Source organism: Ziziphus jujuba, chromosome 6 (assembly GCF_031755915.1).
Source record: "Ziziphus jujuba cultivar Dongzao chromosome 6, ASM3175591v1".
NCBI lineage: Eukaryota > Viridiplantae > Streptophyta > Magnoliopsida > Rosales > Rhamnaceae > Ziziphus > Ziziphus jujuba.
In genome coordinates, this window is record NC_083384.1 from 9,700,018 (window position 1) to 9,844,196 (window position 144,179).

A 144,179-nucleotide genomic window follows, 5' to 3' on the forward strand; every position below is an offset into this window, starting at 1 on the left:
AAGCTTTTTGGCTATATCTACTATCTTCATAACATATAAAATATAAATCATAATAAAGTTAACTTCAAAAGCCATTCGTTATTGCATTTATCAAGAAAAAAAGAAGGATAAAAGACATTATTATAGTTCTTATTTTAAAATTTAAAAAAAAATGGTTAAAGAATTTGATTTCTAAATGTTTTTAATAATAATACCACCTTAAATTAAAATTTTAGAACAAAAATATTTATAAAATTAACAAATTACAAAATTTTGGTCATCGGGATATGCAATGAGTTAACAGTAATATGATAAGAAATTTTATAGGGTAAGAATCTAATAAGCATTTTGTGATGTCCTATGTTTCAAATGTAATAATATGATAATCATGTATAAAATAAAATAAAAAAATTAGTGATTGCCAATACTACTGGATGTACAGCTAGGACCACTTATGTATAATATCTTCTCATTTGTGTAGAAGTCACCTGCAACAGTGAGCTATAAGGAGGTAATAGTTCCACGTGTGCCATTGCCACGCGCATTATATGCGAGCAGGAAGGAAAGTGTGCTGCCACTTGTGAGACAAAGTTGCTCTTTCCTTGCCACGTCTTTACAATTCCGTACACGTAAGCCCCTGCTTAAACCTTCGTTGAAGAAATTATTTCCAAATGATTATTCATCAAACTGAAATATTAAATGATAAAGTAAATAATTACTGTTAAAATATTTATTTTTAAAATTTTAATATAAAATATAATAAATTTCATCATTGATTTAAAAAAATAATAATAAGAAATGTACACTTTGCAATAAATGTAAAAAAAAATAAATACATGGCATAATCATTTGTTTAAGTATATATTTGTGATTCGTCTTTATTTTTTTTATCGAAAATTACAATGTAATCCACACTTAAAAAAAAAAAAGGATTTCATTCAGATATGATGAAATATAGAATCTAAAATGTAAAGCTACTGAACCCAGCTTATCAATAGAAGATTGGTCTTAACTGATAATAAAATACGCCTTTTTTTTTAATTACAATAATTATTTCTTCTTACGGCCTGTGAAACTTGCATTTTATGGATCACCTTATTTTAATACGGCCAAGAAGAAAAAGTAAGATGACTAAAAAAAAAAGTAAGAATGAATCGAAAGGAAAATTCTATTAATGTTTTATTTTTCTGCAGTAGAAAATTTATTTAAAATTTTTTTTTTTATCAGGATATTTTAACGTTAAGTGCTTCTTCTTCTTTTTTCTGAAAATATTAATGACAAATAATTGATCTTTATAGAAATGTGTTGGGTAACGTATAGGGCTGTGTGCCAGGCATTGGAAAGCCATGCTTGACCCACCGAATAGCAATTAATTGGGAGGCTGCCATTGGGACTCGTGTGTGGTCCACCGCTTCTATCTTAAAGTATTTTGGACTTTTTAAAAGTCTCAATTTCTTTATTTTAAAAAATCACATTTATTTTGGATAATTCCAACTGGTTTTTTCAAATTTACAAAGTTAAAAAATAAAATGGAAGTTCCCAAGTCGCTTGCTATATTAGCTTTTAATATATTTATTACTTACACTTACAATTTTCAATCCATTATTTATAAATTTATTTCATTTCATATATGTATTTTTTATATGTATAAAAAAATACTTTGATGAAAGATAATGTTATAATGATAATAGTAATTATTTATTAGAAAACAAAATATAATAATAAAGAATGTTATTGGAGTTTGATAAAGATTATATTCTCTAAAATAAAGAATAGCATTGCTAATGCTTGCCTTCTCATTTCAATTATTTTCTTTTGTCAACCTACTGTTTAACGCACTCCCAGATGGGACATTTGATGACTTGATTAATTAACCTTACCGAAATCATCTCCCTAATTTTACTCAATTTTTTTGAGAGATTATAAATCAAAAAAAATTAATTGTTATTTGATATAAAGGGTATTAATTTTTTTTGTTTTTACTTTTTTATTTTTATTTAATTATATGAAATTTATTTACTTTTTTATTGTGAATAAGAGAAAAAATTAAAGAGGTAAAGGTTGGATGGACTGTTCATGTCGAATAGCATATAGTTGTTTTTCCTTTTTTTTTTTTCTTTTTGGAGATTCAAAACAACATATAAAAATGCAACATTCTTTATATTGTTCTAATAATAAGAATATTCTTTAAACTAAAGAAAATAAAAAATATATATTTAATTTTTTCCAATTTTTTTTTTTTAGAAAAAAAATGATTTCAATGTTTTAGATAAATGTGATTTAGTAATCATAATAAAGTGACTACAAACTTATATATAGAAAAATATGAATATACATCTTACTCCTTGAAAAAAAAATCAACCAAAAAAGAAAAAATAGAAAGAAAAAAAAACAATAAAAAATTTGACAACTCACATTTCTCTTACTTAAAACAAAATTAAAGCGATGTATTCAATATAGAATTTAAAAGATTTTAACAGTATTTAAAAGTTTATAGGTATTCGATTTAGATTTTAAAAGAGTCTAACAAATCCAATGATATTCAATTTAGATTTTAATGAATTTTATAAAAGTCTATTAAAATTCAAATGTATTCAATTAGAATTTTATAAAATTTGTTTGAAATCTAATGATATTCAAAAAGTCATTTATTTTAAAATATTTTAAAAAATAATAAATTTTAATAGATTTGAAAATATTTTAATAATAAAATTGTAAAAAAATTTGTCAATATAAAATTCGATTTTAATTCTAAAAACTTTGTTGAATTCTTATAAATTATTTATGAAATATATGGAATTCCATTATAATCCATAAAATTCTTTAAAATCTATAGCTAGTTTTAAATTTATTAAATTATAGATTGAATATATCCCTAAAATAGATAAATATTATAACAACATAATTTTTTGCTTTCATTTAGCTAATTTTGTTATTAACTATTTATAATTATAATTAAGCATTTTATGAAAATTAGTAATCAATAGTAATGAATGAATTTATAGATAAATACTGCATTGAAACAAAATAATTTTGATTGTAGAAAAGTAAGAAATAAGAAAAAAATAAAAAAAAATAAAAAGGATAAGTGGGGAAAGATATTAAGAAATTAAAAAAAAAAAAAAAAAGTAAAATTCAAATGTTACCCCTAAGGAGAAAGGGAAGCGGCTCAAACAAATGTTGGGCGGGGCGAAACAGTAATTCACTGATGGCTAAATTTGTAAACATGTAAGTAAATATAAAAATCATTCATTAATGGGTCGGTGGGGAAGACAATCATTCATTGATGGCTAAATTTGTAAATATGTAAGTAAATATAAGAACAAAAAATAAAAAGGCCAAAAAATTTGTGGTGGACGCATGCCCCGACCCCACGTAGGTTTGTCTATGACCCTTGCAGCCTTGATGGGACTTGAATATATATATATATATATATTTACTACAATATCTTTTTGAGATTTACTGCTGTAATAAATAGTTTACATTGACCCCAATCCAAATAGCATACTAATAGATATTTGAAAAAACAAATGCTAGAAAAAATAAAAATCAAGAACTAAAATCCAACAATTTGGAAGATACTTTATTTATTTATTTATCTATTTTGTTGTTGATGTAATTTCCACGTTTTCTTGCTCATTTACCGTAAGAGTAGATTTCCATTAGAAATAATGTTAGGTGGGCAAGGAGGTCGGATGGGATTGAATCCAATGTGAACGTTGGACAGGCAAACATTTTTTTTTCTTTTTTATTTACAAGTGAATTTTGGAAGATGAAGCTCTTCACCATCATCACCGACGCACTGTAGAAAACCGGAGGTCACAGTCGGACGCGTGGCAATGATGGAATGGAATTCAGTAGCTGTCGTAGTCCGTCGACTTCGCCAAACAGTGATTTCGGTGGATTAAGACGGAAGCCCACATGGCTGCGGGCCCCACAGTTTATTGTCCACTAACTCCCCCGTGAGTTTCCCTCTCTCAGAAGGACGATAACACAACAGCTGCAAGCCCGAGATTTTTCTGGGTCCACTTAATTCTGTAATTTCCCACCCCCCCCTCTCCTTTTTTTTTTTTTTTTAATTTCTTAAATATTTGCTTACATTTTTTGGTGGGACAATGTCCCTACTAGTGAATAGTTTTTTCCCTTTTGTTTATGCAATGGGAGTTTTAGCGGTTCAATGAGAATAATTGATATTTTAGGGATTGATAATGAGAATGGTGACAACTAACTGTTTTGATAATGATGGTCTTTGTTTTGAGTTTATGCAAGTTTGTTTTTTTTTTCAAAAGAAACTCATTTTTCCTACCTTTAACATAAAAAAAAAAAAAAGTTTTGCATTTTTAACACTTTAAAATTGTTTTATCAAATATAAAAAAATAATAATACTAGATTTATTAAAATATGTATCAAATTCATTTATTATGATGTATCAGGTAATACAATAATATTTAATTAATTTTTTATTTATTTATTTAAAAGTTTTTTTAATATTTTTTTCATATTTAAATTATATAAATATATAAATAAATAATATTTTAACATGTGTTATTTATAAATAAATTTAATAAATATTTTAATATTTTCAGCATTACTGTTAAGAAAGAAATAAATTTGATTTACAAACATGGTCGAAATTGAAAGCTAAAGAAGTATTAAAAAAATAAAAATTAAAAAACAAAAGAAAGCCTATGGCCCAGGGGCCTGGAGCTCAAAGCCCAGATATAAGGATGTCGCTTGGCCCAAAATAGCAGCAACCCAAAATATTATGGTAGTGAACTAGAGGTATGGATCTGGGTCCATCTTAATCATTTAGTACCCACGTTGGCAATGTTTGACCGTCGCCACCGATTACATTACATGCAATTAGTCAATCATCCAGTAAAATATTCCTGTTTGAAGTAGATATACTTTTGAAACATTTAGACAAAATGGAATTGTAATTCTGTAATTTTATCTATAACTAAATTATATTTTTCATAGATATATATATATATATATATATATTTATGAGTAAAATTCCTCAAAATATATATATATATATATACATAAGAGAAAGATGAAGGAACAGTAAGGGTACTTGTTGCTTTTGATTCATGAAACGAGGAAGACAAATGACAAGACTCTCAAGGTCTAACCAATTTCGGTCCTTTAAAAAAAATAAAAATAAAAATAAAAAATTCATCACAACTGATATGGCATAAGTTGATAGGCGGTGAAAGTTTTAAGAAAAAATTGTTATTCACACCTGCCAAGTAAAGGAACTAAATTACAAGTTCTAACCATAAATCATTTGTTAATTTTTATGAAAATCACAAGTCCTTTAAATAAAATACAAGCAATAAATAAAATAAAATAACTATTAATATTAGACATAAACAAGTGATTAAAAATGGTAGATATTGCTAGCTAGCATCTATTGTATCCTACTTCCCCACCATTTCTGCTAAAACAGATGCACCAACTTGCTTCCCCATAAATTGTTCTTGTTGATCCTTTTATTCTAAAAACCAGCCCAATATTTTAAAAACAATAATTTAAAAAAAGAAAATTAGAAAGATAAAAAAAAGAAGAATTATTAGCAATGCTTCCATCTTAACTAACAAAATGAACCAATTGAGGCTGGTTTATGTTGTTGAGGGTCTTTTACTGCACTTACCACCTTCAAAAAACAAATAACTAGTCAATATATAGTTTTAAAAAAGTAGTTATTATTGAAAGTTTTAAAAAATACAACACTACATTGAAATATTATCATGAAATTCACACTTATGCTGACAAAATATTTCATCGCCTGTGGATCATTATTATGAATAATCGTCCGGTAGGTAGGAAGAAGCTGTTCTTTTATTATGAGCTTTTATTTCTTAACCTGTACATTTCTTTATGCCAGAGCGTTAATAGAATCTAACATCTTCTTTTAATTACAGAATATATATATATATACAATAGCAACAATATTATCATTCATCCTTATAAAATTAACACTGTATTTGGCTATGGCCTTATGAAGAGTTTACTTATTTTCCTTGAAACCAATAGCTACTTCAAGAAAAAAAATTTTATATAATAAATATAATTATACTATACCATATTACAAACCATTCCTAATCCAATACTCAATAATAAATATTTTATGAAATTTTTATGCAACAATCAATAATAATTATTTTGTCAAATCTGTATGTTGTATTTTTAAGGTGCATAGAATTATATTATGATTAAAAGTGATACGGAATAACATAACTATAATGCTTCTCCGGGCTCGGACACAATCTATGCAAATACTGAACACTCAATCTCTTCAAATACTTTGCTAAATGTAATGGAAAACAAGTAGACGAAAATACAAGATTAAACAAATATATCTACTGAGTAATAGGACCCACAAAATGGTTTTTTTTTTTAATAAATATTTGAAAAAAAAAAAAAGAAATACAGGTCAGCATGGACACGTCATAGTATCCCAACCAGAACTCGTTATTGGCCGGCCAGCATGTCAACGGCCACCCAATGACTCTCCTCTACATGTACACGTAAATATTCCCGTGCTTTCATCTGCTTCATATACGTGTTATAGTTTCCTGCCCTTTTCTCACCCGTGAATATTTTCCTACTCTTTCTCTCTAAACAAACAAAAAAAGAGCGTAATTAAATAAAACTCTTCTTAATAATCAATATTATCTTGTAATTGTATGTCATTGTGGGCTTAACAAATTAAAAATAATAATGTCAAAGTCAATTTAAAATATATAATAATATCAGTCAGCAAAAAATTTAAGTGCTAAAAAAGCAATTCGGGGTCCAATATTGCAAGAGCATGTGCAAATGACAAACGTGATTGGTGAAGAAAACCAAATTGAATTGAATTCAAATCTATTTACTTTTGGCAGTTCAGGGTCGGCCCAAACGTGACAACCGCAAACCTTTTTCTTTCAATTTTTATCTCTTATTACACTCTTTGTTATTCACTTACTATAAATACCTTCACCTTCTTTCTCTCTTGTTCTCATCCTCCATTACTGCATTCTTTCATTTACTATCTGCCTGTGTTTTTCACAGACAGACACTAACAATGGCCACCAGAGCAATGCAGGTCGTTCAGTTTCTCTCTTTTCTCTTCAGCTTACTTCTTCAACACAGTCACAGTCAGGAAGATAATTATAGCGGCTGGAGGACTGCTCATGCCACCTTCTATGGAGGCAGTGATGCAGCTGGAACAATGGGTAAGCTTCAGAGTACCTCTTTCTTTTTTTTTTTTGTTCCCCCATCAACCATGGTTTTGGCTCTGTAATCTGGGTGGTTTTTTGTTTTTTCTTGTAGGTGGAGCTTGTGGATATGGAAATTTGTACAGCCAAGGTTATGGAACAAGTACAGCAGCTCTCAGCACTGCTCTGTTCAACAATGGCAAGAGCTGTGGTGCCTGTTTCGAGTTGCGGTGCAATCAAGATCCGAAATGGTGTCGTTCCGGTGTCATTACGGTCACGGCGACCAACTTTTGCCCTCCTAATAATGCTTTGCCAAACAACAATGGCGGATGGTGTAACCCTCCTCTTCAACATTTCGATTTAGCAGAGCCTGCTTTCTTGCAGATTGCAGAGTATCGTGCTGGGATTGTGCCTGTTCTCTATAGGAGGTAGTTTTTACATTTTGATTTATGAAAATGGTTTTGGTTTTTTTATTATTATTTGGTGGTTGCTTAGAAATATACATTACAGGGTTCCATGTGTGAAGAAAGGAGGTATAAGGTTCACCATTAATGGACATTCTTACTTCAATTTAGTCCTGTTAACTAATGTTGGAGGCTCAGGGGACATTCAGGCAGCGTTTATTAAAGGATCGAGAACTGGTTGGATGGCAATGACTAGAAACTGGGGTCAGAATTGGCAAAGCAATTCGTATCTTAATGGTCAAAGCCTCTCGTTTAGAGTCATAGACAGTGATGGTCAAACTCTCACTAGCAACAATGTGGTGCCTCCTAATTGGCACTTTGGACAGACTTTTGAAGGTGGTCAATTTTAGAAAAATATGTTGTACAAAACACCTCCGCTGAAATATTTTAGAAGGTGATGGAGTTTAGATATTTATATGCTCTGCTTTAACGCAAAGGTGACAAAATTACGCCCGCTTTGCTTGTGAATTGTGAGAGATATATAAGCTACTTTAATTAACCAGCTGAAGTATTTATATACATATACATACATAAAATCTCAAGTTCTAAATATTAATAAGTGGCTCTGAAATATTCGAGCCTGCCTGATTAATGTCACTAGGACGATTGTTTTCTACCTTGTGTATGGTGTATTGCCAGCCTAGTTAATGATAAGTTGTGCTCTCGTTATGGTTTCGTAATTAAAGTGAACTCTCTCTCTCTCTCTCTCTATATATATATATATATATATATATATTGTATGTTATTACTTTTGAAATCTAATGACTTACCAGCACACATAATGTTCTTGATGATGATAAATTTGATAATGTTTTTCAATGATCATACTTTGAAGTTCAAACATTATATTTTGGTCCAGTTTGAGACTTCGGATTTAAACTTTTCTACCATATTATTCAGAGATAAAAACATAAGCAAAAGGTTGTTATCCTGTCGACATTAAAACATATATTCAAAAAAGCACCATCTAAATCCCTTTATCAAATTATATTAGAGAAATTAATGTTTTCCTTACCTTAAACTTTTTACCGTAATTGTAACTACCTTTGCCATGAAAACTGCAAAAGCCTTGATATGTCCAACCACCCAAAACACACATTCTCGTTGAACGCAGTCCATCATACTAACAAAATTCACAAGCATGATGGAACACAAATTTTATATGCAACAGATAAGGACACTGCCTCTACCTAACAAAAACCAGAACTGCACATCAACATATATGTATACATCAACAAACTCTTAGTAATTTAACAAAGAGTATTTCACTCTCAAAACAATTTTTCCTTTCTCCACTCCTAGCTTTCCACCGGTAACCAACCAATGACCCGGATGGTCCTGGGGGCCCTTGCTCATCTCAGACATATCGACAAACTTCACCAATTTGTTGCCTGCAATGTTCTCTCTTGAATCCGAAGTAGAGTCACCAGCATTGGAATTGCCTCTTGAAGAAGCCGTTTTCTTTGACTTTTCATTCGGGCAATGATCCCACAAGGATCTTCTTATTGTGCAGCCTGGCAGCTTAGAATACAATAGCTTCATGTACAAGACATTTCTTGATCCAAAATCCCATACTCCAAGCTGAGCTCCAGTCACTATGTGGACACCAGAGATGTCACCTATAAAGGTTTCAGGATTTTCAATAGGTGCAGTGCTCACATGCGAGAAATTTTTCCATTTCACTGGCTCAAACCATCGGCTATCTTGCTCCTCTGGCCCTTGCCACTTGGGAGCACCAATTGCCACATGGGTATCCCAGTACGGTTGAAGGATCTTTGGAAGAGATTGTAAGTGCTGAAGATGAATACACAGACGATTCTGCTTACTTCCTTCTAGACAAAGCCGCAACCCTGTTACTGGTTTACGTCCAACTGATATCTGCAATAATGTTGAGAAATTTTTGTCAAAGGGTATCCCCAACATTTTCTCTCATGCTTTTATGTAATTTATACAGCTAACAGTTATTGTGTCCAATGAAACATGACTCAAAATCAGAATGATAGGTATCCCAATGAACTGAAAAACCAGCCAATACAAGCCTTTCCAATAAAAGGTTTCTGTATTAGAAAAGCATTTACAGTAACTGTAGAAGTAAAATTGCAATGTAACAAAACCATCATTTTTTCCATTTTATTGTTGAGTTGCAAATCATGCCTTCTACATAACTAGAAAGATTCAAGTAGAATACAGCCAGAATGTGAGCCATCTTTAGATGCTACATCAAATACAGTGAAACATCGTAATTTTGCACTATATCCTAAGCAATGCAGGCATAAGAGATATGGGGATACGACATTGAGTTCAGATTTTATGTAAAGAGGATCGGTTGGAAGCATGGAGTTTTATTTATCCTATCCACCAATATAACAAAACATTAATCTTTTACAAGTCTTTCCATGGTATGGAGGATTGTTTGGGGGTCTAAATAATAAATTGCAACAAAAGTTTCATACCTGCTCCTGGCTGACATAAAGTTTCTGCCCCATTATGCTGAACTGCAAAGATGGGCAAACAGGTTCCTTTCTTTGGCGACCAGGAATCCCATCCTGTACAGGAGCCCATATACGAGGAATCTGAAACTCTAGGAAATACCTCAGTTCTTCAATTGGAGGCTTATCTGTATAAAGTTTTCCACCAAAAGACAAATAAACAAATCATTGCCACCATCACCAGGAAGACTTGTTGTTTCAATGCTATAGAACATTAGAGGACAACATTTTTACCCATCTATCAAGGTTAATTGTCTTACATTCTAGATAAAGACTAATAGCTCGAGTCAGATGCTCCTTTCCAGTTACCCCATCAAGAAGAGCTGTTATAGGGAAAAATGTCATCTCAATGATGTCTGGAGATGATTTGATGGTTCTAGCCCATTGGATGTGATTTTGTTCCAGATCATCTCCTCCCCTCCTCCGGAAAATAACTGTTACATCCTGCAACAATAAAATTTACAGAAAATCTTTAGTTGAAGGCTTCTAGTGATTCATTGTAACAATTTTTGGAAACTACTAATCAATGATTAGAAACTTCAAAACATGATTCCTGAAAGTGAAACAAAACGTTTTCCACCCATATACATATTAATCTCAAAAACACTTAATGTCTCAGACTTATGGGACATCAGTCCATCATAAAGCATCTTTTTGATAAAAAAAGACACTAAGCACCTCCTAAAAACTTCTATGATGTAACTTCTATCCGTGTTTCACAGACAGGAATAAGGCAGGAAACAAACAGAAGCAATATTTTTTTTTTTTTTTTTTTTTTTTTAACTTATCTCGTAAAGGCAAAAGAAAAACATTTTGGTGTTATAACATGAGTCACCAAGAATTATCTACATCAAGTGGAAACTGATTCCAAATATGTGCCTGTATATAGAAAAATTACTTCACGTACTTCTTTCCCTGCAAGATATGATGCAGTATTCGGTTGTGGATATACCCCTTGGTTGTAGAACAGGCCAGGATCAACACCCTGACAATTAGAAAAGATAAACAATAATTTATTAATCAACTAAATAATACCAAAATGTTGCTGATGCAAAAGTTAAGGCAAATCAAATATGACAAAGTAAAAAGAAATAGCAAAACAACCTTATCCTTGACTTTCTTCAGACCTGAACTCGTGTGGCTCTCTACGTCAGAGAACCTCTGATTTCCGATATCCTGGACATAGTTTTTAATCTCCATGGTTGATAAAGGGGATGACTGGTGTTGTTTCACATAAATCACATCTTTCCCACCAATAGTTACAGATGTTATGACATGTGTCCCAAAATTTTCAATAAAGCTGTCAAACAGGTACTCACAATCAGACAAAGTTTTGACCATCTTAGCGTTATTTTCCCTCAAATATTACAGAAAGACGTACCTCGCCAAGGATGTGGGGTCCCAATAAGTTGGCACTGCCCTTTTAACATTTTCTTGCAACACTAATCCCGTATTTAGATGAACTTTGGCAAGTGGATTATAGAACCCATCCATAGAAAGGGTCTTTGTTGCTGCTGCATCAACAAGTTTTGAACCAGTGAAGCTAAATGCACAATTAAAACTACCAAGAGGAAAGGGCCCAGATAGACCAGCCTTTTGATTAAAATAGTCCACCATCTGCAACATTTAACAAGAAAAGTACAAAAATTGAATAAATTGGATGCAAACATATAAGCAATGAATAATATAAATATTAATTACTTAAATACAAAGCTTTGAAGAATAAAATCAATTCCATTCCTGCCTTGAAGCCATGGAATTTTGTTAAGCCATGAAATTTTGTTAAGAGCTCTCTCGCCCTCCCTCTCTCCCTCCCTTCCCTTAATATAAATATTAATTACTTAAATACAAAGCTTTGAAGAATAAAATCATTTCCATTCCTGCTCCCTCCCTCCCTCCATCCCCTTAATATAAATATTAAATACTTAAATACAAAGCTTTGAAGAATAAAATCAATTCCATTCCTGCCTTAAAGCCATGAAATCTCTCTCTCTTTTACACCCACATAAATTTCAAAGCAGCACAGCCTGACAATATATGCAGTGGATAAACCAATGTTCTTGAATATCATCGCCATATATTAGCAAGAAACATCTCTGCTAATCCTTTGATTTACTTGTAACTATTGAGATCCATTAGATTCATAACTAAAGTTTTTACATTCGTTTTTTAACCCGTTTACATTACTAGATTATTAGTATTCATTGATGGCATGTAGCTCAATGAGTTTATATTTGACCCCTAGTCTCTCCCAGTTAGAGATGAGTCTGTACAACTAAAAGTTAAAAATTGTCAAACCCATTATTGAATAAGTAAACATGCCATTGGATGAATGTTAACAAGAGTAACGAAGTTACACCCTGATTTATCATTAAACGTTGATGGAAAAAAAGTTTAGGCCAGATGGCAACTTCATCCTAGGTGTGGTTCAAGGGAGAAGGGATTTACAGCCCACTTGCCTGCAAATCATATTAAAAGTAACCTGTGCTAGACCCTGTACTACTGCTAAGTTCCTGGCTTTGTTTAAATAGATTTTAGATCAAGACCGCATCAGAGGCCTATGGGAACTTGAGCATTGCTTTGACATAAAATTCTTAATCATCTAAGGAATCTTATAACACATAGAGCATGAGCAAACTGTAAATGACATTTTATTGATCAAACAAAGCATGGAGGTATAAATCAAACATAAGACATAATGTGGTAGTACGTACGCTATTCACCTAGAAGTTAAGAAATTTTTCAAAAACCTGTAGTAGATTAAGCCCATATAAGAATGCATCACAGAGAACATTAAATTTTCATAACTTTGTATCAACAACAAAGATATTCAACTTGAAGGGGGAAAAAAATAAATAAATAAAAAGTTTCCACTAATCAACTGCCCATCCTCATCTATACTGGATATCTTTCTCTATGTCAACAATGATCTCATTAATCTGACAATCATCCACCTCATCCAACATTTTCACTAAGTTGGTATCTCCTAATTTCAACTTAATTCACAAACGCCAAAACCATAAGCATCAGTTCCGTGGTACTTAATACATGCACAAATACATCGACTTCTCAAAGCACAAAAAGAACAACACAATTAATTAATTATGCGATTATCGCATCAGACATGAATAAGAATCAAATTAAAGAAAAACCCTTTGTCATACCTCCTGGAAGCTGCAAACCCCAGAACCTTGACGGCCAATAGACTCTTTGGTGCTCTTGATGTCCCTGGAAACATTGGGTACTACTATATCATCATACAGCAAAAGATCCCTTTGATGCTCATCATCAACCTCCACAATACGAGACCCTGCTACTCCTTTGCAGTAGAGCAACCTAGTATCGAAGTTGACGTCGAAGCCCCTTCCTAATGCCTGAACGGAGTTCACAGCATTATGCAAGGCTGCAAAATTTTCCCCCATTTTCTCATCAGAGAAAACCACCCCTCCCCCCCCACAACCCCCCCCAAAAAAAAAAATAATAATAAAGAAGAAAAAGAAAAAACCCTTTCTGTTTCTTTGATGAGGAGCAAAACCCAGCTAAGTAAAACTGACCAAAAAATTGAAAACCCAACTCCCTGTTTGGGTTAACTGAGACTCAGTAAAAGGACCCCATTCGCTCATAAACCGACAAGGAACTGAGTAATCATAGTGGTGATTGAATTGTTTTTCCTCTGTAGACTTTTCTGATCAGACATTATGTAGAAGAAAAGCTAAACGGATTAGTTTTGCTGACCCAGACTCATCTCTCTCTCTCTCTCTCTCTCTCTCTCTCTCTCTATTTTTGCTCTGTTTCTTCAATAAGTTGACCCACAAAGATTAACAAAAAAACGACCACTTCAAAGAAAAACAGAGTTTCGAAATCGATAATATCAACGAAGAAGAAAGTTCATGTAGCTCAATCTATTTTTTCATCCTTCGGATCTCACATATCACATGGACGATTTTTTTTTCCTTTTTTTTTCCGTAAAATCTTTATGAATTTCTTTTTCTGCGCCGGTTTGTTTGTGTTAAAAAAGAAAAAGAAAAAAGAGAAAAAGAAAAAAAAAAAAAGAGAAAAAAAATCTTCTACATTTTACCGTCGCTATAATATAGAGTATTCCTACCTCCTTCAGAGACAAAGCTTACGGCAGAGGCATTGACTTGGGGTCGTCTTTTAATTTTTTTTCTCGGGGAAATGACAAAAGCGATGCGTTTAATATGGTATGGTGCACAGTTGCAGGAGACCTTGACTTTGATTTTGACACGTGTGCATCGGATTTTCATTCGACGGTTCATAGCCTTTCAAGAATATACTGGCAGTTGGACTTTCTATTAGGTTTACGTGTGACTGACTGTGACGGGATTTGCGCTCTTTTTTCTTTTTTTCTTTTATTTATTTATTTTTTTAACAACAAATTCTCGTCAATTTTCTAAATGATCGTATTTTTAGTGTGACCGTGAATATTACTTTTTATATTTTTACTGCACCTCCTCATCTATTTTTTTGAAATTTTTAAATGGGATTTGAATATATATTAAATTATATGGATATTAATTACAGTTTAATTTATTATACTTTCATTTAAAAAATAATTCAAAGTTATTTCCAATTTTCACAAAACTGATAACAGGATAGTGCAGTGACAGAGTTTACCTTCTTAAAGCAGAGGGTCTAGGTTCAAACCCTCCACCTAGAGGTTAAAAGGAATAATAATAAATAAATAAGTAAATAAAATATTACCTTTTCTTTTAACTTAAGTTTTTTTCCTTTTTTTTTTTTTTCTTTATTTTGGATAAAGATATCCTATTTGCCAAATTGTAAAGAAAAAACCGGGTGTGAATTTGAATTTTGTTTCTGAATCGAGCTCACAAAAGTTATGCCTCCAAACCAAACAATAGACCCAATAATCCTCTCAGTAAAATAAAAGAAAAGCTTACAACAGAGGACTTTATTAATACTCCATTTTTATTTTTTTTTACTTTGTACTTTTTCATGCCACACCTACCCACAAGTTAGGTGGAAAACTGCTGTTCCCCTTCAACTCTTCTTTCCGCCATTCCCAAGTTCAAAAGTTTAAAACTCGAAACATCATTTTACATTAGAAATTCTATCATGATTAAAACCAAGTTTCCACTGTTCAAGGTATAATTTGAATTTTCTTATCAAGTATTGAAGATTACACCTAGATTTGACAGCTCTAACCCTGCCAAAAAGCTTCACTTTTCTTATTAAGAACACAAAAGATTTATTTCCCAGACTCAGAATGGAACAATTTTTTCTCTTTATCTTTTTTTATCATGCAAAAAATTTTTCACATATAGACGCAATAATGGTGGATAATGACATCTCATATGACACCCTTAGACCAGATGATGGCAATAGAATGACACGCAAATACCTGAACATAGGCAGGCAAGAGCATCATTGCCAGATATAGAACAAAACAAGACATGGCCAGAGGGTATCTCACTCACATCCCCATTTATGAGTACAAAATCATCATGTGGTCCATTGACATCCATTAGCTTGAAAGTTACGTTCCCTTGTTTCCATCAAAAACTTGTCAAACTCAATAATGGATGTTATTAAAATCCCAAGCCAACCACAGGTATATATCAATCATAAACTAAAACATTAATTGATTAAGATTAAGAAGATTTTTACCGATGTCATACTAATTATTCTTTAATTTCATCTCTATATGGCTGGAGCCAAGAATCTTCAGAACTCCCATGTTGATCATTTCATTCCTCAAGCGTTCGACATTGTCCCATCTCCCAGCTTCAGCATAGATGTTAGATAACAAAACATAATCTGCATCCTTAAGAGGCTCCAATTTGGCAAGTTGCTGGAAGCATTTCTCGGCCAACTCCACGTTTCTATGTATCCTACAAGCACCCAACAAAGTTCTCCACAGTATGATGCTTTCATCACAAGGTACGGTTTCGATCATTCGGTAAGCTTCATATAACAATCCCCCTCTACTTAGAAGATCGACCATGCAACCATGATGTTTTTTATCAGGCATGATGTTGTATTTCTGTATCATATGATTGAAATACCAACTTCCTTCTTCCACCAAACCTTTATGGCTACAAGCAATCAAAACACCAGTGAATGTAACTCGATTAGGTCTAACCCCATCAAGCATTTTTTCCATGGCAGCAAATACATCCAAAGCTTCCTCGGAGTAACCATTAACGGCCAACCCCACGATCATCGCATTCCAACAACTTACAGTCTTCATTTTCAGCTCATTGAACACTTCCCTGGCTGAACTCAATTTCCCACATTTTGCGTACATATCCACGAGGGCATTACCTAAATATCCCTCCATCTTATACTTTCTTCCTTTCAATGATTTATGAATCTCCATGCCTATCTCCAATGCCCCTGTCTCAGCGCAAGCACCTAATATAGATATAAGTGTTACTTCCGTAGCTTCAACCTTAGAAATTTGCATTTCGCGGAAGAGATTCGATGCTCCATCATAATCTTTAACCTCAATATAACCAGCAATCATAGAGTTCCAAGAAACTGCATCCCTCTCCGGCATCTCTTTAAACAACTTCTTTGCAGCTTCAATCTCGTGCAACCTCACATGCCGTGCCAATAATGTATTCCAAGAAACCACATTCTTCTGAGGCATCATAACGAAAAGGTTATCAGCCGATTCAAAATCATTTATTTGATCGTACGCCGATATCATGATGTTCCAAGTAGAAACACTTTTCTCCGTCATTTCATCAAAAACATGACGTGCAAGTCCAATATACCCGCACTGAGAATACGAAAAAACCAACGAATTCTGCACGTACAAATCATTATCAAACCCCGACTTAAAAACCCGGCAATGAATTTCAGCTCCCTTGCGAGCAATACCCACACCATACGATTTCACAGCATCGTCCTCCTTGCATTTCAGAGCTCTAGCGCAGGCTTTGAGCGCAAAATTGTAAGTGTAATTATCAGTCCCAACATTCAAGTTCTGCATATGGTTATAAATATGTATCGCTTTGATGGGGAAAACACTGTTAGTGTAAGCTCTAATCATGGTGTTACAAATAAAAGGGTCGTCAATGGAAGTTTCTTCGAACAGTGATTGAGCATACACAAGGCAACCCGATGGCGACAAGGTCGCGAACAAGATGAGCTTCGCGATCACTGGGTTGTGAGCTAAGAAGCCTGCTTTGGTAATGAAAGCTTGGGCCTGCTCTGCTTCTTTCATGGAAGATAGCCCTGGAACTTGTTGAAGAAGCTTGGAAAGCAAGGAGGACCCTGTGCTTCTCAGCATGTTCCATGAGCTGACCACCCTGAAACTTCAACTCAGGATCTCTGGTCGGTTTTCATATAAGGAAGAGAAAGTTCAGGATTTTGGGTGGTCGCAGCTTGGCAAGCACGACGCTCTGGCAATTGGGTTTCCTCCATTGAAGGTTTAACCAAGAACTATGAGAGAATGTATCTATTCGTGGTGTTTGAATTTCTGATTTAGGGATTTCAGGGATCCGATCGGATCTCCATCGGATCTCCCACGATAAACGGTCCGGTTAGGAGGGGTTCAATTCGGGATGACAAAAGGGTTTGAATTCGGAACGGAGATGGACGTGGCAGTGGCAGACATTGGGACGGTAGAGACGGAATGTTAATTCCTACCGCCAAATAAATAACATATATTTATATTAATTTATTTTTCATGAGTATATATATAAATTCTTTAATTGATACATATTTATCCATTTATATAAAAATAAATTAATTGAACTTTGATGGAATAATAAATTCTTTAATTTATACATATTTATCCATTTATATAAAAATAAATTAATTGAATTTTGATGGAATAATAAATTCTTTAATTTATACATATTTATCCATTTATATAAAAATAGATTAATTGAATTTTGATGGAATAATAAAATTCTTTATTGGGTTGAGATCTGCCATGGAAGATGGTGGTAACGAAGAGAGAAATTAAAAAGAGGGGGTCGGAAAGAGGAACACATACCCATATTCACCATCCTCTGCCTACCATTTTGCAATATTTTTATGGTGATCATGTGGAGAAAAGTAGGTGTTCCATTTAAAATAATCGTAAAGATTAAAACTCTTTCATATTCATCATGGACCTCATCATTTCCATTGATGGTCCTTTCCCTTTTTTTTTTCCTTTAATTCCTTGTGATTTCAAGTTCCTCGAGGATTGACAATTCTTTTGAAGGGTGTCCATGTGGAAATGGTTAAATACAATTTTATTTTATTTTTTTAATTTCTAGATGGCATCTCCGTTTTGATTAGTTGTACATAGACTATAAATTTATTTATTCTTTTACAATAAATACATTTTATAAATTATTATAAGAAATGTTGAGATTCAAATAAATTTATACACACCATACTTTTCAATTCAAATATAATCATTTGAACATAAAAGGAAGGTTTTTTAATTTATTTATTTATTTTAGCCTAAAATATAAAAGGAAGTTATTTGAGTGGAACACAAAATGAAGTTAGTACCATTTTGATGCTATTAGAATAATTTCCAATTTAAATATCATGATTCGGCAGTTACAATCGACTTCATTGAATTAACATAAGATGAAGCGGTGAAGAGCCAAATTCTTATGGGAATTCAGCGAAGCCAAATCCAACAAAAAGACAACCAGACAATGTGGAATGGTCTACTTCTCTCTTTATTCTGTGAATGAGTTCCCCCATCGACATCATTTCTTTTCAGCATTTCTTGCACTTTGGTAATCATCATAATTTGGGTATTAATCACAAACTCGTTAAAAATTACATCTTCTATCTCATGCCTATGTTGCTTGAGTTTGGAACAAAAAAAGATAATAACTTTTCCAAAATTTTACCAGCTCATTGCAAGTTCTTTGTCCTCTTAGCAGCGAAAAGGTGACGAATAAAAGCAAACTTTCCTCTTGTTCGAGCAGATAAGTCATTCATAGAAACATTACTAGCTGCTGCCTCGTTAACATCGTCGGAATCCGGTAAGGATGATTGTGATGGTGAAAGTGTGAAGAGAAATGAATTGAGCATGCGGACTATCTGGCTGAAGCTGGGCCTCAAGTTAGGGTCCTCAACCCAACATGACTGTATGATAAATGCAAGATCAGGGGATATATCCTCTGGAAGACTAGGCCTCTCTTGCTGCATTCTCATATGTCAACAATATCTCTATGTGAGAATGCAAGAAAAGTGATACTGTTTTTAATAATCAGAACATATAAAATAAATCTTTTCTTAGGATGACCTTCCTAAAGCATGCAGCATAAGCGATGTCAGAAAATGAAGGTGCTTAAACCAACAGAAAATAAAAAAATAAAAAATAAAAAAAAGGGGATTCTCAGATTAACAGAAACAGAAAACATATCATACTCATCAAATGGATACCCATATACAGAACCAAAAAGCATTTCACAGTGAGAAAATGCATTCATAGAGAAAAACATACATGAATTCTTCATACCTTGAAAGCAGCAGCATAAGCAGCTTGCAAGTTGGACATGCCTTCAAATGGCATGCGGTTTGTCAATAGTTCCCATAAGACAATTCCAAAACTGTATACATCAACCTTGTTATTATAATGCTTCTTCTCTCCTTGACGCAATGTCACAGTGCTGTACAACTGCAAAAGGGCAAATTGTGAAGAAAGTAGGATAAACTGCAAGTAGATAATATAACATTCAATGCAAATTGGCAACATAAACCCGTAGAACTATTTAAATGGATAAACTTTAGGCTTGTGATACGAACACCCATTTTGTGCCAAAACACCTCGGGGTTTATAGTTAAAACCATTTCACCATTGTAAACCACATTTCAAAATTCTATATCCAAATGCAAGTATGCTTCAAGCCTTCAACTGAGGATTTAGCCCTCACAGGGTCAAATTCATCAACCAGGTACAAAATAGCCAACTTGTTTGGACTAGAGAAAAAAAATTTGGACAGCAAGTTTATGTTGTCATTCCTTGCCATAAAACATAAATAAGAGACATATAAATCACTAGTCATACAACTAGTGTATTCTGTTCAGCATAAACAAAATGGAAGATCCAGTAACAATCATACTATGCTAGCCAGAAGGCACAAACCTCAGGAGCCATCCACCGATAAGTACCAGTTTCTGCAGTCATCATTTCAGTCACAGATTCTTCTCTTGCCAGACCAAAATCTGCAAGCTTAACAGACTTTTGATTTGCCGTAAGCAACAAATTGTCTGCATTTAAAAAATTTTGCAAATGTAAATGAAGATGAGCTCATTTCATGTACAAGCTATATGCGATAAAAGGAAATGAAACGCAATATGTATGAATAATGTCATATAAGAATATCATCATCCCAAATTTTGAGAAAAAATGTAACACCAGACTGCATTCATTTTTGACAGATGAAGGTGCCTTTTATTTGAATATAGCATAAACTAATTGATCATGTAAGTCACCATCTAGAAAGGGAGACAAGTCCAGCAGCTTAAATTCTGAAATAACTGCAAATCATGTCCACTACCTTACAAGACTAACCTAGAATCAAAAGAAAACAACAAATGAAACTTACACACGCTCAAACACATACAAACAATACATCATCGCCGGCAAACTAGGTTTCTACACATGTGCTGGAATAAGCTGTTAGCACACTTCTGTAGTTCAATTTCAAAAGAAAGGAAGGGAAGAGAAATGAAACTACTGCAGCTCATTCCCAACTAAGGCTTAAGATTCAGAAATTAAGAGGAAAATGTAACATATACTGACAGCAAAATTATACAATTGTACATTATCTAGCAATAGCCTAGTAGTCAGTAATGAAATGCAGCTTCAACTAGCAAAATGATACCAGGTTTCAGATCTCTGTGTATAATCCCATTGGCATGCAGACATTCCATGGCACGAGCAATGTCAATGGCATATTTTATCGCCACGTGAAGATCTAATTTTTCAGGACGAAGACTAACTAGATACTTCCGGAGTGACATCCCAGGTAATAGTTCAGTAACTATCACCATTAAAGGATCTTTACAAGCTCCAATAAACTGCAAACGAGAGAAATGCATAAAACCAGTGAAACTAACATGGCAGATACACTATAAACCAATTGGTTGTGTACAAGAACGAAAATAAAAAGGCATACAAAAGTTTTGGAATCGATACTCATAGATCCTCCATTTTACAAAGCCTCACAGTGAAGGAGCGTCCAAGAATAAACATACTTTTGAACTCACCTTAACAAGGTTCTCATGTTTAACTCGAGACATCATGTTAACTTCACGAGCAAATCGATTCTCCAGCGAAGCTCTTTCTTCCGAAGTGCTTCCACGATGGAGAACTTTAACAGCAACAATCCGATTACAATACCTGGAAAATCAATAGAGATACATATACCAACTAAAACCTAAAATGACAATAAATTACTTCCAGAAAATCATGCCCAAAAATAAATAAATATATATACATATATATACATATATCTTTCTTCTGACACTAAAATTAATATACAATTCTTGTTAGATTAAGTTTAAAGAAGACTAAAAATACATCAGCAAACAAATAGGCATATATATCCACATGGATATTGAAATCTATGGAAGTTAACATGCCACCTCAGAAAGGATTATAGGAACAATTTTGAAATTCATTACATGCAAACAGACTTGACATATCAGATTTAAACCACAATTCTAATTCTAATTCTCCAGAAGTGGAGTTCTGTCCTGTCTGTCTTCAACAAGGAAGCCTCAAGTACATCTTTGAAAGTAAAGTGATTTGCAGGATTGAAGGAGAAGTTTTCACTTTTGGTAGCAAAATTTCCAGTCACGACCAAAACTAATTCCAATACGCTTATCCTCAATACAACAAATTCTGCATGAACATAACTCGTACAGTAGGCAATATAATTAAAGTCAAACAAATATATAAAATGGCTTCCCATATATATAGCTTTAACCCAAGAACAAAGTAAATAATATAAATTGTTCACAGTAGTTTCTATACTTCATAGAACCGATAGACAAAGGAATTGACACTGACCTTCCTTCATAGACTTTGCCATGAGCTCCTTCACCAATTTTGGACCCAATAAACAGAACTTTCGGGTCGACCAGCAAGTTCTCATCGATCGTCAATTGTTGGGTCGTTAGGGAACCATTTTGGGATACCAAATTGGGTTCAGCTTCATCAACAGACCTCCGCAAAGCCTGGTGCTCATATTCCCTCTCTTCACCTCCTCTGTACCTCTCACTGCAACTCATTATGTTGCGACCCACCCCCTCAAACTATACCTGAATTCCTCATGTCAGCCTCTTTTCTGTATACAATATTTACAGAACTGTCATCTTTTTTCTTTTTTTCTTTTTTTCTTTTTTTTTCAATCAGGTTTCTCGATGGGTCAACTTTCACTCAACATTTGATTCAATCTGTGTAACATCCTCAAACCACCACCAAACCAATGTTCAATCCCTTTAAATAATGAAACTTGTTCGTCCAAATTAACCATTCAGAAGCCAACCCCAGCACTACTTTACGACTTTTTTTTCCATTCGAAAAAAAATTATATTTTAATGCAAATTTTTCTCACTGGTTAATCCAGTGACCAAGAAAAACCTTCCTCCAGATAAAATATTGCTTTCCCGGAAATCATTTAAAAAAAAAAAAAAGACTCTGTTTATTAATTTTTTTTAATTTGTACTTCAACTTTGCTTGAGCTCGAAGCCTTGTCTTCCGTGGAGTTTATGAAAGGGCTACCTGGTAAAGAAAAAAAACAAACAAAAACCAAGATAAAATACACACATAAAGCAACTTACAGTCGACACAATTTTTTCTTTTTTTCTTTTTTTCTCCCGAGAAAAATTTTCCCAGAAAATTAGCTAGAATCACAATCTTCAATCTCAAAACTCTCCCGACTTTCACTTTCGTTTCTTTCTTTTTTTTTTTTTTTCCCTCTCCTTTTTCAATTTGTGATAATATAAAAAAATAATATATATATATATATAGATATAAACTTTAACCCTAGAAAGTACGAGACTCTATGTGTCTATGCGCTTTCTCACTCTATTTTTTTTTTTTTTTTTTTGGGCACTTTCTCTCTCCACCCACTGAGCGGACAAGAAGAGCTCTGATGAAGGAGAAGATACTCCGAGTCTCTGCTCGACGAGGGTTTGATTAAAAATGGGAGAGGAACAAAAATGAGAACAATGTTCCACCAATTATATACCGACACGTGGATAGCAAGAAAATAGGCCTTTGCTGGTTTGTAGCATCAGCGATTGGACGTTCTTGGTCGAGGATGCTTAGATAGATCACCCCCATATAAATCCGACAAGCGCATTACCATACGGCTCGAGCCCATTTAATCGGCTCGGCTTTGGCTCGGCTCTCTCCTTCTGGCTTCGCTTGTTGGTCACTCGCTTTCTTTCTCTGCCTCATGCTTAAACGATGCCGCTTTCTTTTCTTCTGTAGGATAAAATAGCTTGGACAATCTATTTTATATGGTTTTTTTATAATTTTTTTTTTTTTGATATGTGATAAAAATAAAATAAAAAATAAAAAATAGTATGTTACATTAAGTATTTTAGAATCATATTGATTATTTTTTAATACATTCAGAAAAAGACCGTGGTTTAACTATCTGTTTCTTTTTCTTTTTCTTTTTCTTTTTTTTCATGAATAAACACATTTGAGAAGGCAAATACACTTTTGTGTTTTTTGCATGCTGACGTAGTATTCTTGGGTTTTTCTCTCTTCTTATTATTATTTTTTCCCGAAAAATAATTGTTGTTGATAAACCTTTCATTATTTCATTTATTACATCTTTCCTTTTCACTTACTCTGCATTTAATAAAATTATTGTTTTCTTCAATTTTATATTTCTTTTAAAAAAGAAAAACGAAGTCATCTTTTCTTTTTCTTTTTTAATAAAAATACGAAGTCAAATACAACCATTAATTCTTATTCGTACAAAAATTATGCTTCATTTTCAAATGCATACTTTAATGAAAAAAGCTTTTAGCATTCATTATTCAACAAACAAATGTTCCGATTTTATCCACATAGTCAAGATATTTGTCCATGTAATTCCATCGGTGAAAATATTAATTAAAAAAAAAGGTTCAAATTAGGATCCAAGTCAAGTTTTTCGCTTCTAGATAATTTATCGTTTTCATTTGTACAATACAGCTTTTATCCTATAATAAAATACAATTAAGTCATGCTCTTAATTTCATTTACGCCATGAATCTTTGTTTAAAACTACATGAAATGGTCAAAAGTTTAATTTGATGACGATGAGCAATGTACAACGAATCATCGTAGAAGGAGGAAAGAAAGTGAAAATTACAAATTCAATAGAAAAAAAAATTATAATGCTGTTCATTAGAATAATAATAGATCCAGGTCAAAAAATATACATACAGCGAGAGTCATTGGTTCAAATCCAATAGTAGGTAAAACCGGCCGAAAGCACCTTGAATGGCGTGAGCCGCATGCGGGGAGACCCGCACGTACGGTTTTTAGGGGGATCTGGTCGAAAGACCGGCCGGTGCCCACCCGACTAGAGGAACTGAGAAATTAATAGAGTACAAAACTTATCTTCAAGCTTTACCTTATTCTGATCGTTCAGAGGGCGATCGCGGAGTCACTGAATGAAGTCCTCTGTTTCTTTCGGAGGTGCTGACCCGCAGCGAGGCAGAGATGACTAAGTGACATATGGAATATGGGGACGACAACAGCATGTCGTAGAAGGAGATAACAGGTGGAGCCAACGACCCACTAAAACTAATGTATCTACAACTACATCCCCGAGTGGCAGTCAAACGGGGGCGTGAATGCAAGATGCCAGCGGAATGATCGGCCGGACAGAGACTAGGGCTGTTAATTTTTTAATAAGAATTAAAATTGATATTTTAATTGTGGACAATTAAAGAAGTTAAAATGAACATTTTAAAAGTTAGTATTTTGTTACTTCACCAAAATAACTGCCAAAAAATGTATATTCTTATATAATTAGAATTTTAAAATTTTACTAAATATTTAAAAGAATAAATTTTTTAAAATTTAATTTTAATATTTATTTGATATAGCTTATAAAATTAATTATTTAAAAAAAAATTCATAATAGGTTTTTTTTAAAAAATTATTAAGAAGCTGATATATATTTGGTTATAAATAAAAAAATATATTAATATTTATAAATTTTTTAATAAATATTAAAAAATAGTTTTTTTTAAATAATGTTTTTAAAACAATATACAAAAAATTTATTTATTTTTTTCAAAGTATTAGTTCAAATGGTAAAGCATTTTTGGATAGTTTATCATTAATCAAAGAAATATATGTTTTTGTAAACAAATGTTTATTAATTATTATCTAATATTTTTAAAAAAGAAATTTTAACTATTAAAAAATGCTTTTCAAAAAAAATATATATATATATATATAAATCAAACAGACTTGTGAAGTATCAAAGTCAATCTTATGCGGAGTCTAATTTGAAGACAATGAGCAATGTACGACCGAATTATCGTAGAAGTTAGTGGCTGAAAGTGAAGATACAATAAACTAAGGGAGTTACTTTGCAAATATAAATAAGTACTATTGAGAGGAAAAAGACGTAAAAGTCACAAATGGCTTTCCAATCAAATTAATAAATGGCACTACTTTTTGGGAAGAAGTAATGGCTCGTGGCACGTGACTTTCTGGCATATGGTATTGGGGTTTGGGGGAGTGTTTTGGAAAATAGGAGAGCGACTACGGTTGGGGGAGTTGAGGGACCACACTTGCCTGCTTTTGTCACCATTATAAGAAATTGGAACTTTCTTTCTAATCTTAATCAGTTGCCCACTCAATTTTCTTCTTTGTTGTGACATGTCAGTTGAAAAAATGTAAATGGATACATGGCCCCACATGGTCCATCACCATCCGATTGGAACAAGAGCATCAAAATTCTGACTTCCTCGTGGAAGACCTCCATTTCTCTGATTTTGAGCTTTTGCTCCTTCTCCTTCTTCTTTTACCCACCAAAAATAAAAGAAAATATTAAAAAAAAACATAAAAGGAATTAATAAAATAATATCTAAAAATATTTTTTAATTTAAAATGTTGTATAGCAGATTTCCAATTTCCAATCTCCAATTTATTTTATATTACTGGAATCTTTAAAATAATTTAAACTTAATAATAGAATGTTTAAAAAAATTAAAATAACTATTCTTTTATTGATAAGTTAATCAATTTTTTCTCATATTATTTGTAAATTGAGGGTTAATTAATTTTTTCTTCTCATATTATTTGTAAATTGAGAATTAATTAATTTTTTCAATTTCTAAACCTTTTATTAAATTGATACAAATAAATTATAAATTGAATATCTAACGTGCAATGGTTTTTAAATTTGAAAGCTTAATTTTGTAAATTAGATCCTTTTCAACATGGATATGAAAAATTAAAACTATCATTTGATGAGAAAGTAATAAGTTGCCTAAGGTGATCTCTTAAATATTTACCCAAAAAAGGTAGTCTCTTAAATGGACTATTTATCTCGCAATTTCAGTCCTTGTTTTAATAGATGATGATTAGAATAAATATATCTATAAATATCTAAGTTGATAATTTTAAGTGCTTATAATAAACTTTTATTAAAAAAATTAAAAAAAAATGGCAATTTGAGGGGTTGAGGTTTGTCCACCCATTATGGAATTTTTTATTTTATTTTATTTTTGGGTAATAGCTCCATTATCAATCTTGGGCGTGAAATAGTCAAAATATCTTGTACTACTGGCTTCAGTAACATCTTACATGACACCTGAATCACCAAAATATATATATATATATATATATATATATCTCAGTTGTACCTGAATAATTACCAAAAAAAAAATCTCATACGCACTTGAATGACATCCAAAATCAGTAGTACTATTCTGTCAGGAAAAATGTAATCAGTAGTACCAAAGATAAAGAAGACGTAGTACTTTCTGGCAAGCCAAAGGAGCCACGTCACCGTGGTCACGTGACTATAACGATACTGGTTCAAAAGTTTAAACTCAATAATACAAGCCTCATTATGCGAGATAATAAACAACCAAAAGCTCATTTTTTGTTTTTTTTTTTTTTAAAAAAAAAAAAAAAACACTTCCGAGCATTTTGGTAGAAAAACATGTTTATATTGAAGTAAACGTTTTTATTTTTGACAAGTTGCAATAACACATACTGAATCTAGAAGTAGCATATGCTCTCGAATATAATATAAGATTACAATTCAATAGCATTATTTTCAAAAGCTCCATAAGCAATAATTTTTATACTTTTTTATTCTTTTTTTTATTATGTATAATAATTTTTCTTCGTTATCCAAATTCATCCAATTATAAATTAAAATATTAAAATTTTAATGAAATTAATCAGTAATATACTAAGAAGATCTCTTCTTATATCCATTGAATATTACTGGATTTATATAATTACACTGGATTGTATTTTAAAAATCAAATTTGAATTATTGATGAGATAAGTGCTTGCAATGATATGACTTGATGAGAAATTGACAAATATAAAATATTATACAAATATAATATGTTATTAAGTAATAAATTTATGTTGTTTTTTTCAAATAACAAGAAGCTAGTTTTACACACTAACACATGTGTGTTAGTGTGTACAGTATTTATTTCATTTTAATTAATTACACTATTACGCACTAAACAAGTATTCTATCTATCCCTTTTTTCCATCCATTTTAATTCATCATATTGACTTTCAAAAAATAATAATAATAATAATAATAATGGGTAACATTGACTTTCATTTAATCTCACCTGCAACGATAAATAAGAATTGTACTACATATTTCGTCTGAGATATATAAATTTTGAAAACTTAGGGCCCCTAACGAGGGTCAATGGTTATCACTTCGGTGGGCGTGCCGATTGATGAAGCTTGGCTTCCTTATGGCTTTTGAGCTTCCCATTTCAAAGTGGCAAATTTGCTTTTACTTTTAAAGGCCAAAGGCATGCTCAATTTGCTTTGTGCAATGAACTTTTTTCTATACATATTTTTTTTGCTTGATTTGTGCATTGACCTTTGTGTACTAATTCAACTATCCTTAGATAAAAACACCCCTATAAAATGGGTTAATGGTGGAGTTTTAAAGGCTAATTAATATAAAATATAAGATCAGGCAATCAAAGTCTTAGTGGGATATGGAATTCCATACCATTCTTTTTGTAGCATTTTAAATATTGAGAAAAAGAAAACCCTGTTGGGAAATGATTAACTTTTTCCATTGCTTGTACTTGGAATAGATAATACTTTTACTAAAAAGGACAATTTGACAAAACTTCATTCTTAAGTAGTGTCTTTATCTTCACCAAAGAAAAAAAAGCAGTGTGTTTATCATATTATATTTTATATATGTATAAACATAAGTAAACAACAAAGCAAATTACTAACAATTATAAAAGAAAAATAAAAAAGAAAAAGCTCTGAAATAAACACTAAAAAACCTATTTATCATAAAAATCAACAACTCTGACTTAGTCAAATTACCATCAATTGGCAATTCAAAAACGAAATTTTCCATGTATTAGCCTATTTTGTGGAGTGGGGATTCTCGTCTTCCCGTTATAAAAAATAATAATAATAATAATAATAATATTTTTTTAAAAATATATTATACATTCATAAAATTTATTCACAATTATTAATATAATTATATTTCAGTATAAAAGAATTATATAAAAATATAAATATAAAATATATTTTATTAATAATATATATATAAATAGGACAAAAATATAATCTGACATTAATTCCGATTTGGATATGGAGTTTTTACCTCGTTTCCACCCCGATTTCCCGTTTAATCTGGAATTTTCCAATCCCATGGAAATCATGAAATGGAGAATATTAGGGGCTGACTGAAAATTAGATGGAATTTAAAGGTGCAAAATATAAATAGTTAGATCATGGAGTGAAGATAAATGAGGGCTCCATTTGTAATAGATGGAGCAAAACTTCGGTCATTCAGTTGAGAGGTCATCCAACGAGAGAAAAAGAGAGATGCCACGTGTGGAGCTATAATTGACAATAAATGTATAAATGAAAATGTTTATGTAGTGGGGATAATGGGTTCCGTGAACCGTGGGATAAGGTAGTTATACATATTACTTGTATATATATATATATATATATATGTTTCAGAACGACATTTAAAAAAAAAAAAGAGTGGAAAGAGAAAGGTTGGCCTTTATATATGCGTATGCCCAAAACGCTAAATATATATATTATATTATTTTATAAATAAAAATATAGCTAGTGGAAGACATGTCGGCAACAATCTTCTTCTACAGCTTAAGGACCCACCACTGACGTGACCATCTCCGTGGAGAAAAATGCGACCCTTTCTTTATTTTGCCTCATTGTCTATACATTAAAAAAAAAAAAAGAAAAAGGAAAAATACATATCAACTTCTTGTGGGTTCCATTTGGTTCTTGTCTTTGTTGTTGTCTTTTTTTTTTTAAAAAAAAAAAAAATCAAAGAAAGTTTTTTCTTGGATTTTCATATGGATATGCATGGTATGGATAATTTCATTGGTTGTTGATGTTAATAAATTGATATTAAATAATTTATTGAAAATGGATTTTTTTTTTTCACATGACTAAAAAATGCGGAATTCTGTTTTTCAGATTGACACAGTTTAGCAATAATTTTTTTTTTTTGTTTTTAATGTTCGTCGATCATAGCATAAATTGATATATTACCTGCAGATCTCTATTGGTGGGAAATTAAGTAGCATTTTTTCTATGAAATAAGGATCATTTAGAGGGCACTAGCGAGGTGGCTTGTTGTTTGTCAAATATTATTTAAATGTTGTTTTGGTTTATTAAAATACATAGATATACGTTTAAATGTCAATAATTGAAGAGTTTGGTTTTTCTCGCTTGGTTGGTTGGCATAGAAGAACACTGTGGACGGCGATATGTCCATTTAATCTATACATAACCTTTTGATGGCTAATATTACAAGGGTAAAAAAGAGACCCCATTGATCATTGTTCTTAGAAATGATCTTCATTTTGTTATATATATTTTGGTATAACGCTTTGTTATGTTTTTAAAACATATATATTTGTTCTGTTTGCTGTCTAATAAAGTTTTGCATTCCTTATAAAAAAAAAAATAAAAAATTCAGATAACATTTTAAGTGATACTCACTACATGGACTTTGTTAAATTAACGTCACCATTCTTTATCTAAAACAATAATTCATATATAGAAAATGATGACAAAGTTTAGTTAAATTTTACCAATTTTCTTAATAAAAATTTTTCTTTATGATTTTAACTTTATATTTTCTGTGTCAAAATTTTTTAAAACAATATTATAGAAGTTAATTTTGTGTTTTAAAGAATTTTTTTCCCCTAAAAGTAATGGATTCATATTTGTAAAGAGTCAGACTTATTGTGCATCATGAGGAAAAGTTGAAAAACAAATAAAATGTTCGCGAAAAATATACATATTTCTTAATACATATTAAATTAGAAGCTAGAGATTTTAATATGGTTTTGGAAAATCACATAATTAAAAAATGTGCCAAAAAAAAAAAGAAAAGAAAAGAAAAAAGGTGGAAAAAGAGGTGAAAAAAAGGAAAAAGAAAAGGAATTATATTATTGGGGAAAAAGTGAGTCGATTGAAAACTTCTCATTTGATAAAGTTGTGAAAAAAAATAAAAAAAAAAGAATAATAATGCACATGATGGAATTTGACCAAACTTTGGTGGCCACTTTGTAAATTGGTGTTCAACTTTCAATTTAAATATGTAATTATTATTTGTTTGGTAAATAATTTATTTTTATTAATAGATCTCGGTAGAGTGTTTTTTTTGTTTTTTTTTTTGGGAGAAAATATTCGGGTAGAGTGCAGGTGCACTTTGCTTTGCGTAACCACTAGATCAATGTTGGTTCTGATCGCAATCCGACGGCTACAAAAGCATCATGTTTTCCAAGTTGAACCTCCCCATTTTTGCTGGATTTCTGTTTTTCTGGCGGGTGGTTTTTGGGTATGTCTCTCTTTAGTCTTTACTCACTCCACACCTTAGAAGCAGATCTAAACGGCGACCACACAGTTATTTCCTTCGGTTTCTTCTTTTTCACTTGCTTTATATTGAAATTTCTTTTTCAATATCAAAAGGAACTGATTTTGTTTTTGCTTTTTAATTTCGTTTTTTGCTTCAGCGGGGTTGAATTAGTTGCAGTAAATTCCCATCTGGTTTTCACAATCCAGTTTCTGAATTCCGAAGTAAATGAGGTACGGTACGGATATCTACTTTTTAATTTTTGGATATTAATTATTAAACAGTTCTATCGCATCGGTGGTTTTTTATGTTTGAATTACGATTTTGATTTTTTGACGTCGAACACTGTAAATTTTCCACCGAGTAAACACAAAAAAAAAAAAAAAAAGAAAAAAAAAAGAGGTTGGTGATAAATTTGGGGCTAAATTAATATTATACAAACAAAAAACATGCAAATTAATACATAAAGCTGTTTAAAAATACGAGAGGATTGGTATATAAGCCTTTAGATTCTCTCCCTAGGGATGATGATGATAGATTATAGATTGAAAAAATTTCGGTTCTGGTTCTGCACTGGCTGTGAAAGAAAATTTTCTTTTCTTCAAATTTTATATATAATTTATTGTAGTTGAGCAATTAAGCAATGATTCAATAAGAACAAACTCTTCGGGCTCTACCAGTTGAAATCTTTCTTGAACTACTTACGAGAGTTCTTCAAAAACCTCAATAGGTGTTATTTGCAGATTAGAACTGGTCTTTGAGATGAAAATCCCATGCAAGACATTGTTTCGTTATTCCCTTTCTTTTAAAATTTGATTAAGTTGACGTGCCTAATTCGAAAAGTTTTTGAATTACTCATTGATTTGTTGGGGATAATTGAATGCTTGATGCATTGGGACCTTTTAATTAGGCGAAAAGTCCCTTTCGTTACCTTCCGTTTTCAGTATCGACTAGATTTGTGTTTTGTGAACTTCCATCTCGGATTTTATTCAGCCTAACTCTATGAAGAGTCATGATGTGTCAGACATTGCCTTACTAGTCTGCATATGGATGGGTCTCTAACAGTATCAATGTGACTTGAAAACGTATATGCCTAAAATTGCAGAAAAGGAATTCGAAGACGAGATAAAATCCATCTAGTCTTCTGAAACCTGTCTTCGGTGTATGCTTTGCTGCATAATTTTGCCAAATTTCTTGTTTAGTGCAAATCTTGTCGTAGTAGAGAATAGAGAGACATCTATTGATTCATGATCCCCAGGTACCCCAGATCAACCTTAACCAACCTTCTAGCATTTCTAGGTTGTTACTTGTAACTTGGTAGCTACTGCTTTTGGCACTTTAGGAACCTGAATGCTATATATATATCAGACAAATTAGTCAACATGATACGTATACTCATACAAGCAACACCAGAGTTGGGCCCTTCTTTCCAATTGATCATAAGACTATTTTTTCATATGAGTTGGATATCTCCTTTTACCTGCCCACCAAAACAAGATAACAGCAAAAATATTTTTGAGGACACAAGTAGGAGAAAAATCATTCCAGTGACATGATTAGTGAACAAAACTGGAAGTTGAAAGGAACTGAGTTCATGATCTCCCTTAATGGTCCATTTCCGGTTGTTCCCGTTTAGCTGGTGAATCTGTTATCAGGATTCAATTGCTCTGGTAAATCAATATGTCATTAGTAAGGGACTATCTTCATGTTTATCATAAAAGAAGGATTTTTTTTTCTTCATATATATATATATATATATATTAATAAATTTTTCCCCTCAGTTTTCTCAAGTTGGAGTCTTAACTTATTTGATGGAAGTCTGCCGGTTTAATGGGGAATGTCTTTTGGGATTAAATATCTGCAATCTAGGAAGAGAGAATGTATCATTTATTTCCAAGGAAAAAATATGCTATGTAGGGAAAAGAATGAACTACGAAGTAAAAGAATGCCCTACTTCCTAGATGATGTATTAACAGTACATTTAATGAGTCATGACTGAGTAATCTGATTTTTGTTTTGTTTTCAGCATCACAACCGTAAGAAAATAATAAGAGAAAAAAGAAAAGACCCTCCAATTTCTCCACAAGGGAATGATTCTTCCTTTTGTGCTGTAACTTCTCCTTGATACTCTTGTGAAAAGAGGTTGCAATAGACCCACTTAGATTCTTGAAACTTAGACATCATCACTGGTAAGTAGGCCACTTTCTTCGTCGTTGTTGTTGTCCTCTTCTTCTCTCTCCCTCTCTTTACCTTCTCCAACTGAAGTCAGCTCTGCGGCTCGCCTGCTTTGGTGCTTCCAATCTGTTCGAAGTAATGTGTACAGCAGCATAGACAGACAAGAAAACTGAGCCGATAGTAGCCCAATCCAAAGCCCCAGAAAACCAATTTTGAACGAGAAAGTTGCAATAATAGCAACTGGCAATCCAACGACGTAAAATGCAAACAAGTTTATTCTGGCACCGAGATTAGGACGTGCAGTACCTGTTAAGACTCCACAGGCTGCTGTTTGTGGAGTGTTGCAGAGTTCACACAGTCCCAGCACTGGCAGTGCCGTTGAAATTAAATCAAGAATCTGTTGTTCATCTGTGTACAACTTTCCCCACGACTTCCTCATCACTGTCATGAAAATGAAGGCTGAGAGTCCAAACGCAAATGCCACTGTGAGCCCTATTATGGTTGTCCACTGGGCACGGCTTGGTTGCCCAGCGCCCAAGGCATGGCCAACTCGTGTTGTCAAGCCGGCACTTAAAGAAATTGGGAACACATACAACAGCCCTGTTGTTTGAATCAGGATGCCCATCGCCGCCACACTGGCCTGTGGATTGCTCAATAAACCGCAGAGAAACAGCATAATCTCATACCACCACCATTCCAAGCACACCGAGACACAGCTTGGAAGTGATAAACTCAGCAATGGTTTCCAGTCTTGAAAGGCTGAGAGAATTGTAATGCCATGCCAAGGTTTCAAAGGTTTACTAGAGACTGCTAGATAAATCACCAACCCAACATCTAAGTTCAAAGTGTTGAAAGCAAGAGCCAATGCTACCCCTTCCACACCCAATTTCATGTATGTCACCAGGAAGTAGTTGATCGGGAGGTGAAGGATAGCAGAGCAAGTGGCGGCGATGGTTAGAGGAACAGTCAAGCCTTGAGTTCTTAAGAAGATCCTTAATGGATGGAGATGAGCTTGAGCTAGCAATTCTGGAATGGAAAAAAACATGTAAACCTTGGCTACTTTTGTGATTTCTGGGTCCTGACCCAGCCATATAAAGATGGTTTCAACATTCAACCATAAGATTGAAATGGGTAGAGAAACGAGTAGAAGGAGACAGAGAGTTTTCTGGAAAGTTTGGCTGATAACTGACCATCTTTTTGCTCCATAAGCTTGGCAACATATCGGGTCCATACCCGTGGCGAGGCCTCTGAGGATAGAGTTGCCGGTGATGTTTCCAAACCCAAGTGCCAATGAACCTCCGGCTAGCTCTATTTTCCCTAGACGACCCAAGAAGAGCATGGAAATAATGGACCTGGAGTATATAAGCAGGGTTGTCATTATTATGGGACATGCAATCTTCACTAATGATCGCATCTCTTCGCTCACCTGCATGAGATTCACGTTGTCTGCATTGTCAAGTAACACATACAGGTTGCTACTATTCCTTAATTTAGTTAACAAATTGCACAATACATAATGAATCTATCACTAAGATTCTACAGACCCACAGAGAAATTGCGAAAAACAAAGAAAATAACATGGTAATATCCCAGAAAATTGGTCAGAATCTTATATTACTAAGTAAGCAAAATCCCAGTGCGACTTAGGTAGATGCTTACATTACAAAAAACGCTGCCGTTTCTTGATTGAATAATGAAGCATAATTTGGATGTTTGTATATTTATTTCCTTTCCGACAATCAAGTGAAAATGTTAAAGAAATGAAGTAGTGGGTGAATTGGGTCAGATCTATTTTTTGAGTATTATCTTCCCCAAAAGTCAAGCCACTATAAAAAGAGAATGCTAACCCCTTTTTCCGGTTTTCCCAAAAGAATCTAGAGCTTCCATGCATAATGAATCCTGTATAATGTTGATTCAACATATAACGCATAATTTTTGGCCATTTGATATTCTGGAGTCAAGCTCTTGCAATTCTGAATTAGAGAAGATAAAATAAAATAAAATAAAAGATTTTTTTTTTCTTTTTTTAACATATCAAGTTAAAATAACAATATCCAATGTCTTTATGAGTTTCATTATGGTGGGTCAAATATAAAAATACATGAAAGATAACATTTTCTTACATTAACGTATTCTTTACCCCAATAATTGTCGGAATTCGATCCATTTATTAAGTTAAATGGGAAAATAAAGAAAAGTGGGTCAGCAGGATTCGCTGAAGAGTACGTTGACCTATTTCAAATTTTCAATTTCAACAAAATCTGAATCAATCACTCAGAGGATATTCCTTTCCTGGCCTTTCGGCCTGAGATTGAGGGAATGATCTGAGCTAATGCTAGGGGCAAGGTCTATCAAAAAATGGCTGGGGTATAATCCTTCTTACCATTACATACCCAAATCTTTTACACCATCAGCTTTAACATATATAGTTTTGCAATTAAAATGGTGCATACTTATGGTATCCAAAAATTAAAAAAAAATAAAAAAATAAAAATTCATGCACTGCAGATTACATGTTATCTATTATTCGGTTGTATGTAATAATGTGTTCGATAATTTAGTTGTGTATGAGTTTTATAGTAAAATTTTATATACATTACATATAACTTTTATGTATATTAGACGTGTCTTCCAATGTTAAGATTACAGGTAATTTAGATAATCTATCTCAAAAATTAAATATGTGGGAAAAAAATATATGTATAATTAAGCATCAGCCCATTATGTATATATATATATATATATGGTGGAGTGGGAACTTTCATCCACGGAAGCTGAATATGCAATTTGTGTAGTGTATGGGCTGTGGAAAGTAGGTAGTAGTTCTCTCTGTAAAGAAATGGAGGCATCTTTACTATCATGTTCTTATTAAAAAAGAAAAAAAGAAAAAAAGAAACAAAGAGAAATGGAGAATCTCTTCCACAGCTCTGCTTTGGCAATAAAAATTGAAAACCTCAGACTCTTAAAAGCCTTAACCTACGGAAGGTCCAGCTCAAAGTATAGGTATATCATATATAATGTAAAATTCGAAATGCTAAGCTTAATTACTTGGTCAAAACGAAATCAATAATAATACTGAAAAACAGCAAGTTTTAGCAACTCAAAACTTTTGTTAAATTGGGTATCAATGTATGATGCAAATCAAAGCTTATTTGATTCCTATATAGAGCATATAAGATTTGTAAATAAACATGGAAAAGAAGACTTTTTATTCCTTTTATTAGCACCAAAACAGAAAATTTCTTTTTAACTTTCCTTTTGTCAGTTTCATTCCTTAGTTATGTCAATTGGCTCAGTGAAAAAGTCAAAAAAAAAAACAAAAGCAAAACACATAACAAAAAATTGTTATTCCTTCCTAGTACCTCAATAGAGACAACATAGGAAGTTTTATTTATTTATTGTTTTGGACATGTAAGGTTGATCATATAAGACGAGAAAGAGTGAATAACATACCTCACTAAGTGGTAGTGTTCGGAGAAAACTATCGGCCGGTAAATAGCGTTGAAGAAAACCTTGAACATTGAAGCCGCCTGCGCCGACTTGTTCATGATCTCTAGCTCTCATTTTGTCTTCATGGTAATCTTCACCACCATCCTTTGGAATCAAAAGCTCTCGGCCATTTATAATTCCTCGAGATTCAGTACCAGGGCACATGTTTATCCGAGTTTTGCCCCAGAGACAGAAAAACAAACACAAAAAAAGTACAACAATGGACCAGTTCCAGAGACGGCTTGTCCAATATTGGGGTCCGAGGGAGGATTAAACTAACTCGCTATACATATAAATATATATACCATATACATTAACCAAAACTATACATATATATATATATATATATAAACATATTTATACTATGTATGTATAAATATATAGATGGTGTATTTTTATTTAAAGATTTGTTAGCATTAAAAAAATGACATTTTTTTCATTCCGTACCTTTTTATATATTCAAAGCCCGAAAGCCGAATACCTGTGTTTCTTTGACGGTATTGGTGTTGGATGCCGCTATTGTTTTCTTCTCGGCTATGGTACTTGAAAATATTATTGCCGAGAAAGAATGAAAGATATAGATCACAAAGCATTGGAACATGGAAAAACAATTGGAACAAAACAAAAGCCTTCAAAAACCTACTTATCCCTAGGTCCTGAAATATATACTATGCCTAATGAAATAGTGGAAAGAGGATCGCTATCTGCTCCGTGCCCACTTTTGTATTTTTATTTTTATTTTTTTGTTTTAAATTTAAAAAAAAAATTATTTGATAAATTATATATGCATTTGTTTATTTTCTTGCCATGTCTTGAAATGCCAATTACATAAAAAGAATTGAGACATAATTAGTGGACAAACAAAGTGATGGTAAATTAATTAAGACCCCTTTTTTTTTTTTTTCTTTCTGATTTGGAAGTAAATAAATTAGTAATTTAGTATAATAATATAATATTGCCACCAAGGGAGGGAACCATTGATTATGGGTTGTCTTTTCTTACCTTAGGATGCATTTTTATAGCTAATTAGGTAAGTGATAGATTTGAAAACTTTTTGGGACTGTTTTTGAATTTCTATTTCCACAGTTTTGTGAGAGGACCGGGGCTGAAAAATTCCATCTTTAATTTTTTGTAGGATTTGGGAAGTGATTGATGAGCATTTGTAGACAGAATCTAGGGTTTAATTTCCCAGGGAAAATATATATATATATATATATATATACAAATGTATGTATGAATAGGATGGTAGACTATGCTTGATGGTCGAGAATTTCTCAAAATCTTTTTTTTTCAAAATTATTATATTTTGTCGATCACTTTAAGTAATTAATATAGAAAGTAAAACTTTACAGGGTTGAGGCGAAGTAGTAGCTTCCGGCTATATTTATATTCTCTCTTTTTTACTTCATTGGCTGGATTACATTTTAGTAGTACTTTCCCTATACCCAAAAGGGTTTCAGCAACCTGCTCATGCTCAATTATTTACATGAAACTTATGCTCAATTATTTACTCTTCATGTCTCCCAGACAATCAAACCCTTTTTTTTTTTTTTTTTTTTGGTGGTTTTGTTTTGTTTTAAACGGCAAACTATTTCATTGTCTCACTTTTAAATTGGGAGTCCAAATTATTGATCCCTAGCTGACCTAACTTCAAAGGTGACTATTTTGTGGACCCCCCCCCTGTAAAACTTAGCGGTGCTATAAAAAAGGAACTAATAAGAGAGGAAAAACAATAGTTGCTGTTTATTGAAGAGACTACAAAGAGATAAGAATAATATATATTCTGATCATGAGGAATCAATTCCGTTGAATTTTTATGCTCTTTTATTTCTCTTATTGTTGCAATTTGGAAATTGGGTTCTGTTGGGTGCTTGGGGACAGACCATATAGATATATGCATGTATAGTTTTTCTCGTGAAAAATCTTGGACAAAATTTATTCAGAATTTATTCTATTAGTGATAATAATATTGTAAAATATATCATATTGTCCATACTAGAATGAATCCATTCCTAATAGATTTTTAGAATGAGAGAAAGGCTATATATATCCTTATCTTTTTGGAGATCTACATGCTTGTGGTTTTGCCTCAATTACCAAACCACCAGGAAAACAAATTTCAATTAAATGACGTTTTCCCCTTTCTATAATGTTTTGTCTCAAAGCTTGGAAACACCATGGATTTGTTCAATTAGGACCCTTCTATCATTGGAATACTGCTATATATATATATATATATATATATATATATATATATATATGTTTATTCATAAAAGACCAATTATCAACTCCATCGCATTGACTTGAAAAAAAGAAAAAGAAAAGGTAACATACACACGCACATATTACGTATCTATGATCTATCTATCTACCTGTCTGTATACAATAAATTGAATTATTGGATAGTCTGGCTGTATGTGCGTATGCAATACGGTGCATATATATTATATACATATTTTATCTTTAACATTAGCTTCACTTAAATAAGCGTTTACAAAGAGAAAATTGTTTATGTTTATAGAGTTATAAACCGAAAGAAAATGCTTTTTAAAATAAAAAAATAAATAAATATTTTGGATATTTTAAAACTATCATTAAACGGTAAAATGCAGCTTTAATGTATATAATAATAATTTAAAGGAGGCTTGTATAATTTTTTTCCTATTGAACACTACAAGAATTAAGCATCCTAGCTTTCTTGGCAGCACTTCTAACATGCCAAGAAGCAAATATTTCCCAAATATTATAATCACTTACCTTCTACTTAACAATACTGCAGTCTTTGGGGGCTTGAACAGGGTGAAGATTTATTATTAATTTAACAATCCGAGGTTTTCATTTAATTTTTTTGTAGATGGTATATGCAGTCACGTGATAGTGTTCTTCCTCAGAAACAATATTGTTTGCTTAATTAGTCGACCGTACGTACAACTTCTGAAGGGGAATTAAATGAAATAATTAATGCAACATATAAATATATAATCACATTAAGCATCTAATAATATTGGTCATCTGGGCCGGCAATATATACATGCATGTGAATTGTGATATTCCTTATTCCATTTTGATCATGCAGTATTTTTTCTCTACCATGTTGATCCATTTGGCATGTTTATTTGCTCTTTTTAAAGGATTTCTATACCAAGTTGGAAGAGAAAAAGGCTAGCTTGGAGATCAATATATCACATGGTTCCCCAACAACAAAAAGGAGGATTGGCAACTGGTGCATTGCAGAGATTGGTATGATGCTAGGCTGTTAATTAATTCCTTCATCACCCACAATGCATGCGCAAAAACACGAAATTGAATATATATATATATATATATGTATATATAAATATAATATATGATATATATATAATATATAGTTACAATCTCAGGCCCCTATAAAATATAGTTTACAGAGAGAAGAGAACATAATATTTTCTTATCAAGTTGTTATAATCGAAGGTACAATCTCAACTGATGGGAATGATTCTCCCACGCATTCAGAAGAATGGGAGCAATTTTGGTCTTCACCATCACCACCATGTGCATGCTACTTGTCTTATTTACACTATCTTACACTGTCTTCAATATTTATTGTAATCTTTGTTTCCCTTTTATTTATTTTTGCTTTTTCTTTTTTCCCTTTTTTTAATGCGAATATTTGTTTCTTATTTTAGGTTATATCAATAGCTTATTAAGTGATATTTGTTTCATTATCGAAGATATTAGTTTAACGAAAATAAACTATTCAACAATTATGTTTGCGGATTCAGAAGTCATAATTTGAGTTTTAGCAAGCCTAATTGTTATTTTGGAAGATTCTATACCGCGGTGTCGCGTCACCTAGAACTTTTGATTTGATGCCTATGGTTCAACGAAGAGGTATTTTTTTTTTTGGCAAAAAGTTGTACATGTCTCCCCAATATAAGTTAGAGTCAGGTTCTAATTAAACAAAAAAAAAAAAAAAAAAAAAAGAAGCGAAAAACAAAATTCAAGTGATGGACATGTCAAGTGGGATAAGTCAATCATCTTAGTAAGTTTGGTTTAGTAATAAAATTATTAATAATATTTTTGTGAATTTGATGAGACTTAGATGAAATATTTTTTCTTTTAGTTTAAAATAATTGTAATCTTGTAAAAAAAAAAAAAATTACAGCAACCTCTTAGATATATTCTTGGTATTAAACTTGTGTTATTCATATTATTTACTTGAGGGATCCAATTTTTCAATTCTCTTTTTTATTTTTATTTTTTATTATTATCTCGAATCCTACCCATCAATACATCACATCATTATTTAAAACATTAAAAGAGATATAAAAAAAATATTTTAATATGGGATAAAAATTCTATTATTGATCATTTAAGCAATAATTAAATGAGAAAACAAACGAGGGATTAATAAGAACTATTTTGACATTATGGATCGAAAATTTGGACAAATTTGGTATTAAACTTGTGCCTATTGCTTTCCAGTGCCATTTTCTTTTAGTAGAAAACCTTTTTCTTTGTCGTGTGATTGCTCCCTATTGTCACTTTCGAAGGTGGCTCTTGCATGATCTCATAAGCTTTGAATCCCATTTATGCCATAGGTCTTAGCTGTATGTACGATCAACCTTTTTCATTTATGGACTTGATTGACTAAGCAAAACCAGAATTGGCAAAAAAGAATATTTCCGATCTCTCTTTCCTGCTCTCTTGTCCTATTTTTTAATTAATTAATTATTACTTTCTATTTTTATATGAGCGCACGAAATTTTTGTTCAAAAATGCCGTACCAAACACACACACACACACACATAAAATAATAAAAAAGGAAAAGCTCGGTGGAGCACCTTCAACATAATCTATCACTTAATTTCATGAAACTGAAGCTTTTTTAGTGCTTTAGTTTTTCTTTTATTATTTATATATATATCTTTAATAATGATAAAATCGAACGAAATAATGCTATTTTATTTTTGATTTTTTTGATTTATTATTATTATTTTTTGGTTGCAATGACCGAATAATGCTATTGGGTTTGGAAGTATATTTGTAGTAAACTCCTAACCCTCTTTTCTTCCCTAGCCGTCTTTTCAATTTTGCAAAAGTGATACCGAGCATGTTTTTTGTATTTATTTATTTACTCCAAAGCTGATGCATAAAAAAATGGTAGGGTTAGAACTTCAATTATTTGTGGTTCCTATACAAAATGATGAATGCCTCTGCTTGTGTCTCCTTTTTGTCACACAATTGCCTGAACTGTTAGGTACAATGAAGTTCATAAGTTTAATTGGATATCTTAAAGAGACCATTTTCAATTGGTCTGCAAAAACAGATTGGGGGTATTATACTATTTACTTTGGGTCCAATGAGAATTAGTTGCCACTAAACCTCTGTCCAACTTAATCATGGTGCCAACAAGTCCTAACTCAGCCCCTTTTATAGGCAGCTTGCCATCAAATCCTGACAGGTTATTGATTACCCATCACAATCTATATTTAGTTTCTACTTTTATGTCAAAGTTTTTTTTTTTTTTTTTTTTTTTTTTTTTTGGTGGGAGATAAAACCATCTTTTGAGTGTTGGTTGTGCATCGTTAGTTTACCCTTCAATAAAAAAAGAAAAAAAAGAAGAAAAAAAAAGGAAGTCTAAAAAGAAGTCTCTGGCGTGTGCTTTTTCTGTAATGGTTTATTGCTCTCCTTTTTATATATATTCTTCCATGTTCAACTACTGGTAACTTTGCTTTATTAATTCGGACTCCAAACTTTGATTCAGTACTCGTTTCTATAAACTTTTAGAGCCTTTTAATTTGGGTGTAAAACTTTTTTTGATTGTGTCCCATGACATAAGCTTGTTCAAACTGTAGGTACAGTTCCTACTTTTTCCCATTGATTAATTTATCTCCTTTTGTGATTGTGAATCTGTGAGAAAAGACACATCTATAATGGGTGATTTGTTTAGATTATATATTAAATTCTACAATTGATGTTACACTTAACAAGAAATTTGTCAGTGCAACTTACTTTTTAATTACCTCAGATTAAAGGATTTGTGACGGAAGACATAATTATGTGTGAGAAAATTGATGCAACCTTATCCTACCGCAAATTCGTGATTAAGATGTTATTATATCATAAAATTTTAGTTATAATGACAATAGAACTTTAGTGGTGATTATTATGTTAGTATATATGTTCATCCTCTTAACCAGGATTATTTATTTAATACACTTTTTAGATTCTTTGATGATGACTGATGATAATCATGACCAAGTCTTCTGTAGTGGAGGCGGCCAATATTAATTCTTGAAGTATAAAAGATAAAAGAAAAGAAAAAAAAAAGAAAAAGAAAAAAAGAAAGTAAAGCCGGTGAATTAATAAGTAATTACTATTTATAATATTCCTACACTATATATATATATATATATATGTTTTTAAGCTGAGAATAATATTCCAATACTAATTAACCCTTTTTTTGGGGGTTAGTAGCTAGCTTTCGGCTGTAAAGTTGCATTAATAATTGACAGTAATAAACCATATACACTGCACCAGAAAATGGTATAGTTACAAAGTTTAATTTGAACTTCCAAACATGCACCTATTACATGGAAATTAATAGAAATTAACTAGGTGAATTAGAGCTAAGAGTTTCCAATTAATAGTGAAGGTTGATTAATTTGTTAATTAAATCAAATTATTAATGAAAAAAAAAATTGCAGGCGTGCACATTCTCATCACGTTCCAAAACAGTCGGGACCAGTGGGACTACCAGCAGACTAATTTTAGGAACCCCCCACGCCCTCATTTGTACGAATATGCGCGGTCGGACCAACCAAAGCTTATGCATATGCACCACTCTCTCAACTTGCCAATTTTGTAAATCCATTCTATTATAATTATTATTATTTTTATATTTCTCTAACCTTTTCGAGTTAATTCCTGTTTTCTACTGTTAATTGGTTGCTTTTTTTTTCTTTTTTCTTTACCTTTTACTTTTTGTTTAATCTGTAGAAAGAATTGTACTTATACGTCATATATATATATATATATATATTATATTCTCTCTCTCTCTCTCTCTCTCTTAAATTTTTTTTTTCCCCCCCCTAAGTTCTAAACTTTGGTCATCTAATTAACTTTTGGGTTTGTGAACTTGTTCGCGAAGGAGATTTCCATCACGATGATTAGCACTATTTGCTTTAACAATTGGGTTTAGCAGAGAAGCAGCTTACCATGGTGCTGAGTGAGAGGATGGAGGAAAAAATTGTTTTTAGAATATTTATAAATATATACGTAGGTGTTAATTAATTTATATTCTTACCAGGAAAAAAAAAAGGTGTTAATTTATTTATATTATCACTTCAGATAAAGTGGTGATCATATGAACGTGGAGCTTTGTATTATTTTTTTTTTTGGGATAAATAGTGGAGCTTTGTATTTGCCGTTTCACGCAGCTTGTCTTCATCATATTTGACACTTACATTGTTATTTTTTTCCTTTATGTGGACTTGTACTAGGGATAACATTTTCTACTCCTAGTACTCCATAGCATGCAATTATCACATTAATTAAAAAATGATGAAATAATAAATATATAATGAAAGTAAGATATATTTATGAGAAGAAAAGAATGAGAGAAAAAGAAAGAGAATATGGAGCAGTGAGAAGAGGAAGAAGAAAATTAAATTTCTTATTAGTTTGGTATTGGTAGGAGCAAAGGTGGAGGAGGGACATATAGACTCATAACACGACTTGGAATCCTCCAAAATCCCATTAAATTTTTAATTTTCTAACATTGGAAGGACAAAGGAATTAATGCTTTCTAACACTAAACGATCAGGGAAAAGACATTAATTAATTTGTTTTTCTATATTCTAATGTGCAAGTGAAATGATAACTTACTTCTTATTTTTCATCATTTTTTTTTTTAATTCTAAAAGTGTTCTTTACTTAAATATTTTCATTCCTATCAAACATTACACTTTTTCTATTTTCTTTTTAGTAGGACTGTGATTAATTTTTAATTTAATGGGGAGAAGGTATATCCCAAATTTATGATCTCAAAGATATAAATGTAAGAAGTATATTACTAAACCTTATTTGTTCTATCAAAATACACTCATCATGCTAAATAAAGAAATATGATAAAGGTTTTACTCATGGAGCATCAATCTACATTTTTTGTTTCTATTATTATTATTATTCTCCTTCAATTTCATGTGTGTTGTATAAAATTGAATTAAATGTAAATCTATAAGATGGTCTGTTTACAAATCCAATTACAGATAAAGATAACATTACACAATTTCACTCTGAAACTTTCTATCAGCAAACCACTAATAGTACCATTCTTACTTATAAGAATTCTATAGGATGATAACAAAAAAACAAAAGTAGTAGTAGTTGAAGAAATATAATTGGATTAATTTACAAGTGGTTTTCTGTTTTTAGTGTACCATGAATCTGAATAGTGGGGACCAACCAATTCCCCAACATCCACCCATTAGCCAACTATCTAATATACATATATATCTTATAAATATTAAAATATGTTCTTTATATTATTATTTTGGTCCCTTTAAACATTTGGTCCGTGGGTCATCCCATTGATGCTAAGCCAAAAAATAAAAATAAAATTAAAAATGTTTGGGGATGTAGGAAAAGGGGTTGTTTGGAATTGTTTATAATCTGATCATCAAGGGGCACAAACTGTTGAGAGACAACTCCAAATTCTGCCTTGCACTAATCCAGCAACACCTGTCCATGTCAAATTTTGGGTAACAAACCCTTCTAATCTTTTGGATTTATATATCAATTCCTTGTTTATGATTTTTGCTAGCTCCCACATCTACCAACCAATCTTTAAGTTGGGGCCTCTATGCAAATTATGTTTATATATACATCATATCTACTTTATACACATAATTATTATTTTGTTGGGTCCTGACTTTGCTTGGAAAATTCTAATGCTGCTGCCCATACACATACGGGTTTTGTTTTTTGTCTCTGTCTCTGTCTTTGTTTTTCCTTTTGTTTTCAAAACAATAAGAAATTTTGTTTATATATATGTATTCTAAATTATATTTTATAGCCATGTGACATACATAGGATTGGACGGTATACTTCCCATAAAATAGTAATATGAATTTTGACTTAAATTTTGCATAAGGTTTTTAATTCTTGTATTTATTTTTAATTTTTTAGAATTTATAAATTCAAGGCCATTGTTATTAACAAAAATGTAGCACTCCAATAGGATCAATTAAAGTTGGGCTTGAAGTCCATTTAGTCCATTGGGTTGTTGGGCTAAGGCCCACCATCAATTGGATATTGTATCAATCCAATTATGGACCCTCTTATTAGTCTTCTAATTATAATCTTTTTCTGGTTTTTTGGTAAATAGCCTTCTAATCATAATCGATTACACCTTTTCTTACTAAAGGGTAAAGTCTAATTTCTTTAATTATTTCTTATGGGAAGAGGCATCGAATTTCCCAATAAATTGGAAAAGGTAAATATAAATTTTGATTTCAATGCGAAGAAAAATTATATTATATATATATATATATAAAAATTTTGATTTGGTTCCAATTACTAGGTGGCAAAATTTCATTGAAATTTGCTCAGTAATATGCACGCATTACTCTGTAATATCCCCCACGTACAAAAGCCAACTCAACCCAGTTTCTATTTGTTACGTTCAAAAAAAAAAAAAAATTGTTGGTAAAAAAAGAAAAACCACGAAAATTAAGGAATCAAAGAACTGAAAATTAATACATCATATATTCAAAATTATTAAAAATTGATACACTTATGGAACAACTGAGAAAGAATCAAACTAAATTGAAGCAGCCTATATACTTTTTGTTACTAAAAAGTTCTACGAAAATTAAGGAACTAAAAAATTGAAAATTATCATATAATTCAAAATCATTAAAAATAAAAATAAAAATGATACACTTATGAAAGAATAAAAAAAAAGTAGAGCTAGCCTATAAATTAGGGGTCAATGTGCTGATGTTGAAGTTGAGGAGATTCAATAAGCCTTCAAATAATTGTGTGGAGCAACCGAGCGTTATGGGATTGTCTATGGCAGTCATATTCTCATCCTTGAACTGATTGAGCAATGCCTTACACATTATTTCCGACAAGAACGCCACCGGAACCACATATTTTTTCCGATCATCGCCGATGTAAATTGGAAGAAATCCTGGTGGAACCATCGCTTTGGCTCTTCTTCTTCTCTTGGTGATATTTTGGACTGAGCCACGCTTCAAGCCTAGCTTTGCTAAGAGAGAACGCAAACTACACATCATGATTATGGAAGGCCTGGAATGTATACTCAAAAATCTAAACAATAAGAATGTTGGTGCTGAAGTGAGGGCAAATATTATTACTATGTAAATCTGTAAATATATACAGCCGAGGAGGGGTAAATTAGTAGCGTATGTGGATTTACTTATAATTCTAAAAAGTCTTTTGGGTTATAGTAACTTTCCTAATTACAACATTCCTATCCACTTTATTTATATATGTATGGTAATGGTTTCTAATTTCGGTTTAAGGAATATCAACCATTGCGTACTTGTAATTGGATTAGCATAATAGTTTCTAATGTCGGTTTAAGGAATATCAACTATTAGGTACTTGTAATTGGATTGACTGAACTCCACGTCATAACTCATTTAATAAAAAAATCTTGAAATAAATTTTTTTATTTTTTCGATCTCCTGCCTGAAATAAATAATTATTGATTTGCTATAATAATTATTATTATTATTCCACATTCGGGGGCTAATGGGTTTAAGATAAAAACAAGGGCAAATCTTTATAATTTATGTGTGTGGAAATTTTAATAAAATTATTATTTTTTTGTTTTTGCAAGACATTCAGGTTTTGGACTTGCCCACCAAGTCCCACTAATTATTATTTATTTTTTTGAAAGATTATTGTTGCTATTATTAATATCAAGTGGATTTAGTTTAGTTGATAAGTTATGTATGATTAAGATATTATGAAATTATATATTTGAGATAGTGGATATATAAGGGAAAAATTGTTGCAATCATAAAAGAAAATATTATTAATATTATTGTTATTATAAACTTAACTTTGCGATACCTTTATTTTTAATTGGGTGGTTTTTTGACACAACCAAATCTGCTATCCCCACTGCCTTTTTATATATAATATCAAAAACTCCTTCTGACTCTTTTTTTTTTTTTTTTAATTGGTTACCCAGTTTTCTTTAGGATTAGGTTTCTTCTCATAGCCCACCGTAGAAGACTGGTAGCAAATCTCTGTAATAGATATAATTACGGTTGGTTCTTTTTTAGTGATGACTATTGAGTTTTTATTTGTCATTAGCATTTGCAGTGGAGGAATTTTGCACCTATCTTGTCTCTTATGGCGTGGCCAAATATATTATAGTCTATGGTGGTTGCAAGGAGGAGATTATATCCCAATGGAAAAGTTTAAATAAAGATTGAAATAAAAATTGTTGCCCATGGCTAAATTATGACGCCAAAGAGAAGATATGTTGATGAAGATGAGACCTTTAGAAATCCCATAAAGAGAAAAGTAAAATTAGTCAAAATTTTCAAAAAAAAGAAAAAGGTTTGTAAGTAATTTTACATTCCTTGGCAGCTTGAGTAGCAATTTTCACCACCGCAAAAAGATGCATCCCTTCTAATTTGTTGGATGTTAGCGGAAATATAACACTCTATATGATACTTCACTTGGGCTTGCCCACACCAAATTTGCCAGAAAGTCCATCTAGCCCAGTGAATTTTGGGCTGAAGGCCCACCTTTAATTGGATATTAGACAATCCAATCTATTACTCTTCTTATTTGTCTTCTAATCATGGTTGACTGTACATTTCCTTATTAAATTTTTTTTATTTGGTTCCAATTACTAGGTGGCAAAATTTCATTGGACATCACCTGGTGACATGCCCACGTTCAAAAGCCAACTCAACCCAGTTTCTATTTTAGGAAAGCAACTTCAATTGCAAATTCCCTATCAAAATCCAAATAGAACAAGAACACTGCCTTCCCTCCATCCAATCATGCAAGCAAAGATTTGATTGGGAAAAAAAAAAAAAAATTGAGAAATAAAGAACTGAAGTTTATACACCATGTATTCAAAATCAATATTACATACTTGTGATTAAAAACCAGTAATTAAAGAAAGAATAAACAAAAAGTAGCCTATATGCAACTTGTATCAAGCTCACTTCATGTTGACAAGATTCAATATCCCTTCGAAGAATTGCGTTGTGCAACCTATCGTGATGGGTTTGTTGACTAAAGTCATATTCTCATCCTTAAACTGATTGAGTAAAGCCTTAAATATTGTTTCTGATAAAATCTCAATCGGAATCACAAACCTTTTTTGATCATCGCCCACATAAACTGGAAAATATCCCTCTGGGACCATCTTTTTGTCTCTTCTGTTCTTGCTGGTATCTTGAGCTGAGCCGCACTTTAACCCCAACTTTGCCATGAAAGAACGCAAACCACGCATGATGATTATGGAAAGCTTGGACTACTCGGAAAACTCTAAACCAATTAAGAATGTTGGTGTAATGGAAAATATTATTACTAGTTACTACGTAAAACATATAGATACATAGCTGAGCAGAGGAGGTGAGGCAGAGTCTACGGAATTATAATTCTAAAGGGATTTGTTTTTGGTCTTTTGTCAGAATTCTAATAGGATTTTGGTTGCAGTAATTAATTTCCTTGCACTTCACTTCTCCTACTAAAAATAAAACGTAAATATATATATATATATATATATATATTATGTATATATTATTACTTAAAAAAAGGCTTGCAACATGTATTATTGTCCAAGAAATTAACTACGACTGCCCACCACAAGGACCTCGAACTAGTAACTTAAAAGTAAACCAAACAAAAATGTGAAAAAATAAAACCATCTAGTATTGTAATAAATGCCAAAAAAAAAAAAAAGTAAAAATATAAAACAAAAATAATACAAATAAATAAATAAAGCAATTTGGCACTCATAATTTACGGGGTTCGCAAGATTTATGGCTTGTCACTAATTGGGCATATTCAATTTCAATCCTATTACTTTCCTACTTCTATAATTGGTGCTAAGAAAGAAAAGAAGCACAAGTCAGAATGAGGATCATTGGAATTTACAGAACCAGGTGGTTTCCCTCCACTTGTAAAAACACAATTCTTATATCAATGAGCGAAACTGATAATGTTTCTACATTAATTCCATTAACCAGAATGCATTTAGTTCAACATTCATGAAGTTCACGTTCTTTGAAAATTAATAACAAGTGCATTCAATCATTCAGGGTCAGAACTAATGGAAGTTTGGAGAAAATTACATATATATTCTTTGGGATTAGATTTTATGCACAACTACCATTACTATATTCTGCTTCTCTATAAATACACAGGAGCAAACCGGTATAAAATCATGTAATAACTCCCTTCAATCAGTTTCCTTTCGTTGCAGGAAGACAGACTTTTACAGCAGAAGCAGACAATCTCTTATGAAGCTCTTGAGGGTTTTATCATTCAACCTTTGCACCCCTGCAACAGGGCATGCTGCTTTCTGCAAGTCTCCTCCAAAAACCTGTAGAGAATTGAAATCCCCCTCATATCGGGTCATAAGTTAATTAATAAAAAAGATCTTGAAATAAATAATTATTGATTAGTTATTATTATTATTTGAAAAGATATTGATTATTATTATTATTATTATTATTATTTTACTGGGCAAGATATGTAGGTTTTGGAATCGTTGTTAATTCAAACCAGTGATGAAAATATCGATATTAACGAAAATATCAAATGTACAATTTTATGGAAATATCGATGAAAATGTCTATAAAATTATAAAAATTGTAAATATTTAATTTAAAATATATATTTTTATATATGAGATAATTAATAAAATAAAATAATATAAAAATATAATAATTAAAATACAATGATAATAAAATAATCTATATATATAGTATATTACTATACTAACAATGTATATGAAATTGATTATCTATTCGTATTTTGATAACAAAAATCACAATTTCACACTGTAAAAATAGAAAATAAATAAATCTTTTTAATAATAAATACAAAGAATTATCTAAAGCTACCTAATAAATTTTGTAAAGCTACAATTTAGAAGTTTTATATATTTTATCTTTTTGAAAATTAAAATTGATTTGTGTATTAGGAATTGATGATAATAATTATTTTTTAAATTTAGATTAATTTAATCTTCTTAACTAAATTAAAATTTTGCATCTCCATTCCCAATATATTAGGTGTAAAAAACCAATTTATTAAAAAATAAATAAAAATTACATATAAAATTTTATTAAACAAAATAATCGAGTTACCAAACACAAACCCAAGCCAAAAAAAACAAAAATTATAGTAAAAAATATAAAAAACAGAAAAGGAAAAACACACTCTTCGGGCTAGCGGGAGCAGGCATGTGGGGCACACATCAAGTCTATCTATTAATGGGCTAGGGGAAGTAGGCACCCGGAGCACACATCAAGTCCAATTAATAAGTTACCTCACAAAAGTAACAAAGCACAAACCAACTTTACCCAAAAAAAAAAAAAAAAAGACAAAGCACAAGCCAAAATAATAATAAAAAAAAAAAAATAAAACGAAAGAAAAAGAAAACTAACCCAACGTATCTCTCTCCCTCTCTCTCTCTCTGTGTTCATCATCGTGAAACTCCATTTTATTCGAACCTTAGTAGTCCAAGCTTTTCCTTGGTACCGATTTTCTAATGCACAAACACCATCCTTGTGCAAACTGAAACAACATCAGCTTTTCTCTACTATCTCAAATAGAGAATCGATAACTTAGATTTTCTAATGCACAAACACCATCCTTGTGCAAACTGAAACAACATCAGCTTTTCTCTACTATCTCAAATAGAGAATCGATAACTTAAATTTCCACTTTTTTATATCGATCAGAAACATCATTAATATCGACGATATTTTCATAAATGTCCGTCGAAAAACAGGCATTTCTGTCGATATCCATCGACAACGATGACTTTTCCACGACACACCGGACAGAAATTTCTTCCCCCCTCTATCAGTGTCCAGGCTCACTGAAATCCAACATTGTCACCGATATTTCATCAAAATCGACGACTTTTTCTTCACTAAATCAAGCCCATTAAGTCCCACCAATTATTTGCCAAGCTATTAGTCTTCTGATTATGGTCAACTATACCTTACTAAAGACTACTTAATTTTAATGGTTTCATGTGGGAAAAGGCATCGAATGGCCCAATAATTTAGAAAAAGGTAAATATAAATTTTTATTTGGTTCCATTTATTAGATGGCAAAATTTCACTGGAAATCAGTTGGTGACAATGACATGCCCATGTACGTTTAAAATCCAACTCAACCCAGTTTCTATTAAAGGAAAGCATTTCCCATTACACATGCTTTAACAAAATCCAAATAGAACAAGAACACGCAACCTTCCCTCCATGCAATCATGCAATCATGCAATCATGCAAGTAAATATCCGATTAAAAAAAAAAAAAAAAAACCAAAAATTGAGAAATAAAAAACTGAAAATTTATACATCATGTATCCAAAATCATTGATACATACTTGTCCAAAAAAAAAAATATTAAAGAAACAATGAACAAAAAATAGCCTAAATACAATTTGTTCAAACCCACTTCATTTAAAGGATCACTTTGTACTTGCAGTTGACAGCATTCAATATCTCTTCAAAGAATTGCGAGGTGCAACCGATCGTGATGGGTTTGTTGACCAAAGTCGTATTCTCATCCTTAAATTGGTTGAGCAATGCCTTAAACAATGTCTCTGACAAAATCTTGATTGGAATCACATACACTTTTTCATCATCGCCCACGTAAACTGGAAAATATCCGGTTGGGACCATCTTTTTAACTCTTCTTTTCTTGCTGGTATCTTGAGCTGAGCCACACTTTAACCCCAGCTTTGCCATGGCAGAACGCAAACTCAACATGATGATTATGGAAAGCTTGGAATACTCGATAACTCTAAACCAATAAAGAATGTTGGTGTGATGGAACATGTTATTACTAGTTACTACGTAAAACATTTATATAGCTGAGCAGAGAAGGTAAGGCAGCGTCTAGTCAGAATTCTAATAGGATTTTGGTTGAAGTAATTAATTTCCTTGTACTTCACTCCTCTTAAAAATCAAAAAATAAAAAATAAAAAAATATGTATTTATTATCATTTTAAAAACCCATGCAACATGGATTATTGTCCAAGAAATTAACTACGACTCACCACCACAAGGACCTCAAATAATACTATTACGTTAATAAAACCACCTAGTGTTGCAAAACATAATAATAATAATAAACAAATAAACAAATAAAACCATCCAACACTCACAATTTATGGAGCTCGTTCGCTAGGTTTTGGGCTTGTTAATAATTGGGCCTAACAGTCCTCTCTTTTTTTATACTTCTATAATTGGTGCAAAGAAAGAAAAGAAGAACACGTCAGATGGACGATCAATGGAATTTACAGAACCAGGTGGCTTCCCTTGACATTTAAAAACACAATTCTAATATCAATGAGCAAAACTGATAATGTTTCTACATTCTATTAACCAGAATGGATTTAATTCAACATTCTTGAGGTTCATGTCCTGTGAAAATTAACACAAGTGCATACAATCATTCAGGTTATACATATTCTTTCAGATTAGATTGCATGCACAACTCTGATTACTATATTCTCTGGTTCTGCGTAAATACACCAAAACCCGAATAAAATCACGTAACAACTTCCTCCAATCAGTTTCCTTTCCTTGCAGGAAGACAGATTTTCACAGCAGAAGCAAACAATCTCTTATAAAGCTCTTGAGGGTTTTATCATTCAACCTTTGCCACACCTACAACAGGCATGCTGCTTTCTGCAACAGTCTCCTTCACAAACCTATAGAGAATTGAATACCCGCTAATATCAGGACCAAATATCATTAAAAATTTGATAACTTTATATTTTACTATCATGCCAACAGTGTTCGAAATGTTGATTCAAGTCCTTTACTTTCTAAACAACCATATACTACAATTACATACCTCGCTAACTTGTCCCTTGATGATTGCAGGACGTAGATCGTGAGAATAAAAGAAAGCAAGAGACCTGTTGCACGCATTACAATTTCAGTGGCAGTTCTATGATGAATCTCTACATTTTATCAACTTATTTCCTTAGAAATATGAACTGAAATTTCATCATCTTGTGAACTGAAAAAGCCTTCTTTTTTAACACCATTTTCCTTTCAAGAATTAGAGAGGGGGCTAATTCTTGTTCACCAAAGGAAACAGACAGATATATATCCTTGCCTTTTCCCCCCATAAATTTTTCCTTTGGTAGGTAAAGCAAGTTCTTCCCCCCCCCCACACACACACAATTCCATAAATTAAAAAACTGAGAAAACCACCCCCCACCCACCCCACCACCCCCTCAATTCCATAAATTAAAAGACTGAGAAAACTAATCAAAAGATAAAGCAAACCAGAAACTCGGATGTTTTGAGCAGATCTAATTATGGGGATTACTATAGTAATGAATCTGGTCCCTTTACAACTCTCTACTTAAAGGAATCTCGGATGTTTTGAGTAGATCAAATTTGATGGTCACATGTGATATAACAAAATATTGATGATACACTAGCAGATTTATAATTTGCATCCCATGAAAATTTTTACCTGATCCAAACAGAACATAAAATCCAGAATTCACATCAATCTCTGATTGCTCCTCCCTGTTTGACACCCAAAACAAAAATTATAAGGTCCAGAAGCCGGACTTCTTGGATTTATATGAAAAGGGATGGCTATATACCTTTTGATTTGTGTAAGAAAAAGTAAAACAAATAATTTAATCAAACCAAATGGCATGCACTGTTTTAATAATTTGACCATTCTAGCAAACAAGGCCAGAAAATGAAATCCAAACCAAGGCTGAACAACATACTACAGTAAACTGAAAACCAACTTAAATTGAAAATTTCATGCACGGAACAACTAATTCAAATACAGACTCTCCTTCAGGATGGAGGAGGGAACCTGTCTGCTGAGCAAATTAGCATGTTTTAACAATAAAAAAACAAATCCTAATCTTTTAAAAATCCTAATCTTTTAAATTAAGTCACTCTGGCTGGTTCAGCTGGATTTTCTCTAATAGCAGGGTTCAGGATCAACACTAACAGTTGTTTGATGGCTCTAGTAAATGTAAAAACCAATATATTGAAGAGTTTAACCAAACACTTAAAAAGTACTGAGACATTGTATTTACATTATAATTTATACTCTTCTTAAGGGGAAGGCATTGGCTTCTCTATTTTTATAATCAATCTAATAATACACCGATAAGAAACCAATCAATTCTCATGAGAAAAAGACAATGAAAAGATTATTAAGGGATCAAATATCCTCTTTTTGAAGAAATACAAGAAACATACTGCCATATATATTTGCACTCTACTCGTAGCAAATTTGAATAGATAAATCCAGCAATTTGATATAATTACTACTGGAAATGCAGGACTTTCAAAAATCTGAGAAAAATTACACATTTGAATCATTACAATGAAATAGACATTAGAAATTGTACAAACCCTATAACTGTTATAAATATGAAGAATGAAGATAAAAGAAATGATACATACCATGAATATCTGACAAGTACATGCTTTGGCCAGTGTTGAGCATTCCAGAATTGTTCACGAATGTTTGGATGAATTGCAACATCTATTCAAGGCAAATAATTCAAAACTGAAATTAAAGACCAACACCTGGAGAGAGCAAAGTGAACTTTTACAACTTGACATCTTATTTCTCTAAAAAATATGATAAACTGTAGTAAAAGCCTCTAAAGACCATATATATATAAGTAAATGAAACACGTGAGAAAATGGTCTGTAAAAATCATTTGAATACGCAGCACCACCAAAGCTGAAAAAAAAAAAAAAATCAAGAAAAAAAAAAATCACTATGCAAACATACACGTGGGAGGCATATCCACAATTTTAGCAGTAACACCAAGTAAATCACTTCCTGAGTACCTCTGCATGGCATACAAGAGAGCAAAAAACATATCAATTTAAAATATACAGCCAATAGATTTATTTTACAAAATATTGATGTTAAGGTGAAACAAATGATATGAGTATCTAAATTAAGCATATATTATCCTACTATATCACAAATGCCCAAGAATGGCAATCTATATATGAAACTTACCAAATAAATATCAATCAATGGAACCTCAGAACTTTTACGATTTATCACAAAAAGCCATGGAACTGAAAACTTTTCTCTTCCAACTTGAAATGAACTGCATATTAATGAATCGTTCTATGAGCATGAAACTCAGCAAACACTAAAGTAAAAACACAATCATTACTTTTCAAAGCCAAATTTACGATCCCAAAATAATTTTTCACCAATTCTTATACTTTTATCAATATTATTTTTCTTTTTCTTTTTCCATTTTTTTTTTTCCATAAGAAACTCTTAGCATATAAACAATAACAACTAAGCCCTACTCACATTTTGAGTGGATCAGCACCTGTGTAACCCGTCGGCTTCTGAATAGGAAGCAATACCTACATACATTTCATACCCAAAATAATAATAATAATAATAAGATTTAAAAAAAAAAAAAAAACGAACAAACAAACAAACAAACAAACAAACAAACAAAGTCTCCTACATATGCAAAAAGATGGCCATATAATTAAAATTGAAGCAAGGAAAAAATTAAGAACTTTGAAACCCTAATTGAGAAATTGAAAGAATGTTACCTCACGATTTACTGCAAAGATTGGGCAATGTCGACCAATCATATCTTGCCATCCAGTTCTGGTCTGAAACCACCACAATTCAGCACCATTAAACACTTCAAGAAAAAATAACAATTTTCGGAAATTCACAACCATAATATGTATATAACCGTATGTGTATATATATATATATATATAAAGAGAGGAAGAGTACGGACAGAGTGGTATTGACCCATCATGCTCATGGGGACGATGTCACCTGGTCTGTAAGCAAGACAATTAGGGAAAAACCACAGTGACATCAGCACCAATAGCGCCATTGATCTCCTTCCTTTCCTCATCTTCCTCCGATTTCTTGCTCCTCCTTTCCTTGCCTTCTCTCAGAGTCCTTGACCCTTCTTCTGAGGTTCCACAATCCGCCGAGTCGAAGAAACAATCTGAATGTGGAATGGGCTGGTGATAAGCTTGGTCCGGTCCCACTTGGGGCCTAATACCGTTCTCGTTTGTACATATTGGGCTATCAGAAGAAATACGTTGTGGGTTCCAACTCCGGCCTAATACCGTTCTTGATTTTTGTTGTTCTTATTATTTTATCTACAATATTATACAATTTTATTGATCCTTTTATAAAATTATCTAAATAATTTCAAAAACTTTATCTTTTTTAATACGATTTTATATTACACCTATAACACACAAATCTCAAAAATATGCACGTATCAATTAAATTAACATATTATTATATTAATAAAATTTAGATTTAAATAAATAAACATTGATAAATATAAATAAATACAATCCAACCAAATAATGACATGGATACATTTGATGGATAACTTTATACATTAATGGTACCTTTAATATTATTTCAAAAAATATATTTTTATTTTTTTCGGTAGTTAAAAAATATATTTGTATTGATAGTATAGAAATTGTCATAATTATGACCCAAACTTTCTCTTTCTTATGTACTTCTGGGATTATGTAATTTGAATTTTTTTTTTTTTTAATTATGAGGAATTTGACACCTAAATTGTTGCAAATGGTTTTATATTGTAATAATGTATTATATTTGATGATCTGTATACAAATCAACATCATAGTAGGTAGGTGGTCTTTTTATATTTTCCCTTTTATTTCCTGGCCAAGTTTTCCATTTGTCTTTCTTTGAACGTGTATAATACACAGAGTAAGAGCAATAAAAGATTTAGGAATACTGAAATTGGAACCGAACCCATTGCCTGGGAAATGAGAGGTAGTTGTAGATGCTTGGCCATTTCTCACTTGCTGTTCATCAAATAATTGTTCTTAAAAAAATTCATTTATTAAGTCAATATGTTTGATTGATCTATATATTCGGAGAATGATGGAAGCATATCAATTTTGATTAAATAATGTAATTTATCATAGCTAGATATGCCAGATAATCAAGTTTGGCTAAATTGACTAAATTTTAATTCTTATAGTAATGAAATCATATCATATTAAATATACAAACATTCATACGTCTGCATGTTTTCATAAGCAACAAAATAGTTTGTTTGCTAGTTTCCTTTTCAAAGACGTGTAAATTTGGGTTTAGTTTTACATAGAATTTTTAGTTTCTAATATTTTCTTAATTGCTTTTCCGAAAAAAAAAAAAAAATCTTAATTGATATGTTCGTGGCAATATTGTTACTTGATGTTGTTTAGCACAATGAAAATTTTCATCATCTTAGTTTATATATGTAAATTCATTTTAGATTCATCTTAGACATATGTAATCATTTTACATTCAATTTCCTAGAGTTTGTTTGTGCATGTACTCAAATCACTTTTAAATTTTAAAGGCAAAATGAACATTAATTTAAAAGCAACTATTAACTAGTTTAGTAGTACATATACAAACAAGTACTTTTTTTGAAAAATTTTAAACTTAATCTAGTTGCTTTAATATTCAAAGTCGAGTTAATTTTACTCCTGTTCACCGTTTGAGGTTTCATTTAACATAGATCGGCAAACATACACAAATAATATCTTAATCATCTACCATGATTCCTTTCTGACTTTATTAGTTAAGGGATTCCAATTTCATTCATTCGCACCCCTTTCTTTAGTTTCTATTATTTTCCAAAAATTATCTGTTATAGTTCCTATCTATAATTATATATTAATTGGTGCACTTTCTTATTTCCACTTTCACAATCATAACTACATATTTGATGCTAATTGAATCACAAACTTTGTCACTCGTTTCTAAAAATGTATCAGCAATATGACATCCAAAAACAATTAATATAAATAAATATATATCAGTATGCTAAAGGAATCAAAATTGTACACCAAATTTTGATAATATAACAATATTTTTACAATTAATAAAAAAATTATACTATAAATTTGAAACTATAACATCATGTCATATTATTTATTAAATAAAATTTAATCTACCTTAGCATGTTATTGTATATATTATAATAGGTACAAGGAGAAGGTCAACGCTCCATTTGATTTGGGACAAAAGTAATGATGGCAGCCTGTTATCTACTTTTATAGATCAATTACTTGGGGTCATAGGTTTTTTTTTTTTTTTTTTCCTTTATTTTTTTTCCTTTATTTTTTTTAATTACTTGAGATCATAGCTACTAAGAGAAATGATAAGAATAAAATAGGTGGTAGGCCACTTTTGAAAAAAGCTTTGAATGTTTAATCAATCGAAAAAACATTCAATGAAAGCGTGTAATTTTGTCAACCAGCCAATGAATTAAAAGAAACAAAAATAAAAACCAATCACTTGTACCCCAAAATATGAAAGACACCTTCAAATAGGGCATACTCTTTTTTTTTTTTTTTTTTTTTTTGGGTAGTCAATGGCATTCGATTTGCCACGGACTTGAATCTGAGCAGGGGAAGATAAAAGAAGCATGGTACCTATCAACTCGGCTACGACCTCGACCGCCAAATAGAGCAGACTCTTGGAAGTTGGGGTCACTCATATAAGCATACTATAAATAAATAAAGGGAGAAGCAAAACCTCAATAGATTTTGCTCTTCAAATGAGCACCATTGCTAAATATTTGCCCCATTATGTTAGCGGCTTTACTTGGAAATAAACAGAAACATTTATTTATATTGTAGCCATTTATCATCATCTAAATTTTTTTATAAACGACAATATAGCATTTTTGATGGAAATGTTAATTGTAAAAATAAATATAACATAAATACAACACATAAATAGTATTTTAAAGAAATTAATTTCTAATAATAATGTTTAAAAAGGATATTGGTAAGATATTATTAAAGTGAATGTTTATTTTCAGGAGAACGTTTATTTTTATGAGCTTTGTTAAATATTATAAAATTTCATAAAAAAATATTAAAAAAAACAATGTTTTTGAAAAAAATAATAAAATATATAATTAATTAATAATTATACATAATTTTTGCTCACAGAAAAATTCAAAATTAATCATATATTTATGCTAAATAAATTTAAATAATATCAATTTTTATACAACGTAAAAATCAATACATATTTATAATTAGAGATGCTATAAGGAGAAACGAAAAGTTAATCATAAAATGTTGATTATCATCATTTAATTAGTGGTTAATTAATCTAGCTAAAGCTGTTTTAGCATTTTCTTTTATTATTTATTATTGAAACAATTACATAAAAAAAATTATGTAACTAATAGTGGTTAAAAGTTGAAACATGTGAGAGTTGCCATTCAATGCTAACCTTTTTTTTTTTTTTTTTTTGAGAACAATGCTAACTATTTTCTACTTCATAAAACCTCCCAAATACTTCAAACTTTTCTTCTGTTTTCTTTCCACTAATACTGGGATCTATTTCAACTCCCCACAACAAAAGTACCAAAAAGTTAAAACCAATAAAAAATTCATAACCAAATTTAATTTCTCTTCTGTAATTAACAGTATCAGAAAATTTGTCATAATTAGACAAGGCATATGGCTTTTTATAATATTCTAACTTTTTTTTGAATAATATCCTAACTTTTTTTTATATCATTTAATGTTTATTTTTAATAACTTTATTAAATATTGTAAAATTTCGTAAAAAAAAAAAACAAAAAAACTTTAAAGAGTCAATATTTTTGAAAAAAATAATAAAATATACAATTAGTCAATAACCATACATAATTTTTATGCATATTATTATAAGAGAATAATTTCAAAATTAATTGTAGAGAATAATTTCAAAATTAATTGTATATTTCTACTAAGTAAATTTAAGTAATATCAATTTTTATACTTTATAAAAATCAATTTATATTTACAATTGGAGATGCAATAAGGAGAAAACAAAAGTTAATCCTAAAATGTTGATTATCATTATTTAATTAGCCGTTACTTAAGCTAGATAAAATTGCTTTATCATTTTTTTAATTATTGGTTATTGAAACAAGTAAATAAATAAAAAATGTAACTAATAAATTTGGATAAAAAAGTTGACACATGTAAGAGTTGACATTCAATGCTAACCCTTCTTTTTTTCTTTTCTTTTTTTTTCTTTTGGGTGGGGGGGTGTTTCTGAGGAGAATGCTAACTATTTTCAACTTCATAAAACCTCCCTAAGACTTCCAACTCTTCCATTGTCTTTTCCACTAATAGTAGGATCAATTCAACTCCCCGCGACATATTGTACCAAAAAGCTAAAATCAATAAAAAATTCATAGCCAAATTTAATTTCTATTCTATAAATAACTGTATCAAAAAATTTGTCACAATTAGACAAGGCATATGGCTTTTTTATAATATTCTAATTTTTTTAATAATATCCTAATTTTCTTTTTATCATTTACAATAATTTTTCTCTATTTCAATACCTTAAACTGATAATTTGAATAATATCATAATTTAACATGGAAAATTAATTGTTTAATATTTTGTCTTCTACTAATTTTAGTAGAATATAAAATTAACAAGTGCTTTATTTATATCTATAATATTATATATTTTATATACTTTTACTTTACAAGTTTGGGGTTTAGACTTGGGGCACCTACAATCTCTCAACATTAATGGGGTTTAGACTTGGGCACCTGTAATCTCTCAACATTAATTAATTATTTAGCAACTCAATCAGTTTATATATATATATATATATATACGTATACAAGCAACTCACTCAGTTGATTCATGCATCAAGTCAATAAAACAAGCCAAACGCACCCCCTTTAATATATAATTTATATACGTCAAAGTAGGAATAATATATGTTTTAATTAGTCTCACTCTACATGATGCGAGTGACAAAGTTTAAGCCCTACCTATAACTACTATGAAATCATGGAAAGAACCCTTCCTTCACAATAATAAAATGGAAATTATTTGCTAAAATGTAAAACCATGTGTCGTTGAATGCAATTATATTTCTTGGCCAGAAGTTTCTCTAATCGAAGACCGGAATTTTATGAACTCGAGGAAGCAATTTGATTGCGATAATGAAAAGAAAAAAAAAAAAAAATGGTCCCAGCTGGGAACTGCATGCTTGAGCTTGACAACTGATTGCTGAGCTTTTTCATTAATTATTTTAACCTCAAGCATTAAATATATATTAATCAAACTATTATAACATTCATTTTTATTTTTTTTATGAAAACCATTCAATGAAAAATTAACCAAATTAAATTATACAATCTTGACATGTTTTGATTGGATGGAATAAAAAACTGATCTTGGTAAGAAGATGATAACCATGATAAACACTAATAATAATTTTTAATTTACATAATTTTGATATATTTTCTCTTTCATCCAAGCTTTAATTTTTGTTTTTTATCATAAATTCAACCAGTCCAAAACACAAGCCCAGTGACCTGTCTGCTTTATCCAGAAGCAGTGAATAAACTGTGCTTGGAATTAAAAGCCTATGGCTTTCTGAATTTCCCAGTCCCTTTCCCAATACAGGTAAAAAGAAAATATCAATAATAATAATAAAAAAAACAATGACTCAGAGAAATAATCTCAACCAACGGCGTCAGTTAATGGTGTCAGTTTGGTGTTTAGACTCTGTCAAAACCCCGTCAGCTCCGCTTTCTAGGGGACCCACATAAATGTCTATCTAAAATTATTTCTCTCTTTATAATATATACCATTCATCACCACCTCCTCTAACTTTCAGCTCCTTTTGTAGTTTGCATTTGCATCCGCATCTCTCTCTCTCTAAGTACTAGTCCTTCTCAGAATTTCAATCTCAAAGACTTTTCCCATTTTGCCTTTTAGATTCTCTTGCTCTAAAATCCATCTGTTTTTCCTTCACATCCACAAATGGTACTACCAAAGCGTGGCCACAGATTCTTCAAGTTTAGAATTAACTCTGTTTCAGACCATATTGCTTTTTTTGATCTTTCTAATTTTTAATTTGAAACCAAGAATTCTCGTCCACAAAAATCCTTTTCTTTTTTTTGGGGTTTCCAATCAACTGGTGCTGCTAATTTAAGTCTCAACAAAATTTGCTTTTTTTTTTTTTTCCGACAGAAACTGTTCTGTTCAGTAGTGGTTGACAATCAAAATATTCTCTTTCCCTACCATATCCACCAACCTCTTAACAGTTTCCCTACTTCTAGTTTTGTCTTAAAAAATCTCCATAGCGATTTAGATTTTATTTTTATTTTTATTATTATTATTATTTTCTATCATTCTGGGTCTATATATTTTGTTTTGATATCTTTTTTCTGAGACAAATGATTCCTAAAGACTACGAGTTTTCACGTGGGGTTGTCGAAATGGCTTGGATTATGCTGAGTGTTGATTATTCAAGGCTTTTCTGGTTGCTGTTCGGTGTTTTCTCTTATGAAAATCATGAAGGAAAGCCTCGGATCATCTAGCATCAGATAATTTCTTTTTTAATGCATATCACTCTGCCATATATTTATAAATATATATATATAGATAGATATATATATTTCAAAGCTATATAAAAAATAAGTATATATAAATATATAGGCAATTAATTAAAATTATATAATTAAAAATCTGCGAATTTCGATTACTGGGCTTGGTTTGCTTCAATTATGTACAAGACGAGACTTGGAAGGTGTGGAGATGGAAGCAAGGTACAGACTGGTTACGTTGAAACCGATCCATCTGGTCGGTATGGACGTGTAAGTTTTTCTCTGTATTTTTCTTTATTTTTTCCTCTCTATATTTATCTTTTTATTACTATAATTTTGCTAGCTTTTGGATAAGATTGGAACTAGCTAGAAGATAAAATCTTTGCATAGATTTCTGGTCCTTTTAGTTTCTTAAATATTTTGCATGCATAAAAATTATCGCCTCCCAATTTGCAATTTTCTTCTTCTTAAATATTTTGCATGCATCAAAATTTTGCCTCCCAATCTGCAATTTTCTTCAAGTACTTTTTAATATATCAATTTGCGTTGGTAACTTTTAGTCAGCTGGCTTTTACTTTAGGAACGTCGTTGATCTGAAATTGGGCCAAGTTCTGATTAAAGCTTTTCCCGGAAAAGTCGAGTCCTATAAACAAATTAATTGATGAGAATATAATTTTTCTTTTTCTTTTTTTATGTGGAAATTGATTTTGATCAAGTTGGATTGGTCAACGACCAGTATGTGAGATAGCGGTTGATAATAAATAAGAATTATGTCATCCAAGGCTCTAACTTATCTTGAGCCCAAATTGGATTATGTAATATAGATCCTTCAAGCATCTGAACCTCATTTGGCCTCACGCCCTCAGCCTTGTCCCTCCAATAGGAAAATATTAAATAAATAAATAAATGAATAAAAAAAATCTGATGGTAAAATTTGTTTAGTCTAATATTTTGATTTCTTTATATAATTTTTACCACATATCTAAAAATTAATGAAAAGATGACATAAAAAGTAGATGGCACAATGACCACCTAATTTTATATGACCGAATAGTTTCAAAAATATTTTCTTCTTTTATACTCCATCAAATAGCTTACTCTTTTGTTTAAATTTCTAGGCATTTTGATTGATTAAACATTTAATATTCATAATCCAATTACACACTTTGAATTAATGTTTTAGATATTCAAGGAATGGTTTTTTTTTTTTTTTAAATGGTTTTAGCACAATAAAATTTATTATTTATCAACTTATGTATAAGTTTGACAAGCATTGATTCTTTTGTTTATTAACTATGATCATGTCCACAATTTTTTTTTCCCCTTGTTTTTGGTAATATGTCCACACTTGAATGTAGCTAAAGGTAAGATGCATGCATCACATGTTTCATTTCTCAATTGTACAATAAAGAAAATTAATACATTTGCTTAATATTGAAAAATAATATAAATAAAATCAATTTGCTTAATTAATTATTTTTTTCTCTAAGATATTTGGTCGAAAATGGGTAGCTACAATGGTATGTGTGAGAAATAAAAATATGATCCGTGGAAGAGTTTAATTGTCATGTGATGATATAACAATTAGTTTAATATGGAAAAGTATTTATTTATTAAATGTGTATTGACTCTTAAGCCTATCAATATATTGGCAGTAATATTATAGATATTTTATTACCAATTTTTATTTATGAAAATTGATCATCTTGTTTTTCTTGATTGTTTGGGATCCTTACTATCCCGAGACAATCCAGTGTAGGTTTTGGGTGTTTTGACGCCCCCTATGATTAAAAGATAATAATAATAAAAATAAAAAAAAATGAACGAGACAGAGATTTTTTTTTGCTTTAAGTAGGAAAAATGAAAATCTGACTAAAATATATATATTTTTTAATAAAAAAACTAACTACCATTTCATTGGCTATTTAATACATTAATTTAGTAATTTATGATTCCCTTGAAAAGACATGCATGCCTTAATTCAACGACTTGATGATTCAATATTAATTGCCATAGGTTTTGAAATTATTAATTAATTGACCTTGTAAATTAATTAACAGTACAGGGAAATTCTTGGCAAGGGAGCGATGAAGATAGTATACAGAGCATTTGACGAGGTACTTGGAATGGAAGTGGCATGGAACCAAATCAAACTCAACGACGTGTTTCGTTCTCCTGAAGAACTCCAAAGGCTCTACTCCGAGGTTCACCTCCTCAAGACCCTACGTCACGATTCCATTATCAGATTCTACACCACTTGGATCGATCCTACTCGCAGAACCTTCAACTTCATCACTGAAATGTTCACCTCTGGCACTCTCAGAGAGTAATATGCTCTGCTCATCATCTGATCTAATTAAAAAATAAAAAATAAAAAAAAAATCTGAATTATTTAAATACTATAATTATATTTAAAAGTATAAACGGGAAATGGGTTTTGCTTAATTTGATTAAACAAACAGGTACAGACAGAAATATCAGCATGTAGATATTCGAGCGGTCAAGAACTGGGCTCGCCAAATATTACATGGGATTGCTTATTTGCACGGTCTTGATCAGCCCGTAATTCACAGAGACCTCAAGTGCGATAACATCTTTGTCAATGGACATCTTGGGCAGGTCAAAATTGGTGATTTAGGATTGGCTGCTGTTCTTCGTGGCTCAAAGCATGCCCACAGCGTTATAGGTAAATAACTCTGTTTTTCTCTGTTTCTTTTTTGGACATTTTTATTGTTGCTTCTTTTAGACAAAATTCTTACGTACAACCGTTAGATGAATGATATGTGTAATAAATTTATGTAGAACATATATGCTTTTAATTTATTGTTCTATATGTTAATAAATTTATATTGCATGTGATGATGGAAAATCGAAAATGACACGGATGATATGACATACTTGTAACCTATGATTCTTTCTCTTTTTTTTTTTTTTGGGTGTGTGAATTGTTGAAAATTTTTCAGGTACACCTGAATTTATGGCACCGGAATTGTATGAAGAGGATTACAATGAACTGGTAGATATATACTCCTTCGGCATGTGTGTCTTGGAGATGCTTACTTCCGAGTACCCTTATAGCGAATGCTCAAATCCTGCTCAGATCTACAAGAAAGTGACTTCGGTGAGTTTGAATCTTTTTCATTTCTTCAGCAATGCAATTTTTTCACCTTTTATGCCTGAAATTATGTGATTCTGATTCAATTGTGATATGTTCAGGGGAAATTACCTGCTGCGTTCTACAGGATTCAAGACGAGGAGGCTAAAAGATTTGTGGGTTTATGTTTGCAAAATGTCTCAAAAAGACTGCCAGCTAAGGAGCTCTTGCTCGACCCGTTTCTAGCATGCGACGATGATGATGGAGAGCTGTTGAGCTCCCCGAAAGTCACAATTGAGGAACCACTTCAGAATGGAGCAACAGCAATGGAAAAGTCATCAATGGTCTCTGATATAGAAAAGAGCACAAACATGACAATAACCGGGACGATGGACCCTGAAGATGATACAATTTTTCTCAAAGTTCAGATTTCTAATAAGGATGGTACTGCCCCACATAACAAAGAATACATATATATATATATATATATATATATATAATATAGCTTGAAATTGCTGATTGCTAATGCTGGTTTAGGTGAATTATATACAGGTAATGATGGCAGAAATATTTACTTCCCGTTCGACATACTAAACGACACTGCAATTGATGTAGCAACGGAGATGGTCAAAGAATTGGAAATCAGTGATTGGAAACCATCTGAGATTGCCCAAATGATAGAGAAAGAGATATCTTCTCTAGTTCCAAGTTGGAATGCTTGGGGAGGTTCACCAAGAGAACTCAATGATCATCAGCACAGCTTTAGATTCGAAGACGAAGACGAATACGATAACGATGATATTGTTCATCATCCTTTCTTCTCATCTTCCTGTTCTTCATCACACACTTCTCTTCCGGGTCTCAACTCTCCCCGTTTTCATTCCCGGAACAACATGAATTCTTGCTCAAATTTGCTTCAGGGTAATGTTTTGTTAAGTGTAGTCCCTTAAAACATTTTCTCTCCTTTGCCTTGGAAATGGAATTTAAGTACTTATTGAAAAGAAAAAATGCAGATGATGATCCGTATATCAATGATGATGCAAGCTCTCAATGCTCCATGAACTCCTTCAACTACTCCAATATAAACTACTGCTCAGTCCATGAAGATGACTATAATTCAAGTCTCAGAGGACCAGGAGATTCCTTCTCAACTGCAATGCCTCAGGAATCTACAAGATTATGTCCCACAGAGACCTTGAACATTACTGCTAATCACTATAATAATCATCGCAAATCCCATAAAGAGACACAAAGAGCTTATGGCTTAAAACACCACCAACCTACCAAATTGTGTAGGATTCAATCGTTTGTGGACTTGCGCAGTCAGTTGTTGCATCGTTCTCTGCTGGAAGAGATACACAAAAGACGCTTGTTTAAGACTGTCGGTTCCGTTGAGAACATTGGATTTCAGGAAATATAAAGCCAAGATGTTCAATATTCAGGAAATTTTTATTGGGGGGCCTTGCAATGATGCAGAATAGCAAGGTGTAATCCAATGGTGGTGTTACGAGTTGCCATTTGAATTGTTAAAAAAGTTGATGAAGAGTAGAGCTTTGTGCTATGAACAAGACTGTATATAGAGCCTGTGGTTTGGCTAATGAACATTGGGAGTTTTGAGGTAATTAAAAATAATTAATGAGTGCAGTTTTCTTTCACCGCAAAGGACTTGTTACATATACAAAACAAGTATGATGTTGATGTTGATGTAGATGATGATGATGATGATGATGATGATGCTTAAATAAAGGAATTGCTAGTTTATGATATGCTATGTGTTAAGTGGTAAACAATTTGTCTTGTTTTTATGTTATTTACTTTTTTTTTTTTTTTTTGGCTGGATTTTATGTTATTTACTTTTGTAGATTAACTAAAACAGTTTGTATATATGGATGAATCTTGATTACAAACCTTTTTACATAAATATATATATATATATTTATATATATATATATTTGAGAGGTTTTGCATTGAAAACTACCATCTTTTAATGACCAAGAAGAAGATCTCCAGAGAAAGGAGACAAAGATCTCCAGAGAAAGGAGACAAACAATGTAAATACGCTTATGATTTGATTATGTAATAACTCCTCTTTCATGGTTGGGGAGATTTACAGAACTTTTTTAGCTTTTAAAATTATTATCTTATATTTGAAACTAAGGAAAACAATCACATCTATTAGAGGAAGTCTAACTAAAACAGAGCATTCCATTCTATATCTATCAGAGGAAGTTTTGTAGATGCATTTTCAACACTTTTTTTTTTTTTTTTTTGACCCCGAAAATGTTTTTGGACACAAAATAGCCGAAACAAAAGCCTTACAAAGCCTTGATGTACAAAGGAAGGTTCAGAACATCTAAGTGGGATCAGATCTAAGCTGACTACAGAATGAGTTTTAAGGTCGACAAAGCATGGGGCTAAACCGGGACCCATTGACGAGCTCACAACAACTCATTGTACGTGCACTCCTACACTGCATTGCTCTGTTCTGCTCTGCTCCACCACCAACCACCAACCAGCCGGACCTCCCAACTCCAACCCACCGTCCACTCATTCACTTTCATCATATCAATATCAATCTATATATATATATATATATATATATATATAAATATATAATTCAACTTTCCCAAATTTCCATCTTCATCTTCTACTTTTTATTGTTGCTTGTAAGATACGCTTCCATGGCTCTCATGCGCACCAGAAGTCGCATAGCTAATCCTGCACCCCCACCGTCTCCGATCCCCACCGCCAAAGGATCGCGTTCGGCTTCCAATGAGATCCTCGCTCAGTTTCTCGATAACACCCTCCACATCCCCGACCTCACCTTGCCTGCTTCTCACTTCCCGGAGACCCCCGCCTCACGTCTTCGTCGTCAACCAGCGACTCCCGCCGACGTTGATCTCCGTTCGCTTCTCTCGTCTTCCGGCTCCATCGATAGGCTTCTGGGTTCGGCTAAGGAATTCGGCGCATTTCTCATCAGAGGCCATGGGGTTTCTGTCGACGAGCTGCGATCGTTGGTTCGAGAAGCTGATTGGGCATTATTGGGGAATTCGGAAAATCCGAGAGGTTTCGTTGTTCGGCGAAATGGTGATCGGGAGGAGATGGTTTGGATTCGTAATGGGAATGAAAGAATGGAATCGTTGCAACAGGTTGAAAGATATCGGGACTTCAGGTGACGATAAAAAATTCAAAGCTAAATTGCGTTTCGAGAGTAGTAGCGTATCGTATTGTGCGTTTTCGTTTTGTGTCTGTTAGCTGTTTGTGGAATTTGTTCTTTGTGTTTATATGGTGTTGTACCCGACCACAGAAAAAGATTTAAACATAAGGAAAAAAAAAAAAAAAAATCGCCAACAAACAAACAAATATAGAAAAGAATTCAGACAAAAACATTGAAATAAAACAAATCTAGTTGCCTTTACTTCATGTCCATGTTTTTGATAGTCCATTTTACTTTTCACGTTGTATAGGAGAAGAACTTCCTTCTATATAATGCTTATTCAAGCATAGAGATGTATGGGGCATAGGAGCAGGGGAGATTTGTGCTGCGAAAAACAACAACAGCTACAATATTTCCAGCCAAGCTAAACAACGGTTTTCTTGTTTAATTGCAGTGAAAAGATGGACAGCATTGCGAATAAACTCGATGCAATTGCGGAGCAACTAAGTCAAGTTTTCTATACAAATGCAGAAAAGCAGCCATCTCAGAAGATAATTCAGGGCAAGGAAATTGCTCTTAGTTTGTACAGATACAACCACCAAAATTCCATGGAACAAAACCCTGCACTACACGACGAGATACAGAAGGAATTGTTTGAGCATGCTTTAAGCCTTCACCTTCCCATTGAGCCTTGTGAATTTCATATCCAATCGGAGGCAGGTCCTCTGACTTTTAATGCAGGCACAGAGACAATAATTGTCACTGTTGGGAAACAGCTAGAGGTAACTTGGATTCTCTTATTTATTTATTTATTTTTCCCTATTACATATTCTTTAATGGAATTTATTTCCAGGAGCAAAATTACTATTTAAAACTAACAGATTTCGGAAAATTAACAAAAAGCCTATAATATGTAGTAAAATTAAGTCCAAATTCCATACAAATGATGACGTGCCAAAAGTTTGACATTGTTTATGTTTTCTCTGGCTATGTATAATAGGAATGGAGCAATAAGGAATTTAAAAGTGTTACTGGGATAACGACCTTTAGTCCACACATCAATGGAAGCCAACCCTCTTTCTCTATAGAGCTGAGGTTTTCAACTTCAAGTTTAAAGAATGTTGTGGAGAGAAATTTTAAGACAATCTCCATCGTCGATCAGATCATAATTGCAATAATGTTTGCTTTGGTATACAAATTTTTTGTGTTCATATCTTCACTAATTACAGGAACATAGATACAGTGGTGGTTCATATTTCCTTGTGACATGCATGGAAATGCTAGCTTCTTTGGTTGTTGGGTGATATTGATGGCTTTACAGGATTTTTTTTCTCTTTTTTTTTTTTTTTTTTTTTTTTTTTTTTTTTTTTGGGTTTGCTTTTTCTTTTTTGAAATGTATACTAGGATCCTTTTGATGTATAGTTCGGGATCCATGGCTTGAAAGAGTGTAGATTGAGTCGCAGAGTTGTTACACACAAAATTCATTGTATACAAAACAATAATAATAATATCCGAATTTGCCGTTTGATTTGATGTAAAATTCCTACTGTTATGTTTCATATTCTGTCGGAAATTTAAAGATTTTTTTTCTGTTCTTCAGGTCATAATTTTACGATTTTTTTTTTTTTTTTTTTTGGGGAGAAGTCTAGCCCCAATTAATTCACCTCGTGTGGCTTGGTTTTCCCGCTTAATAGCTCTTTTAAGCTTGTGGGTTGGGCTTGAGCTTATTGGGCCTGACCTAAGAAGTGAATACCTTGTCTCATGAGGCGGAATTAGGTAGATCAGATTAACAATGATTAAGCCCACAATAAAGAGATCCATAACCGCTTTTTTTATTTTTTTCTTTTTCCTAATAATACCATTTAGATTAGTAATGTGTTTATAAATATACACATATCACCATTTAATTGACTTATATTTAGTAACATTTATTTCACCAATGGTTTGCTTATCACTTTCTTTCTTGGTTATATTAATATTTTAATTAGCATGTATTAATAGTTCAACTAACATGATTTATATTAATATATATTTTAACTAACATGTATATGTTGGTAGCTAAATGGTAAATCTAATATTACCTTTTTCTTAATTTTTTTTATCATTATCAGTTGGTTGGTCAATGATCACAAAGCTTTTCTCGGTACGTACTTTTACTCAATCATCTCAAATTGAAAAAGAAATTTGGTACATATATATGTGGGGTGATGGGAATATTTATTTTTAGCCACATATGTTATTGATAATTTAATAGATTAATTTTTAGAGGCAAATAAGATGATGTTTCGTTGCAATGATATTTGTTACCTCACTCGCTTATGGTTCATATAAGCTAGAATTAAAACAGCAAAATCTTTTAATTGGTTGAGGGGTCACGGTTGAATGGCCCACATAAATCTATTTGATAGAATCACTAAGATTTCTTACACCCCCAGATTAGATTGATATATACATCTATTGCCTTGTTTTACGGGTGAAATAGTAGATCTAGATCCTACTCATGTATATAAAACTTTATTGTGATTAGAGTTGTCACCTTTTTTCTAATCATATCACTTGTTAACTCTTTAATCTAATTAACAACTAATATGCACCTTAAATCTTGTAAAAAAAGTCTACCATTATTGTTATCTAATTTATCACTTGGGACCCATTTTCCACCCTAACTTGGAAATCCATCTATATGCATTCATGCTCTTGCAAACCTACCTTTTTCTATTTATTTATTTGTGTCCCTTTTTTGGGTCATGACCTAGCTAGCTACTTGGTTTGGGTGAATTTTGGTTTCAATTAATTAAAAATGATGTACTTTTGAAAGAATAGGGGGAAGTTGAGTGGTTGTTCATCATCCTTTGTTGACAAAAAAGAGAGTACAAAATGAGTTCCTTCTATAATTAATAAGTGAAGGCCAATTCCTACGTTTTTAATTTATTGAATCGCTAGTAAGTTGTAACGTACTAGAACAAACAAAATTCATAAGGCAACGTAATTATGTATGGAATCCCTTTATTTTTTAATGTAAATTAATTTTGTCTCATTAAGATTAATGTTGGAATAATAAAAATAATCTTGTTTTAAGATCACTATTTAAATTAAATTAAATTAATTCAGAATGCTAAAATAACAAGTTAAATCCATACCGTATATATATAATATAAATATATGAGTAATTCTATGGTATAAATCATCCGCATGTAGATTGTATTAAAATTGATTTTTTTTGAAAAAAAATATTAATTTTATTATATATGTATATATAATATATACAGTAAAAATTAATTTTTTTTTTAAATATTAATTTTTAATGCGATTAACATGTGAATGATCCGTATAGTAAAAGTTCTTGTTAATACATATCCGTACTGTATGTATACTTGAAAAAATTAAAACAACACAACACAAAAATTTTATATATAAATTTTTTTTTTCCCCCTCTAAGACTGAAGACTGACACCGACGATTCAATGCATGCACCCGTTGGAATTATATGTTGGCAATGAGTACAGAATTTTAACAAACAATTTAAAAATAAAATTAATAACAATAGGAAAACAAAGGCACTAAAAAATTGCTGTTGTCCCTTTCCATGGGCAAATTGATATGAAAGAAATGACAAGTTGAAATTTGAGAAACAGACATGCGCACATGAGATGAGGCTATTACTAAAATGCACTCGTGTACTCCTCATCAAAATTCTTCCCGGATTTTGTCCCCCCTGCACGTGTGTCTATCTATTATCCTATCAATATTGCTTGCTTAACCAAAATTATTTATATTCAAAAATAAATAAATAAATCAATTCTGTTTTTTCTTTTGGTCTTTGGCATGTGCCCAACTTGATGAATTCATTAAAATGGATTTTTTTTTCTTCGTTCTTTTTCATTTTTAAGGATAAAGATTATTCAATTAGAATTCATTAAAATGGATTCTTTTTTGTTATTTTTCATTTTTAAGGCTAAAGATTATTTAATTATCTTACTTTTGTCAACTAAGTAAAATTTTGTTATCAATATGTCGCTAACTTGGTATCTATTAAAATGGAATTTTTTTTTATTCTTTTTCATTTTTAAGGATATTATTTAATTAGAACTCATTAAAATGGATTATTTTTTGTTATTTTTCATTTTTAAGGCTAAAGATTATTTAGTTATCTTACTTTCGTCAACTAAGTAAAATTTTGTTATCAAATATGTCACTAACTTGGTATCTATTTGTTGTTTTTTTAAAAATAAATTAGGACAAAAATTTCATCATTAAATCTTAAATTTAAAATTTATGAATATCAATTATCATTGTTAAGTGGAAATTTAATAGTTATTTCTAAATTAAGTAAAAGGGAACTGAAAGAGAAAAAATAAAATTATGAAGTTGACTGCTCCAAACTACTCCCAATTTTAAGTACTTTTTATATGTTGGTTATTTGTTATATTAAATATGTGTTATATAAATTTAAAATTGAAAATTTTCAACTTAAAAGCAAATAATAATATATTTATATATTACTGATTTGTATATTTATGTGATTTAAATTAATAATAAAAGATAGCCACTTCTTTTGGAATTATTATTTTAACAATATCATAGTAAAAAATAACAATATTAGAAATGTAGGCACTAAATAAAATAAAGAGCATCATATATGATAAATAACATCTTTAGATGTCAAAATGAATTTTTTTTAGAAATCTTTCAAGAACACTCTTTATTGTTTATGTTCTTTATTTTTATATTTTTTATTTTATTTATAATCATTTTTATTATCTATTAAAATATTATAATAGTGGAATAAAAATATATATTATATTAAATCAAGTGAATATAATGTTAAAATAAATAATGAATTTGGCTCCATTTGAAGAGCCGAATTATATTTTTTATATTAAAAAGTTAGAATAAAGATTTCTTTTTATTTTTGCAACTTTTTAAAATAGAAAACATTATATATTTAAAAAGTTTTTTGGAAATTTTTTTATCAAAAAATTCATCAAATTTATTCAGAAAATTTTTTTAAATTTTATTGGCTTTTTAAAATGGAGAGCATCATACATTTAACAGATCCATTATAAATATTCTTATCAAAATATTTACTAAATTTATTTACTAAATGATATTCTAATATTTAATTAGTTTATTTTTTTAAATTATGTATTTATATTTGTGTTATATGAATATGCAATATTAATATTTTTTTTATCATTTAAATAATATTTTTTATATTTATAACAAATTTTTTTTATTTTAATATCTTAAATGAACACTCTTTGAGTGAGTTCCTAATTAAGTTCTTGCTTGACATACAATATTAAATACTTATAAATGTTTTTGGTCGATATCTTAGTCGATGCAGCATCGTTAAACCTGTCATTAAAAAGGATAAAAACGATTTTTAATTCATATCATTGCAAATGCCAAAGCGTTTTTGTCTTCTACCCAAAAAGCCAAAAAAAAAAAAAAAAAAGTTTGGTTTTTCTTTTAATAATTTGTCTAAAAGACCTTTGTTTAACTATTACAAATGACAGTTCATCAAGACCTTTTAGGATATACACGTGTTTTTTTTCTTTTAATAATTTTAATTGGAGAACATTCTTACAGAGTTCTGAACATGGTGGGGTTAATATATTTTAAAGTGTGGTTTTTCTATGTTTTGCAGGTTGGGCTCTATTATTATTATTATTATTATTATTATTATTATTATTATTATTATTATTATTATTATTGTTGTTGTTTATTGCATGTAATTTATGAATATTCGATCTATTTTTATAGAATAATATGGAAGGAAAAATATAATTTAATATTTTAATAGATAATTTTATATTTATCAAATTTATAAATTAAAATTTTAATTACTGATTAATTGACACTATTTTAGTAATTTTTATTTTTTAAATTGTAAGACATTATTAATTTACATTCAATAATGAATTACCATATTTGATGTTATATCATTTAATTTGAAATTTAGTTAAAAAATTTCATCTCTATTATATTACTGCCTTTTAATCTAGCTACTAGCTATAGTGAAAAAAGAACAAATCTATTTATAGGTAAGAACTAAATAGGTTTGAATTCCCCAATCTCATTGAATCTTATGTGGAAATTTAAAATTTAAATTGGATTAGATACGCAAAGATTTCTTTCTTTCGGATGTGGTTAAAGCCAGATTAAAATAGAATTAAAAAAAAATTCAATGAATTGGGTCACCTTTCCAAAGACATACGAAACTTGATTGGTATGTCATTTGTTGGAATTTTCTCTTAGTAGGTTTGCGTTTTTCTTAGTCAAATATTCCATTTGTTTTCTCTTGTATAAATCAAGTTTCAATTTCCATGTGAACTACCAAAAGGAAACAAAATAAAGATTATAATAACGATAAGGAGAAGAAAAAATTAAGAGGATTTTTTTCTTAGATAGTAGATATTCATAATATTGCTTTGAGAGGGTATTTGGTTCTTAATAATAATGGAAAATTATTATCTCCCTTCTGGCAAAGTTTCCATATTTGAGACCCTTGTGGGAAAATAAAAAAATAAAAAAATAAAAAAATTGTTACCTAACGGCCACTATACCCCTAACCCTATTCAAGGTACATAATCGAGGTTCCTGTCTCCTTAGATCACAAGGATACAAATGAACGAGCTCATAGAACAGATCTAATCATGGTGATTAGTAACTTAGACTTAATCTTGAATACATAATCAGTAGATTTTTCCTATTTTTAATTAAAAAAAAAAAGAAAAAACTCCAAAAACGCCATAAGAACAGACACCCAATCTATGATTAAAGAAAAAAAAATTTGATATCCAACAACCACAAGTTAGATTAACACTTGTTCAAAGGATGCAAAAAAGAAGGTTGACTAAAGTCCTAAATGCACTATAGTTAAAAATAAAAATGTTTCTATAGGGTAATAGCCCCTACTCCTACCATGCAACGGCAACCTCTAAAATTGCTTAGGTACCAAAAAAATTAATACTGAAAATTGTAGGTATTGAAGCAAGAAGATGACAACGGCTATGTCAGATCCAAACCCAGAATCTACGGAGATTTTATGTTTGTTTTTGTTCAATATTTCGTACTCTTTTAACTCCATTGACCCAGTCTTTCCTTGCGGCTCGCCGACGGTACACTCTTATCTCCAAAAATTTAATTGAACACCCCAATCCAATCTTTAATTTTTCTTTCTTTCTGTCTTTATTTATTTATTTTTTACAATGATTCTTCAATCAAGACTGATAACAGACAATACGGCTGGTGGGCCTTCAGATTTGAATTTGTACAGAAATATTTCAGTTCATCTAAGTTCCTCTCTAGTTAAGTGTGAGTTTATTTTCTCAATCATGAATATATATGTGTATATATATATATATATATATATTTTTTTTTTTTTTGTTTACCCAATTGTTATAAAAACAATATAAGGAAGACAACAAAGAAAGTGAAAGAGAAAATCTACAATTCACCGCCTGTGCGCCAAACCCACCTTTTTCCAAAACCGTATATTTTGTTCGCAGCGGCTACATGTTTTGCTCTTTTTAAAAAAATATATATAGTATGTCTGATGTGTATGCATATATACTTATGTTAACAGCCTAATGTTAATATTCACACTTTTTATACATAACGATTTAGTTTCAACCACTTAATAATATTAAACTATATTATATGTATGTATATATATATTTTAATTTTTTTGTCTATGGGAATAGTTTAGTGACAATGTTTATATTTTTTTCTTATATAATGTTTTTAGATTCTAATGTCTATTGATATTTTTTAATTATTTTATAATATGAATATCTATATTTTTTTTTAACATGTGAACATCCATAAATATAATGATTTAAAAAAAAAAATCGTTTTTAATATTATTATGTTATGATAATATTATATTTTTGTTTGGTCATTTATTCATATGAAAAAGATGTGAACGTTGGCTGACTAAAAATATAATAAATATATCATGTCTTTTTAATAATAATATTCAAGTCTAAAATATGCTGCATTTATAATATGTGTCCTCGGCTTCAAAATTTCAACTGCAAAATCTGGCTATAATATGCCCACATTTATGTCCGTGGGGATAGTGTAGGGCAATTTTGATACTCTTTTATATGTGACCTTGGTTAAATAATTCCAATGATAAAAAATTTATTATATTTTATTTGTGTTTCCCCTCTAGGTACGTTGTTGTTCACCATATATTATCATTTTTCAATGAAATTTTCTTGACCAAACAATCACTGGAGACGAACCTGTATGTTTTCTATTTTAATTTTGTTTTTCCCCATGGCCTCAACTTATAGAGAAGCGAACCTTACCTTCACGTATAATAGATATGTTGCTCTAAATAAATAGCTGAAGTTTTGGCTTTCAACACTACTTCTTGAAAAAAAAGCCACTACTTGGAAAGAAAAAGTCAGAATTATCCAAGTATTAATTACAAACCCAAAGTTTTTTAACGATTAACCAGAAAGCAGTTTATATTTTTGCGATTTAGCGAAAGTAACACAGCAAGTGAAGTATAAAACTCGAGTGTCAAGCCACCACATATTTAAAGTCATATGATATAAATGTAAGCAGTCCTTTGAGAACGGATGTGCAGTATTTTTATTTATTTTTATTTTTTCGTGTTGGCAATGGAGAATACATTAATTAGAAGTAGTCCATCTTGGGAAGAAAATAAAAAAAATACATGAGAGACTTTAGACTTCTAACAGTACTATATATGTGAAGTTGTGTTTAAAACAAACATGTTTTGGCTTTATTTTGTAATCTAAAGCTTAACAAAAGTTAAGAGTAAGATTTATCTTGCAATGTGTATAATTAAATATGTGTGTAAATAGATTAACCAAAAAATTTGTATAATTGAATATGTATGTGAATAAATTAACCAAAAAATATGTACCTAAGTAAACAAATAAATATTTCTAGGCTCTGTTTTTCTTTGGGACATAAAATATATGTAGACCTGGCTTAGGTCAATAGGAAGGACGGTGATAAAACCCATTAAAATTATTTTCCAAATGTAGAGAATATATGTAGTCCTAAAGTCAATGGAGAATAGTAACTAAATTGTATAATAGCACAGACCTAAAATAATCAAAACCGTAGACAAAAAATTATCAGGGTTATGTCTGATTAAGGCTTTTCTTTTTTGGTGATAGGTCTGATTAAGTTAATGTAACTCTATTTTACTGTTCTTTCATAGGCATGTAATCCTTTGTAATTCTTGTCCCAGAAAGCGACTACATTTTATTAGTCTGTGCTTTCTTTTCAACTGTGTTGGATGGATCAAACTGTCCGTTATTACTTATTCCCCCTAAAAAAAAGAACAAAAAAGAAATACTAGAGATCTTCATCTCTCTTTCTTTTTCAAATTGATAAAGGAGGTTTGCTATTTATTACAAATTATAAGAGTTAATTTACCAATTTATTGCTTTTAGCTAGGGAAGCCCATTCATTAATATGAACCATTGATTTTGCATAACGAAAGAAAAGTCCTCTTCGGTAGGCCACATGATCTTCCTTCCATGGTTGGAAAGTTCATATTGCTTTTGAAATATTCGAAGTAACTTTAACTTTTTTGAATATAAAACTTGCAACTTTAAGCATGCTAGAAAAATTTTGAAAACCTTCTTTCAAAGAGTTCATAGGGTTTACAAAAGCCTTTTTTTTTTTCTTTTTTTTTTTATAATTTTTTTTCCATTCTCAGTACGTTTGCTAAATTTGAAATCTAACACTCTCTTCAAACAATAAATCTATTATTATTTAAAAAAAAATAACAATAATGAAGTACGGCTTTTGAACTGTTTTCTTCAGCTTTGAAGAAACCCAACATGTTAGCTTTTTTCCTGTCTCATGCTTCACTCTCTTCAGAGTCTGCTGTTACGGAGTGGAGGGTCTGAAAGCTGTATATACTGCCCAGAGAGGAGGAGGGACTTTAAATTTTGTTGGGTAAAAATAAAAAATGACTTAAAAAAAACTTGAACTCGTCCTTAAAGGGTATCTTCTTTTGGACTTTGAGAGAAAAACCTGTGAGTTGATAGGGTAGCTTTGTCAGTCATTGTACGTGAGGGGGTCCTTTAATTTAACAATTTATAATATACTGATTCGTGTATCATTCCCAAATTGGTCTCTTGGGTCCAATAAGTACAGAAATTTCAGAGACCAAAAATCCTGTCGTTTTGAGTTTGTTTGGTAAGAATATAGACCCAAAAAAACACCAAGCAAAAAATCACTCTCTCATCAGAAAGATAGTCGCTCATTTTTCTGCAGTGCAAGCAACCGAATATGGACAAATACCCTTTTATTATTATTATTATTATTATTTTTTTCCTATTAGACAAATTCACAAAACCAAGAAAAAATTTTGTTGCCCTATATAAAGATTTATTGATCTATTAGCTAGTTTCAAGATCAGGGATAGTCTGAAATTGTACAAGATCTAAAAGCTTCTCAAAATGTTTAGATTATTTGAGAACAATTTATCCGAAATTGATGGAAAATTGTTATAGAATATGAACCAAATTGCTAAATTCTGTCAGTATCTATAATATTATCCGATCGAATTCTAAGCAAAAGCTACATGTTGATATGCAGTTGGTAATCAAAATGATTGGAAATTGGGGAATTTCCATTTCTTCATGCCTATCTTTGAAGAGGCTCATTTGCAACTAAAAGGACTGTGTAACAGAAAAAGATCTATTAGAAAACAGAGAGCAAGAGAATACTAGAAATTCAAACTGATATACAATTTTATTATTATTTTTTTTTTCCCTTCTTTTTACTTGGATGAGATATCTGTGAGGTCGAACCAGATTTGCTTGAAGACCTTGATGATGAGGTCGTGATACTCATCAGAATTGAGAGAAAGATAACATGCAAGAAGATCTTCCAAATCTTTCGAAGCTCTGATGTTGTTCTCCACAATCATCTCCACCATTGATTCTCTGAAATCTTTCTGTGGGTCAAAAGAAGACTTCACTATCGCAAAGCTCTCGGAGAGACTCCTCCTCCGGGAGCTCGACAACGACGACGACGACACACTTTTCCGACCGTTGCTCTGAACCACCCTTTTGCTTCCAATTCTCGGAGAATTGACTCGAAGCTTCACACCAGGCGAATTCAATGCGAATCTCCGTACAGAACTATTCCTCTGTTCTTTCAAGGAAGAAACTCTTTCTTCCTTGACGACTTTGACTGAAAGAGAGTCTTTTTCTTCGAACCCAGTTGAGCTTCTTCTATGTCTTCCTGATTCTCTGCTCTCTTTCTTCTTCACATCTCTAACCATGTCGTTGAATTTCGATGGCTTCGTTATAATCGGAGGGAGTTCGAGCTCCGATAACGAATCTAACCCATCTGGGATAACCGATTTCTTACACAGAGAAGTTTTATCCACGTCGATTACGATATCGTTAGCTTCAAAATTTTCATGGAAGCCACAGGAAGCAGCAGCAGCAGACCACGAAACCATACCATCGAATGTCGTTTCGGTAGCAAGAACTCTGTCACACCGGACTTCAGTAAGTTCCGGCGGCGACTCTGGCGAGGTATCGAAAGGCGAAGACGATGAGTAGTAGTACTCTGGTGGTGAATCGGATTTAGTCCAGACGGATTCAAGCGTAGCACGGCAACTACATCCGGCAGAGACAGAGGAAGCGACGAGCTTTGGAGAAGAAGAAGACCCACCACCACCACCACGTCTTCTTCTTCTTCTGGCTCTCTGTTTGTCTGATTTTCTAGGTGGGTCAGGGAAAATTGTTTCTGGGGTTTTTGGATTTGTTGGGGAAGCATAGATTCTATCACCTGGGTGGGTGAGTTCCCTTGTGAAGTAGTAGGATTTTCTTGGATGACATTGGTGGTGGGGTTGTTGTTTTGGTTTAGATTCTTGTAATGTGGGTTGCTTTTTCTTCCTCGTTTGAGAAAAGCCATGGTTTCTGGATTTACCCATGTCTTTGAGCTTGTAGAACCAAGCATTGGGCATCATATCTGATAGCCTAAACTTATAATTACCCATCAAAAAACTCTTATCTTTCTTTCTCTCTCTCTCTCACTGAAAGCTCTCTATAGGTTTTCTCTCTGTAATGAGTGAGGGAAAAATGATGAAAATATATATTAGATAACTTGGTTCATCACTCTGTCTCTCTGCTTTAGGGAGAGCTTTAAGATGATAACTAAGAGGCTTTTTGGAAATTTGGAGGCAGAGAAATGGGGTCCACAAATGAAGAAAAAGTTGGCACAAAGGAAAGAGATGTGGGGTCCATAAGGTAATTTTGGCCTCCCTGGTTATGACGCCTAATCACCTAACCAAACAGAAAATTTTGTTTGCTTACTATTATTCTTATCTCTCTCTCTCTCTCTCTCTCTGATTATTTCTCTTAACAACCTTCAGCTGTAAAATAATGATTCCCTAAATTATCTTTAACTATTTTATTTTTCAGGCACTGCCAGGTTTCTTTGTTTTTCGTACTACGGCTAATCGGACTCTTCCAATGCTTTTCACAACCGTTTTGGCAATGTGGCTTACATGCTGGGCCCTAAAGCAAATGCACCACCAATCCAAAATAATCTTTGCCTTTATGTTACAGAGCACAAATGGACAATACCACCTTAATATTTCTATATCTCCCTAAAATCTTCAATTATAGCCTTTGTTTTTTGGTAAAATTTCAATTATAGCGTTAATTAACAAAAATATGAATGTTTTTTTTATCAAACCTCAGGCTAATCAAAGTGTTCTTTGTTGTTCATAATGGAAATCTCAATGTATACGCAAGCACGCTCTTTGTTCATTTTTACAGGTCCCAATTATAGAGTGTATCACGGAAATAAAAGAAGACAAAAAAGACACAAAAATAAAGAAGCATTTGGTAAGGAAAACAAAAAGGTTTTGTCTTGTGACTCAGCATTATATGCGTCCAATATTAGAAAATTTTAGAGTGGCCCATCAATTTACATTGTATATATGTAATCAACTGTATGCTTTCGGTACAGACTTTTATTTCACTACTGGGTGCTAAATTTGTTGGTTTTGTCCCTTTCCATTTTTCCTTATTGGTTTTTGGTTTTCCAGTGTGGGGAAGCTGGTGGATACTTTGCTCATGGCCTTTTAATTGTTGCTAGCTTTTGACGAGTCTGTAAATATGTAGGGCCATGTATGATGCTTCTATCACTTCCGAGTTAAGCCCAGTACAAAAGACACTATTACGCTTTCAGCTCATTTTACAATGCTCCAAATTTGATCTTACTATACGATTATCAGGTTGTGACTCTCTCTCTCTCTCTCTCTATATATATATATATATATATATATATGTATATATTTATTCGAACACATGCAAAACCCTGTACTCTCTGAGATTATTTTTTTCACTCTCTTAAAAAGAATAGCTTGAAAGAGATTTGTATCAAGAATGATTGATAGAAATACATGTATATATAGGGATTTGTACAGAAATACATATATACAGGGATTTGTAAATTTGTTATAGTAAGGATTCCGTAAAAACTTTATGAAAAGGATTAATAATAAATTAGCTAGCGACCAAATCCCACTAATCCCTACAAATCACTTGAGGTGAGCACATTATACGAAAGGACCTTATTCTAGCTGAGTATGTTATCGATAGACGTTCACCGTTTTGTTCACTACTGCATATTTGAACCATCAAAAGTTAGTACAGAAATTAAGCTGGAGCTGGCATCCAAAACCAAAGGCAAAACCCTGAACTTTTGACATAGATTTTTATGTCCATGATATAGAAGTTTGACAAAATTTTCCATGATGCATTTTATTGCTATACCTGGCGACAAATATTCTTACATCCAAATTATACTCTAATCTAGTAGAATCGAAGATATCGGCAAAAAATGCCTAGATATTGACCGTGCCATTTGATATGAACATGAATATTGTGCCATGATTTTCAAAGGAGTTCAAAGAAGATCGACATGGTTTGCTATAGCACCACAAAATGTTGGCAATCAACTTGCTTGCCATGATTGGATAAGACATTCTCTATTCTCTTAAGGTCCAGAGTGGTTTATCTTTCTGGTTTGCACATAACCCTGGTCAATTGGTCCCGTTCTGGCAGTCTTCAAAGATACATGACAAAAGACCAACACAGTGGATCTGGACGTGTCTCATCTCCAACGAGTTAGGGGGGGACCAAATGGAATTGCTTGTCCTGCTTCAAACATGTAGTAGTTTATGGCACTTGTTTGTATGTTGGAGGAGGACAAAGTATTCAACTCTAGCACAAACCTATTTCACCATTGATATTATCCCTGAAAAATATGTGTATGAAAGGTTTGTGAGGAATGTTTGTCTGTAACATGCGGGTTTGGCTAATATTCGAGAGATTGGATAGACGTGGAAGGATGAGGAAAAGGAGCCCATTTGTCTAAGTGAGCCCATTGTGAATTAATAATGTCTTGGCCTCAAGAAGAAACTGAAGTGGGATTCATTTTTGGGCCATTTTGCCACTAGTTTCCCTTTTCAGTACAAATGAATTTGTATTGATCAATTACAGTTGATGATGAAAGCAGTAACAATGGTTGAACGTTTGGTTCTCTGAGTCTAAATTTGACCAGTGTGTTTGTGGTAGACCAATTGTCTAGTCCTGCTTAAATTAATATAAAAGTTATAAAAATATATATATATATATATTTGATATTCTCATATGGGACTGAGAACAGAGAGGACTATTTGAAAGCAATACAAGCGCATTCGCATCTAGCATGGGATTCTCCATGGAAAGGAGGGTGTTATTGGAGGAGGGAGATTACTTATGAAGAAATTTGAGAGGTGGATGATTTCTAGGATTACAGTATTGAGCTGTCTCTTAAATTGAGGCTGGCTTGGGTTAAGTCTAAAATCTAGTGTCCAATTCATAGTAACATCCCCTTCCTGGACTCTTTTAAGGTTGCAAAAGCATTCCTGGGAGGGGTTTGGGAATGTGAACAATTGGGCTAGGTCCTCTCCCTCTCTCTCTCTCTCTCTCTCTCCCCTCCCCACCCCCCCCCCCCCCCCCTTTCTTATTTTTATTTTTATTTTTTTAAGTTTAGAATGGAGGTGCTTAGCTTTTTTTAAAGTTTATAATGGAGTAATGAGTCTGGATTCTCTGTTCGTTTGTTTGTTTTTTTGGTACTTGTTTCTGTTTATTTTTTAAACACTTTAAATCTATTTGAATGCATTTTTGATAATTAAATTTAATTTAAAAGCCAAAATATGCAAGAAAAACAAGCAAAAAATCGTATGATCCCGTCCAATTTACGGAGTAATAATTTATGGGTGACAAAGAAATGCGATGTAAAGGGTATGAAGTGGATATTGATTCCTTCTTGGAAAGGCCGTTTGTTTTCCTTTTGCAGAAGACAATGGCCATGGAGTCCAAATTAGCTTCATCTGAATTCTGTTCTTTTCATTCCTTTGGTTACCGCGCTGCGCATGGAGTTCAAATTAGCTTTTTTTTTATGTTTTCAATTATCCCTTCCTCTTATGCAAAAATAAAAATTATAAAAAAATAATAATAATGATAAAGATCTTCCAAGATCAAGATTAGAAGAAACAAAAACAAAAATCTTTCAAGCTATAATCAGTGCATGTCACATATTTCAAACATGTAGCAATTGCTCATTTTCCCTTCCTTGATACTAATCAGTTCCTACTTTGCAGCCGACATTGTTATCGACTGCAAAGGGATATTAAAAAAAAAAAAAAAAAGGAAAAAAAAAATTAATGAAATGTAATTTACCATGTAAAACTTTACAAATCAATTCAAAGTAAAAAGAAAAAGAAAAAATATATATTATTATATATTCTTTTGGATCAGCTAGGCAATACTGTTCTTGAGGAAGTCACACTAGCCGAATAACTTTCCCTGAGATCTCCATCAATACCAGCTGCCCATCTCCTAAGCATCCTCAACAATGTACCTGCTTTCCTTCTTCCTCTCATCGTCCCTGTCCCCATCAACTCCCATAGTACCCTCTCAATCCCTGTTACCTCCGACGCCAATTCCGCCACCATGTCCGACCCACCTTTTCTGCATATGGTCACAAGCGTCGCAGCCGCACTCTCTCGGGCTCGATCCGACCCACCTCTCAGAACCAAACCCAATTTCTTCATCGCACTGAAAGACGCCGCAATGGCCAACAACCCACCCCTCTTCACCAACATTTCGATTATCGCCACTGACTCTTCCGGTAACTCGTCCATCAACTGTACGGACATCTCCACCACTCCACTTTCCACTAACCTCGCCACGGCCTCTCTGTCTCCCGCCAAGTTCATGATCGCCACCAACGCGTCTCTCTTCGACGACGTGGGTCCCTCTTTGGCCAGCTCTATCAAGCCCTTGACGACACGATTCCTCCTCCCGAGTTTCTTCCTGTACGAGTTCACGCCAGATAAGCTGAATATGGTCGCAGCCGCATTGCCTTTCGCTTCCCACGTGACACCATTACGGAGCACGTCGATGATGCCGTTTAGAGCACCGTCGGTTTCGGCAATGCGGGTTTTGTTGGCTTCGAGGATTGAGAGGTTGAGGATCGTCGTGATGGCGTTGACTTGTAGGTTCGGGTGGTCAGCGCCAACGTCGGCGCTCAAGTACCGTACAAGTAAAGGTATAGCTCCGGCTTCGGCGATGCAGGCGCGGCTATCGGAATCTGTCTTGGAAAGCACGCGAAGCTCATAAACGACACCGTTTGCGATTTCCATTGGCTGGGAAGGAGACAATTTCTTGATAAGAAACGACGCCGTCATTCTAGTTGCTTCCAGAGCCGCCTTGTTGATTACATGGGATTTGAGTCTTTCCTTATTTTCCGCGCTTTCGAATGGAATCTTTTGGTCGCGGCACCACATAGCGATGAGATTCTTCAACGCGCGGTTGGGGATGAGGTCCGTGTGGGCCAGAGTCTGACCTGTCTTGGGACACGTCTTGTGTCCCGCTTCCATCCAGAGTTTGATCGACTCGCGATCGTACGTCTGTCCCGTTGACACTACAACCGGATCCTGCATGAGGTCGAGACTGATTGGGCACCGGAAATCAGCCGGAATTGACAAATCCGAAGCCGATTTCTGGCGGTTGATATCCGATGTCGGCGTCGACGCTCCGAAAAGAACGCATTTGGCATATCGAACGAATCCAATCAAAGCGATGACTTCGGATTTGGATTTCTCATCGATTTGGTTTTGAATTTCACCTTGTAGGCTCTCAATCTCATCTCTGCAGCTAGACGAATCACGCAGCCCTAATTTCGAAAACATCTCAGAGAGCTTGGATTGGTCAGGTACGATTTCGTTCTTGATCCGATCGAGCATGGTCAAAACCTCTCGCCTGAGATCCTCAGCAGCGGGATCGACGAAAGCTTTCGTACGCGAGCACTGTTTTCTTGCCAAACAAACAAGTTCTTCGACGTCTTCGCTTAATTCGACCTCCTTGGCAGGGAAAATATCCAAGAGAGTGGATAATTCCACGGTAAGCTCGTGGAAACTGCTAGCCACCCACTCGTTCTTCATAAGAAGCCACATCTTGCTCTTATTCGAACAGTCCTCGATCAGCACCTTGATTCTCTGCAAGACTATGTGCATTTCTTCGAAGCAGAGAAGAGCCGAAGGAGACGAGAAAGAGACGGGACAGCGAAGAAACTCCTCGAATAGAATCGAAAGCAGCTTTGCCTTCCGAGACAGAAGAAGCGGAAGAGGCTGTGGCAGAGCGCAAATCTCCTTGGAAATAAGGAATAGAGATTGTAAGAGATTGAATTCCGACTGCTTCGGATCTATGGAAGATCCCGCCGAAGACGCTCGACGTCTTCTCGGCGGGAAACTTTGAGGTGAAATCGCCATGAACGTACGGACAAAATCAAGCAAAAGAATCCAAAACGAAAATCCTTACAGATTGATTTACAGGACGAAAACGAAAACGAATATATTTGGATGAACTTTGAGAGAAATGAATACTTGAACGCGTTATGAGGCTTTTGATTGAAGAATAAGGTTGTGTACAAGTTGAAAGTTGGATTGCAGAGAAAGAAGAAGCTAAAGCTAGCTGGACAAGATAAGAGAGAGAGTTGGCTTTTTGAGGTTTTTTTTTTTTTTTTTTTGGCCTTTTTTTCTTTTCGTTTTCAAAGTCTGATTTGATTTTTATATTTTGTTTTTTCGGATTTTTTTTTTAATAATTAGAATAAATGAAAGTATGGGTCGGCTATATGAAACCGTTAGTTTTTGACTGTTTCTAGTTGGTTGGTGGTGGTGAAATTATACGAAGGGTTTTAAGAGAGAGTAAAAGCTTGAAAAACGGTGCCGTCTTAAGCAAATACAAAATTTGGATCAAACAAAATTTTCGAGGGACAGCATGGAGAAAAAGTCTACCAGACAAAGACGGGTCCGTTTTAGCGGCCGCCGGCAGGCCATTTAGCCGAATAGCCCTTATAATAGACTATGATTATATTATATATAAAATTTTATATGTATATATAATAAAATATATGCATATGATTGAATTGGTATTTTAAGAAATATTAGGTGATATAATAAATTTTATTAAAGTAATATAGAAAGTGCTTTGCACTTATCGATTTAGCAGAGTGGTTGAGGACTCGGCTTCCATTGTCATCACCCACATGCTATTTTACATAGTTCATGCATCATTTTCCGTTTCCTTTTTAAGACAATTAGGAAAGATTAAAGTTTTATGACATTTTCCTTTCAAGGTTCACCTTTGGATGGCAATTCTTAATTTGGTGAGTTTGGTCGTTGAACAAATTTAATCATATTTAACAGGTAGAGTGCGTCGGTTAGGAAAAAAAAAAAAAAAAAGTGAAACTGGATTGACGCAAAATTAAATGTACTAATTCCTAAATTGAAAATCGAAGAAGGGAAATTATCATACATTTCTTGAAAATAAGTAATTGGTGGGTCCAAAAAAAAAATATATATATATATATATGCATAAATATTTTAAGAAAACTGACAAAAGAAGGAACTTAATTTATTTATATGAGAAAGTGGATTGGTTCAAAATTAGGGAATAGGAAATACACTTGACTTCGTAATAACTGAAGAAATAAAATTGATATTGTGAGTTTAATATCATAGAAAAGTTCAATCAAATTAGAATATGTCTTTCTATTTTTTTTTTTTTTTTTGGAACAAAAAATTAGAATATGTCCAGTGTATATATTTCTTATCTAAAAGGCAGTTCAGTGGGGTAGTAATCTTTCTGTTTGTTATATCTTGAGTCATTGTTAGATAGGATTTCCACATCATTATGGTTTTTCAGTGAATTAAAAACCATGGGTTGGCACTAGGTTTCCTTCCTTCAAACGTCATGGCTTAATTAGTATATTACGGCTCAATTTCTTGCATGCAATCAATGATTTCTATAGGAGGCATGTAGCACCATATTTGGTGACTTCATCTTCATATATCATTGTATAAGCTTAAACAATTAGTATTTCCCCTTAAACATACCACTATATGAAAGATCAACTGTTTTTTTACAGTTTAATGCCAAAATTATTGTTTTATCAAACAATGATTTTGAATATAAGTTTTCATACCACAATACATATACATAATTTTGTTGTAAAATGCGTGTACATTTATAATATTAAAGATATATTTAATAAATTACATGAAATTCATCAATTGTAATAGGTTGCATCATCCAATTATATGTAGCAATATTCTATACATATATGTATATATAAAGGTTCCAAACTTGATTAGATGAAATTATTGATCAACCAAATTTTTGTCAAGATTATGTAGCATACATAAAAACAAATTAGTTTATGCTTTCGTAAAATATTTAAACCAAACATGGAGAACCCACTATAAATTATATATAGACGAACTGGGTCAGTGCTGTTTGGTGTCTGTCATTGTGTACATGGAAGATAATGATATCCAATATATGCAATCAAAGCTTTGGGGTTGGATTAATACTGGCTGTTGTTGGTCCCAACCACTTCCATGATTGAAAGATTGGGATACAGCTGGCATTTTGCATTTAACATCATGGAATACGTTTCTCTTTTTCGCATTCTATTCCATCCAACAACCAACAAAGCCAAGCGTATATATCCCACCACATATGTGAATGCCAAAAATCCCTGTGCTTTAAGTTTCAAAGCACTTTCAACATGCAGGTGGGGAGCACAGTTGCTAAAAACCTGTGGGTTGCTTGGTTACTTCCTTGTTTCCCCATCAAGTTGCTTCTTCATTCCATAAAACAAAATGTCAAAAAACAAAAAGAACCAAAAAAATAAATAAATAAAGAAAAAATGATGTTTCAGGAGCCAATAAATTGGGCTATTAATCATAAGAGCTATAAGAGCGACAACTAGGATGTTAACAGTACTTTTGGTTTATGCAGAAACGCCAGCTGTTTCGAATCAAATTAGCGAAGCACTTTTTATGTTGAATTAGACAAGTGTTAGGCAACAATAAGGAGAGGACAAAGCAATGTGACGGAGACTTTGGTTGGAGATAGGAACAGCTTCATGAATAAAAACCATGGTCAAACTTTTTTGGCAGAAAGTGACACAAAGCTTTTCTCAACCAGGCTTCGATCTAATCAATGACCCACCACCACCCCCGGACGGCCACCACTACCCCACCACCGAAAGCCAATGACTAATGGGCTTTCTCTTTCTACAATGCCTTAGTTTCAGTTTGGTACAATCTGGTCCAGATTCAAAGGGCCTATGGCCCAAGTAGAGTAGTGTTTTTGAAAGGGTTTTTCGAAAACTAGCCATACCGTATATGGTTTTTTGAGGAATAGCAAATTTTTTTTTTTTTTTTTTTTACAAAACTAGCCATCTCGAAATAAAAATATTCTTGAAAAAATTGAAAATTATACAATATGTTTTTTTTACCCTTTCTTTCTTCCTCTACACAGCCGTTCATATTTTGTGTAAGGGTTTCTCTAACAGGCCACAAACACTTTGTGCATCTCATCTCCTCTCACTCTTATTTTTTTGTATTTTTTCATATCTGAAACTAAACTCATGTAAAAATTTTATCTTTTTTCTTATTAGATGAAACTGAGGAAATATATGTTTTTTTTTTCTTATATTTTTTGTTAGTTTTGGAATTTTTAAACTTTTTATTTAATATTGGTATGCAATAAATTAATTTATGAGCTGTTATATGTGAGTTTAAAGATACTTAGGTGGCATATGGTTTGAAAATGGGGAAAAATTTGTGTAAAACTGAAAAATTGAGAAAACAGTAAAACGGAGGAAATTTGGTGAAAAAGATGAATTTCCACTATTTTCCTTCAGTTTGTCAGTTTTCGCAAGTTTTCCGCTAGTTTTCCACCAGTAGGAAAAAGCTATATTTGACCAAAAAAAAAAAACATAATCAACTTTTTTAATACGGTTAATATATTTGTATAGTATTATTCAAATTTTTATATATTTATTGATTTAGTTTAACGTTATTCATTTAATTTTGTGGTAAAATGGAAGATGATGATATTATAATTGCGGTTTTATACAATGGAACATTGGTACAAAATGATGGTGGTAATTGGAAATATTGAAATGGTAAAAATATAATGGTTTCCGTCAGCAAACGATGCACAAAATTAGAGTTAGAGGATGAGATTTTCAATTCTATTGAGATAGATCGAAATGAATATTTGCTAAAGCTAAAATGGATATATGGACGATGTGCAGAAAAGTTGGATCCTACAGAAATACACTGTGATAGGGATGTGAAATGCTTTCTTTAAGAAGTGAGGAATGGAAGGATGATATGATGCGGCCTCCATTGTATATTGAGGTGATTTCGAAAGTTGAACATGTATCTAGAAACGTTCATCAAACAGCCTTTGCTTCAGATAGTGGAAGTAATATTCATTCTTTTTCTTGTCCTCCAATTGGCATTCGTCTACCACAAGTTTCCGGTACTGAACCTATTCAGAGTACATCTAAGGAAATTATGGTTCAAGAAACTCAGTTTAGAGATCAAATTGATGTTCGTGGGGCCTGGACATCATTTAACATCCACGAAGAAGTTGATGTTGGAGGTGACTATGCTGAACGGTTTCCTAACGCTGAGGAGTACGAGCAGTTGTGTAATATTGATCATGATGAGAATTACAATGCAGCAGGGGATGATGTTGATCATAGTGATGTAGATTTTGATCATGAGTTGTCAAACAATGATAATGATATGCATCCTGAAATGAACAATGAAGGAGTTGATGATGTTAGGGTTCATCGTGCTACAAGTGACCACATATCATCGAGCAACAGAAGTGGTTCTATGGCCATATTCTTGTCAAAGTTCACTGGCTGTGAGAGCATAGTAGTTGGACAATTATTTTGCAATAAACATGACTTATAGAATAAATTGAGTATCTATTGCATGCGTGAAAATAATGAGTTCAAGGTGACACAGTCAGCTACACAACGGTATGAGGTTGTATACTTGGAAAATACTTGTAAATGGCGACTAGAAATATTTGTTGTGAGAATTTTTGATAATGTACACAGTTGCTCGTTAGATATTGTGTATCGATAACATAAGCAGGCCAGTAGCCGAGTTATCGGGCAGTGTATCAAATCTAAATATGAAGTTATTGCACATGTTTACAAACCTAAAAAAATTCAACATGATTTTTTGCAGAAATATGGGGTGAATATAAGCTACAACAAAGCATGGAGAGGTAAAGAGTATACACTTAACAGTTTTAGGGGATCTCTAGAGGAGAATTTTGCTAAGTTGCCTGCCTACTGTTATGAGTTAGTGTTGAAGAACCCTGGGACTCTTACACGTATCAAAACAGACGATAATAATAATTTTGTATATTTCTTTATGGCAATTGGAGCAAGCATCAGGGGATTTATATCCCATATAAGATCCGTGTTGGCTGTTGATGCGACTACATTGAAAGAGAAATACAAAAGGTACATGTATATTGCATCGGGCATGGATGGAAATAAGCAAATATATCCTTTGGCTTTCGGCATTGGAGATGGAGAGAACGAGCAAACATATACATGGTTTTTCCAAAACTTCAAGGATGCTATTAGAGATTTCCCGAATTTGGTGTTTGTGAGTGATAAGCACCTCACTATTGAAAGGGCATTACGCAAAGTTTTTTCCAATGCATACTATGCACTGTGCACGTACCATATAAGCAGAAATATTAAAGCAAATGGACATGCGAAAGATGAAATAATAATACAATGTTTCATGCTCGTAGCTAATGCATATTTGGTTGAAGATTTTGAGTTCTATATGGGGCAAATTGAGATAAAAACAGTAGGGCTGTCCAGTAAATTCGATCATGTGACCCTACAAGGTAGGCACGTTCTCTTTTTCCATGTAAAAGGTACACTATCATGACCACCAATATTGCAGAAAGTTTGAATGGTATTTTGCTAGATGTTAGAGAGATGCCAATAGTAGCATTAATTAAGCATATACGGAATTTACTGCAAAGGTGGTTTTATAAGCGACGTACTGCAAGTGCAAAATTGACGAAGCCTGTGACTGACCATATGGAAGAGCAACTCAACTACGAAATTTAGAGTCCATTGGACTACGTGTGAAAGCCATTAATATGCATGAATTTCTTATGGAAGGTGGGAGATTGAGGGGTACAGTTAATCTCCAATAAAAAATATACTCATGCAATGTAACACCCCATCTCAAAGTACACTGGAAATTTCTCAAATTTGATCAAGATTAACTGGGTTTGACCGTTGTTGACCCAGAAGGGGTCAAATGTTGACTTTTTGCTCCCGGTAGAATTTCACGTTGATCGAAGTACTGCTGCGAAGTACGCATTATTACGAGTTCATAGACTATGGACCTACAAAGTTATTCAAATACAATATTATTTTAATATTATTTTTAAAAGTATGAATAATTGTGCCATGTGTCACCAAGTGGGATGCACCATGTGTAATATTTTAGAAGTGACACATGTTAGCAATAAGAAGATACTATATTATATTATTTTGTCTTTATTTTATATATTATTATTTTATTGTTTTAATATTTATTTATTTATTCTTTTTCTTTTTGTCTTTTTCCTTCCTTTTCCCCATGTGGGGAAACACTTTTCTTTTCTTTTCTTTTCCTTTCTTTCCTTTCTCCTTCTTCTTTCCCGAGCTTGACAAACACCATCAAAACACACACAGTGACTTCTCTTTCTCTCTCTCTTTGACTTGGTTTCAATGGCTGGAAGGCAACACGCACTGGTGGGCTTGAGAGCCCATGGTCAGGCAATGTCAACGGCCAATTTTCAGGCCATTTGGCTGGCGGACGCACCGGGATCGGCCGTCCAAAATCGACTACCAGCGGTCCTCCGGCTGACCCTTTTTTCAGCAGTTTCCGACCATGAGACCGATCCTTTCCCCTAGATTTCAACCCCCTAGCTTTGAAAATAACCTCCATTTGCCCAAATTCTGACCGTTTGTGGGATAGAAGAAGGGGAAATTCGGTCGAAACCTTCCGTCCACTTTCCGACCACCTCCGATCGAGTTGAGCCCAACGGAGGTCGGTATTGTGATCCTCGTCCCCTTAGCTTTTCATTGATACCTTATTTGTGAATTTTGGATACCATTTGTGTTAGCCCCCGGGGTATCGGGTATTATTTACCCGAATGAAATATTAATTTATTTAACCATGTGTAATATTGTTGTTCTAGGAGCACGTGCGAGCCGTAGAATTGATTCTATGGAGGATCTTGGTTGGATTGCGTGCTCGAGGTGAGTGATCCACCTTTCAAAATTATTTTGGGGTTGGTAAATTGTATATATTTTGTGTTGATTATATATTTAGAAATTTTATTTCATGTGTTAATTGTTTAGTAAATTTCTAATTGAAATTTTATGCCAAAATTGAAGGAAATTAAATTATTTGTGTATTATAAATATTTTGGGTTTTAAGAATTTTCTTGAATTTGAGGTTTAATTTAATAATTATTGGATTTTGTTATTGTAATATTTTATAATTAGATATTTGAAAAATATGTTTTATGTATTTGATATTAAAAGGATTTCTATCTAAATTATATTGCCAATGCATGTTGTTTTAATATATGTTTGGGCGCCAAAAATATATTTGGGAATTAAAAGAAATTGAGATTTCAATTTCCTTTTATAATTATTATGTTTATCATGTGATTTAATTATATTTTGAAATTTGAGGAATTGAAGGAATATTTATTTTAAATTATTGTTGATTTCACTGATGGATTTGAAATTGATGGAATTTGTATCGATGGATTTATGCTGGTGATATTAAAGAAAAATGTGTGAATGTGAATTTGAAAAATGGTATAATTCCCATGGTGAATTTTGGAAAAATTGGATATTTTAATAATAAACTTGGTATTTTAATAAATTTAGTAATTGATTCTAGACGCACTCATATAGTACTGGTGTTCTGTACTGTATATGTGGATGAGCGCGTAAGTTATAATGTCTCCCATGAGTTGCCATCAGACCGAGGGCAGGCAAGTTTTATATGGTGCACATAAGCCGTCCCCCTCCATGGCCGGATTGACGGTTTAAGCAGCGGCACTATCGGAACGCCAAAGCGACCGTATGCAAGTTTCTCTCTTTAATCTCCCGCTGGATGGTGCTTGGGACGCTGGGTATCGTAGGGCATCACTGGTATATAGTGTGGTGCATCAAGTATTATTTTTCTGATATAAATTTCAAATCCTGTAGTTTTAAAATCATATTTAGATTAAATGTATTTAATTTGTTTTATCACCTATTTCCAATTAGTATTTTCTAAAATATAATTTTTCATATTTTATGTCACTTATTTTAAAATAATATTTTTAAATGTATCTTGCCATATTTTTATTATATAGATTGATTGAATATTTTAAAATGAATTTTATAATATATTTTTACCATTTATTTTACATGATTGTTTGTAATTATTTAAATTATATTTTTGAAACTATTTATTTTAGTTTATTAAATCAAATTTTACAAATTATATATTGAATTTCACTTTTATGTTATATTTCTTTGATGCAAGTATTTTAAATTATTTTATTGTATTTTATTCGTATTTGGATTATGTAATTATTTATTAAATTAATTATTCATTGATTTTTGGGGTATAAAAGATTGGATTTTGTGAAAATATTTTAAAAGGAAAACTTTTCCAACGGAGTGAATGGTGAGGGTTTTGAGAGAAAATATTATTTCCGATTAATTATTATTTATTTAGTCTTAATTAATCAAGTGTATTATAATTATTATTACTATTATAATTGTATATAAGATAGAGTCAATCATTAAGATGATTAGCATCTCATATTTTTTAAATTCGTACCCCTAGGTACAAAGATTGGTAGACGTTTGTCCGGAACGAGATTGATCTTCTTTGCTGACGTATTTCGAGGAGTTCTCTTTCTTTTCATTTATTTCTATTGTAATAATTCTTTCATCCTTTGTTGTATAACTTTTATACTTAATTGTACCCTATAATGCTCGGTATACTGTATTGGAGATATTTTATTAAATACTGCATTAGTTTCCTGATTAATTTATGGAAGTGCCGATTATTGTGGAATTAAATTGTAGTAAAGTGGAGGAATAAGGCGGTATATATATATATAGAAGTGTGTTTTCAGTGTAGGGAATTTGTGGTAAGTCCAACCTTTAGGAGAGGTTCTGCTGGATTTTCCATTTAAAGGTCCGATAGGGTTTTCCTGGGATCAGGGCTTGTCTAGGATTCCGGTGAGGGATCTTGGACAGGTCTTGACAGATTGGTATCAGAGCATAGGTTCTTATAATTTTAAGGGTCTGTGCATTGCTGTACATCCCATCCACGTCTATTCCCTTGTTTTGATCATCTTAAAGTGTTCTTTCCCTTTATCTCGAAGCAAATTCGTTGCTCGAGTTAAAATAACTCTAATCTTCAAGGGTGTCAATTAGAATCACCTATCCTAACGGGGAGTTCCTATGGCTTAGTCAATGGTCGAGGATTGCCTTTCTTTATCGAAGGTCAAGTAATGGGGGCAGATCTAATTCTGTGAATCTTTTTGGGATCCAAAGTGGTCCTAGATATGGATTGAGTAGTTATGAATCTTATGTTTATGGACCGCTACCATAAAGGAGTAAAATTAAAGTGTTCCAGCTTACCTGAAGTGGTGCTTCGTGGAGGAGTTAGGGAGCCTTTACCGTTGTTAATTTCTATCATTGTCTCCAAGGAGCTATTGGAGAATGGTTGTCAAAGGTATTTGACCCATGTGGTTGATGCCCGAGTAGATGGTGAGTGTTGGAAGTGCTCATAGTGGGAAGCAATTCAAAAGCGTTTTCCCAACAAGTTACCTGGATTACGACCGTAAAAAGGATATCAAATCACCATTAAATTGGCTTTGGACATCGATCTATTTCAGTACCGCCATACCGTGCGACTCCATCAAAGTTAAAGGACTGAAAGGCTCAGCTGCAAGATTTGGTGAATAAAGGTTTCACTAGATCAAGCTTATCATTATGAATGGCATCTGTTTTGTTCATGAAGAAGAATGATGGTTGCCTAAGGGTGTGTATCGGCTACCAATGACTTAACAAGGTCACCACCCATAATCGATACTTGTTGTCGAGTATGGATGTGTGTCGATCAACCTCAAGGTGTCAAGATATTTTTCCAATCGATTATCAAAAATTAAATGCTTTTCAAAGTGATATTTGAAATTAAAGGTATTTTATTCATTTTTTTATTATTTATTTAAATCAAAGTTTTAGCATGAATTTCATTTATATTGATTTTATTATTTATTTAAAATTGTGATTTAAAATGTATTTTGACATATTTTTATAATTTACCTTGATTATGAGAGTTTACATAAAATGTGTTTTTATCATGTATTCAATTAATGTTTTAAAGTGCATTTTACTATGACCTTATTATTTAAATTGATTGGATGATTTAAAATAAATTTTATTATATTGTTACTCTTATTTTAAATACATGTTTCAAATGGATTTAAATATTTCTTTTATTATTTAATCGATTCATTTTACTTATTTTAAAATGATTATTAAAATGCATTTATTCATGTTTTTATTTTTGTTTCAATGTGGAATTTTAACAACTAAGTTAAGGTATTTTAAACTGATTAAAATAATTCTCTTATTATTTATTATTTCATTGATTTAATTAGTAAATTTTATAAATTATATTTTTATTGTTGAGGAAATTTGAAAATTTAATTTGGGTTGATGAATTGTATATATTTTATGTTGGTGGGATATTTGAAAAATATATTTATTATTTGTTTTATGTTATGGTTTTTCCAGGAGTGACTTAAGGTTTAAGTATTGCCAATGAGAATCCAAAAATAGGATATCATTGAGTTCAAAAAAGAGATCCTAAAGGGAGCACGTGATTCGATGTATGTGATACACCCCAAAGGTATAAAGATATATCGAATACTCACTAAGTATTATTGGTGGACTGACACAATAAAGGAAGTTGACGAATTAGAATCAAGGTACGTAAGTTGCCGACAAGTGGAAGCGGGAAGTAGAAATGTTAGTGCACTTTTTACTGGTACGAGAGTGGTTCTCACTGAGACAAATCGGCCAAGCTGTTCGTAAAGCATATTATGAGTCTGCACGGAGCATCAATCGCCATTATGTCTAATTGAGATTAGAGCTTTACTTTAAGACTATGACGAAGGTTAACAGATACACTTGGAGTGAGACTTAACTGCTACATCGCCTTCCACCACAGGCCAATGGACAAGGGAAGTGCAGAATTTATACTTTGGAAGTTATGCTGAGACCGTGCATTATGTAATGTCGGAAGGAGTTGGAATAAGCAATTGCCGTTGATAAGGTCCATTGTAATATTAACTACCAAGTGAGTATTGAAATGTCTTCGTACGAAGCTCTATACAAGAGACAATGTCGAACTCCACAATGTTGGAGTGAAGTGGGTGAGGAGAAGCACCACACGACGACCAACGTGAATTGGATGCGAACACCTACGGATGACTATGAATAAGGTGAAGGTCATCCGAGAGAGTTTTAAGACCGCTCAGGATTGACAAAAAAGTTAACCTGACGTGCAAGGAAAATATCGTGAATTCAAAATCCGAGATTGAGTTTTTTGAAATTATCTCTGTAGAAGAGAGTCGTACGCTTTGGTTGACAGAGAGAGCTAAGTTCTCGTTATCTTGGTTTCTACAAGGTTAGCGAAAGAATTGGTTTTGTAGCATACAAGTTAGCATTTTTGGAAGAGTTAACACAGGTATGTAACGTATTTCACGAATTGGAGCTACGAAAAGACATCCAAAACCTGTCATGTAAGGAGCAACCAGTGCAGATTTTTAAATCATGAAGAATGTGTATGGGTCAATAAGACTATTTTCTCGAGTCAAGGTCTCGTAGTGAATTAATCTAGTTGAGAAAGCGATGTGGACTGGAAATTACTCAAATTTGATCGAGGTTGACCGGGTTTGACCATTGTTGACCGAGGAGGGGTCAAATGTTGACTTTTCGCTCCTGGTGGAATTTCACATTGACTGAAGTAATGCTGCGAAGTATGCATTGTCACGAGTTCATATACTAGTAGCATGTAAAAATCGAAGCTACGGTTTGAAAGTTATGAGCAAAACAAGTTGAGGTCCAAATTGTCCAAAGGTGTCAAAGTTGACTTTTTATTTTTGGGGATATGAGATTTGACTTATGTACAGATATGAAGTACTCGTCGATATGAGTCCATAGACTAGCGGCACGCCTGGTTTGAGCATTTCGTTAAAAAATTATGGACGTATAAAGTTTTTCAAATACAGTATTATTTTAATATTATTTTTAAAAACGTGAATAATTGTGCCACGTGTCACCAAGTAGGATGCACCATGTGTAATATTTTAGAAGTGACATATGTCAGCAATAAGAAAATACTATATTATATTATTTTGTCTTTATCTTATATATTATTATTTTATTCTTTTAATATTTATTTATTTATTCTTTTTCTTTTTGTCTTTTTCTTTTCTTTTCCTTCCTTCCCTTCTCCTTCTTCTTTCCCGAGCCCGACAAACACCAGCAAAACACACACAGTGACTTCTGTCTCTCTCTCTCTCTCTCCTTTGACTCTCTCCCCCTCTCTCTTTGACAGGTCATTTTGGCCAGGTTTCAATGGCTGGAAGGCAACACGCGCCGGTGGGCTTTAGAGCCCATGGTCAGGTGACGTCGGCGGCCAATTTTCAAGCAATTTGGCTGGTAGATGCGCCGGGATTGGCCGTCCAAAACCGGCGGTCCTCCGATTGACCCCTTTTTTAGTGGTTTTTGACCTTAAAACCGGTCCTCTCCATTAGTTTTTGACCCCCTGATTCCAAAAATGACTTCCATTTGCCCAAATTCCAAACCGTTTGTGAGATACATGGAGGGGAGTGTTTGGCCAGAACTTTTTGTTCATTTTTTGGCCACCACTGACGAAATTTAGGTCAATGGAGGTCGGTAATGTGATCCTCGTCTCACGAGCTTTCTATAGACACCTTATTTGTGAATTTTGAACATCGTTTGTGTTAAACCCTAGGGTTTCCGGTATTATTTATCCGAATAAAATATTAATTTATTTGAGTTGTGTAATATTGTTGTTCTAGGAGCACGTGTGGGTCGTGGAATGGATCTTTTGGAGGATCTTGATTGGATTGCATGCTCGAGGTGAGTGACTCACCTTCAAAATTATTTTGGGTTGGTAAATTGTATATGTTTTGTGTTGATTATATATTTGGAAATTTTATTTTATGTGTTAATTGTTTAGTAAATTTCTAATTGAAATTTTATGCCAAAATTTAAGGAAATTAAATTCTTTGTGTATTATAAATATTTTGAATTTTAAGAATTTTCTTGAATTTGAGGTTTAATTTAATAATTATTGAATTTTGTTGTTGGAATATTTTATAATTAGATATTTGAAAAATATGTTTTATGTATTTGATATTAAGAGAATTTCCATCTAAATTATATTGCCAATGCATGTTGTTTTAATATATGTTTGGGCGCCAAGAATATATTTGGGAATTAAAAGAAATTGTGATTTCAATTTCCTTTTATAATTGTTATGTTTATCATATGATTTAATTATATTTTGAAATTTGAGGAATTGAAGGAATATTTATTTTAAATTATTGTTGATTTCATTGATGGATTTGAAATTGATGGAATTTATATCGATGGATTTATGCTGGTGATATTAAAGAAAAAAATGTAAGATTGTGAATTTGAAAAATGGTATGATTCCCATGGTGAGTTATGGAAAAAATTATTATATTTTTAAAATAATATGGTTATTTATTTTAAACGCACTCATATAGTACTGATGTTCTTATTGTGTATATGGATGAGCGCGCAAGTTACAATGTCTCCCATGAGTTGCTATTGGACCAAGGGCAGACAAGTTTGATATTGGCCATAAGCCGCTCACCACCATGGCCAGGATGACGGTTTAAACAACGGCGCTGTCGGGACGCCAAAGCGATCGTATGCAAGTTTCACTCTTTAATCTCCTGCCAGATGGTGCTCAGGACGCTGGGTATCGTAGGGCATCACTGGTATATAGTGTGGTGCGTCAAGTATTATTTTTCAGATATAAATTTCAAATCCTAAAGTTTTAAAGCCGTATTTAAATTAAATGTATTTAATTTTTTTTATCATCTATTTCCAATTAGTATTTTCTAAAATGTATTTATTCATATTTTATGTCATTTATTTTAAATTAATGTTTTTAAAATGCATCTTGCCATAAAAATATTATATAGATTGGTTGAATATTTCAAAATGAATATTATAATATTTTACCATTTATTTTACATGATTGTTTGTAATTATTTAAATTATATTTTTGAAACTGTTTATTTTAGTTTATTAAATAAAATTTTACGAATTATATATTGAATTTCTCTTTTATATTATATTTCTTTAATGCAAGTATTCTAAATTTATTTTATTATATTTCATTATATTTTATTCGTATTTGGATTATTTAATTATTTATTAAATTAATTATTCCTTGATTTTTGGGGCATAAAAGATTGGGTTTTGCAAAAATATTTTAAAAAAGAAAACTTTTCCAACGGAGTGAATGGTGAGGGTTTTGAGAGAAAAAATTATTTTCAATTAATTATTATTTATTTATTCTTAATTAATCAAATGTACTATAATTATTATTACTATTATAATTGTATATTAGATTGGGTTACTCATTGAGATGATTAGCATCTCATATTTTTAAATTCCGTTCCCCTAGGCTCAGGTTAGTCGATGTTGATCGTCCGGGGGCAAGCTCGACGTCTTGGTTCGTTGCCGAAAGTTCCAAAGGCTTTTCCTTCCTTCCTTTCTATCTTGTATTATTTCCTTTTTATCATTTATTGTATGAAATTTCATACTTAATTGTATTGTATAATGCTCTGTATACTGATTGGACACATATTTATTGAATCATATATTAATTCCCTGTCATTTACTTGGAGTGCTGCAAATCTGTGGAAATATATTGTAGTAAGGTGGGAGGAATAAGGGGATGTATCTAGAAGTGTTTTTCATGCAGGATAATTTTGTGGTAATTTCAACCCTTAGGGGAGGTTCTGCCGGATTTTCTATTGAAGGGTCCGATAAGGTTTCCTGGGAATCAGGATTTGTCTAGGGTTCCGCTGAGGGATCTTGGACTGGTCCTGACAAAAATGATTTTCGCTTGGAGGAAAAATTTTTTGCCTAGCGAAAAATTATCCAAAAGCTTCAATTGATCTCCATATGAGATTTCTGACTGGAGGAAAATTTTTTCTTCAGGAGGAAAAGTTTTCCGCCTAGAGGAAATATTTTCCGACGAGCGAAAATTTTTTCAGAATCTGCAATTGAGCTCGTAAGATGTTTGTGCATAATGGAATTCTAATAAATAAACATGGCACATTTTCAATAAGATCAAATAGTTATCCTTACATTAATAACACATCGTTATCTTTGTTAAATGAACATTATAAGCCACCATTATCTTTACAATTAAAAGTCTAATATAATAAAGAATATGCATCTATAAATATGACAAAAGGAAAGAAAAATGCATCACCACCCAGCTCATATGCTTAGTTCTTTATTGTAAGCCTCATATGCATACTTCCTCCTAAAGAACTCTATGTCATCTTGTGTGAATGTCACTGGTAATCTAGTATGTAAAAACTCGATGGTCTTGAGTGTAAACATGCCACAGTCACCACTACAAAAAAATAATTATTATAACATATTTTAGTATTATTAAAACCATATTTAATAGTTAATATTTATGCAACAAACATGTAGGTATTAAGGGGCTTTACCCGTTACTTTGCTAGGGGGAATTTTGTGCCAATTCACATGTAAACTCATCAACGGAGTCTACAAGATCCGTCCACCGCTCATAAAAGGATGCAGACCGCAGTAAATAAGGTAACATAATGCATAATTTCTTGAAATACATTTCTCCCCTATTTCGGTTGCCAGCCTTATCTGAGTCATATACAGTCATACGATGCTCTTTCAAGTCCATGTGCCCTAGAAGTCAATGTATGTTGAGCTTGTTTAGTGGAATCAACAACTGTCAGTACATTACAGGATTTCAGTTAGCACAACAAAGAAAGGAAGGCACATAAATAAATGAATAGTTAACATTACACAATTTAGACATGTATATTGTACATGATTTACGCATTTTTATGGCTTCGACTCCTTCATTCGAATCCCCAATACATATTCTTGCATTGCATATGAGAATTAGAAATTAGATGGATTGGCGAGGAACTTTCCATAACACTGCTCAATGTATACCTACAACAAAATAAATTATTAGTTACCCAAAATCACAATAGCCACATATAGGACACCTGGCCTTTAAAACTTTTTTACTTACCCAAAATCCTCCATCTATCACCTCAAAACTAGGATAAAAAACATCAGGGAATCGATTGGCACGTACACGAAATAAGTAAGGCAAGACTTCCATATGTTGCATTGAAAGACAAGTTAAATTTAAATTACATCCATGCAGTTGAACGACAATCTATGGAATTTATCAAATTATAAAATAAAAATCTTAATCGAAAAATACTTACATCGTGATTTAGCCACCTCTCACTGGTTATAAGCAACTGGAAAAAGTCTTTACCCACAGACAAAATATCCATATCCACCTTTGCTGTCCAACCGGACTTCATAAATTGATCAAAATTTTTTACAAGTCGAGTGGGTACTGGTTTGTATGGGTCGAACTTTAAAGTAGAAGATGCACCAGATAAAGTGCACTGTAGTTTTTTCCGCAAGCCTTCAATACTGTAAGGAGTAGTAATAACTGCTGCCGCCTTCCTATCCTACCTCCCAATATCTCTACTTTGCTTAGCAGCTCCTACCTTTTTGCACGTCTTGCGGCCGGAAACTTTGATGGAGACACTTTCTTGATAATCTTAATACTTGGTCCTGCATCGTCTACAACGGATGGATATGACTGTCTATCAACGAGGGTCACATCGGGACCAAACTCTTCTTTATTTTCATCCCCTTCAACGTCTGCTTCCATCCCGTCTCTTAAACCGTCAGCACCAACTCCCACTCCTTGGTGCTTCATTAACTTATCAAGTTTGGTCTCTAAGCATGGCGATTCTTAAATCCTTAACGTCTTGCAGTACATTAGCCACTTCACCTTCATGGATAGTTAATCTCTCTCTCAAAGATACCTAAAAGAAACAATAATGATTAGTACTTGCAATAATAAAAAAGATAAACATTCATACAATTTATTCAAACCTCATCATGGGATGGAGTCGTTGGAGGTTGGGATGGAGTCGATGGCTTAACACGAACATGAGTAGCAACTCCTACAGTCGATGATGAAGGCTGGTTTATCGGCTTATCTCCCATTTGCCGCCTCCCTCCTTTACCCTTACTTTCCACAGATGCCTACTTTCGTTTCTCACTTCTTCCACTACTCGTAAATGGAACACCTTCATCTTTTTCACCATGACTTCCCTGTGGTGGCTTGTCTCTGACAGCAGGTGCAACACTGTATGGAGTACGGTCATGTTGTACATCCCATGCAATTTTGCCAATATATGCACGCTCAAATTCAGTTACATTCATTAAGCTATGAACGGGATACTGCAAAAGCCAAAAGGGATTATCATGAAGTGATTATTAAGTAACACTAATATTACTACAAATACTGCAAAAGTCTATAAATAATATTACTAAGTTGGAATGTATATCATATATACATATATGTATATATAAGTGGAAGAACTCATATACTTACATCACGATGATCGAAGAGTTCAGTGGCCTTCTCAAATCTTGGCACTTGTGAAATATGCTAATTGAGAATTTGAGAGAATGCCATGTTTGGCAACTTCTTTCCAAATGCTTGACCTAACGAATGAATTATCTCAAAATCCAAAATCTGTCAAACAATAAATTAATAATGAATAAGTAAAGAAATACACACCATAAATACAAGTGTAACAAACTTTAAATAATAGTATAATAAACTCACCATTAAAGCCAAAGGAAACCCACAAACACTATAACTCTTTGACTTGTTTAAAGCCATGGACTCTCTATGCTCAAAAGCACTCTTCAACGATCTAATGGTGGTGGTGTATGATAAAGTACCCCATGGATAGTTATTGAAGTACTCTAAATCGTCCACCATCTCCAAGTGATTATGGGGTATGGTGGCCATGCTTTCTTTGCCTAGAAGAACTTTCTCTAGGCAATATAATACAGCCAACTTCAATCTATCATCATCGGCTTCATCATCGTCTTGACACTGTGCGGTCATGAAAGCTTCGATTATCTCCGAGTTAGTGACCTTTTACTTTCCGCCAAAATACGTGTCACTAATACGCGTAAAGATGTTAACCCGCTTATTGGGTTCGTAACCAAACCGTAGACCTGTAATTATGGCGAAGTCTCTCCTCGTGAATCTAGCACCACGCCCTCCAAAATTGAATACCATAGAATCCTTGTCGTCGCAAACACACCGCCTACACAACATGCTGTTGACGATGTGGCCACTAAATATATATCGTTGGCCTTCAAAAAGTGGCCAAAATAGCTATCCTCGAACTTCTTTATTTGGGATGGAGTCAGCTTGAACTTAATATCCGACATGGCTTTTCAGAAGTTCGATCTACAATTAACCTTTGTCCTAGATATCTCCGAGTCCCAAAACCTTCGTTGGTATTCTGAATACATTTATCTGCAAATCAAATAAGAATAACAAATCATAACATATGGCTTGCTTATGGACAGCAAAATCGAAAGGACCAAAAACATATTAAATAGTAAAAAATAAAAATCTAAGAAAATTCCACCAAACAATTACAATTTGAAAGTTTAGAACAAAAAGATATTTATGCATCTATTGGAAACAATTTTCGAACTAGAGGAATCTATTTTTATTTTCTTTCTCACAGGAGGAAAACGCTTTCTGCCAGGAGGAAATTTCTTTCTGACACGAGGAAAACGCTTTTTGCCAGGAGGAAATTTCTTTCAAACAAGAGGAAACGTTTTTTCCGACACGAGGAAACTTTTTCCGCCTAGAGGCAAAATTTTTCGTCTGGAGGAAAAAAATTTCCACCTAGAGGAAAACATTTTCCACTTGGAGGAAAACATTTCCACCTAGAGGAAAAAAATTTCCGCCTGAAGGAAAATTTTTCCAAAACCTACAAATGACATATACCTAACGGGGTTTATGCAAAATTAGAATGAAAATGACTAAAGAAACTTTTCGAACCAGCGCATATGTGGATTTAAAACCTACAATATCTTCTATATATTAGTGTACATTATACATTAGGCAACAAACCAACCATGCGCATGTGACATTGCTTCCTAAGGATAACCTATGGTTCTAACACATATTAGTCATTATAGTTTCACATTCAAACCTCCCATTAAATTCAAACAAAAACACAACTTCATAATAGTTTTAATTTCACATTTCACATTCTCACCATACAATAAAAACATTTCCGTCACACCAAATAACACAATATTATGTGCATAGCTCATAATGACAAAGGTTCAAAATTGAGCAATTTATCAAGAGATGACTTATCATCTCTAAACTAATCCATTATGGAAAATATTAACAATTCTGAAAAACCATTCAATACATTACAAATAAAGATTCTAAAATTAGTTCGTTACATTAAACCGAAATTAGTTTGCAACATTTTTTATGTTTTGTTCAGAGAAGCAACTTACATTAATAGGGCACAAACCGCCACCAATGCTTCTCTATCTATTTATATATCTCTCTTTCTCTTTCTCTTTCTCTATCTCTATAAGTGTGTGTGTAGTTTTCTCAGCAAACACTTGTAACTCTAACGATCGCAAATTTTGTGCTTCAATTTTCTACTTCGTCAATTTTCTGCTTAGTCCATCACTTACTCCTCCAATGCTGAAAAATATAGAAAATCAATATTAGTAACAAAAAAGAGATCGACAGTGTTTCAAAATTAATAATAACAATGAGAATATTGTTTTCATTTCAGTAATGTCCATTTATTAAAATCCTCCAATACAAATAATAACAAAATGAAGAAAGAAAAAACCCCATGCACACATGTGGATGGAACAAATTGCTTATACCAAAATGTAAACAACTTAAAGGTAACATACATTTGAGCAAAATGCAGAGAAAAAACAGAGTAAATGTCACATGCATCTAACAATCTATCTATATGGCATATCATGCTATAACAAGCTTAGTAAATGTTGGCACAATCAGAAATACATGCTAAAGCTGCATCTTATGCAGAAACCGTACATATAGCAATTTCTCAAGTCATAAACCGCAAGAACAAATAAGTTATGCTTAAGACAATCACTTAACATTATTCAAATGCGAATCAAGTATGCTTTACCATTTTCATGGTCTTCTTTCTAGTCTAAATAACTAAGGCTTAACTAGGAAGTTTAATTAATTTAGTAATAACATTGTAACATCAGTAGAAGTATTCAAGCTTAAAGGAAGAGATATGTTTCAGAGCACTACATTAATTAATCATAAAACTTAAGAACATGACTCCTACTATAAGTGTCTTTAGCATCAAAGTCCTTTCAAAGAACAATAAACATGCTGAAAATGTTGATGAGTTAAAAGTAAACTTAGACAACTAACATCACAGACTACGTTGCTTGATCCAAATTATACATCAGGTTATTCAAAAACGTTTCTTTGTTAAAAACATAATTTATTAATAACCTCGCATCCCTTAAAAAAAAAAAATTCCTAAACTAACATAATTTCTTAAGAAACGCATATGATGACAAACAAACAAGTACCAAAACAGTTTTTTTTTTTTTTTTTAAAAAAAAGACAAAAAAAGGAGAAAGGAAGAAAGAAAATTTATCCAATATAACTTGGCCAAGCTCAACCATCTGGAAGGCCAACACATACACACAAACATTCTCTCCAGTAGGAACCAAACGATTAAATTAATAGTTCAACTGCTTTTCCTTTTATTTTTGCAAATTTTAGAACAGCATATTGCTAGTTGCTCCACTTCCACTTCTGACCCAAAAGCAGTAAAACTACAAGAAATAAGCATTAGAAAAATATTAATTGGCATCGGCGTGCCTACCTTTTCAGTTAAGTTAAGTGCACCACTTATAATTGTCGTCTCATCATGTGTAAGTTCACCTCCCTTGCCAGCCAGCCTATATACAAGAACAAAAGGACGTTATAATAAGTATTAACCAACATAGATTATGGTTATACTTCAACTTATAGATGCAGTTGGATGGTTTTATAAAATATGCAAATAAATTCTGAAGAGCTTCACTTTACCTCTTGGCTATGGATGGAGACAAGGGCTTTCAACTGAGCTCTCCTAAATAATGCTTCATTATGTCCCAGTATCCAGTCCAATATCTGGAATGCATATTCTCAATGTTAAAAAGTATATACAAGTCAATGCAATCTAAAAAAACCTTATAGTTTAAGCTTACAGGTTTAAATTTATTGTATATACAAGTCAATACACTAAAAAAATTTAAATAAATAAAATCAATAAGAATATGGAGAGGCATAAGCTTTTGTCTTTTGTTAAACAAATCATCCAGCACCTTTTCCTAACCCCATTCTTTTTCTACATAAGAATTTCAACCACACCAGCTCATGGACTCACAAAAATTGTAACATACAAATTTTAACTATTTGGGTTGTTGCTTTATCAATTGAAATGCCCTGACTGGATAGGGAGTTAATAATTATTTTTTTTTTCATTTTCACAACCAGTAACATTATCAAACATTGCAGGATAGAATCCAACCACCACCCTCAATTCAAGGAAGCAATATAACAGACTAAAAGCACACTTTGAATCAATATCACAATTTACAATGACAATTTCAAAGCAAAACAATTACACACCCCAGTAGAATGCAACAAGCAGCGAAAGAAAATTGTTTCTTGTTCTTCTCACTTAAATGAATAAACATATATTATACCATTTTTTATGATTTACTATACTGCAGAACAATAGTCCTCAGCCCAAACCCATTATCTTGACAAGTCCATCATCAGTTCTAAATATGCCGTACCTCACTAACCCTTCCATTGTCAAAATTGTCAAAATTTCTGTGTCTGTTCTTCGCAAATAAGCAATTAAATGCAAACCAACCAAGTCAATATACAAATAAAGCATTACATTTATATCAATATGATGCTTTCTCATTACTCGAAAATACATAGGAAGTTATATGTATTATTGTAGCTACCTAAAAGAAGCTTTCTTTGCTTTTTATTTATATGAGGAAAAAAAAAAACAAATCATTAATTAACCATTTTGTTCTTCCAAAAAATAAGAATTTTTTTTTTCATCTTGAAATGTAAATCATAATTTCTAGTGAAGCACTTCCAAAGTAATATAGCATAAAAAAAAAAAAAAAGGCCCTCCGATCGAAATCTTAAAAAAAAAAAAAAAACTAGAATTGAGAAATTACAGAAAGAGATTGAAAAGGGAATGAAAGACAAAGAGATTGATAATTGAATGGTTTAGGATGCTTCGCGAGGGCTGCTTTATGACTATGGACAATCGCCCATAGAGGGTTCACTGTACAAGGCCCCTGTAAAGGAAAAACTTATCCCAGCGAATAGAAGATGCTCGGCTCCGCACATTCATGTTTTCATAACAAAGCCATCAAAGGCTTTCCATAAATTTAGATTTGGCCGTATAAGGATTAAATTGTATCCAAGGAATAGGGGGCTACAAAATTGGTGGCTGGCATGGACGTGACCTGCGGCTGCGGTGACGACTACAGAGGTCGAAGTACAGCAATCGATGATGATAATGGTGTGTCTCTCTTCTGTCTCTGGGTGGCAACAGCGATCAAGCTTTTCGAAAGGGAGAGTGAAAGTAGAGAAAAAAACCCTAGAGAAAAACGAAAAAACCAACCTTTTCGAAAGGGAGAGTGAAAGTAGAGTGAAAGTAGAGAAAAAAACCCTAGAGAAAAAGGGAAAAACCAAGCTTTTCAAAAGGGAGAGTGAAAGTAGAGAAAGAAAAAAAAACCTAGAGAAAAAGGGAAAAACCAAGCTTTTCGAAAGGGAGAGTCAAAGTAGAGAAAAAAAAAAACCCTAGAGGAAAAGGGAAAAACCAAGCTTTTCGAAAGGGAGAGTAGAAGCAAAAGTGAAGACAAAAAACCAAAAACAACAAAAGAGAAAAACATGCGCTTTGATAGAGAAAAAAACAAAAAAAAAATAAAAGAAAAGGAAAAAAAACTTAATAAAGGGTATTTTGGTCAAGATGAGACAAAAGTGGACTAGTTTTTTTTTTTTTTATTAAATTTGCTATTTATCAAGAATCGGTTTGTACAGTGACTATTTTTCGAAAAAAATCTTTTCGAAATGGACTCATTCGGATTTGAATTGTGTTCATCATTCAAGCACTGTGTGCATGCTTTGCGATACAAACTGCCATCTATTTACCTTCTACAATTTTGCATATTAATTCCAAACAACTTTCATGTTTTACTACTTTTTTTTCATTTTATTTTAATAGGTTAAAAACTTGGGGAATCATTTTGCAGTGTAAACAGTATCATGATCAACGTGAAATTGGCTGATTATTTTAACAAGTGATTAAAATTATAAACTTATATTGTCAACTGACAAATTTAGATTGGGGGCCCCTGTCGAGGGTTTCCTACAAGTGGAGGTCTTGTGGAGGACTGGGTTGGGCCTCCGAAATTGTTAACCACTTTACCAGAACAAACATGGGCCTCCATTTCTTAATTACGAATACTTTTTGTTTTTTTTTTTAAGTAATTCATGACCTATACTGACAAGCCTAGAAAAAGAAATTGTACCATTAAAACGAGCCTGGAAAAAGAAATTTTACCATTAAAACGCAAAAGCTAGAATATGCTTGAAAAGTTATTCAAATTTTCTGCCCAATATGATTTATTTTTCAAGTTTTCATTATTCAGAAAATGTACTTGTCAGTTTTATTTACCAAATAATTTAGCGATGTAATAATATTTAAATTGTTTATTTCTTGATTTATTTATCTCTTTAATAATATATTTATCAATACTATGGTAGGTTAAGCAAAAACTACTCGACAACTTCTAATCCGTCGATAGTTAGGTGGATATATTTATATATATCTATATATATATTTGGGTTTGAAAAATAAATAGCTTTTAGTAATGTACTTCATAAATTCTTTATCTATATATTTAAATTATATGAACATAAAAATTAAAAAAAAAAAAATACATATGATCATGTTGATTAATAGTATATTGACATATTAATATCCCATACCATTTGGTAAACTTGCTTTTATTGTGCTAGGTTAAAGAATTGTCATCTAGCTACTATTTTTTGCTTAAAACAACCTATGAAAGAAATTAGTGGCTTAATATATAATTGAATAAAGATAATATTAGTTTTAAAATGCTTTTGAATGATTTTAAAAAAATATAATAGCAGTCGAATAAGCAGGTAAAAAAGACAAATCACATTAAAAAAAATAGTTTATGAGAAATTGACCCACTTCTGAATCATTGCAATGATATTAGTTGTGATGTCGCTAAATATTATTTTAATTAAGTGGGCAAACATTGCCCACATCCGTTCATAATTTAGTTCAATTATAAATGCTTGTGCTTTATATAATTAAATTTTTTTTTTTTTGAGTCACGTTGGTTGGGGAATGTAATTGTTCTTTTAAGAAAAATTTTAAAAAAAATTGTTTAGATACTATGAATGATTGTCCAATGAAACCTTCGTGTAATATAATTGAAATGCGAAAAATAATTGAAATAGTTTTCGATCGTCCTTAATACATGGTGTCTAGAACATCTATAACAAAAAATAATTAAATTATTAAATATAAAACAAAATATGCTAGATTTAGACCAGAGCAACAAAGCAAATTCTAAAAACGAAGATTTTTTTTTTTCAGTTAAATATGTAATTTTAATGTTAAATAGATAGTTTTAATGATTGAATGAGAAAAATGGCTTTCTATTCATCTGCAGCACCACCCCCCTTCTTTACTGCAAGGCCTGCAGAGTAATAATTTATTTTGAATGATTCTATATATTCGATATACTAAAGGTCAAAAAATGTTGCATGCAATATTATTATATATGTGTATATATAATATTTATTTATTATCGTACATACATGTATTTATTTTTAAATGACATTATTAGAAGGAAAAAAAAAGTTTTTTCTTTAAATAATTATCTATTCCTTTAAAATAATAACGAGAGTTCGTAGATCCATGAGCTTGGGTAACCCAGGAACAGCAGAAAACGGCAGATCAAAATATATATATGTATATATAGACAAAAGAAATATATATAAAATATGTATAATATATTAAAATATGTTATTTTCAAAAAAAAATAAAAATATGTATACTTATAATATATATATATATATATATATATATATATAAAAGAAAAATCGTATTTTTATAGTAAAATTTTGTTTGTAAATATATTGATATATTTCTTCTCTAGTTGGTCCACCATTCCTTATTATTTTTTTCATAGTATGTCCCTTTCATGAAAGACCAACCTACATTTTTAAATAATAATAATTATGTAAAACTGATATACATAAAAATAGATCAACATCAAATTAATAACTCAATTAACTTGGGTACTATTTGTTTTAAAAGCTTGGTTGATATATATATATATATCTAATTGTTCTGAAAATTGCAAGAAGTAGCATTATTCCATAGAACAATAATTACTCTATGAGGTAGCTTGATATTGACTTCCTAAACCATAAGCAGCCTCCACACAATTCTATTTTCTATACGCGCAAACTATCCCCGCGAAGTGATTCTTCTCTGGGTACATGGCATTTCACCTTTTGGATTATATAATAATAATATAAACTAAAACAAATTAATATTGTCCATTTATATAACATCAACTATATAATAGTTTTTTTTTTTTTTTTTTTTTGATAACCAACATCATATATAATAGATGTTACGGTTCTAGATGCTCCTCCATAACATGATGCCAAATTTCATTAACATTAGTAGCGACATTTATGAAGTCATACTTAACCATAAATTAACTATATGTTTCTTCGACATATGTGATGTGTTTATTTAGTTTTTAAAATATAATTAAATAATCAAAGACTAATTTTTTTTTTCCTACCAAATCACCGACTCATTGCATCACTTTAATGAATTATTTAGTCTATCTTGGAACATCCCACGGGTCGAAGCTTTGTTTTCATGTTCATAAAAAACTTTGGCGTTGAAAATTGAAATGCATAAAACAGAAGGAGAACAAATAATGTACAGTAGCTTTCCTTCTATGTAATACGTATTCTAGATATATTTTTATTTAAAATAAATTTAATATAGATTGTTGGATCATCTTCCTACTGCTAATTGCTTTCAAAATATAAATAATGATATAACATAGTATCAAAACCTTGGTGATCACCTGAAATCTAGTCTTCAAACTTTGATACTCCTATTTACACATGGGGTATGGTACAATATACACCTAAATAGTGAAACAAGCATTTAATTTTTACATAACTGATTTATTTTTGAAAAAAAAAATATATAAACTTAAGAAATATGAAACTTTATTTTAAGCAGATGACGTGGAACGAAATAAGGAATATAATTGGTCTAAAAATTAAAAGCACGAAGCTGCCTAGCACTTTCCTTTGTCGTTTTCTACTTCAAAAATCCAATTTATCATTTTTTTTTTTTTTTTTTTTTACAGTTGGCAATTTTTCTAGCTATCTTGAGTCTGTCTCTTTGGGGATTACTATTAAAGATTTATTTTGAAAAAAATATAGGGGTAAAATATATAGATACATTCAACAATACATAACTGATTTATTTTTGAAAAAAAAAAATGTATTAAGTGATGACCATAACAATATATATATATATATATATATATATATATGGAAAATGTGTGTACTCGTGAATTCTCTCACAATGCCTGACTGCAGGGACACTAAAATGTGAATAGGAGGTCGTGAAGTGCAGTTAAAGCGATGGGGCAGAAGCAGTCAGTACTTGAACAAGAAGGTTAATTTACTTTGCCTTTACTCATGAAATTGGAGTGTGATGTATATGCATGGCTTCGGGGATATGTTTATTGTCTAATCCCATATTTCTTGCTAAACAGTCAATATCTGAAATTGCTATATTACCTCTTTCAAAATTTCCCAACTTTCCTTACTCCTTTCCTTTTTAAATTTGATAATATACATATATATATATATATATATATATATAAGTGCATTTAGTTTTTCAAATAGAAATTTAGAGCGATATTATGATGTAGTAGATGGAACAAGCAAGGCAAAAGAAAGAAACAAAATATATAAGAAAAGAAACGGTAGGCAAATTAGTTTTGAAAATATAAAATAACTCAAAAATAAACTAGCTAATTGAAGCGAATTTTAAAAAACACCCCCCCCTCTCCAAAAAAAAAAAAAAAAAAAAGGTTTTAACTTACGAACAGATCTCTATAGTCTGTGTCATCCAAACACTGAAAAACCCGACACATGTAGGTAAAAAATAAAGTTTTAATTTGTCAGTTTACATGTATTTTTTGGTCAACAATTTGTATATATCTGTATATTTGAGTACGTGTGAAGAACTAATTTTCAAAAACAACAATATATTGCTTTTTTTTTTTTTTCCCTCCTTTTTAAGAATAACAATAGGTAGCTTTAGACACATCTAAAATTAATCCTGTCAAATTGGAATACTAGATAAGAAAAGGCAAAAAGGCAAAAGCATCCAACAAGCTAATTCTAACCCCATGGGCCATACCTAACAAAAGGATAAAACTACAAGCAATATTCTGATTCAGACTACTCCTTTATAAACTTTCTCCAGATGGATTTTAAATTAACCACAAGCAATTCCTGTTTGTTTTTGCAAAAACTCAACCACATATACCAGTATTCTTGCTTTGTTTTCATGAACATCAGCCACTTATTAAAATCCAACCAAGGGACCCCCTAATTACATGTGCATTTAACTGGCCACTACTCACAAGATAGAGACATTGGGCTCCAACTGTTTTCCTTATTTCACAATAATTCAGACACTTTGGGGCTTTTTCCATTGCAATTGTTAGAAGAAAATAGTACTAAAAGCCATCGATCATGAAAAGTCATGTTTCTCTAACCCAAATTGAATAAGCAGCGACTACGTGTTAAGGGGCTTGCATTGTAAGGATGGATTATCTAAACATATCTTTATCAGTCATTTGGTTCTTTGTTAGCAAATTGGAATTTGACTTGTAAGATAATTATCTAAATGGAGAATTGATTGATTTAAAAGAACTTTATTATCTTTCACAAGTTCACTTTTAAAAAGTTCATATACAGGTAAAAGTTTAGTAATTATTATCATTTGATTTAATATAAACTCATTTTTAATTTTACTCTTTGAAACTCAGTTTCTAATTTACAATGAATTTATTTATTCAATTTGTTGAATAAATAATGAATTTCAAAAGAAAAAAGATAATTACTTTAAACTGTATAATCATAAGTTAAAGCTAATGGCTCGAAATTACAAAACCAAGTTTGAGAATCTTTTTTTTTTTTTTTTGATAAATTAAATCAAGTTTGAGAACTTGAATTGAGATTAATTACTCACTCATGGAATCATATTTGAGTCACATTATGCATATTAACAATTCATAAAATGTCTCCATCTTAATATATTCTCCACAAGTTTCGACTAGATCACTTTTCGAATCTTCCAAGATGCACAATAAAAACTTTCATTTTTAATAATATCACATTTGATCAAAATATAAAGCTCTCATTATGAGAGGCATTTATCAGTATCTTCTTTCATAATCCCCATTTTATAGTCTAATTGATCCAAATCTATTTCGGTGTCAAAATAATACTCAAATTGCCCTTGTAGATTGAAATCTTGATCTTCTACAACCAAATGAAACTCCAATATCTTACCAAGTTATTGTGACACTAATTGTAACACCCCGTCCTAAATCACATCGAAATTCGTGCACGTTGACAGAGGTTAACCGATGACCGAGCGGGTCAAAAGTTGACTTTTTGTTCCAATTGAAATTTCTAGTTGACCATGGTACCGTGGTGAAGTGCATGATACCCCGAGTTCGTAGACTAGTAGCACGTCAAAAACAGAGCTACGATTTGAAAGTTATGGGCAAAACAATTCGAGGTGCAAACTGTCCAAAAGGTGCCAAAAGTTGACTTTTTATTGTTGTGTAATTTTGTTTTGACTTTTATATGGTTGTAAAGTACTCGTCGATACGAGTTCATAGACTAGCGGCACGCTTAAATTGGACATCTGGTTAAAAAGTTATGAATGTTTGAAGTTTGCCAGATACCGTAATATTTTATTATATCTGGCTTAAGTGCATAGTAATGCCACGTGTTGTCACCTGATTGGTCCACGTGGGTGAACAGTGTCACCCACGGTGGCTTTTATTTGGCAAAAACGCCGCAGAAGAAAGAGAAAGCGAGAGAGGAGAGAGAGAAAGAGAGAGAAAAACGACTGGCGGCCGGACTAGACCAATTTTCCGGCCGATCCTTGCTACACGCACCGGCCAGACGGGAGCGCCTTCCCATTTCCGGCAAAACCCTGAAATTTCACGACCGCCGATCGCCGGACGCGCCCAAACCGAGCCGGCGAAGCTCGGCGGCGATTTTCCCCTCCACAGGCAGCCACCGCCGTTGACCCATTTTCGGCCACTTTTAAGCCACACGCGCCTGACCGATCCCTCACCCATGGAAATTCCGGCCTACCCACCAAATTTCACGGCCACCGGACCTCCGACGCGCCGGGATCGGAGCATTTTCCGGCAAGGCGCCGAAAATCTTCAAACCCCGATCTCTGCGTCGTCCGGCCTCCGTTTGCCTCACCGCCGGTCCCATTGGAATCCTCTCCCCTCAATCTACAAAACCCCCAAAAATCTCAGCCAACAGCCACCGCACGCGCAGCCACCGGCGACGGTTGCCGGTGACCGCGGCGGCTCGCCGGAAGTCACTGTTCCGGCGAGTACCCAGTTACACTGCCGGTCCTTATCCACTGATTCCGACCTCCTGAATCCAAATCCGACGTCCTTTTCCTCCAATTCGCGACGGTTTGGGAGAATTGAGGAGTCGAATCCCAAAAGCTTTCCCGCGAGATTCCGGCCACCTCGGGTCCGATCTCCGGGAAGTAAGACCGAATCCGTGATCCTCATCACTCAAGCTTCGATTCCGTATATCACTCGTAATTTTTAGTTGTCATTTGTGTTCGCTCCCCGGGTACCCATTTGAGAGCTACCCGATTAAAATATTAATATATTTGTTTGGTGTACTGTGGATGTTTTAGGTGTGCATGCGAGTAATGGAGTTGATCCTGCGGAGGATCTTAGCTGATATACGCACTTAAGGTGAGTGACCCACCTTTAAAAATATTTTGGACAATTAATTATATTTAATTGGTGTTTAATTGATATTTGAATTATGCTCATGTGGTGCAATTTAATTATGATTTTATTGTGATTTAATTTTAATTATTATGCATGAGCAAGGTATTTTCAGTAATAAATTGTATGTGGTTTTAATATTATTTTTGGGCATAATTGGTTTAAATATTTTATGAAAATATTTGTTTAAATTGGTGGTATAATTTTTATAATTATGCCCATGGTATATTGTTTGTTGAACCTCGTATTACGAAAAAAATTATTGTTTTATTGTTATCGATATTTTTGTACCGGGTTTGTTAAAGGAAAATATGTAGAATGGTAAACGTGAAAATTGGTATATTTTCCACGGTAATTTTGGAAAGAACGGTATGGTTATAATTAATTTAACAATTATTTTAGACGCATTCATACAGTATTGGTGTTCTGGTGTATATATATGGTTAGCGCGCAAGTATTATGTCTCCCGTAAGTTGCCATTGGACCGTGGGCAGGCAAGTTTGATATTGGCCACAGCCGCCTCCCTCCTTGGCCGGGATGACGGTTTCAGCAGCGGTACTGTCGGGACGCCGAAGTGCCGTTTGCATGTTTCTCTCTTTAATCTCCCCGCCAGTCGGTGCTCGGGACGCTGGGTATCGAAGGGCATCACCGGTATATGATGTGGTGCATCAAGTGTAAATTTTCAGACAAAATTTCAAACCCCAAAGTGTTCAAAAATTATTTATTATATTTATTACATTTTAATTACATTTGGGGTATTTATTTAATTATTGTTTATTAAGTTGTTGATCCCTTGGTTTTCGGGAAATACGAATATCGAATTTTGTGAAAATGTTTTAAAAAGGAAACATTTCCAACGGAGTGATTAGTGAGAGTTTTGAGAGAAATTATTATTTTCAACTGCTATTATTTATTTACCTATTTAATTGCCGGTATTAATTAAATTCCCTTATTTGTTATATTATTAATATTAAAAGTGTTCAGTAGCTAGGGTCGCTCACTGAGATGATTAGCATCTCACGTTTTTAAATTCCTTTCCCTTATATGCAAGGGGTGGTAGACGTTCTTTCGGGGCGAACCAAATCTCCGCTGCTATCGTAGTTCGAGAAGTACCTTTGTACTCGTTCAATTCAGTTGTAATATTTCTTTCTTCTTTGTTGTATTTTCTATTAAATAGCACTTCATAAAGCTCTGTATACTATTTTGGACACTTATGTTTTAATTATGCACTGGATTATTGTTATTCCTGTGAAGTGCTGTAAAATTATGGAATCAATTTGTAGTATTGTGGGAGGAATAAGGGGATGAATATAAAAGTGTGTTTTCAGTGCAGGTAATTTGTGGTAAGTCCAACCCTTAGGGGAGGTTCTGCCGGATTTTCCATTGGAGGGTCCGGTAGGATTTTCCTGGGATCAGGGCTTGTCTAGGGTTCCGATAAGTAATTTTGGATGGGTCCTGACACTAATTAATTTATTAAAGTCTAAACTCATTCCAAAGGATTTTTCACTTTTCCGTCAAATGGTTTACGGTTGCAGCAACCTTTTTCAACGGGGACTACACATTCCATGTTCTTGCCATTGGGAATTGGGTGAAACATATAATAGAGGATGCATGTGCACAATAATTTAATTAACCATACATAATGCACCCAAAAAAAAAAAAATAATAATTCAACAGTACATTCAGGTCAATTTGAATCTTACAAAACGATCTAATTTAGTAATTTTTATATTGTCTCGATGCAATGATTTACATGCATGTTTTTGTATCCCTTTTAAAATTATTGAAATGCGGAGCCAATAATTGAACCATATCATATTAGGATTATTGAAGTATCATATTTCATATATTAGAAATGGTTGTATATATAGTTGAGGCGTAGGAAGAAGGATTTATGAGTACAATCTAATTATCTATATAATATACGTATGTGGGTAATAAGGTAATAGAAAGACACATAATAGAATAGTAAATTTAATTGTAAAGTTATTTTTTTAATTTGGAACACATTTCTAATTTAGAATGACCGTATTGACATATGAAAATGCTTGAATATCACTTTAATTGATATATATATATATATATATATATATATATATATATATATATATATTTTATCTAAATTCTAATTAGAAAAATAATAATTTTTAACATATGAGAAATATTTCTAACAAATCAAAATTATTTCAAATAATTGGTTTTGATATAGCGATGTATTTAGAAAGAGAAATTATAAAGAATAATCATCTATAGTTATCAAATCATATAAATCATACAGATTTAACGATTATTATATTGTTCATTATAGTTCTTCCTCATAAATTTATTTACCATGTCATCTGTATATATATAAATGTGGCACTTTGACTTTTGCAGATTACTTTGAGGGGAGGACGAATCCAACGTGCCAACCATTTTTTTTTTTCATTGAATTTTAGTTGGTTAAGGATGCTATTGCACAAGAAAAATGAAATTGAAATTAAGTTGAAACGTGTTTCGTTCACATGTCTGCGTTCCCATGAAGGTGGAGTGGTGGACCAGAAGTGGGCATGGATAGGAATGGCAATTTGCCCCGCGCAATCCGATCCTCATGGTGCATCGCCCCTAATGATGTGGTTTTTTCCCGAAAACTCGGGATTGTGGGACGGGCTTGGGACAAGGGTTTAAAACCCGAAGCGGAGATGGACCGTGGACGTGGAATAAACACCCCACCCCGAACCTGGCCCGATATATATATATATATATATATATATATATATATATATATATATATATATATATATATATATATATATATATATATATATATATATATTTTTTTTTTTTTAATTTTTTTTTAGTTTTATTTATGTAAAATATTTTTTTTTCTTTTTTTACAAGCTCCAACATTAAAACCTCAATTTTGGCCACCGACATTAATGTATTTTTTTGTATTTTAGTCACTTTATTTACATTATTCATAAAAAAATTATATAAATTTTTTTAAAAAATTTTATGAATGATAAAAAATATATATATATATAATTTTATTTTATTTTTTGATAACCAACATCATATATAATAGTTGTTACGGTTCTAGATGATGCCAAATTTCATCAACATTAGTAGCGACATTTCTGAAGTCATCAACTTAACCATAAATTAACTGTATGTTTCTTCGACATATGTGATGTGTTTATTTAGTTTTTAAAATATAATTAAATAATCAAAGACTATTTTTTTTTTCCTACCAAATCACCGACTCATTGCATCACTTTAATGAAATATTTAGTCTATCTTGGAACATCCCATGGGTCGAAGCTTTGTTTCATGTTCATAAAAAACTTTGGCATTGAAAATTGAAATGCACAAAACAGAAGGGGAACAAATAACGTATAGTAGCTTTCCTTCTATGTAATACGTATTCTAGATATATTTTTATTTGAAAATAAATTTAATATAGATTGTTGGATCAGCTTCCTACTGCTAATTGCTTTCAAAATATAAATAATGATATAATATAGTATCAAAACCTTGGTGATCACCTGAAATCTTGTCGTTAAACTTTGATACTCCCATTTACACATGGGGTATGGTACAATTTACACCTAAATAGTGAAACAAACATTCAATTTTTACGTTGCACAATCAAGAATATTGTTACGTACCGTACCATTGTTCATTTTGTTTTCATTTGAACTTGGTCTAAGTTATATATAATATTCAAGTGCGGATGGACCACACGATTTTTCATTTTCATGGCCCACATTGACACAGAAGTTGTATATATATATATATATATGAATTTTTTTTTGGTAATTATATATTTGTATATCTATATACACCAGAACATTTGCAAATATCATCTTAATTATCGTTAAATATATAGATACATTCAACAATGCATAACTGATTTATTTTTGAAAAAAAAATGTATTAAGTGATGACCATAACAATATATATATATATATATATATATGGAAAATGTGTGTACTCGTGAATTCTCTCACAATGCCTGACTGTAGGGACACTCAAATGTGAATAGCAGGTCGTGAAGTGCAGTTAAAGCGATGGGGCAGAGGCAGTCAGTACTTGAACAAGAAGGTTAATTTACTTTGCCTTTACGCATGAAATTGGAGTGTGATGTATATGCATGGCTTCGGGGATATGTCTATTGTCTAATCCCATATTTCTTGCTAAACAGTCAATATCTGAAATTGCTATATTACCTCTTTCAAAATTTCCCAACTTTCTTTACTCCTTTCCTTTTTAAATTTGATAATATACATATATATATATATATATATATATATATATATATAAGTGCATTTAGTTTTTCAAATAGAAATTTAGGGCGATATATGATGTAGTAGATGGAACAAGCAAGGCAAAAGAAAGAAACAAAATATATAAGAAAAGAAACGGTAGGCAATTTGGTTTCGAAAATATAAAATAACTCAAAAATAAACTAGCTAATTGAAGCGAATTTTAAAAAATATTTGTATAAATTTTAAAACTAACTAGTTTTCGTTAAAAGAAAAAAAAATAAAATAAAATAAAAAAGGGTTTTAACTTCCGAACACATCTCTATAATTTGTCTCGTCCAAACACTGAAAAACCCGACACATGTAGGTAAAAAATCAAGTTTTAATTTGTAAATTTATATGTATTTTTTCGTCAACAATTTGTGTATATCTATATACTTGAGTATGTGTGAAGAACTAATTTTCAAAAACAACAATATATTGCTTTTTTTTTTCCCTCCTTTTTAAGAATAACAATAGGTAGCTTTAGACACATCTAAAATTAATCCTGTCAAATTGGAATACTAAATAAGAAAAGGCAAAAAGGCAAAAGCGTCCAACAAGCTAATTCTAACCCCATGGGCCATGCCTAACAAAAGGATAAAACTACAAGCAATATTCTGATTCAGACTACTCCTTTATAAACTTTCTCCAGATGGGTTTTAAATTAACCACAAGCAATTCCTGTTTGTTTTTGCAAAAACTCAACCACATATACCAGTATTCTTGCTTTGTTTTCATGAACATCAGCCACTTATTAAAATCCAACCAAGGGGCCCCCTAATTACATGTGCATTTAACTGGCCACTACTCACAAGATAAAGACATTGGGCTCCAACTGTTTTCCTTATTTCACAATAATTCAGACACTTTGTGGCTTTTTCCATTGCCATTGTTAGAAGAAAATAGTACTAAAAGCCATCGATTATAAAAAGTCATGTTTCTCTAACCCAAATTGAATAAGCAGCGACTACGTGTTAAGGGGCTTGCATTGCAAGGATGGATTATCTAAACATATCTTTATCAGTCATTTGGTTCTTTGTTAGCAAATTGGAATTTGACTTGTAAGATAATTATCTAAATGGAGAATTGATTGATTTAAAAGAACTTTATTATCTTTCACAAGTTCACTTTTAAAAAGTTCACTTTTAAAAAATTCATATACAGGTAAAAGTTTAGTAATTAATATCATTTGATTTGATATAAACTCATTTTTAACTTTACTTTTTGAAACTCAGTTTCTAATTTACAATGAATTTATTTATTCAATTTGTTGAATAAATAATGAATTTCCAAGAAAAAAGATAATTACTTTAAACTGTATAATAATAAGTTAAAGCTAATGGCTAGAAATTATAAAACCAAGTTTGAGAATCTTTTTTTTTTTTTTTGATAAAATTAAATCAAGTTTGAGAACTTGAATTGAGATTAATTACTCACTTATGGAATCATATTTGAGTCACATTATGCATATTAACATTTCATAAAATGTCTCCATCCTAATATATTCTCCACAAGTTTCGACTAGATCACTTTTCGAATCTTCCAAGATGCACAATAAAAACTTTCGTTTTTAATAATCTCACATTTGATCAAAATATAAAGCTCTCATTATCAGAGGCATTTATCAGTATCTTCTTTCATAATCCCCATTTTATAGTCTAATTGATCCAAATCTATTTCGGTGTCAAAATATTTGGAACACATTTCTAATTTAGAATGACCGTATTGACATATGAAAATGCTTGAATATCACTTTAATTGATATATATATATATATATATATATATATATATATATATATATATATATATATATATATATATATATATATATATATATATATATATATATATATATATATTTATCTAAATTCTAATTAGAAAAATAATAATTTTTAACATATTAGAAATATTTCTAACAAATCAAAATTATTTAAAATAATTGGTTTTGATATAGCGATATATTTAGAAAGAGAAATTATAAAGAATAATCATCTATAGTTATCAAATCATATAAATCATAGAGATTTAACGATTATTATATTGCTCATTATAGTTCTTCCTCATAAGTTTATTTACCATGTCATTTGTATATATATAAATGTGGCACTTTGACTTTTGCAGATTACTTTGAGGGGTAGACGAATCCAACGTGCCAACCATTTTTTTTTTTCAATGAATTTTAGTTGGTTAAGGATTGTAACATCCCGTCCCAAAGTACAACGGAAAATTTTCAACTTTGACCGAGGTTGACTATTGACCGTTGACTTTCATCGTTGACTACAGGAGTTAAAAGTTGACTTTTTGGCTCGGATGGAATTCTAGGTTGACTGAGATACCGTTACGAAGTACACGTTGGCACGAGTTCGTAGACTAGTAGCACGTTGAAAATGGAGCTACGGTTTGAAAGATATGAGCAAAACAATATTGGGGTCCAAACTGTCCAAGGGTGCCGAAGTTGACTTTTTATTTATGGGGAAATGAGCTTTGACTCATATATGGTTGTAAAGTGCTTGTCGATATGAGTCCACAGACTAGCGGCACGGCTAATTTGGACATCTGGTTAAAAAGTTATGGATCTGCAAAGTTTTAAAATACCGTATTATTTTAATATTATTTTTTTAAACGTGTAACAATATGCCACGTGTGACTTAATAAATGTGACCATGTGTCACCATGATGATATGCCACATGTCAACCATGCTTAATACCATATTATTTTATTATTGTTATTTTATATAATAATATTATTTTTAATATTATTTAATTATTTTATTTTATTTTCTTTTTATTTCTTTTTCTTTTCTTTTTCCTTTTTTTCTTTTCCCCCACGTGAGGAAACACCCAGCCCCCACCCGAAGCCTTCTTCTTCTTCCTCCTTCTTCTTCCTTTCCTTTCCTTTCCTTCTTCCTCTCGGGCCCTCGCCGTTTCTTCGTTTTCGGCCACCAAACGGCCACACGCGTTGGCCACCGATGAAGCCCAATTCCCGGCGACCCCGACCTCCAAGTTTCCCGGCCAGACGTTGCCGGACCCGCCCAAATCGGGCCGGTGAAGTCGGCAGCGGCGGGTTGAATTTTTCCGGCGATTCTCACCGTTTCCGGCCAACCCAGTCTGGTCTTCCACCACTTTCCCCCTATTTTAGGTCATCTGAGTTCAAATATGGCCTCCAATTGTTTAAATTCGAAGTGGTTCGAAAGTTATGAGGAGATGAAATTCGGCCGGTACTTCCGGGGCAAATTCCGGCCACCACCAGTGGAATTGGGGTTAATGGAGGTCGGTGATGCGATCCTCGTTCCATAAGCTTCGTTTCGGTATATTACTCGTCAATTTTGGTTAACGTTTGTGTTTAACCCCCCGGGTACCGGATATTATTTATCCGAATAAAATATTATTTTATTTGACTGTGTGTGAATTGTTGTTCTAGGAGCACGTGTGCGTTATGGAATCGATCCTATGGTGGATCGTGGTTTAATTGCGTGCTTAAGGTGAGTGATCCACCTTCAAATTAATTTCGAGAATTAAATTTGTGAATATTTTGTGTGAATTGAATATTTGGAATTGATATTTTATGTGCCAAATATTTAGTGGATTTATTTGTGGAAATTTGATGCCCAATTGAGTGAATCAAAATATTTATATATTAAGAAATATTTTGATTTAAAGAATTTTATGAGATTGAAATTGAAATTATTAATTATTAAATTAATTTGTTGGAATATTTCATAATTGAATATTTCAAAAATATGTTTATGTGTTCAATATTATAAAAAGTTTCTATCTAAAATTGTATTGCCAATTTATAATGTTTTTAATATATATTTTGGTGCCAAAAGAATATATTTGGGAATTTAAAGAAATTGTGGTTTTGATTTATTTTAATTATTGCTATGGTTATTATTCAGTTATTGTGCACAATTATATGATTAAGTATATATGGAATTTATATGGTATTCATATTTTTGATTCAAATTGGGTTTTGAATATTTGAGAAAGAAATATTGATTTAGTTTATTATGTTTCAAAAATATTTATGCTATTGGAAAAATTTGGATATTTAAATTGATGGGATTGAGAGTTGATGGATTTGAAATTGGTGGAATTTATGAGATGAATTTATGATGATGATTTATGAAGGAATTGTGGAAAATTTACGGGTTTAATTGGATGGAATAAACCCGGTATGTTTATGAAAAATTTGAGATTTTGAGATGTATTAATTTATGGTTTTTAGATGCACCATACACGTACTGGTGTTCTGTATATATGGATGTGATTAGTGTGCACATGGATGTGATTAGTGCGCAGGTGGGTGTGAGTAGCGCGCAGGTGATTTATGGGGTTGTCCTGTGTTTGCCATCAGATGAGGGTAGGCCTCCCCTCCATGGCCGGGATGCCTGTTTGCAGCGGCGCGGTGGGACGCCACGCGACCGTATGCCGGTTTCTCTCTATAACCTCTTGTCTGACTGTACCTTGGGACGCTGGGTATTGTTGGCGCCACTGGTATATAGTGGGTGCATCAAGTGATTTTCAGAACTTGGATTTCAAAATAAATATTTTGAAATTGTATTTAAATTAAGAATATATTTAATGTTGTTGTTATTATTTATTTCAAATGGAGGTTTTAAATTGACTTAATTTTTTCCTTTTACTTAATTATTCAATAAATTGATTTATTTTCATTATAAATTCTGAATGCTTGAATTATTGTATTTTATTTGATATTTAGTTGAATAATTGATTCCTTGGTTTTCGGGGAATATGAATAAAGGGTTTTGTGGAAATGTTTTAAAAGGAAAACTTTTCCAACCGAGAGAATCGTAAGGGTTTTGAGAGAAAATATTATTTCCAATTAAATATTATTTATTTACTTATTTATTGTTAATTATCCAAGTGTACTATAATTATTTTTACTATTATAATTGTATAGTAGATAGGATCACTCACTGAGATGATTAGCATCTCATATTTTTAAATTCCATTCCCTTAGGTTCAAGGATTGGGAGACGTTGATCGTCCGGGAAGAGCCCGACGTCTCAGTTCATTGCCGAAAGTCCAAGAAGCATTTCTTCCCTTTTTGTTCCTCTCCATCTTGTATTGCTTCCTTATCTGACATTGTATTAATTCCACATTTATTTTTATAATGCTCTGTATACTGTATTGGACATGTAGTTATTATTTATGCACTGATTTACTGTTATTCATTTGGAGTGCTGTAAATTGTGGAATTATATTGTAGTAACGTGGGAGGAATAAGGAGATGTTTATAGAAGTGTGTTTTCAGTGCAGGAAATTTTTGGTTAGTCCTACCCTTAGGGGAGGTACTGCCGGATTTTCCGTTGAAAGGTTCGGTGATATTTCCCTGGGATCAGGGCTTGTCTAGGGTTCCGGAGAGGAATTTTAGAAGGATCCTGACAAGGATGCTATTGCACAAGAAAAATGAAATTGAAATTAAGTTGAAACGTGTTTCATTCACATGTCTGCGTTCCCACGAAGGTGGAGTGGTGGACCAGAAGTGGGCATGGATAGGAATGACAATTTGCCCCGCACAATCCGACCCTCATGGTGCATCGCCCCTAATGATGTGGTTTTTTCCCGGAAAATCGGGATTGTGGGACGGGCTTGGGACAAGGGTTTAAAACCCGAAGCGGGGATGGACCGGGGACGTGGAATAAAATCCCCACCCCAAACCCGGCCCGATATATATATATATTTTAATTTTTTTTATGTAAAATATATATATATTTTTTTTACAAGCTCCAACATTAAACCCTCAATTTTGGCCACTGACATTAATGTATTTTTTTGTATTTTAATTGTATTTTAGTCACTTTATTTATATTATTCATTAAAAAAAAAAAAATTTTATGAATGATAAAAAATATATATATAATGTTTTTTTTTTTTTGATAACCAACATCATATATAATAGTTGTTACGGTTCTAGATGATGCCAAATTTCATCAACATTAGTAGCGACATTTCTGAAGTCATCAACTTAACCATAAATTAATTGTATGTTTCTTCGACATATGTGATGTGTTTATTTAGTTTTTAAAATATAATTAAATAATCAAAGACTATTTTTTTTTTCCTACCAAATCACCGACTCATTGCATCACTTTAATGAATTATTTAGTCTATCTTGGAACATCCCACGGGTCGAAGCTTTGTTTCATGTTCATAAAAAACTTTGGCATTGAAAATTGAAATGCACAAAACAGAAGGGGAACAAATAACGTATAGTAGCTTTCCTTCTATGTAATACGTATTCTAGATATATTTTTATTTGAAAATAAATTTAATATAGATTGTTGGATCAGCTTCCTACTGCTAATTGCTTTCAAAATATAAATAATGATATAACATAGTATCAAAACCTTGGTGATCACCTGAAATCTTATCGTTAAACTTTGATACTCCCATTTACACATGGGGTATGGTACAATTTACACCTAAATAGTGAAACAAACATTCAATTTTTACGTTGCACAATCAAGAATATTGTTACGTACCGTACCATTGTTCATTTTGTTTTCATTTGAACTTGGTCTAAGTTATATATAATATTCAAGTGCGGATGAACCACACGATTTTTCATTTTCATGGCCCACATTGACACAGAAGTTGTATATATATATATATATATATGATTTTTTTTTTTGGTAATTATATATTTGTATATCTATATACACCAGAACATTTGCAAATATCATCTTAATTATCGTTAAATATATAGATACATTCAACAATGCATAACTGATTTATTTTTGAAAAAAAATGTATTAAGTGATGACCATAACAATATATATATATATATATATATATATATGGAAAATGTGTGTACTCGTGAATTCTCTCACAATGCCTGACTGTAGGGACACTCAAATGTGAATAGCAGGTCGTGAAGTGCAGTTAAAGCGATGGGGCAGAAGCAGTCAGTACTTGAACAAGAAGGTTAATTTACTTTGCCTTTACGCATGCAATTGGAGTGTGATGTATATGCATGCGTCGGGGATATGTCTATTGTCTAATCCCATATTTCTTGCTAAACAGTCAATATCTGAAATTGCTATATTACCTCTTTCAAAATTTCCAAACTTTCCTTACTCCTTTCCTTTTTAAATTTGATAATATACATATATAAATATATATATATATATATATAAGTGCATTTAGTTTTTCAAAAAGAAATTTAGGGCGATATATGATGTGGTAGATGGAACAAGCAAGGCAAAAGAAAGAAACAAAATATATAAAAAAAGAAACGGTAGGCAATTTGGTTTTGAAAATATAAAATAACTCAAAAATAAACTAGCTAATTGAATCGAATTTTAAAAACAATTTGTATAAATTTTAAAACTAACTAGTTTCCCTTAAAAGAAAAAAAAATAAAAAAAAATAAAAAAGGGTTTTAACTTCCGAACACATCTCTATAGTTTGTCTCGTCCAAACACTGAAAAACCCGACACATGTAGGTAAAAAAATCAAGTTTTAATTTGTAAATTTATATGTATTTTTTCGTCAACAATTTGTGTATATCTGTATATTTGAGTATGTGTGAAGAACTAATTTTCAAAAACAACAATATATTGCTTTTTTTTTTTTTTTACATCTAAAATTAATATTGTCAAATTGGAATACTGGATAAGAAAAGGCAAAAAGGCAAAAGCGTCCAACAAGCTAATTCTAACCCCATGGGCCATACCTAACATCACAAAAAAATGTCTACACATAAATAATTGGAGTTAGATTGGAACAATATTCTGATTCAGACTACTCCTTTATAAACTTTCTCCAGATGGGTTTTAAATTAACCGCAAGCAATTCTTGTTTGTTTTTGCAAAAGCTCAACCACATATACAAGTATTCTTGCTTTCTTTTCATGAACATCGGCCACTTATTAAATCCAACCAAGGGACCCCCTAATTACATATGCATTTAACTGACCACTACTCAAAAGATAGAGACATTGGGCTTCAACTGTTTTCCTTATTTCACAATAATTCACACTTTGGGGTTTTTTCCATTGCAATTGTTAGAAGAAAATAGTATTAAAAGCCATCGATCATGAAAAGTCATGTTTCTCTAACCCAAATTGAATAAGCAACGACTACGTGTTAAGGGGCTTGCATTGTAAGGATGGATTATCTAAACATATCTTTATCAGTCATTTGGTTCTTTGTTAGCAAATTGGAATTTGACTTGTAAGATAATTATCTAAATGGAGAATTGATTGATTTAAAAGAACTTTATTATCTTTCACAAGTTCACTTTTAAAAAATTCATATATAGGTAAAAATGTAGTAATTAATATCATTTGATTTGATATAAATTCATTTTTAACTTTACTCTTTGAAACTCATGTTCAAATTTACAATGAATTTATTTATTCAATTTGTTGAATAAATAATGAATTTCCAAGAAAAAAGATAATTACTTTAAACTGTGTAATAATAAGTTAAAGCTAATGGCTCGAAATTATAAAACCAAGTTTGAGAACTTTTTTTTTTTTTTTTGGATAAATTAAATCAAGTTTGAGAACTTGAATTGAGATTAATTAGTCACTCATGGAATCATATTTGAGTCACATTATGCATATTAACATTTCATAAAATCTCTCCATCTTAATATATTCTCCACAAGTTTTGACTAGATCACTTTTCAAATCTTCCAAGATGCATAATAAAAACTTTCATTTTCAATAATCTCACATTTGATCAAAATATAAAGCTCTCATTATCAGAGTCATTTATCAGTATCTTCTTTCATAATCCCCATTTTATAGTCTAATTGATCCAAATCTATATCCTATCTTCTTTCATAATCCTCAGTTTTATAGTCTAATTGATCCAAATCTATATCCGTGTTAAAATAATACTCAAATTGCCCTTGTAGATTGAAATCTTGACCTTCCATAACCAAATGAAACTCCAATATCTTACCAAGTTATTGTGACATTAATTATTTTATTAAAGTCTAAACTCATTCCAAAGGATTTTTCACTTTTCCGTCAAATGGTTTAAGGGTGCAGCAACCTTTTTCAACGGGGACTACACATTCCATGTTCTTGCCATTGGGAATTGGGTGAAATATATAATAGAGGATGCATGTGCACAATAATTTAATTAACCATACATAATGCACCCAAAAAAAATAATAATAATTCAACAGTACATTCAGGTCAATTTGAATCTTACAAAACGATCTAATTTAGTAATTTTTATATTGTCTCGATGCAATGATTTACATGCATGTTTTTGTATCCCTTTTAAAATTATTGAAATGCGGAGCCAATAATTGAACCATATCATATTAGGATTATTGAAGTATCATATTTCATATATTAGAAATGGTTGTATATATAGTTGAGACGTAGAAAGAAGGATTTATGAGTACAATCTAATTATCTATATAATATACGTGTGTGGGTAATAAGGTAATAGAAAGACACATAATAGAATAGTAAATTTAATTGTAAAGTTATTTTTTTAATTTGGAACACATTTCTAATTTAGAATGACCGTATTGACATATCAAAATGCTTGAATATCACTTTAATTGATATTTTTTTTTATCTAAATTCTAATTAGAAAAATAATAATTTTTAACATATGAGAAATATTTCTAACAAATCAAAAATTATTTAAAATAATTGATTTTGATATAGTGATGTATTTAGAAAAAGAAATTATAAAGAATAATCATCTATAGTTATCAAATCATATAAATCATACAGCTTTAACGATTATTATATTGTTCATTATAGTTCTTCCTCATAAATTTATTTACCATGTCATCTGTATATATATATAAATGTGGCACATTGACTTTTGCAGATTTCTTTGAGCGGTAGACGAATCCAACATGCCAGCCATTTTTATTTTTATTTTTTTCCCTTTGAATTTTAGTTGGTTAAGGATGCTATTGCACAAGAAAAATGAAATTGAAATTAAGTTGAAACGTGTTTCGTTCACGTGTCTACGTTCCCACAAAGGTGGAGTGGTGGACCAGAAGTGGGCAAGGGTAGAAATGGCAATTTGCCCGCACAACTTGATCTTACGGTACACCGTCTCTAACGATGTGGTTTTTCCCCCAAAAATTGGGATTGTGGGACGGGTTTGGGACAAGGGTTTAAAACCCGAAGCGGGACAGGTCGGGAACGGGGAATAAACATCCCACCTGAATCCGGCCCAATATATATATATATATATATATATATATTTTTAATTTTTTTAGTTTTATTTATGTAAAACATTATTTTCTTCTTTTCTTACAAGCTCCAACACTAAACCCTCAACTCTGGCCGCCGATATCAATGTATTTTTTTGTATTTTTGTTGTATTTTAGTCACTTTATTTATATTATTCATAAAAAAATATATATACATTTTTCAAAAAAAATTATATGAATGATAAAAAATATATATATAATTTTTTTTTTTTTTTTGATAACCAACATCATATATAATAGTTGTTACGGTTCTAGATGATGCCAAATTTCATTAACATTAGTAGCGACATTTCTGAAGTCATCAACTTAACCATAAATTAACTGTATGTTTCTTCGACATATGTGATGTGTTTATTTAGTTTTTAAAATATAATTAAATAATCAGAGACTAATTTTTTTTTCCTACCAAATCACCGACTCATTGCATCACTTAATGAATTATTTAGTCTATCTTGGAACATCCCACGAGTTGAAGCTTTGTTTTCATGTTCATAAAAAACTTTGGCATTGAAAATTGAAATGCACAAAACAGAAGGGGAACAAATAACGTATAGTAGCTTTCCTTCTATGTAATACGTATTCTAGATATATTTTTATTTGAAAATAAATTTAATATAGATTGTTGGATCAGCTTCCTACTGCTAATTGCTTTCAAAATATAAATAATGATATAACATAGTATCAAAACCTTGGTGATCACCTGAAATCTTATCGTTAAACTTTGATACTCCCATTTACACATGGGGTATGGTACAATTTACACCTAAATAGTGAAACAAACATTCAATTTTTACATTGTACAATCAAGAATATTGTTACGTTGTCAGGATCCGTTCAAAATTTCTCACCGGAATCCTAGACAAGCCCTGATCCCAGGGAAACCTTCCCGGACCTTCCAATGGAAAATCCGGTAGAACCTCCCCTAAGGGTTAGACTTACCACAAATTTTCTTGCACTGAAAACACACATCTAAATGCACCCCTTATTCCTCCCACCTTACTACAATATAGATAGTAAAATAAATCATTTAATTAATAAAAAAAATACTTAAATCAATTTAATCATCTATTTGAAGTAAATGATAAAATTATAAAAGAATTTATTTGAAAACACCAATCCATTTAAATAGTAAAATAATCAAGGTAAAATGCATTTTAGAAACATTGATTAAATAAATTATAAAAATTCCATTAGATACATTTTTATTTTAGATACTCTTTAAAACAATTATTATTTGGAAATAATATCAAAAACTACTTGACGCACCACACTATATACCAGTGATGTCCCATGATACCCAGCGTCCTAAGCACCGTGTAACGGGAGGTTAAAGAGAAAAACTTGCATACGGTCGCTTCGGCGTCCCGACAGCGCCGCTGCTTAAACCGTCATCCGGGCTATAGAGGGGGGCGGCTTATGGGAAATATCAAACTTGCCTGTCCTCGGTCCGATAGCAACTTACGGGAGACATTATAACTTGCGTGCTCATCCACATATACAGTACAGAACATCAATACTGTATGAGTGCGTCTAAAATAAATAACCAAATTTATTATTAAAAGACTCAATTTTTCCAAAATTTACCGTGGGAATTATACCACTTTTCAAATTCACATCACACATTTTTTTCTTTAGTATCACCAGCATGAATACTTCAATAATATATATAATTTTTCTCATATCCCAAAATCCATCGATACAGTTATACAATTTTCAAATCTATCAACTTTCATTTCCGTCAACTCAAATATACAATTTTCCAATGGCATAAATATTTTTGAAACATAATGCTTTAAAACAATTTTTTTTTTCTCCAATCCTCAAAATCTATTTAAATCAACATATATAATTCAATTCCATAAATCCTCAATATCATAAAATAGTTTCCACAATGCATAAATTTATATAAATGCATTTTTTATTAATCAAAATAAATTTACAAATAAATTCCGTAATAAATCAAATAATATTACTTTTACAATTCCTTTAAATATCAAATTGTCATAAAATCTAGATTTCTATAATTTATCAAAAATCATATATTTCAATTTATTCAAATATGGGCATCAAAATTTCCACATATAAATTCACTAAATATTTGACACATAAAATATAAATTTCAAATATTCAATTCACACAAAATATTCACAAATTTAATTCCCAAAATATATTTGAAGGTGGGTCACTTACCTGGAGCACACAATTAATCCAAGATCCTCCATGAAATCAATTCTACGACGCACACGTGTTCCTAGAACAACAATATTACACATATCAAATAAATTAATATTTTATTCGGATAAATAATACCCGGTACCCGGGGGGTTTAACACAAACGTTAATCGAAATTGATGAGTAATATACCAAATCGAAGCTTGTAGAACGAGGATCACAGATTGAGGCTTATCTTCTGGAGATCGGACCCGTGGTGGCCGGAATCTCGCCGGAAAGCTCACGAATTTTAAGCCTTCGATTCGCACAATCCGTCACGAATTGAGGAAAGTGGATACCGAATTTGGGTTCAGAGGGTCGGAATTAGTAGGAAAGGAGGGATGGTGCAACTGGAAACTCGCTGGAAAGTTAATTTCCCGGCAAGCCGCCGTGGTCACTGGAATTTGCCACCGCCGGCGGCGCGTCCGATGGCCACTAGCCGTGATTTTTGATGAAAAGGTAGATCTGGTGATGAATAACTCAACGGGACTGGCGGTGAGCCAAACGGAGGTCTGAATAGGGAGAAATCTGGGTTTGAAGTGATCGGCACCGTCGTCGGAAAAAGCCTCGATCCGGGCGCGTCGGCGATCAGTTGGCCGTGATTTTTGGCTGGCCGGCTGGTTTTCAGGTGGGCTTCAAGGTGGGGTGGCGCGTGTACTGTTCCGGTGGCCGGAAATGGGTGAACGATAGTGGCTGGTTGGTTTCTCTCTCTCTCCTCCCTTCTTTCTCTCTCCTCTCACCGGCTCCCGTGTTTTGCCAAAATAAAAGCCACCCATGGGTGACACTGTTCCCTCACGGGATTGGCTGAAATTGTGACACATGGCATATACTGTTCACTCAAGCCAAATATATTAAAATATTACGGTATTTAGAAAACTTTGTATGTCCATAACTTTTTAACCAGATGTCCAATTTAAGCGTGCCGCTAGTCTATGAACTCGTATTGACGAGTACTTCACAACCATGCATGATTCAAAGCTCAACTTTGCATGAACAAAAAGTCAACTCCGGCACCCCTTGGACAGTTTGGATCTCAACTTGTTTTGCTCATAACTTTCAAATCGTAGCTTCGTTTCCAACGTGCTACTAGTCTATGGACTCATGATAACGTGTACTCCGTAACGGGATCTCGGTCAATGTGAAACTCCATCAGGAGAAAAAAGTCAATATTTGACTCCTTCTCGGTCAACAACGGTCAAAACCCGATCAACCTTGGTCAAATTTTAGAAATTCCGATGCACTTCGAGACAGGGTGTTACATACGTACCATACCATTGTTCATTTTGTTTTCATTTGAACTTGGTCTAAGTTATATACAATATTCAAGTGCGGATGGACCACATGATTTTTCATTTTCATGGCCCACATTGACACAGAAGTTGTATATATATATATATATATATATGTATTTTTTTTGGTAATAATATATTTGTATATCTATATACACTAGAAAATTTGCAAATATCATCTTAATTACTTGTTAAATATATAGATACATTCAACAATACATAACTGATTTATTTTTTTTTAAAAAAAATGTATTAAGTGATGACCATACAATATATATATATATATATATATATATATGGAAAATGTGTGTACTCGTGAATTCTCTCACAATGCCTGACTGTAGGGACACTCAAATGTGAATAGCAGGTCGTGGAGTGCAGTTAAAGAGATGGGGCAGAAGCAGTCAGTACTTGAACAAGAAGGTTAATTTACTTTGCCTTTACGCATGAAATTGGAGTGTGATGTATATGCATGGCTTCGGGGATATGTCTATTGTCTAATCCCATATTTCTTGCTAAACAGTCAATATCTGAAATTGCTATATTACCTCTTTCAAAATTTCCCAACTTTCCTTACTCCTTTTCTTTTTAAATTTGATAATATACATATATATATATATATATATATATATATATATATATATATAAGTGCATTTAGTTTTTCAAATAGAAATTTAGGGCGATATATGATGTAGTAGATGGAACAAGCAAGGCAAAAGAAAGAAACAAAATATATAAGAAAAGAAACGGTAGGCAATTTGGTTTTGAAAATATAAAATAACTCAAAAATAAACTAGCTAATTGAAGCGAATTTTAAAAATAACTTGTATAAATTTTAAAACTAACTAGTTTCCCTTAAAAGAAAAAAAAATAAAAATAAAATAAAAAAGGGTTTTAACTTCCGAACACATCTCTATAGTTTGTCTCGTCCAAACACTGAAAAACCCAACACATGTAGGTAAAAAAATCAAGTTTTAATATGTAAATTTATATGTATTTTTTCGTCAACAATTTGTGTATATCTGTATATTTGAGTATGTGTGAAGAACTAATTTTCAAAAACAACAATATATTGCTTTTTTCTTTTTTTTTTTTCCTCCTTTTTAAAAATAACAATAGGTTGCTTTATATACATCTAAAATTAATCTTGTCAAATTGGAATACTGGATAAGAAAAGGCAAAAAGGCAAAAGCGTCCAACAAGCTAATTCTAACCCCATGGGCCATACCTAACATCACAAAAGAATGTCTACACATAAATAATTGGAGTTAGATTGGAACAATATTCTGATTCAGACTACTCCTTTATAAACTTTCTCCAGATGGGTTTTAAATTAACCGCAAGCAATTCTTGTTTGTTTTTGCAAAAGCTCAACCACATATACAAGTATTCTTGCTTTCTTTTCATGAACATCAGCCACTTATTAAATCCAACCAAGGGACCCCCTAATTACATATGCATTTAACTGGCCACTGCTCAAAAGATAGAGACATTGGGCTTCAACTGTTTTCCTTATTTCACAATAATTCACACTTTGGGGTTTTTTCCATTGCAATTGTTAGAAGAAAATAGTATTAAAAGCCATCGATCATGAAAAGTCATGTTTCTCTAACCCAAATTGAATAAGCAACGACTACGTGTTAAGGGGCTTGCATTGTAAGGATGGATTATCTAAACATATCTTTATCAGTCATTTGGTTCTTTGTTAGCAAATTGGAATTTGACTTGTAAGATAATTATCTAAATGGAGAATTGATTGATTTAAAAAGAACTTTATTATTTTTGACAAGTTCACTTTTAAAAAGTTCATATATAGGTAAAAATGTAGTAATTAATATCATTTGATTTGATATAAATTCATTTTTAACTTTACTTTTTGAAAGTCAGGTTCTTATTTACAATGAATTTATTTATTCAATTTGTTGAATAAATAATGAATTTCCAAAAAAAAAGATAATTACTTTAAACTCTGTAATAATATGTTAAAGCTAATGGCTCGAAATTATAAAACCAAGTTTGAGAACTTTTTTTTTTTTTGATAAATTAAATCAAGTTTGAGAACTTGAATTGAGATTAATTAGTCACTCATGGAATCATATTTGAGTCACATTATGTATATTAACATTTCATAAAATGTCTCCATCTTAATATATTCTCCACAAGTTTCGACTAGATCACTTTTTAAATCTTCCAAGATGCATAATAAAAACTTTCATTTTCAATAATCTCATATTTGATCAAAATATAAAGCTCTCATTATCAAAGGCATTTATCAGTATCTTCTTTCATAATCCCCATTTTATAGTCTAATTGATCCAAATCTATATCCATGTCAAAATATTACTCAAATTGCCCTTGTAGATTGAAATCTTGATCTTCCATAACCAAATGAAACTCCAATGGCTTACCAAGTTATTGTGACATTAATTAATTTATTAAAGTCCAAACTCATTCCAAAAGATTTTTCACTTTTCCGTCAAATGGTTTACGGGTGCAGCAACCATTTTCAACGGGGACTACACATTCCATGTTCTTGCCATTGGGAATTGGGTGAAATATATAATAGGAGATGCATTTGCACAATAATTTAATTAACCTTACATTATGCACCAAAAAAATAATAATAATAATTAAACAATACATTCAGGTCAATGTGAATCTTACAAAACGATCTAATTTAGTAATTTTTATATTGTCTCGATGCAATGATTTACATGCATGTTTTTGTATCCCTTTTAAAATTGCTGAAATGCGGAGCCAATAATTTAACCATATCATATTAGGATTATTGAAGTATAATATTTCATATATTAGAAATGGTTTGTATATATAGTTGAGACATAGAAAGAAGGATTTATGAGTACAATCTAATTATCCATGTAATACATGTACGTGGGTAATAAGGTAATAGAAAGACACATAATAGAATAGTAAATTTAATCGTAAAGTTATTATTTTAATTTGGAACACATTTCTAATTTAGAATGACATATAAAAAAAATGCTTGAATATCACTTTAGTTGATAATTTTTTTTTTATCTAAATTCTAATTATTTAGAAAAAAAAAATTATAAAAAATAATCATCTATAATTATCAAATCATATAAATTTTATAGATTTGATAATTATAATATTGTTCAATAAAGTTCTTCCTCATAAATTTATTTACCATGTCATCTGTATATATATAAATGTGGCACATTGACTTTTGCAGATTACTTTGAGGGGTAGACGAATCCAACGTGCCAGCCAATTTTTTTTTTTTTTCTTTGAATTTTAGTTGGTTAAGGATGCTATTGCACAAGAAAATTGAAATTGAAATTAAGTTGAAACGTGTTTCGTTCACGTGTCTGCGTTCCCACGAAGGTGGAGTGGTGGACCAGAAGTGGGCATGGGATAGGTGTTCACATGGCTTGTATAATTTAACGGATTTTGTGTATCAGATTTTTTTTTTTTTGGGGAAAATTTATGTAGCCAATCAGTTGGAAAAGTTACAGATTATTTGACCTCTTTCATGTTGGTGCGAATAATATGTTGGCTTGCATTTTGGCCATTTAACGATACGGCCAATCCATATAGAGAATTTCACACTGGATCATTAGAAAGTCGGGGGAATTTCACTCTCAAATCAGGAAAATTATTCTTAAATCGTTTAAATTTAGTTTCCTAAATTTGATTGGTATTTTTATACTTCAAACTTTTATAAATGCTTGTTGAAATTTAAATGGAAAATATGTTTAAATGATCAAAATTAATTGTACACTTGGGACTACAATTTTAGAATTTATTAAATGCTAAAATAAGTTAATGCTTATTAACATTTAGCACTATTTGTTATTATAATTATCCTCATATTAATTAAAAATTAAGATCTAAAATTTTTAAGAAACAATTGAACTATCAATGTTTGAGAACGATCTATATATATATATATATATATATATATATATATATACACATCACTCATACATGTAATTTTCCAATTCTTTCAAATTCAATCAAAAAAAGGGGAGAAAAAATATTCCAAATAAACTCCCCAAAAAAGAAAATATCAAAACTATGAGAAATATTGCATGTGCTAGTGTTTTTTGTTGTTACAAGCGAATGGCATAAAGAGGATCTAAAATTTGAGAGAGACAGGTCTTCATAGGGCTCATAGCCCATAAATTTCATGTTTATCTTCCCTTTGCGGATCTAAATCTTAAGGAGTAAAATGGGATCTAGTTAAAAAGTTATTCTTGTTGTATCCTTAAAGCAAAGAATCATATATTGTTAAAGATTGAGTCCACTAATAAATAATTGCTTATCGCATCAATTCCTGGTATTAAGATAGCATTTCCCATCAAACAAGGCTAGCTTATTTATTTATTTTTGTTCAATATCTAACTAGGCTTATGTATATCTATATGTACAATGGTGCTCGATTGAAGACATTTTAAACATATTAAATTGAGAGCTTAATTATTTAGAATATTTAGAATTGGTTTAATTATATGTATTTGATATATGAATGTGAAAATATATACATATTCGTGAATGTAGTAAAAAGTCGTTTATCTAGGTTTTTCCGTTTTTGGACAAAAATAAAATCGAGGAACTACTTTCAAATGCTTGTACATATCTTTATTAATTCTTGAAGTTAAAAGGTACTTATTGATGTTTATAGCTTGTTTCTAAACTTTAACCCAAAACTCTAAGTAAAAGGTTTAGTTTTTACTGTATATAATTATGAATAAGGTGCATACAAATATGCTTTCAATGATCATTCAATTCCCATATAAATGATAAAGCTTAACCTATTTGATAAATTCAAAGGTGACAAAACACGAACCTTTTAAAAAGTAAATTGAATTTCACTGTATATGATATGACATCTATGAACGTAATGTTGGAAATATGATGATTTACATCTGCTGTTTGAGCCAATAATTAGTAATCTCTATTTTCTTTTTCTTTTTTTATTAAATTAAAACTCTCCATTAGTGGGCCCACGTGTCCTTGATGTCTCTATGGCTATGGGGTGACTGGTAGCTTAAAAGGTAGCTAAAACTTGTTCAACGTCCACTCTTTTTTTACTTTTCTGTACAAGTAGGCTTGCACATTATCTTTTTGGAAAATTTGCCTTTAGATTAAGTAGCTTTTGTCAAAGCCACCCCTATCAACTGTGGGTAAATTCTTCTCGAAGCATTGAATGTTGTTTCTACCATATTATCAATGAGGAAAGAATACAAAATAAATAAATAAATAAATAAAACAAAAAAGGAAGAAGAGGTGGATACTAATGAAATGAACTAAAAATTTAATTGACATAGTTGGAAAATCATATATAATCATTTTATTTTAATATAGAAAATATAGGATTGCAAAATTGGAAATTATTATCTGAAAAGAACCATGTGCTCTCCAGAAAATAATACAAATTATACTGAATTTTCCGTCATTGGATAAGGCCGTTATATTAGACAGATAGCCTGTTATTGTGACGTAATCAGAGGAGTTTGAAACTAACGAATAAACAGGAATTTTTTTTTTATTTTATAATTTTTTGGGATCAAAAAGAAATGAAAAGACAGGATAATTTAGAGTTTTTTTTTTTTTGGGTAAAAATTTAAAGTAATTAAAAATATACTAAGGCTGTTTCTGTAAATTCAAAGCATGAATGGTACACATGCTCGCTATCTATTGCTTAATTATTTCATACCATATGATAATAAGATATAACAAAACTTTATTTACGTTCCACAAAAACTTAAAAAAAAAAAAAAACAAAAGAACCGTACTGGTCCAGCAAAATGAAACTCAAACACGTGTGTGGCCACCGATTGATATGACGTCACTCTTTTACAGCGGTAATAATTATATAATATGTTAAAAAAAGAGAAAGTGAATCAAATTTGGTCAGAGAATATGAGAAACTTGACGTGTGTTGTCCAAACTTTACCGTCACGCGATTACTATGCTTGTTAAAGCCTTTTGCTGGAATGAACCACTTTAAATAGCGTGTTTAGTTCGTAGAACAGAGTTGTGTTGTCTCAAAACAAATAATTCGATTTCAAAAAACCAAAAAAAGAGGAAAAGTTTATCCAACTCCACTCAATTCAAATTGCTTATTTCTTAGCTATTCATATAATCAGATTATCTGCTCTTTGATTCACCAAAAAAAAAAAAAAAAAAAAGAGTATCTGCTCTTTGGCAACCGTCAAATCTTTTTTTCTTTTTCCAGTAGGAGTGGTTGTTAACAAAATCTGTTAGATAAGCCTCCGAAAATTCATATTGAAGGTTGCAACAGTCGAGCCCAACAAAGAAGCTTCTGGGTTTTGATTCAAAAAAAAGTTTGAGGTTTTTGTTTCACGATGAATTCTTTTTGGGGGTTAACCGGAAGAAGTTCTCGTAGGAAAGAAGATTAGTTGTTTTTTTTTTTTTTTATATCTTTTTCAAGGGGGAGAGTTTTTTTTTTTTTTTTTTTTTTCTTTTCTAGAAGAGCCATGCCGGAAATGATGAACGATTCCGACGACATTACGCCGGTGACAACCGGAGACGGTTCGACGGATATTATTAACCTGTTTGGGAAATACGAGCTCGGCAAGCTTCTTGGTTGTGGAGCTTTCGCGAAGGTGTTCCACGCCAGGAATATCGGAACGGGGCAGAGCGTGGCGATCAAAGCCGTTAGCAAACAAAAAATCTTGAAAAGCGGTTTGACGGCGAACGTTAAGAGAGAGATATCTATCATGCGCCGGCTGCGCCATCCAAACATCGTAAAACTGATAGAGGTCCTCGCGACCAAAACCAAGATTTACTTCGTCATGGAATTCGCGAAAGGCGGCGAGCTTTTCACAAAGGTCGCCAAGGGACGGTTCAGCGAGGATTTGAGCCGTCGATATTTCCAGCAGTTGATCGCGGCCGTCGGATATTGTCATTCACGAGGCATTTTCCATCGGGATTTGAAGCCGGAGAATCTTCTTCTGGACGAGAACTGGGACCTGAAAGTTTCGGATTTCGGACTCAGTGCCGTGACGGAGCAAGCCCAATCCGATGGTCTGCTCCACACTCTTTGCGGTACGCCAGCTTACGTGGCGCCTGAGATCCTGGCGAAGAAAGGCTATGATGGTGCTAAGGTGGACGTGTGGACATGCGGTGTCATACTCTACGTGCTCAACGCTGGGTATTTGCCTTTCAACGATCCGAACCTCATGGTGATGTATCGGAAAATTTACAAGGGAGACTTTCGGTATCCCAAATGGACGTCCCCTGATCTTCGACGCTTTATCTCTCGCTTGTTGGACACGAACCCTAAGACAAGGATCACTGTTGATCAAATCCTTCAGGACCCTTGGTTTACAAGGGGTTACAAAGAGGTTAATTTTTACTCGGAAAATTTTGACTTGAGTGACCAGGATAACGACAAGGGCCTCAACGCATTCGATTTAATCTCTTTCTCGTCCGGTTTTGATCTCTCCGGTTTGTTCTCTAACTCCGATATTTCGGACTGCGGGGAACGGTTCGTTTCGGCGGAGTCACCGCAGAGAATAGTCGAGAGGGTAGAGGAGGTGGGGAAATCGGTGGGCTTAGTGGTGATGAGGAAAGACGACTGGGCCGGTGCGAGATTGGAAGGGCATAATGGTAACTTCATTGCGGTCTTGGAGATTCACCGGTTAACGGAGAAGCTGGTCGTCGTTGAGGTCAAGGCGATGGAAAGAAACGATGGAATTACCGAGCAAATTTGGAAAGACAAGCTGAGGCCGCAACTTCGCGGTTTGATACATAACGCGGTAGAGCAAGTCTCTGGTAACTAGAACCGTCTTGATGAACTTTGACTTTAAATTGTTGCCATACTTGTAAAACGGAATTATTATTAATGTAAAATGTAAATAACAACAAAACCAATCGCTTACCGGGTTTCTTGTAATTTTGTTTTTGCCCGGTATGCAAATTGGAAAAAAAAAATCCAATTCCGGTTTGATTTGGCAAATGAAGAAAGCGGCTAGAGAAGGGATTCAATTGGGTTAAATTATGTAGGATGGTTGAGTACTGTAATTATTTATTTTCCTTTCAAAATTTTCTACAGAAGATTATGTACTATATAGAGGCCACTCCAATTCCAAGTCAGTAAAGAAGCCAAAAAAAAAAAAAGAAAAAAAAAAGAAATAAAAATAAAATCCTCTAGATTATTAATCCAGAAAAAAGGGCATTTTTCTGATCCTTGGAACTGTGAACTGTAGTCACTATTTTTCCAATGCATTGTAATGAATGTTTTTTCAAGTGTATATAGATTTGCTTGCAATTTGCAAATTTCTCCATTTTTTCTAATCCTTTTTTCTTTCGTACAATTATTGATGAAACTGCAGAGGAACTTAATGGAATGTGGTCCTAATTGACCAGATCCAGTGACAGATAGGGAAGCAAAGGAGGATCTGATTATTTTAATGGCGTGGGAATC

At 32.1% G+C, this 144,179-nt stretch overlaps 12 protein-coding genes and 4 long non-coding RNA genes across 22 annotated transcripts; 7 read left to right on the forward strand and 9 right to left on the reverse strand.

Moving 5' to 3' along the window:
* Positions 1-6,970: 6,970 nt before the first annotated feature.
* LOC107431073 (expansin-A1) lies at positions 6,971-8,341 on the forward strand. The gene is made up of 3 exons (XM_016041948.4): positions 6,971-7,202; positions 7,300-7,612; positions 7,695-8,341. The coding sequence occupies exons 1-3, from the start codon at positions 7,052-7,054 to the stop codon at positions 7,996-7,998; spliced, it is 768 nt and encodes a 255-aa protein (XP_015897434.1). The 5' UTR covers positions 6,971-7,051; the 3' UTR covers positions 7,999-8,341.
* A 382-nt stretch (positions 8,342-8,723) lies between these two features.
* Positions 8,724-13,584, reverse strand: LOC107431071 (MACPF domain-containing protein CAD1). 2 transcript variants are annotated; one of them, XM_025078806.3, is made up of 7 exons: positions 13,302-13,584; positions 11,519-11,754; positions 11,242-11,437; positions 11,036-11,122; positions 10,398-10,581; positions 10,102-10,265; positions 8,724-9,526 (listed from the first exon to the last, which is right to left on the reverse strand). In XM_025078806.3, exons 1-7 carry the CDS (start codon positions 13,557-13,559, stop codon positions 8,891-8,893), a joined length of 1,761 nt encoding a protein of 586 aa, XP_024934574.3. In that variant the 5' UTR covers positions 13,560-13,584; the 3' UTR covers positions 8,724-8,890. The 2 variants fall into 2 exon arrangements, with proteins under 2 accessions (XP_024934574.3, XP_048319709.2); XM_048463752.2 differs by having other exon boundaries at positions 11,045-11,122; positions 13,302-13,582.
* Positions 13,585-13,862: 278 nt separating this feature from the next.
* LOC107431026 (pentatricopeptide repeat-containing protein At3g29230-like) lies at positions 13,863-17,785 on the reverse strand. Its single transcript, XM_016041904.4, has one exon. It carries the CDS (start codon positions 17,411-17,413, stop codon positions 15,794-15,796), a length of 1,620 nt encoding a protein of 539 aa, XP_015897390.4. The 5' UTR covers positions 17,414-17,785; the 3' UTR covers positions 13,863-15,793.
* Positions 17,786-18,786: 1,001 nt separating this feature from the next.
* On the reverse strand, positions 18,787-23,308 carry LOC107407393 (serine/threonine-protein kinase STY13). The gene is made up of 6 exons (XM_016014673.4): positions 22,160-23,308; positions 21,355-21,487; positions 20,970-21,165; positions 20,228-20,352; positions 19,601-19,759; positions 18,787-19,281 (listed from the first exon to the last, which is right to left on the reverse strand). Exons 1-6 carry the CDS (start codon positions 22,378-22,380, stop codon positions 18,991-18,993), a joined length of 1,125 nt encoding a protein of 374 aa, XP_015870159.1. The 5' UTR covers positions 22,381-23,308; the 3' UTR covers positions 18,787-18,990.
* A 7,622-nt stretch (positions 23,309-30,930) lies between these two features.
* Positions 30,931-43,895, forward strand: LOC125419100 (uncharacterized). 5 transcript variants are annotated; one of them, XM_060818478.1, is made up of 4 exons: positions 30,931-31,181; positions 31,357-31,434; positions 39,992-40,100; positions 43,550-43,895. In XM_060818478.1, the coding sequence occupies exons 1-4, from the start codon at positions 31,117-31,119 to the stop codon at positions 43,724-43,726; spliced, it is 429 nt and encodes a 142-aa protein (XP_060674461.1). In that variant the 5' UTR covers positions 30,931-31,116; the 3' UTR covers positions 43,727-43,895. The 5 variants fall into 5 exon arrangements, 4 of the variants coding, with proteins under 4 accessions (XP_060674461.1, XP_060674462.1, XP_048320228.1 ...); XM_060818479.1 differs by having other exon boundaries at positions 30,958-31,181; positions 31,357-31,429; XM_048464271.1 differs by lacking the exon at positions 43,550-43,895 and adding an exon at positions 40,311-40,569 and having other exon boundaries at positions 30,963-31,181.
* Positions 33,223-38,775, reverse strand: LOC107409493 (protein DETOXIFICATION 53). The gene is made up of 2 exons (XM_048464269.2): positions 36,825-38,775; positions 33,223-34,797 (listed from the first exon to the last, which is right to left on the reverse strand). Exons 1-2 carry the CDS (start codon positions 37,023-37,025, stop codon positions 33,370-33,372), a joined length of 1,629 nt encoding a protein of 542 aa, XP_048320226.1. The 5' UTR covers positions 37,026-38,775; the 3' UTR covers positions 33,223-33,369.
* Positions 43,896-53,433: 9,538 nt separating the features above from the next.
* Positions 53,434-57,171, reverse strand: LOC107431016 (uncharacterized). Its single transcript, XM_048464624.2, has 9 exons — positions 56,877-57,171; positions 56,680-56,742; positions 56,426-56,481; positions 56,117-56,210; positions 55,880-55,940; positions 55,543-55,624; positions 54,581-54,636; positions 53,948-54,011; positions 53,434-53,801 (listed from the first exon to the last, which is right to left on the reverse strand). Exons 1-9 carry the CDS (start codon positions 56,997-56,999, stop codon positions 53,738-53,740), a joined length of 663 nt encoding a protein of 220 aa, XP_048320581.2. The 5' UTR covers positions 57,000-57,171; the 3' UTR covers positions 53,434-53,737.
* A 5,600-nt stretch (positions 57,172-62,771) lies between these two features.
* Positions 62,772-68,360, forward strand: LOC107410012 (probable serine/threonine-protein kinase WNK5). 2 transcript variants are annotated; one of them, XM_048463834.2, is made up of 7 exons: positions 62,772-63,770; positions 65,561-65,826; positions 65,963-66,186; positions 66,464-66,621; positions 66,717-67,038; positions 67,132-67,515; positions 67,608-68,360. In XM_048463834.2, the coding sequence occupies exons 1-7, from the start codon at positions 63,681-63,683 to the stop codon at positions 68,012-68,014; spliced, it is 1,851 nt and encodes a 616-aa protein (XP_048319791.1). In that variant the 5' UTR covers positions 62,772-63,680; the 3' UTR covers positions 68,015-68,360. The 2 variants fall into 2 exon arrangements, with proteins under 2 accessions (XP_048319791.1, XP_048319792.1); XM_048463835.2 differs by having other exon boundaries at positions 67,147-67,515.
* Positions 68,361-68,511: 151 nt separating this feature from the next.
* Positions 68,512-71,291, forward strand: LOC107407516 (uncharacterized). Its single transcript, XM_016014804.4, has 3 exons — positions 68,512-69,766; positions 70,206-70,533; positions 70,752-71,291. Exons 1-3 carry the CDS (start codon positions 69,003-69,005, stop codon positions 70,986-70,988), a joined length of 1,329 nt encoding a protein of 442 aa, XP_015870290.4. The 5' UTR covers positions 68,512-69,002; the 3' UTR covers positions 70,989-71,291.
* An 8,990-nt stretch (positions 71,292-80,281) lies between these two features.
* LOC107431025 (transcription repressor OFP1) lies at positions 80,282-82,035 on the reverse strand. Its single transcript, XM_016041903.4, has one exon. It carries the CDS (start codon positions 81,768-81,770, stop codon positions 80,538-80,540), a length of 1,233 nt encoding a protein of 410 aa, XP_015897389.1. The 5' UTR covers positions 81,771-82,035; the 3' UTR covers positions 80,282-80,537.
* Positions 82,036-85,313: 3,278 nt separating this feature from the next.
* On the reverse strand, positions 85,314-87,928 carry LOC125419013 (U-box domain-containing protein 16). The gene has a single exon (XM_048463815.2). The coding sequence runs from the start codon at positions 87,600-87,602 to the stop codon at positions 85,584-85,586; it is 2,019 nt and encodes a 672-aa protein (XP_048319772.2). The 5' UTR covers positions 87,603-87,928; the 3' UTR covers positions 85,314-85,583.
* Positions 87,929-103,422: 15,494 nt separating this feature from the next.
* Positions 103,423-105,157, reverse strand: LOC132804336 (uncharacterized). The gene is made up of 4 exons (XR_009639473.1): positions 105,039-105,157; positions 104,534-104,884; positions 103,644-104,463; positions 103,423-103,561 (listed from the first exon to the last, which is right to left on the reverse strand). It is a non-coding gene; the product is annotated as an uncharacterized LOC132804336 (long non-coding RNA).
* A 1,749-nt stretch (positions 105,158-106,906) lies between these two features.
* LOC125418810 (uncharacterized) lies at positions 106,907-108,814 on the reverse strand. Its single transcript, XR_007237835.2, has 3 exons — positions 108,582-108,814; positions 108,376-108,451; positions 106,907-107,189 (listed from the first exon to the last, which is right to left on the reverse strand). It is a non-coding gene; the product is annotated as an uncharacterized LOC125418810 (long non-coding RNA).
* A 16,048-nt stretch (positions 108,815-124,862) lies between these two features.
* LOC132804358 (uncharacterized) lies at positions 124,863-127,209 on the forward strand. Its single transcript, XR_009639480.1, has 3 exons — positions 124,863-125,323; positions 125,437-125,497; positions 127,000-127,209. It is a non-coding gene; the product is annotated as an uncharacterized LOC132804358 (long non-coding RNA).
* An 8,752-nt stretch (positions 127,210-135,961) lies between these two features.
* LOC132804174 (uncharacterized) lies at positions 135,962-139,243 on the forward strand. Its single transcript, XR_009639347.1, has 2 exons — positions 135,962-136,165; positions 138,957-139,243. It is a non-coding gene; the product is annotated as an uncharacterized LOC132804174 (long non-coding RNA).
* Positions 139,244-141,760: 2,517 nt separating this feature from the next.
* LOC107431021 (CBL-interacting serine/threonine-protein kinase 14) lies at positions 141,761-144,006 on the forward strand. The gene has a single exon (XM_016041899.4). The coding sequence runs from the start codon at positions 142,228-142,230 to the stop codon at positions 143,533-143,535; it is 1,308 nt and encodes a 435-aa protein (XP_015897385.2). The 5' UTR covers positions 141,761-142,227; the 3' UTR covers positions 143,536-144,006.
* Positions 144,007-144,179: the final 173 nt, after the last annotated feature.

Coding starts and splice junctions, on each gene's coding strand:
- LOC107409493 (XM_048464269.2), bottom strand. CDS start 37,025: ATGTGCCCTGGTACTGAATCTCGAGGAATTATAAATGGCCGAGAGCTT. Junction 34,798..36,824: donor GAACACTACCACTTAGTGAG/GTATGTTATTCA, acceptor AATCTCATGCAG/GTGAGCGAAGAGATGCGATC.
- LOC107431026 (XM_016041904.4), bottom strand. CDS start 17,413: ATGCTGAGAAGCACAGGGTCCTCCTTGCTTTCCAAGCTTCTTCAACAA.
- LOC107431071 (XM_025078806.3), bottom strand. CDS start 13,559: ATGGGGGAAAATTTTGCAGCCTTGCATAATGCTGTGAACTCCGTTCAG. Junction 11,123..11,241: donor TGAAGAAAGTCAAGGATAAG/GTTGTTTTGCTA, acceptor TCTAATTGTCAG/GGTGTTGATCCTGGCCTGTT. Junction 10,266..10,397: donor TATTAGTCTTTATCTAGAAT/GTAAGACAATTA, acceptor AACTTTATACAG/ATAAGCCTCCAATTGAAGAA.
- LOC107410012 (XM_048463834.2), top strand. CDS start 63,681: ATGTACAAGACGAGACTTGGAAGGTGTGGAGATGGAAGCAAGGTACAG. Junction 66,187..66,463: donor GCATGCCCACAGCGTTATAG/GTAAATAACTCT, acceptor AAAATTTTTCAG/GTACACCTGAATTTATGGCA. Junction 66,622..66,716: donor TCTACAAGAAAGTGACTTCG/GTGAGTTTGAAT, acceptor TGATATGTTCAG/GGGAAATTACCTGCTGCGTT.
- LOC107407516 (XM_016014804.4), top strand. CDS start 69,003: ATGGGGCTAAACCGGGACCCATTGACGAGCTCACAACAACTCATTGTA. Junction 69,767..70,205: donor GAAAGATATCGGGACTTCAG/GTGACGATAAAA, acceptor GTTTAATTGCAG/TGAAAAGATGGACAGCATTG. Junction 70,534..70,751: donor CTGTTGGGAAACAGCTAGAG/GTAACTTGGATT, acceptor TATGTATAATAG/GAATGGAGCAATAAGGAATT.
- LOC107431016 (XM_048464624.2), bottom strand. CDS start 56,999: ATGAGGAAAGGAAGGAGATCAATGGCGCTATTGGTGCTGATGTCACTG. Junction 56,743..56,876: donor TGATGGGTCAATACCACTCT/GTCCGTACTCTT, acceptor TGGTGGTTTCAG/ACCAGAACTGGATGGCAAGA. Junction 53,802..53,947: donor TCAAGGGACAAGTTAGCGAG/GTATGTAATTGT, acceptor AATTCTCTATAG/GTTTGTGAAGGAGACTGTTG.
- LOC107431073 (XM_016041948.4), top strand. CDS start 7,052: ATGGCCACCAGAGCAATGCAGGTCGTTCAGTTTCTCTCTTTTCTCTTC. Junction 7,203..7,299: donor TGATGCAGCTGGAACAATGG/GTAAGCTTCAGA, acceptor TTTTTCTTGTAG/GTGGAGCTTGTGGATATGGA. Junction 7,613..7,694: donor GTGCCTGTTCTCTATAGGAG/GTAGTTTTTACA, acceptor TATACATTACAG/GGTTCCATGTGTGAAGAAAG.
- LOC107431021 (XM_016041899.4), top strand. CDS start 142,228: ATGCCGGAAATGATGAACGATTCCGACGACATTACGCCGGTGACAACC.
- LOC125419013 (XM_048463815.2), bottom strand. CDS start 87,602: ATGGCGATTTCACCTCAAAGTTTCCCGCCGAGAAGACGTCGAGCGTCT.
- LOC125419100 (XM_048464270.2), top strand. CDS start 31,117: ATGTTTTCCAAGTTGAACCTCCCCATTTTTGCTGGATTTCTGTTTTTC. Junction 31,182..31,356: donor TTCTGGCGGGTGGTTTTTGG/GTATGTCTCTCT, acceptor TTTTTGCTTCAG/CGGGGTTGAATTAGTTGCAG. Junction 31,430..39,991: donor TGAATTCCGAAGTAAATGAG/GTACGGTACGGA, acceptor CTCTTTTTAAAG/GATTTCTATACCAAGTTGGA.
- LOC107407393 (XM_016014673.4), bottom strand. CDS start 22,380: ATGAGTTGCAGTGAGAGGTACAGAGGAGGTGAAGAGAGGGAATATGAG. Junction 21,488..22,159: donor GGCAAAGTCTATGAAGGAAG/GTCAGTGTCAAT, acceptor TTGATTTTCCAG/GTATTGTAATCGGATTGTTG. Junction 19,760..20,227: donor ATCGGTGGATGGCTCCTGAG/GTTTGTGCCTTC, acceptor GCCCTTTTGCAG/TTGTACAGCACTGTGACATT.
- LOC107431025 (XM_016041903.4), bottom strand. CDS start 81,770: ATGGGTAATTATAAGTTTAGGCTATCAGATATGATGCCCAATGCTTGG.